This window comes from Dipodomys merriami, unplaced genomic scaffold (genome assembly GCF_024711535.1).
Source record: "Dipodomys merriami isolate MVZ:Mamm:240054 unplaced genomic scaffold, mDipMer1.0.p SCAF_2, whole genome shotgun sequence".
Lineage (NCBI taxonomy): Eukaryota > Metazoa > Chordata > Mammalia > Rodentia > Heteromyidae > Dipodomys > Dipodomys merriami.
The window spans coordinates 107,266,358-107,410,536 of record NW_027203381.1 but is presented as its reverse complement, the minus strand read 5'-3'; positions in this window follow the sequence as shown (position 1 = coordinate 107,410,536).

Genomic DNA, 144,179 nt, shown 5'->3' with positions numbered 1-144,179 from the left:
TACTCAAGAAAAGTGGCATAAATGCTAAGGTAGAGTGCAGTGATTTACGAGGTCTTATTGAAATGCCAAAGAATTGTCTGAATTACTCTGAATCTTGTTTTTATAATCTTGGCTGTAGTTTTTGTATTTAGAAATTTTACAAGTGTTGTCCAGTCACTGGTGGCTCACACCTGTAATCCTAGCTACATAGAACACTGAGATCTGAGGATCGTGGTTCAAAGCCAGCCAGGGCAGGAAAGTCCATGAGACTCTTATCTCCAATTAACCACCAGAAAACTGGAAGTGGCACTGTGGCTCAAGTGGTAGAACACTAGCCGTGAGCTGAAGAGCTGAGGGACAGAGCCCAGGCCTAGAGATCAAGCCCCATGACTGAAAAAAAAAAGAAAGAAATTTTAAGTGTTAAGCTCATGTATTTGAAATCCATGCAGATGTCAAAAATCTGAGGCCTTGCTGATAAACTAGTGATAAAACAAAGTATATGCAAGATAATTTTGCAAGATTTCTATATCATAAATGTAGTTACAAGTGAGCAATAGTGAGTAATTCATTATGGAACTTTCAAAAAGTAACAGTCTTTCAAGCTCTACTTCCATGGTAACCTGACATCAGAGAAAATTCCCACAATGTATGGGAATAATTATGATATACTTAAAGACCACTAGTAAATACCTATTATGAAATATGTAATATAAATCTGAAGCAAGCACAATGTGAGTACAATTAGACTGCTTAGAATAATAGCACAAACTATTCATGCCCTTACTGCAATCAACTAAAAAGAGAATGCACATTCAATAACAATCAGTTAACTTTTTTAATAGAGACCATTATAAAAATTAAACATAAACTTTATAAAATATAAAGCACAAGAGATTCAGTGTATTTCAGTTTTACATGGCAATTTGTATTAACTTCTCATTTCCTTCTGCTTCCTCACTGATGTTTGTTTTCATGGGTAGTTTATAATTCATCATTACATTCAGTGAGGCATATGGCTCCTTCTGTATGTACAAAACGAAATGCATGGTTTGGGACTATCTAACTAAATACAACCCCTTTGTTACTGTATCAGACTATTATTTTCACTAATCTCTGTAAGGCAATACTTACAGCAGCATGTTTTACAGATCATCGGCACTGTCAAATGCATTTAAGATGACAGTTGAAAAAGCATTGACAACTGCTGCAGAATGTTGAGAACTTTGTCTGTACTTTAAACTGCTAGCAAAAAAAATGATGCAAGGTATTTTAGTAGTGACAAAATCTATTAGGGATACATTCATCATTTTCCCACCTCTCCAAATTCAATAAGCAACAGGAAAGAGATATGTTCCTACATTCTTCATCTTCACCCAATTTGTGTGGAGATATTAAAATTACCTATGAAAGAATAGGACATATATTGAGAGTGTAAATGTTCCATTTCCAATGTTAAATAAAAGAGACATAAATTAAAATATAGTGATCAGGTGAAGTTGCACATCGAGTTATGGATAACATGAAATGAGATAATGCCATCTAAAATTAAAACATACATCAGTTTTCCTGTGAAATAAGGTGGATCCATGAAGTGAGAAAAACCCAAATACACAAAAGTAAAGCTATATGCTTAATCCTAACAAAACAACTTAAAATAATATACAGTAAATTAAGTGACCTGAGTCAAAAAGTGTAATAGCAACATTAATTTTAAAAGTATGAGGAAATGGAAAACATAAAAGTACTCAAATATCGTTGAGATTTTAAATTGAAATGTAATTTGCAGTTTGTAAGATAACTGAAAACAACAAATATGAAGAGTCTAACTCAAATCCATGAGGTCATGTAACAACGGGCTCATTCAAGAAGTAGAGCAGGTAAAACATTCTATTTCTTCTTGCTCAACTATTTCCCCTCCTACCCTTCTGTCTTCTTCACATTATGTTATTTGCATGAACTCTGATCCCATTTTATTTGCAAGAACCCCTGACCCTAGCCACAAAGACACAGATATGTAGAAGTTCTCTTTAGTGCCTGAGAATATGAACTTATTTGGAAATAGATGTTTTTCTAATGTAATTGTTTTAGATAAGGTTTTGCAATAGGATGTATATCCTGAATATGCTCTGGCTCCTCCTGAGAAGATGGTCATGGAAAGACTGATGCACACAGGGCAAATATCACACGATAACACAGGTAGAGACAACTTGCTGCAATATTAACTGGGAAAGTGGTGGAAATTAGGAAGATATGGAAAGGAAGAAAATCTCTGTGATGATTCAAAGGTAGTTAGGAACTGGCTTCAGACCTCGAACCATATATCTGTGGAAATATGATTTTTTGTGTGTCTGTTATGCTACTCAATTTATGATGTTTTGTTACAGAAACTGTAGAAAGCTAACACTGACAAAAACCAAACTGGATTTTATGCTGTCTTAATTCATTTTGTTTGTAATTGACAGTTGGATTGCTTGATGAAATTAAGGGAAGATGTAGGCTTCATAATAACAAACTGTTCCAGATTCATGTCCTTTAGCTTTCAGAAATTTTTGGATGTTCAGAGTAGAAATAAATGGATATGTGGGAATATATTTTTTAATATATACAGAAACACACAAAATATTGAAGAAATCACATTTAGCCAATGTTATTAATATTTATATAACATTATTCGAAAATCAAATACACATGTATTCAATTAGAAGATTATGTGATATATACTATGTATAAATAAGTGATAAATTATAGAACAAGTATAAAAACTGTTAAACATCACGAAATATAGCAAGACAAGGATTGATTTTGACAATTCCCCTAACTAAAATAAAACATTAATTCTTGTACTGATGTGTTTGCACACATTTTCAGGTTACCATGCATTTATTGGTAGCAAATAAAATTTTAGGTTGCACTATTTTGCATAAAAGCATGAGAAACCTTTTAATGTTACTAAAATAACGGATCAATGACATACCGTAACTCTCCTAAAAGCAGGACTTTGTCAGCATTATATGCAAGTCAGAACTTGGAACTCTCCAACACAACAGAAGACATTGTAATATGGTGCAAGCTCTATGACAAGCTGCTTTGCAAGTCCTGTAAATTGAAACCTACCTCTACCACAGGATACCACAATCATTGTCAGCCCGATGTAGGACCACAGAAGGATTTACCTGTGAAAGCTTCTTGTTCATAATATATTTGGCCTAAAGTATTTAAATATATGTTCAGCCATATGAAAATAGATGTTTCTGTGGGTCTATGGCTAATGGATTAATTCTCAGTTCTAGTATGATAGGAACTTCAGATAGATACAACCTGCAATGGGCATGAGTATCAAAATATTTTCGAAGTGGAAACAATGAGAAAACCTGTTTTTAATACACTGAAGCAAATGCACACTGACAAGAAAACAAACAAACTTGATGTGTACCTAGGTTGAGAATCAAGATAAGTCTGTTTAGTAAAGGGAAAAGTTGGATGTCCTAATGATGTTCACAATGACCTGGTTAAGCACATTTGACAAAGTGAATCAGTCAGTACTCTAATGTCTGTGCATCATATTATATGTAATATGAAGATGAGTAAACGACAAATGTAAGACTATACCCAACGTTAAAGATTAAGGCAAATAAATACAACTTATAAAATTTAGTCACCTCATGAAAAAATTGGGAGTTGTGAATAGTGAATCCAACTGGATAGAAAAATCACTATGTGAATCAAACGATGGATATATAAGCCATTTGTATTCAGTTTATTAATTGCAAATACTGTGGCCCATAGCTTTTCCCATATATTTCTGAATAATTCTTGAAAATGTTATTAGATATTTTATAAGTTGCCTAATAATATTTTCTTCTGGGCAGCACATAACTCTTTCTCTCAAGGACGATTTTGAATACACCAGATCATGAGATCACCCCCAATCCCCTCAGAGTCTCCCTCCTCCCTCTGAGGAGGAAGTACTGACCTCTTCTGTCACACAGTTCATTTCAATTTGTGGCCCAACGTTTCGCACATTGTCAGGCAGGATACAAACCATGTCACGATGTATTTCTATTATGAATGTTAAGAATTATGCCAATGAGGTTCCACAGAGAATCAGTTCTGAGGGTCTGTGATTTAATGTGTCCCAGTATGGAATGCCTCTTTCTTCCTTTACCCTGTGCAGGCTGTGCTGTAAATAAACATCAGGGACAAAATATTATTTTCTATAAGCAAAATCAAGTAGAAAGAAATGGATTAGCTGAAAACCAAAATGAACTCAAGTGCTGTAATATTGAGACACAGACACATTGTTTGAAGGCTTCAAGTTAAAAAAGCTTAAAGACTAGCAGAGCAAATACAAAGGTGAAGCTAGATCCCCAGAGAAACAGTGTCAGTTACTCAGACAAAATTTCCAAACTGTGTACCATTGGCCTTTCATACCTGAGCGTTCTATGTAAATGGATTCAATCAAGCATGGTTGAGTATACTCATATTTTATAAAATTGTATCATGCTTAACTAATCCAAACAGATTATTGTCATTATTCTATCATTACAACTCTCTCTGTATACATGTATATATATACATACATGTATATATATATATAGTCTTAGACATCATAAATAGCATAGAGATGCTTCATGTATAGTGGAGAATATACAAAAGTATATTCAAATTCAATGTCCTTTTTCAACAAGAGACATGAGCATTTGCAGCTTTTGGTATCACTAGGAGAGAGGGAATTGCCTGGTATCAGTTACTATAGGAAGGAGCTGATATATTTCTTTAGATCATACAAAAAACTGAAAAAAAGAAAAACAGGAAAAATATCTAATGAATAGCAACATAGCAATCTACTCTTGTAGGATATACTTGAGAGTGGGGGAGGGATATTGGGGTACAAAATCAGAGACTCACATTCTTGCTCAGCATTTTTGCTCACGGCTGACATTTTATCATTTGAGTGGCATCTTCAATTTTAGTGGATTTATCAACCCAGGCTGGCTTCAAACCACAGTCCTCAGCCCTGAATAGTTAGGATTATTGTCATGAGCCACCACACTTATATATTTTTTTCTGCTAGATTCAATATTCCTTTTCCATCTTGATCATAAATAGGGTACTCACTTTGTAGACTAAATGAAAAGATTTTTACCTGTTAATCCTCCTAATTTTGGCTCATAGGATTGTAGGCAAGGAAAACTATACTTTTATCTTTTTAGAGTATGTGGCTTGAGCTCTAAGGATTAAACTGTCATGACATTTTATGAATGTTTTATACATTCATTTGAATCCCCTAAGAATATGAACACCTAGCAGGGCAGTTATAACCAATGGCTATACACTGTACTAGATTAAAACTAGTAAACTGTGAAAATAGACAAAATAGAAGGGACAGTTAACCATGGGAAAGCGATGGGAAGGAAATGGGTTGTGTAACAAGGTTTGTAGCTAAGAGTTCAAAAGTCCCACCCTCACCTCAGGTGATAAAATTTCTTTCCTTCAGGTATAAAAAAATATCATGTGAGTATTTCCACTGCTTTCAGAAGCAAAAAATGAATTCAGAGTGCTCTTTCATTTTCCTTGTAATTTTCAAGTACCTTTAAGGAAAAATAATCTTTATCCCTAATCGACATATTTGGCATATTATATTATGCTCTGTTTTGGGATGCACTGAAAGAAGTTAGAGGATTGGCATGAGATAAAGTTGGGAATTGGTTTCTTTCAGCAGTCCAAACCTGTTGAATGAATTTTGTAAAGCACCAACCGTTCTTGGTCTCTGTTAAACTTTACTTCAGCTATTGACATTTATTGTCATCTCTCCTTGGTTTGTCTTAACACTGGCCACTCACATAAAAAAAAATCCCTCTATAAATTCTCCATGACTGTCTATTAGGGAGTGCCATCTGTGGTTTTGACAGCTGATGTATTAAAATAGCAATTTGTTCTATTTCTCCTCATTAAAGCAAAATCACATTCTAATATCTAGGTCCTTTCAGGATAGCTGTATTATTCTTATGACAAAGATATTATTTAGACATCACCACAACTAGCAAACACAATAAAGATTTGAATAACTGATGGAAAAATAATATGCCAATAGAGACCTGGTGATAAATATGATCAGTTTATTATTAAGCATGTCAGAGCAAATAAGGACAGTTTAAAATCCTTTTTAAAAACAAGACTGGTTGTCTGAAGTTCACCTCCAATCATGACATGTTGATAACTGATATTAATGATAGATATTTTCTGATATTTTCTACACATTTAAATCTATTCTGACCTATTAGAATAATGCAAATTTGGCAGGATTTTATAATATTATTTTATGGCTCAGGATAGGTGAATTTATCACTTAAAATGATTAATCTTTCAAGAACCATTTTCTAAAAAAACAGTTACTAAATAAGTTCACAGAAAATGACCCTCTATACAGTATTTTGTCTTTCCTTAGAAATAATATGGTATCATTGTAAATATTACTTCTTATCAGAAATTGCTACTCTAAAATTGATATATAGAAAAAGACAGGGAAATAATACTTCATGTCTTTGTAATACCAATTACAATATGGTAAGGATGACAAAATTTCAGTTCAAATACAGATAAAAGTAAGGAACATTTTTATTCACAAAAAGACATTTTTACTACTGTGTACATTTTAAACAACTTTAGAAATATGTCAGGTTCTATACCCTTAAGGCAGTTTCAATTTGAACATTATCAAATCATGCAGGTTGTGTCTTCTTCTAAAATGAAGTTAAATAAAATTGTTTCATTACCATATTCACCGTTAAATTGCTTGAAACATTAGCATCTGTTCTGAAGTGAAGTTCTCCCTTGGGCCATGTGCTGGAAAACTCTGCGTGTCCCAAAGATTCTCAAAGAAGACTCCGAGTTCTCAGAATGTCTCCGAAGTAATTTACTTTCTAGCAGTGGGAAGCCTTAGTTAGAGGAACAGAATGCTTTTTAAAATATTTCAGTTTAATTACAAAGATTAGTTTCATCACAATCATTGTTTCCAGAAGAATATGTCTGTTCTGTAATTGCATCTCCCATATGATTTTCTTAATAAGTGAAAGAGGTTGAGTGGCTTCTTATTAAAGGAGACATTGCAACAGATCAAAGCCCCTCTGTTGTAGAGACCTTGAGGTTATATTTTTTCATAACTGTTAAATGCAAAATAAAAATAAAACAGGAAAGTTAATTAAAGAGTTGATTATGAGTTAAAAACTATTCTATGCTGGAGAAGATGGCATGATGTTATTACTTTCTGGTATTTATTAGGATAAACAGTATGTTAGTATATTAGATGATAGTTGTTCAGTTGTGTTGTTGGAAGACAATAGATAGGGAATATGAAGGAAGAGAGGAAGGGTGAGTCAATGCAATAATTATATTTCTTGTATATTATGTAAACATCTACCTATATAAGTTGAGAATAGAGATAGGATGGGGGAAATAATGGAAATCATGACATTGATCAAGAAACATTATATTCATGATCTTATGTATGGAATTGCAACTTTTTGTACAACTATTGTAATTTTTGTACAATAAAAAGAAACCTGAGTATTTTATTGTAGCTAAATTTAAATTTGTTCTGAGAAATGTTATAATAAGCTATTTTCATTTTTACTTTAAAATGATGGTAGGATGTAAAATTTTGGCTAGGTATCAGCTTAGTTATAGCTAAGGCTATAAAATTATTTATTTGAAATCAATTTACTATTTGATACAAAAACGAAAAAGAAAATTGATGTTATTGCTGAACAAGTTGAAAATCCAAGGATTCAAGGAGAGATGTATAGATTCAGTGAGGATCAGAAGCCTGTTTTTTTTTTTAAAGAAAACATGCTAAGAAATTTGAATTAAATGCTTTCATTTGAGGTTTTTAAATTCCAGTATAAACAGACAGAAATAAAATGAGGAAGTGAAAAGAATGGAGGAAGAGTCCTTTCAATAATAAGGTGTTTATAGAACTCATTAATAACTGGCAGGTTTTTAGTAGCTAAATAAGTATAATTTATAAAAAAATTCTGAAACATTTAAACAAGCTACTCTAAAGGTTGATTAAGGTTGATTGTACATTATTTAATTTTTAAATTCTGTGTTGAATAGGAAACCCATTACTGAAATATATTTTTTTCCTAAAATAATGTGTATTATTCTTTTCTAGAGGTCAGAAGCACAAAATGGGTACATTTTGCATTTGCTAATTTATTTTGTTTTTATTAGCATTTATTATTTGTACAAGAAGTTTCATTTTAACATAATCATATTTTCTTATGAAGTCTTGTCGTCTGACTCACTCTATTGTTCTTCCTTCTTTGTCCTCATCCTTCCCGATTTAAAACAATTTTGTGTCACAAATGAAGTGTACAAAAATGCCATTATTATCTGGAAGAGAAATTTGTAACACCATGTTATATGAAAACACGTAGCTTTTGGGGAAAAGACAGTAAGGGCCTTAATCACAGGCTTCTTGATTGGTTGGTAAGTGTTCTGCCAATTGAGTTGTTTCTGCAACTCATTTTCTTCTCAGATGTCACAATTCAAAAAATAATTACACAAAAAACAATGTGAAAATTTTAAATAGTGACTTTGAACTTGTAAGTCAAAATATATTCATTTAAAGTGTCTCAAGGAAATTTGAAAATGTCAAGCCTACAATTGTTATTAAAACAAAAATTGTCATTAAAACAAAATTGTGGCATATGAAGCAAACCCATTGAAGAAGAAATAACATATATGTAAAAGAAATGGTTGAAAATGAAATAAGTTCACTTAATAAGAAAAGTAGTGGATAGGGAAAAGAAGGACAGAAGGAAAAAGAGGTGATTGTTGCTGTCACTGCTAGAAATCAATGCCATGATGTACTTGTAATTGCCTGAATATGTGTGAAGTTTCAGAAAATAAGTCAAAACAGAGCAGCAGTTTGGCAGTGTGTATTTACAGAATATTTTCTGCGACAATCTGTGAGTTCAGTCAACACCAGCCAATGAATTAACAGTCCTTATTTTCAATGATTCAGCAAGTCACAAAATTCAAAACAGTGCCAACTATTGAAGCAAATACATTTGGAAGTTGCAGGAAGATGCGGCTGATGGTGACTACTGAAAAGTTGAGACCTACCTTTCCTTCTCAACAACTGTATCATTTCAAAAATACCGGCTTCTTTGACAGGCAATTTATTCCAAAATTTTATGGTGTTGTACCTAATAACTAAGTGAATAGGATTCTACAATGGGCAGAGCTGCTCAACTATTAATATATTGTCTTTGCATGTTAAAAGCTCTTAGAAATTTTCACTAGTGCGTATCAGTTCCATTATTTTTTTCTGTTTTGAAGATGACTTACAGGAGAAACATATCACATATTCTAAAAAAAGTTCTTATTCCATTTTCATTTCTTAATTTTGCAACAACTACTAGAGAGGATTTACTTACAGACAATGAATATTACCTTTGGAAAGCTGGCAGAGCTGTGAAAACAGTAATACAAGGCTACAACAGTCATAGTGCTGCAAGGAAGTTATTTTATTTACTACAATCTATCGCCCATTTAAGATAGACTAACATTTAAAGTAGATTAAAGAAATGACTTTAAGTAAACCATTAGAAAAGAACACCGCTAGTAAAAATGTTTAAGCTTTCAGAAGAAACAAAAAAAATCATTGTAAAATAATGTTTTTTTTCCTTTCATTGTTGTTTTTCTTGATTTAAAAAAATTTCTAAATACTTTCAAACTTTCTTTAAATTACTGAGAACTTTTGGAAAGAATTAGTCCTGAGAACTATACTTGTACTTTCAGTTTATTTGGAAAAGGCAAAGAGAAAGTATTTCATAGATCCAAACAGCTGAAAAACTTTCATAATTATGTTCTCATTGGTGGTTTATTATATACAAACTTTAAAAATCATTAGCGAACAAAAATTATATCTAGAATGTTAAACTGTTCCGTTTTAGGAATGGTTCTTTAATAGTAGCTATTTATAAATAAAAATTATAATGAGTCACAAAGTTATTAGAAAGAATACATCAATCTTAAAGTAATCACTAAGTCTAATTTCTTGTTGCTCAGATTGTCAACAAAGTTACTATCTCCTTTAATTATGCAAAGCCTCACTAAACTAATTGGCAGACACTTGTTAGTGAATAATGATTATGGTTTAAGATACTACTCAGATGAATAGTGGTGAAAAAAATCACTGCAAAGAAATAGTGAACTAAGATCTAAGGGAAAATAAGTAAATATGAAAGACTCAATTTATGAGTCTTTATCAAATGTACTTCAAGCATGTTTGCAATTGCATGGATATGAGGGTAATTATTACAGTTATTATCTCTTTAGAGCCACCATCCTTATTCTGTTAGCTAGATAGGTAAGCAACTGGAATCAGCTCAGCAAGTTGCTATTCAATAGTGCTCTGATAAATTCACATCACTCTATGTCCACCCTCTTGCTCAGGACCACCTGCACTGACTAGGTTTACAACAAACATCCACTGAAATACTGTCCCCTAAAACAATCTCAAACATGACCCAATCTTATCTGCTAAGACATGGGATTCAACCCTAGTCTTCCTGTTCTTTAGCTCTCTGAATCTGAATCCATGAATTTCATTCTGTATAATCATTCTGAGTATAATCCATGTCGCTGGAGACACATCAACTAATACCAGAAGTCTTGAAAAAATGAGGGATTATAGGAGATAAAACACAGCCCAATAAAAAATGTGTCAATATTCTACACATGAGCAATATTTTTTAAATTTCAGAATTCATTTGGCTCCTTCACTGTCTTCTCACAAGGCAGTGTTTGTGTTTATTCTATCATCTGTCACTATGGTAAATTCAGTCTTCATAGATTGGAAAGCATGTCTTCAATATGATGTTCTCTCTCGAGACACAGTCTCAGAGTGTGAGTCCTCACAAGATTCAGAACTTTTAGCCTGCTATTTTGATTAAATGATAATATTGGTGAGATAATTCATGAAACTTACGTGTGAGAAGCAAGTATATGCTTGTGAGAAGCAAGTATGTATTTCTCACAAGTACTAGATGGGAAACCACTACATTGTTGCAATATTGGGCCCCAAGTTTATACACGTTTGCTCCCTTTGATGTGGTTGGTATTTTAACATATAGATTAGGAGTTTTATATCTCATGTTTGGGACATAAAGTAAGAGCAAACATGGTATAAAAAGGGACATAAGAATTATTTTGGTAATATTAAGTCTTCTTATTTCTTTGTGCTCTTAAAATCAGCGCCTTTAACATCATGTGATACAGCTTTGATCATTTTCTACATGATGAACTAATCTTAGCTCATATCATTCTTACATCATTCAATAGTCAGAAGTTGAGCTCAAACGTTTATAATATGACTAGTGACCAGAATGCAACCACTAACACAGATGAACTCTGCTAAGGCCTGCACCCAACATTGCTATAACACAGAATAGCAAATCCCATCAATGCTGTTTAAGGGGACTAGGTTTTAAGGTGATATTAATCAAATTTGAGCAAGAAAATAGGTAAAGTTCTTATTTATTAAATTATTAAATTGTGGAGTTTTTGCTCAAATATTAGAGTACCATCCCTGAGTGAAAAAGCTAAAAAATGCATCCCAATTCCTTGAGCTCAAGCCCCAGTTTGGGCACAAGGAGAGAGACAGAGACACAGACACAGAGAAAGATAAACTTTAATAAAATCTTACTCATGTGCACTTTTAAAGTGTAGTTTAAGAACATTTATTCATATAATATCAAATTATAATGATAAAATATACTTAATGAAGTTATTTAAAATAATTAAATATTAACCAAAAATTCAGAGCATTATTTGAGAAAAAATAAAAATCTATAACATTTTTCTATTTCTGTATATCTCTGTTCATCAAAGAAACAAAGACCTAAGAATTGTTTCAATATCTATTGTAAGATTGGCAAATATTTTAACATGCTTTGATATAAAACACAAAGTGCAATAAGAAACCTGGAGATTTATAAGACATTTTATAAAATATTAATTAAGAGTATAGTTGTTTCTTAACATCCACAGTGGATATAAAATAATAATTGTTGATAATTTGTTATTTATATGTAATTCATTTTGATTAAAATGTCTATTCTTCAGAAGGAAAAAATACATTCTTAACATTTTATGTTGGCAAGCTTTCATGTAGGAATCAAAGTATTTCTATCTCAAATTAACTGTAAAATTAGAAACAAAAAACTTAATTAAATATACCACATTTGCTTATAGAAGATAAGTAGACACAAACATCTAGCAAGCACTTCATTCTTGATTAGCAAATTACTTTTTAAAACAAATTAACAGAAATAATAAGATAGAGGAGAGATAATCATTTCTACTTGTCTTAGTTTTTAATTAACTCTAAGAATGGTAATAGAGCTATTCTCCTTATTATTGTAGCACCCACCCACATATACACTCACATGCTGGAAGACACAAATACACACAAACAAAGCCAGACTGAGTGATAAGAATAATTAACATAGTCTAAGACAGTTTAATTAATGTGCAATCTCTTGGTTCCACCTCTGCAAGTTAATCAATATATAGATCCAAAGTGCAACTCCTTGCTTGCTGTTTTCCTTAAGTGAACAAAACCAGAGAGTTGGTGAAATTATACTGACATTATGTTCAGCACATATCTCATTAATTTGATATCATTATATATATGTGTGTATATAAATATAGATGATCCCTGTACATATATGTCTGTATAATTGATGTCTCTATTTTACCTGGTGACATATATATATATATATATATATATATATATATATATATATATTATCCATGGGAAAAAAAGCTAATTTACATTAAACACTAAACATTATAGCTTTGTTATATTTTTATTAAACAAACTAAATATGAGTACCACTATAACATATAAAAGATCATGGTAAATTTATCTTCAACTTATAGATAAGATTCTGAGAAGGCTATACTTCTTATATAAGATTCAAGGTTAACTATATCTTAATTGCTAAGATGTGTATTTGATAACGGCTTTCTGAGACAGTTGGCATTGAATATTCTTCCTATAGAATGGGAAATAGCATGACCTGAGCTCACTAAATTACAAAAGCAGAATTTTTAAGCTCAAAAGATACCCAGACTCCAGTGCAGTGCATGCTTTTACAGTATTTTGCCATGTTTCATTCGAAGTGATTCCGTCTATACCTTCTCTTTGGTTGCACACTAAAACATCAATACCTGATTTGTTGAACTTATAGACAGTCAAAACAAATTTCCCAGCTATTTTTCAGTCCTATTATATGTCTGACAAATTGAGATTTCTTATACAAAATTATCATAGTCTGCTAGTTATGATTGCAATCAGATATATGACAGAGCCCAGTAGGACTTTTATAAAACTCCTAAAATTATACTGGAATTTTATATTTTATTTCATATATGAAAAATTTTACTTACTCCCACTTAAAATATATATAATCAGTCATGTAAAGTAAATACTTGAAATTCTATAAGTATAACTTGTTATTATTACTTTTATTAAAGGGACTAAATTTTAATAGCTCTGTCTAGATGCAAAACATGAGCATTCACTTGCTGCTTACCATATAGTTAATATTAAGTATGATTATGATAAGACATTGTTAACAACCATTCCCTTTCTTGACTTCCTTATCTAGTTATGAGTAACTGATTTTTCTCTAAATGTATTCAACTGCATTGTTCCATCACAGGCAACCACCATGATGTGTCAGCCATGTGCACAGATCATATTAAGGAGCAATAAATGGTCCCACGAAATCCATTTCCATGTTTTATATTCTTCTGCTATCTCCTTGAACTATTTGAATAACTGCAACTAGACTGAAATTGTGAGGAAACCATCACTGAAGTTAATATACAAATTATTATCCAGGTCACTATAAGAAGATTAAAAGTAAATCATGAGCTTAACTTTATAAATGTTTATGATAGGTTTACTACTATTTGTAGGTAACAGTACTAGTCAAAAATACAAAAATAAAATCTATGCTGTCAGCATGATTCACATTTTAAAATAAATAAGATGAAAATTAAAGAAAAATCACTGATGCTGTTGGAAGAAAATTAATAAATTATTTAAATAGGAAAAAATGAGCATTACTATGAAAGCTAAATGGTTTTGTGAATGTATAAAGTTAACATTGAAATGGCAATATCTACAGATAGACAAATACTTGCAATAAAAATAATAATTCATAAGACATTCAACTGGAGCAGGTAGGCAGAGTGGAGACAGTACTGATAGTAAAGGAGGTGAAAGTACATTATGTACACATATGAGATAATGTCGTAGAATTGATTATTAGAATGAAGCTTGGCAAAATAGTTGTGTAAAATGAAGTAAAAACAACACAGGGCAGACCAATGCAACAGTGATCACTCACAAGACAATAGATGGGAAATTAACTGGAGGGGAGAGAGAAAGAGAAAGTGTGACAAAAAATGAGGGAAGAGGTAACATCTTTGACAAGAAATGTACTCACTACCTTATGTATATAATTATAACCCCTCTGTACATCACCTTGACAATAACATTAAATTTAATAAAAACAAAAAAGAATAAAAGGAAGTAAAACCAAAACAAAAACCCAGTATTTTCTATATTATAAACTGTCAGGTTATAGGCCAAATGACAATGAGACAAATAATGATTTCTGTGATATAAACAAATATAAAATTTTAAATATATATGAATCATTTCATGTAATTATGTTTCATATAATTCATTCAATATATAATATTTATCTTAAATACCTTTAATGTCAGAAGAATGTTCTATATTGAGATTTGAGTATCAATTATAATTTCATGTTTTTCAGCCTCTTAACTGTCTTAACTTGATGCTTTGCCACTAATTTCTATTAATTATACTTATTTTTAGTGATGATTTTTAAATGTTAACTCTTGCTTGTTGAAATTTCTGAATTGTCTTATTTAGTTAAAAGTCTTTGAAAGGAAAATTAATACTAAATTAAGGGCCTAAATTTATTTTAAATATTTAGCTTGAAAATTAAGGTTTTATTTCGACTAAAATAACTTTTAAAAACTCATATCAACAAGTTATGAGCAAGCAGGTCCTTATTTAATGGAAATGAACCAATGACATTCTATTTTGTATGCTATTCATTTTTGGAGATAATTTACACCTAATGTATAACTACAGGTATTATTCTTCATACAATTACAGAGGGACTCTCAAGCTGCATTAACCTAAAGTGAACTAATCAAGCATTACCATCTCCCATTTATGAAGCAATTCATTGCTTTGAATATATTACAGTGGGTGCCACTCAGTACACATTATCTAATTGTGCCTATCAGATGCAGAAATAGATAAAGTTAGCACTGAAGATAGAAACCATGTATTAAAATAATTGTAACCTAATTTTCTAAACTATAGCAAAACTGGATGTCTTCACATAAGAATATCTGCTTTCAACTTTTTTTCTATGATGGTACAAATTCCAAAAAAATGGATATAACTGACTTGCTTAATATAATTTCAAGGCCTTGGGATCACTATTAAAAGAATATAATTTAGAATAGTGTTCTGTTGGAAAAAAAAACATTTGCAGAATTTAAAAGAATGATATCAGATTTAAATTACTCTAAAATTGCAAAGCTGTAATTTTGTGTGCTCACATCTTTTATTCTTCTCCAGCTCTGACAGCCTAATCTCCTGATAATATTTTAATAGATAGATTTCTAAGCCAGTTCTGAGCAGAAAGTCAAAATCCATTTCGTGATTCAGATGCATTATAGTTGAAACCCCTGGAGCCTATAATTATTCCCATTTTGCCAAAAATTATGCATTTTTTCTTTTTGTTTTTTTAATTTTAATTATACATTGAAAGGGCATCTCTGGGTAAGTCACTATTTTTTTATGAACACTCTCTTAGCTAGAAAGTATTTTCACATTTAACTGAAATTTAAAGACATTTTTAAGTGCCTTATACTTTTTGCTTGATAATTTTTGATACATTGTATAAACTTGATTTGGAATACTGTAAAACAAATTTACAAAATCTTTTATATGTATATCAAATTTTATATTTAATACCATTTATTTTGATGGTTGACAATTTATAATTGATTTCTTCCACCTTTCTTCCCATCCAGGTAATTCTATGCTTCAATGAAACAGACTGAGGTCTTTTCTCACTTGAGATTAGGAAAGATCTTTATACTGTTTTCCTTATTCTGTTCTTTTTTTTTTTGTCTGTGACTCCATAAAATTATATAACTGTTTTTGGACTTTACTTCTTATTACTTCCAAGTATTTACTTTTACAAATAATCTTGATCTACAACATTTAAGTAAAAGTACAATGCCCTTCTTCATTCATGATCTAACTGATAACAATGTTAACCCACTTCTCCAGAAAATCAAAATTTCATTATGGTGTGTATATATGTACATACATTCAGAGAGAGAAGATTAAATAGATAGATAATAACAGATATATAGATAGGTAAGTAAATAGTTTACATAAATACTCTGCATATCCCTTATATGCATTTTTGTTTATATATAAATATACAGACTGTACTTTTATCATTATGCATGTTTTTATCATTATGTCTTCATAATATTTTTAATACTCCTAAATTCCTCATTTATGTTCATTTTTTCAGGACACAAATCCTATTGGAATGACACCAAACTTCCCATGAATGCTGATACACTGAAAAGCAGAATGGTAGAGCTTACTCTTGAAAGCACTTTAAATAGTGACATCCATTTACAAAGACAAAAAATATATGACCTAAATATTTTCATCCACCTCATAATATGGTGGCATTGACCTAACTTTTGACATATGAATATTGGAGGACAAATTTAAAACAGACTGGATTGATTGATATGAATTGGGGTGAAAACCAAAGGTTTATCTAGTGTATAATGTATTTTCTCATGAATTTCTTTTTATTTTCATAGGTTTACTATTCAAATTATAATTTTATTTCACCATAGTCTTTTGCCTATAACGGTCTGCTATTCTCAGTTAAGCTGACTCTCTCTACTTAAACCCTGTATCACTTGTTTGTCAGAGGAGTGACTTTCTTCTGTAGGTGAGCCACAATTTTCCCCATAAATATAAATATATATATATATATATATATATTATTGTAAAGAACTGTACAGCGTGTTTACAGTTACATGAGCAAGGTAATGAGTCCATTTCCTATTGAGCATTGTTACCCCTCCTTTGTTATTTTTCATATTTATTTTTATTGTAAAAATGCTATACAGAAGGGTTACAGTTACATGAGTAGGGTAATGAGTACATTTCCCATCGAGCATTGTTAACTTAGTTTTTAACTATTACAATTAATGCTATACCATAAGAAACAAAATTAATTTGAAATAAGTTCAGCCTTTCTTATTTTGTATCATTTAGATTTTATTGTAAAATCTCTAATACTAGAAAACAACAATAGATACTTTAATATTTAAGGAGAATACAGGGAATTAGTGAACTTTAAAAATTACAGTGTGACATTTTTATACCGGTGATTTTGTAGTCATTCATCTTGCTTTCACATTAAGCTTCAATGGCTGATTAAGTTGTAGTGAAATACGATATAATAATTTGTTGAACATCATTTATTTTTAGTTTTTATTGTGATAGGCAACTGTAAAACCATTATCTCCAAATACAGGCAAGGGAATTGAAAATCACAAATTATGCATAAACTGAATTAGAAGTAGAGTAACTAGGACTCAATTTAGGTCTTTTTTTATTTCATTCTAACATAATCTCAAATAAAATTTTATTTTTAATACAATAAAAATATATGTACAAGGTATGTGTGTGTGTATGAGAGAGAGACAGAGACAGAGAGACAGAGACAGAGAGAGACAGAGAGAGACAGAGACAGAGAGACAGAGAGGCAGAGAGAGAGTGAGTCCCGGGACATGAACTAGAGAACTGAGGGCAGTTGCTGAGCTTCTTTTACTCAATTTTAGTACTCTAACACTGGAGCAACATTCCCACTTTTGCCTGTTGTGGTTCTTTTTTTAAATGGAGATTAATGTCTCATGTACTTGCCTGCTCTAGCTAGTTTTGAACTGTTATCCTCAGATCTCAACCTCCTAAGTAGGAGGTAGGATTGTAGACACAAATGCCACTGGCACAAAACTTGGTTTTTAGTAGACTCATATTCGTGTTCTTGCTTTATGTATTTGGGATGAACAGAAATTTCCTCAGGCGGTATCAGCTACCTCAATAGAAAACAATTGCGTTGTCTGTATGAATATCACCCTATTCTTGGCACTGTGACTCTGACATAAGACGATTCATCAATATAGCAATACTCTCTACAGCATACTAAAATTCATGTATTCTTCAGACATGTCAAAATATAATCTTGAAACTTACATAGGCTTCTGAATGTTTGATATTTCAGTTGTTTTTTATAATTATGTTAAATGTTTCAATAACGAAATGTGAAAAAGTTACTGGGAATGTGGCTTCAGTTTAGTTTTGTTTGTTTTGATTTCAGTAATTTTGTTTTTATTTGTCTCTGAGAATTGCAAGTACAGTAACTAACTTTGAGAGTGATAAAGGGATATAGGTTGACCCATTGCAACAAGGAGATGTACAAGATGCTATGTCAAAAAACAGACTTTACAATTTAGGGTGGGGGGTGGGGAATGTAGTTGTGGAGATGGGAAGGAAGGGATGGTAGGGGAAAAACAAAGGAGACAAGAATGTTTGATAAGAAATGTATTTATTACCTTGCTCATGTGATTGTAACCCCTCTGTACAGTATTTTCAAAACAAAAAAACTTATTAAAAAAAAAAAGAACAGCATTCTATTTTACCTAGAGACCAATGGAAACAAGTCAGATTTTACATATATTTTCAAAGACCCCAAACACACATCTTCATGCATTCTTCATCATGTTACTAGTCTGAGATGATTCTAAGAAAGAATAACATTTTGTTTTTAATACTAATTATTAGAATTCATATGTTATTTCTTTCCTGCACTCACTAGGGAACCTGGTGTATAGTTACATAAAATTGGAGAAAGCAAACCTTACTTTCTTATAACTAAATCTAAAGCAAAAGTTTTCGCTGTGTCATTCCATATTATCTTTTCTCTAAATTATCTGTGGTCTTTCATTAATCACAAAACTAAAACATGAACTTGAAATTTACTGAGCCTTTCCTTAACTTAACGTTATTTTCCCAAACTATTAGATTTTAAGTTCATCTGTGCATGTACAATTGATTTCAATTATGGCATATACTTTAATTTGATATAAGCTTGGCTTTAAATCTTACAAAATATTTTTCTAGCAAATGAATTTTTAAAATATTTACTCAATATTTAATCTTTAAAAACATCAATATATGTAACTGTTACAGCTTTGTCACCTCATATTTCTGTCTGCTATTATATATCCTATATTGTTCATCTTTTGTAGGCTAACATTTACAAAGTCTTTGTATATCCTATTTCATGAGAAAATACTTCTACACTATTAGATGGGGAGTTTCTTTTTTTCTTCAATCTATATGACATGAATAGAATCAGGTCATTGATTTATTTTGCCAAATTTGTGGAGAAATCAGTCATGAGACTGTCTATCACTGGAGCTAATTGGTCTTCCTGAACTACCACTGCATTTTCAATTTTTGCTGGTAATAGTAACAGCAACATAAACAAAACTAAATTTGTGTATGAGTGCATGTGATGGTGATGAAATAAACAGATCAATGAAAAGAACAGAAAACCCCAAAATAAATTGACCTAAACATAACACATTGATCTTTGAAAATGAACAAAGAAATACAATAAATCTGACACAATCACTTGAGTAATTGTTAGTGAAACACTGGGCCATCCTGCATGTAAAATGTGAAGCTATACAAAACCTCTACATAGTTTACAAAATGTGTTAAAACTGAGCACTGGACAACCAAACATAGAAAACAACTGATTTGTCATTTACATTTGTTGTTTCTTCTATAGACACTATAATAAAGATATAATTCACAAAAATAATTGCAAACTTGTCTGCAATAAAAGAAAAATGTTACATGTTGGCGCATGTCTATAACACAGAGCCTGGAGTGGTTAAAACAAAGAATTGAGACTTTGAGACCAGTTTGTGCGACATGGGTAGTTCCAGTACAGCTTTAACTTGACCCTTTGTCAAACAGACCCTTCCTCAATGAGCAAAAGTCAAAATATCAAAACCAAATCAACTAGCAGAAACTGGTTATTTAAATATTAAATGCACTTATTATATGACTAAATTTATTTGTATTTTAATATAGTGAAATACTGTTTTATATCAATGTGAGACTGTTTTATTATGTAAAATGTAACATTGGAATATGCTCTTCTCTCTTTCTCATTCTGTCTTTCTCTTATATTGAAATATAATGCTAAATAAAAAATTTTAGGTCTAAGTGACAGCGATAATTTCAATACTATCATCTATCTGTTTTCACACCCTATTCTTTTACTAATAGATCAAATGAAGGACACTTTCCTCTTGAACACTTCAAACTGCTAAAGAAAGTTTCTGAGTGAGGTGCTGGTGGCTCACGCCTGTAATACTAGCTACTAAGTAGGTTGAGATCTGAAGATCGTGGTTCAAAGCCAGACCAGGCAGAAAAGTCTGTGAAACTCTTATCTCCAATAAACCACCAGAAAGCCGGAAGTTGTGTTGTGGTTCAGGTGGTAGAATGCTAGCCTTGAGCTGAAGAGCTGAGGGACAGCACCCAGGCCCAGAATTCAAGACCCACGACCGACAAAAAAATAAAATAAATAAAAAAGAAAAGTATCTGGATAAAGTAATTTGTTTTTGTTAAATTTAAATAATAATGTGTAGAAGAATTGGTATTCTCATTATGTCCTTATGATAGACTGCAACATTTTATTCTATTTGGGATTGTTTCCAAGTAGTAAACAACTTTTAAGTTTTCCACTTGCAAACATTTTCAACTCTCGATGGACATAAATTGGGAGGAGGAAGTATGCAGTAACCAATATATATTATCATGGAATACCAACAAGAAGGTATAAAACTTTAGAAGAGTTTGAGTTAGAAAAAAATTGCAAATGCAAACTCATGTAAACATTATTTAGGAAAACACATTTTTTTTTCTACAGAAGGGAATGAAGTCAATGTTCTAAGAACACCAACAGAAATGGGCTGGAGAGAAGAAAACAGAAATGTAAGTGATGTGCAAGGATGTTATGTCACAAAGTATAGCTGGGACAAGTAATGTTGGTAAGGAGTTATAAGATAGTAATGACTAAGGCATTTGCATTTGATTCTGCAGACAAGATAGAAACTGGGGGGTTATGATCAAGTAACTAATACAGTAATATATTTGTTCTAAAATGACTTGTCTATGTTAATGATAATAAAGAGGAAACCTAGGGTCCAGAACAATGGTTGAATCTATGCAATAATGGTTCAAGTCAAACTAATATAAATTATAACTACAGTTTCATGTGCTGAACAAATCTTCCATGTAATACTGTCAAAACAAAACTTTTAAAACTTTATAGACTAAATTTAGAAAATAGAGAAATTCATCCAAATTTCAAATAGTGGTCAAACAAGGGAACACATAAGAAGATATAGTATACAAATGTCTTGTTTAATGCCAGGAAATTTTCTGAAGAATTAAAAATGCAATCTTTCTATTTCTTCAGCACATCAAATGTCTATAATTCTACTGTGTCTTACTTATAATGTTTATATTATGTATATATTATAATGTTTAGTCAAAGTTACTGTCTACTCCAATTAAAAATCATTTCTACTTCTAATAATTGATAAATTGTCTGATTTTGCAAAACTTTTTAAGCACTTTTAATGGCTTACTTATGAATAGCCATCAAAATTACAGATAATGTATTACTACTCCAGTGTTAAGGTGCCAAAGTCTCATTGGACTTTTTGGACATTATGAAAATTGTTGTTGACACGATTTGACTTTTAATACCTGTCCTTTTGACTCATGGGGAGAGAATTAAATAGCTTCATTGGCTGCATCAAACAAGGCAGGAAATTTCCTAAAAGGATAATACTGACACAAGAGACAACAACACTAGATACCCAGTAGAGGTATAATCACATTTATTTTAATACTTAAGTTTCTGAGCTCTCTGATCAGCTATTTGAGTAAGTGCTGAATTTCCTTCAACTTTGATGTTCTTCTTAGGCTTTATGTCTCTCTCTTTACTCATTAGTAATCTGGCTCCTTTTTGAGGTTAGGCTGATTAAATATAAATGAACCAGTTAATAATCAGTAGTAAACTCTTTCCCTTCAATTTCACTTTCTACGCTCAACATCTGTTTGCCAGAAATTAAATTTTATTGCAGATATTTCTCTATTCTCAGTCACTATGCTGGTATTGTTTCTCCATCTAAATTTGTTACCCAATTTGTTTTATGTATAGCTAAAACTATTTTATAGGTGGATGAATTATACATTATTATAATCCTATTCTTTAGGATCTTTTAAAAGAGCCTCTTTTCAGTTATTCTATCTTATTAGATATCATATATCTTTCTTATCCTCCTGTTCCTTTCAGAACAGGAAGGATAAAAGTTACAGAAAATTTACAACAGGAAGTAATGATACATAATTTCCATCTTGGGCTGCTTGAAAATTCTATGTTTTGAATGATCAAGTCATCATACTATGGCACTTACTATAGTTTGAAGAAATACATTTTCTTTAGTTTTTCCTACTGATATTTCTAAGAATTTATCAGTAACTTTCCTCATCCAGGCTCAAGGCAAGTTCTGTATGTATATCACTTTATATGTCTATTTCCAGTCTACTGCTGCCTTGATTCCTAGAGTTATGAAATAAACATGATACTGATCTCACTTGTTTTAGACATGCTATACTGTTCTATACATGTCTGTTCTGCCATAAACTAAGGTAATAATAATAATAATATATATATATATATCATACTCTCTCTAAATACTTGGAATTAATGTTTTATTATTTAATTGTTCTAAAGAAATTTATGTGGCAATAAGTAAAAAAGTAATAAGAAATGCATTCTATGATATAAAATCTATTTCTCACATACTTCTTGGCTCTCTATAGTATTTCTAACTAATGGAATTGGTGAGAACCTATCTATCCTCACATCACTTCTATTTAATTGTCTCTAATATTCCTCTTCCTCTCATAAGCATTTGCACCAAATTAATTAAATGGTAAATAGAAGAATATTTTTTTGTATTTTTTCCATAAATAGGATATTAAACCTTAAATTATGTTCCACAAATGGCTGTGATTTATAAGTTACTCTCTATTTTCAGAAGCAATTTATCTTAATTCTGAAGTAAAGGGAATTCTTACATCACAGACATCACAAAGAATCACCAGCAATACATTTCCTAAAGCTTGACCAATTAGTTTAAATTATAGTACCTTAGATAATATTCTATAGCTGGTATACCCTCCTTTATCTTTTTCTCACAATACATATAAAGATACAAATTATTTACATATAAAATTTTCCATAATCTTAAGTAAATAAGAAAATGTATGTATCCATTTTCACTATGGTTCACCCAAGTTTCTTACCTATAGAATCATTACAAATATTGGCACTTGTATTCAAAGAAACACCAGATTCTTGACAGAACTGAAAGGATACATGGCAATAGTGACAAATACAAATTGCTTATAAGAGAATATACTGTGAAAAAGCAGAGCAAAAATGGAAATTAATACAACAAAAATATTAGTTTAAAATATTGTATATTCAGTATTTTTATAGATTTCTTTTTTTGGGGGGGTGTCTGATTGTGAGGCCTGAACTCTGGGCCTGGGTGCTGTCCCTTAGCTCTTCAGCTCAAGGCTAGCGCTCTACCTCTTGAGCCACAGTGCCACTTCTGGCTTTTTTTCTTTTTTGCTTATGTGGTGCTGAGGAATGGAACCCAGGGGCTCAGGCATGCAAGGCAAGCACTCTACCACTGAGCCACCTTCCCAGCCCCTCAGTATTTTTATATAAGCTATTTGTAAGAACATTGCATTTATTCTGCCCTTTTGTATCTTTATATGAACAGTAAAGCATATAATAAAAATTTAGAAGAATAACAAATATATATGTAATTGACATAATTACATATATATTTATCAGACATAATGTAACATTTTTATTCATAAATATATAGGTTGATAAATGATCAAATTAATATAATTATCTATCATGTCAAGCATTTAACAGTTTCAAGAATACATTGTCTTTTTTCTTATAGCTCTATTATGAATCTGAAGAATTTGGTATCATACAACATGAAAATCTTAGTTCAACATAGATTTCATTGTATTGACCTTTATCTGTCCATGTACATATTAAACTTTGTAACTATATGACAGTTTGAGAAAAAATATATATGGGATTTAACTCAGACATAATATAAAAAATTTTGATGTGCTAAAAGAAATCCAATTTAACAACATTATTATAAAAGCATTATTCAAAATTTGAAACAAAAAAGAAAGCAATCAATTTTATACTATGGAACCATTATGAACTAGCATTTAAAAATGATATCTTTTTGTTGTGCCATTTTCCTTTCCCAATGTAATCTCTGTCCTAACATAAAATATCAAATTCTTAATGTCTCATATATCCTGGGAAAGGTATTTTACTACTTCAACCTTTTCAGTATTCTGTCTTTTGATCATCCTGCCCTTCCACTCTACTATTAGTTTACAGCCTCAGTGAACCAAGGAGGAAGAAATTAGATTATGATGGGGAAAAAAATCACAAAATGCTAAAGATTAAAGGTATCATCTGGTAAGTATTTAAATGGTTTTATTTTAACTACTCTGTTAAGGAACATTAATCATATTAGTGAATTCATTTGGACATGTATTCTAATCAAACATAAGGTAGTTGAATGCATGAATGTCAACATATGCATGTATGTGAGCAAAGTGCAAAAAAATCACTTTATAAACCAGTCTACTTTCTCTTTGTTGTCAAGCTTACAATATTGAGAATGCAATATTCTCAATATAAAGTTTCAAACTCAAATGTAGAAATTGTGCTTGATGCTATGTGCCTGTAGTCTCAGCACCTGAGATTGAACTGGAAATATCTAATGTTAGAGGCTACCTGGTACTATTACTCTTAGAACAAAAACAAGGACCGGTGGCTCCTACCTATGATCCTAGCTACTCAAGAGGTTGAAATCTGAGGATTTAAGCAGGAATGTCTGTGAGAATCGCATCTACAATTAATCACCAAAAGCTGTTCCTCAAGTGGTAAAGCGTTGCACTTGAGTACACAAAAAAAGAAGGAAGGAATGAATAAAGGAAGGAAGGAAGGAAAGTAGGAAGGAAGGAAGAAAGGAAGGAAGGAAGAAAGGAAGGAAGAAGGAAGGAAGGAGGAAGGAAGGAGGAAGGAAAGAAGGAACGAAAGAAAGAATTTAAGTGCACAAAGAAGCAGAGAAAGTTAGTATATTAAAAAAAGTCATAAACTCACTTATTCACTAACAGTCCTGGGGATATAAAGTGTAAAGAACATATACATTTGACTTAGACAAAGTGAATATGAGTGATAAATAGGTACACTTATAGGTAGAAGTCAATTTCATGGAATTTAATACTCCTGTTCATTGCTGAGAAAAAGATGCTAAAAAATTGACCAAGAAATCAGAAAAAAAGAGGGGCTTGCTTGGAAAGTTTTATGCTAGGTTGAAAGTAAGGCAAGATAAGAAATTAGAATGGTGAGAAATCTCCCCTATAAGCATAGGAAATACTTCACTTACCTTCAAAATCCCCAGTTAAAATCACATCAGGCAAACAAAGCCTGCAGATTCTGCTTGCTCATGAAGGCATTCACTTGCACCCTATTTTCTGCCTTTTGCTCTACTCTCTTTTTCTCTATACATAGATGTATATATCTATCTTCATTAAAACTCAATCAAGGAAAACATTTGTAATTCTAGCTGAACAGCGGTTTTCATGGCTAGGTAAGCAAACTGCTTTATTGTGTGCATATTATTGTAATGTAACCCAGAGAGTAGCATTAGACACGACATTTCTTTCCATGTTTTAACTCAATAGACTTTAAGGGATAAGTAAAATAAAGTCAATATTTACAAGACAGAATTGATACAGATATGAGGAATTCAATAATAAAAACAGGACAAAAATAATTGTGAATAATTAGGTAACCATGTACATTCTAAAGTACACATTTTAAATACAGGAATAAAGAGTCTTTCTAAAAATAAAAATATTTCATATAATTAAAAAATTAACAGATACTATTTTCATACCTTGGGTATCTAAATACATCTTTTTTATTAATTTTATTTTTATTAAAAAAGTGATGAGCAGGGGGTTTACATATGTTTTTAATCATCATTACTCCATCCCTCATTTTCTCTAGCAACCCCTCTCTATTCCCTTCCTCACCAACTTGTCAGTTTCATATCCAACATAGTGTCAAGTGATATTAAAGTTGCATTGATTCATCCTTTGTCCTGGTCTTTCTGAGATTCCCTTTCAGTTCCACATATCGATTAATCTTATACAAGACACAAGGTACAGAAAAATAAGAGAAAAGAAAAAGGGAGAAAAATCCCTACATATAGAACATAAGAAACTCTTTTTTTCGTTTTTTTTTTCTTTTTTTCTTTTTTTGAAAATACTGTACAGAGGGGTCACAATTACATGGGCAAGATAATGAGTATATTTCTTATCAAGCATTGTAGCCTCCTCCTTTGTTCACCCTTCCCATCCCTTTCTATCCTTCCCCTGCCCCTCCCCACCCTATCCTTCCCGCTCCACCAAAGTTGTAAAGTTCGTTTTTGACATAACGACTTGTACTTCTCTTTGTTGCAATGGGTCAACCTGTATCCCTATTTAAAGGATGTGTTTTTCCCCTTCCCCTCCACAAATTATACCGACATCAAATACAGTGAAAGCAGGGGTTATACTGTGGGGGAGGGACATACAAAGTAACAAAGAGATAATCTTATAAATGCATTAGAAACAAGCACATGAAAGAAAAAAGAAACATTTGAATACATATCTTACGGTTCATTTCCCTAACATCACCTTATCTGACCTTTTCTGCTTGACTCAGACATATACTAGATATTGCAAATAAGGGAAACCATGAGCCTCTTTTTTTCTATCCAAAATACGACTTCTAACCCACATAACAGTAATCTAGTAACACAATTGATATGTCTTTTCATTGATATGTAAAAGCATTCCTAGGAAAAGACACATTAATTAATCCAAGAAATAATCCATTGGTACATCATATTGGTTTGTTACCAGGTTAGAAAAATTAAAACAAGAGCAGAAATAATAGTGTTTTGCCATAGGAATATGGTACAAAGTTTAGTCTTTTGAATTGAACTTAATTTTTTTTTCCTTTCTTTAATTAGTATGGTGTGGGGGCTCTCTCAAGTCTAGTACACCTGTACTTTTGTGTGGTCAATTGGAAATAAAGTCTCATGGGGTTTTGTACCTTGGAGTTTTGTCTCTTCAGCCTCTTGACTACCTAGGATTACAGGCAAAAGCACTGGCACTCTGCTTTTAATTAGTTTTAAATTAGAGATAGAATGCAACTATTATTATACTTTATTTTCTGTAAAAGTTAATTATAAGCTTTTCAAATTAACTGTATTATAATCCACTCAATACATCTTAAAATATAAAGTTTTCCATGTGTACAGATCATCATAAGAAATTCTGTATCTTTACTAAATACATTTGCAACAAATAGATAGTCTATCATAGATAGCAATATAATAATAGGATTAGATTTCATCACCTAATTTCTGATAATGGATATAGTCACTGAAGAGAAATTCAATAATGAAACCAAGCACTTAAACAACATTAAAGACCAATGAACCTTAATACACATATAAAAATCCTTCCCAAATTGAACAGTGATCTGATAGTAAACAAGATCATCTGTGGATAGATCTTGTCTGAGGGCCAAAAGGCCAGCTACATAAAATCCTAAAGTTCAGACCACATATACTTACTTATGAAAATGAGAATGCCAAATGTGTGGAAATTAGGGAATATGCTTTAAAACACCAATGGGTTAACCATTTAAATACAAAACATTTAAGGCAGATCTATATTAGAATATATATATGCATATATATAATCTGATTTTATATTTTCTGTCAGGAAAAGATGCTGATATAATGATTTATCATATGCATCAAAACAGTATTAAGAGAGAAATTCATAGAAGATATATGTGCATTAATTTTAGAAAAAAACACTTCAAAATTTTACTTAACACTAAACTCCAGGAACTAGAAAAGGAAGAATAAACTAAGTTGAAGTAGAAGAATTAATATATTTGGTAACAGAGGATTAGTAAATAAAAGAGATAACAGGGGCTGGGAAGGTGGCTCAGTGGTAGAGCACTTGCCTTGCATGCATGAGGCCCTGAGTTTGATTCCTCAGCGCCACATAAGCAAAAAGCCAGAAGTGGCACTGTGACTTAAGTGGTAGAGCGCTAGCCTTGAGCTAAAGAGCTGAGGGACAGCGCCCAGGCCCAGAGTTCAAGCCCCACAACAGGACCCCAGAAAATAAAAGAAAAGAAAAGAAATAAAAAATAAAAGCGATAACACACACACACACACACACACACACACACACACACACACACACACACACACACACACACACACACACACACGGGACAAAATCAACAAAATTGAACAGTTTGTCAGTTTGTCAGAGTTTTTTATTGTACTGTTTGCCTTTTTTTCTTCTTCCCTTTTTTTTCTTTGGTTTATTCCTTTCTGCCACTGTTTTTTGTTTTTTTCTTTTTTCTGTATCCTTTGTCTTGTGTGTAAGTTTATCTGATTTGGGGAAGGAAAAAAGAAATACAGAAACAGTGTGACAAAGAGTAAAATAATTCAGCAGTGAAACGCACTAGACTTCACATTGGAAATTAGCTATACAACTTGGGAGCGAGGGAAGTCAAAAGGAGAAAAACTGGGAGAAAATGACTGGCTAGGAGAATGAATACTAATCAAGAATCTCTTGGATTACAATACTAAAGGAGTTTAATAGTAAATTCTACCAAATATTCAAAAATTCAATAGTGACAATATTTCTTAATCTCTTCTAAAATAATGAATTTAAAAGTCATGTCAAGTAGCCAGAATTTGCATATGGAAAAGTTAGAGAAGACACAACCAGGAAAACAATTACAGAGCAAGATAGCCGGTTAATATAGATAGATAATACCCCCCAAACTATGGGATAAAAATAATTTAAGCATGCAAAACATAAGATTGGAACCCCTCATATTAGTAAATGAAAATGTAACAACCACAGGATCCACTTCACTGATGCAAAAGAAATGCAATTCATAAAATCCAACTCCTTTTCTGATTAAAAAAAACCCTTTCAATAAAATTTATATACAGAAGAAATTGCTTCCAAGTAATAAATCTAACAAATGAAAACTAATGGTTCAGATAGGGAGAAGGGAAAATTATTCATTTTTAGTAAACTGTGGAATGAGCAAATGTATAGGTATTTGTATTCTAGTATTAGAAATTATAGAGAAATTACACAAGAAAAGAAAAATAAATATATTTCAGATGGGAAATAAAAATAAGTCACCAGAACTGATAACTTACTTAGAGAATAAATATCCATCAATAGCCATTAAACAAATATTTCTCAACATAAAAATTCAATTTATTCCCATATAATAGCCACCAATGTACAAAAAGAAGTTTAAAAACTTCATTACAAGACCATCAATCATACAAAAAGCTCTGGATTCGTAATTCAGTGCAAGAGTACTTATCTAGAATGTTCATTGCCCTTATTTTAATCCTTAGAATTGCAAAAATAAGTAAATTAATAAATATGCTAAATATTTCAATATGGAAATAAATCAACTATTTAGAAATGCATTTAACCAAGAATAGAAATATATATAATGTGAAATTATGAAACATCAAAGAAACAATCTTTAGGAAACAATAAATTGAAATGACCTTCTGTTTTTGTGGTTTCAAAAAATTAAACTTGTTAAAATTAACACACAAAACCTACATTTGGAAAATGTATTTTAAAAAATATTTTTTTATTTTTAATTTAATTTTACTGTAAGAATGATGTCAGAGGGGTTACAGTTGCATAAGTAAGGTAATGAGCGCATCTCTTGTGGAACATTCTTAGCCCCAACCTTGTTTCTCTCCCGTTTTCCCTCCCCCCCACCCCGACTCTCCCTGCCCCAAGTTGTAAAGTTGGCTTCCAACAGTGTCTTGTGAGTATTGCTGTTGCATTGGTTCACCCTATGTCTTTTGTTTCACCATTTTGTTGTTTCCCTTCCCTTCCCCAAATCAGATAAATGTATATACCAGAATCAAAAACAGTGACGACAGGAGATAAGCCAAAGGGAGAAAAAGAAAAAAGAAAAAAAATTACTTCATACAATACCTTAAAACACCCCACTGTTCTTAAGTATTGAATGTTTGCCATTTAACAAGGGAAATTATATATAGAATGCATCTTAATCTGTGTCCTCCATTAAACATCTTCATACCCTGCTACACACCCCTTCCCTTGTTTCTCAGTTCTGTGGCATTGTTGCCTGTATTCAAGTCACTTTCCCCATTCATTCTTCCACCGTTCTCCTCCATTTCCTAGTACTCATTTTGTTGGGCTTATTTTTATGAAAATAATGATTCTAGAATGATATGTCATCATAATATAATAAATACTAATAGGCTTTTTCATACTGTATTTTCCAAAATAGTCCATTTTATTCCACAAGGCAGTCACAATTTTTGCTCTTTATTTCCTGTATATATCCTTTGTGGTAAAAGCCAGTTTTCAGGTCATTTTGTAATATCTTGAGTTGTTTGAAACACTCTCCATTTCAGAAGCTGAAGTATTTGTAGGCTGCATTGAGTAAAAAAAAAAAGACATATCCCTTCTACTTTTATTTGCTGTTTCTTTGGCACTTTTTGCTTCGATGCATTAATACAAGTCTTCAGTTTCTGACAGGTACAGCCTTATCCTGAGCTTGGAGAGATAGTCACCATTAAATAAGTTTTCCAGTAGGTACTTTGACTTAAAAGGAGACGGCACTGAATATCCTACCCCACAGCTTTGTCTCCACTGTCCTAATTCTTACTTTCATGACTACATTATATGAGAAACCAGAAAGCAAAGCATTCTAAAGTGTCCCAGTGGACAGAACAAAAAGGAAGAAAGTGCAGCGAGAATCCATGATGGCTGCAGGACAAATGGCATCTTGAGGCCATGCCAGGAATGGATATACTCATGAGACAATACATTTTCTTCCCACAAATAACAAAACCCTCTCTCATGAGATCTCTGCTCCCAGTTTTCTCACATAGAAACATTTTCTAGATTCTGGAACAGTAGTAGGGGAGAAGAGTAGCTTCAGAATCTATTGAGTGATGATACTTAACTATCCCTTGACCTTGAATGACAGAAGCACAATTTTGCAGTAGACTTCATTTTCTATTGAAGCTGATTGATGGTTAAGCATTTCACCCCCTATCCTGACAATCCCACTTTATATTCCAGTGCAGTGTCTCTGAGTACTTGTAGAAAACTGAGCTAGTCTCTCCTGTCAGAAGAGAGAAATTTGTGAACGGATGATAGCTGCAGTAAGTTTGAAGACTCTCAGTAAAATCTGGTCAAATATCCATGCAGAAGATGCCAAGAATGGAAAAGGAGTTGTGCTTTTCCTAACTGCTTCAGAACTGTGTTCTCCTCAGTAGATTTAATTCAATGCATGCCTGGATAATCTTCATAAGTAGCATTAAGTTTACTCTCTTCAAAGCAGTGATTTGAATTATTTTGACTATTGTCATATCTCTTAAAATGTAAGTACAAGTGATATTATATTTACTTAGAGATATGGCAGTTTTAAAAGCAGGACATAGAGATACAAGATCATGATGGTTTTAACATTGTAACATCCAGGCTACTTTCACAATTAAAGAATTTAGATTTATTATTGAAATATATATCCCCAGTTCACAAGCCTGAAGATTTTTAAATTGAGGGAACGATATTTTTGCAAAAGCAAAGTCAATTCCTGTATTGTTTTGTGATTGTAGAACTCATGCAAAGTGCTAAGATTTCAATAATGAGGTGCCAGACTGGCTTTTCTCCTGATCAGTGTGCCAGTAAACATGGAGAAGTGTGCACTTGCTTCATCATCAGTCTGAACAAGAAAACAAAGTAAAATGCAGAAAGAAAACACTATACTGTAAAATCTATAAGAACAGAGTTGCAATTGTTGTTATTTTTTAAATCTGTTGCTCTCTATCCAGAATTGAGACCTGCACTTGCCACAAAGAAAGTAAATTTATGCCATGTAAACAAGATGTAGGATATTTTCACCTATTTATGAATTAGTTCGTTTTAGGTTGCTACACATAAAGTATGTCAGTGAGTTTATCTTATATAGTGGGAACCGTATCTGTATTTTTAATTTCATCTGATTCGGCTTCATGCTCTGTGCTAGCTCTGGTAACTGGACTCATTCAATTCAGGCTGCATCTGCATATTTCCCTTAGTACAGGAAATTAAAGGTCAGGGAATCTTATTGTTTAATGGTTTGTAATGATTTCTTAGACTTGCTTTCCTGGCAATATCTTTTACATCAGTGATAGTTGGAAGAGAAGAAATAATTGAAGTTTTCTCTAAGGAAAGTGCAGTTCTGTGTTCAATGGCTCTCATTTAAAATGTGAGAGAATGATGGTGGAGCCCATCCAAATTATAACTACCACTGAGAAACACATCCTTTGCTTTTAAACATCAAAACTTAATTTGTATCAATGTGTCTGCACCTAAAGGTTGTTTATTGTTGTAAGCTACTTAAAAAATTGCAAAGAGATATGATGTGTCAAATATATATTCTTCTAATTGAGTTATTTATTATTTGCTTATTTACATTGTATTTCCTAAGTTTCTTATGGAAACAACTTTTACAAAGACTTCCTAATGTAGATAATGTAGATAATATAGATAATGGTGACAGAAGATATTGTTAACAATATATAATATTGTATTTCTTCTTAATATCAGTTTCAGCTTTATGTATTGACTTAGGTATGTAGAGAAACATTTTTCTCATCACTACAGACATGAGTGTCATAGAGACACTATCTGATTTCTTTTACAACTTTTCTTTCACTTCACACTCAGTACTCAGTAAATGGGCAGTGTACCTAGACATATCTACTTTAATTAAATGCCATTTCTTATTTTACCTAGTAACTCATAGCTATTCAGTGTCTTGTGAGTACATACTTAGTCTTCCATAATGTGTTACTCTGACTGAACATTTTATCCTTTTCTCTCTAATGCCGTGGGAGGTGCAAATATCTTTCATTGATGGCCTTTCCTTAATTAGAACCAGTTCTCAGCCACAGGTGGAGTTGTACATTCAGGTACACTAACTCATTATGACTGGCTATTTCTATTGAGCCTCCGCAGTTCACACAAGACAGCAGAATCACTTCCACACTACATATGAGCAGCCAGCATGACAGAGATGTCAGTAGAGAGAGAAGAAGATTGTGGTGTGCAAGGAAGATGTTTATAAGCTCACATGTTTTTTCTCATCCTCCTATTTCCTGACTGCTTTATGTGTCCTACGGCTCCTTCAAGTTGTTAAACAGACTTTCTACAGGACTTCAAGGAAGAAATAGAAAAGTAATCCTCTTTGCTCTTTAAATCCATAAGTTGAGGTGTGATTGAGATATGTTTAATACCTAAGAGCTCTAAATAGGAAAATTCCAAACTTCAAATGGATTAGTGTCCTTTCTGAGAAATTCCTTACATAAAAAGTTTTGTGGAGCAACAGACCTCTACATGGGTGATTATCTATTGCCACCAGTGCATGACAAACAATCACACAAGCACAGTGGTGGTAATCGATACATTATTCATTCAGGAAGCTGAGGTTAGCTGCCATTTGTTTAGTTAGCTAGGGGACGCTATCATTTGGATGTTGTTACAAATGTATTTTGTGATATTTAAAGGAAGCTTAAGTCTCCTAAATGGTCAATAGATTTAAATGCTTTATCTTGATCTAGTTCAGTAATGTGTTTTTAATGTTGCTAACAAGTGGAAAGAACAGAACAGAAATGCATGTTTTTCTTATCTTTGTGTCATGTTTGTAAAATATTGCAAATTTGTCAATCATATGGCTTGAACTCTGGGGGCCTGGTCACTGTCCCTGAGCTCTTCAGTTCAAGGAAAATACTCCACCACTTGAGACATAGCACCATTTCTGGTTTTCTGGTAGTTTACTGGAGATAAGAGTCTCATCTTGACAATATTTTTTAATTAAAAAGAATAAAAAAATGTAAAAAGTATAATTAAAAAAAGAGTCTCACAAACTTTCCTTCCTGGGCTGGCTTTTGAACTGTGATCTTAGATCTCAGCCTCCTTAGTAGCTAAGATTATAGGCATGAGCCACCTGTGCCCAGCATGAATTGAATTTTTGAATTAGAACCCATAAGACATGCAGATCATCTCAACATAAAGTCGCATGCCAAAGGTATAGATAGAAAGCAGCAAAAATTATAGGTACTAAAGCAGTCAATTCAGAAAATCCCTTGAACACTAAAGCTGAAGGGATGACATTCATAAGTTTTGTTATTATCCATAATTATTTAATTGGAAATTCTCTGTACATGGATTTTCAACATAAATTTATTAAAATAACAGAACTAGGTTGGTTTTTTTAAAAATCTTTTTGTTGGTCATGGGTCTTGAACTCTGCGTCTGAACGCTGTCCCTCAGCTCTTCAGTTCAAGGCTTGCGCTCTACCACTTGAGCTGCAGAGCCACTTCTGGTTTTTTGGTGGCTAATTGGAAATAAGTGTTTCACGGACTTTCCTGCCAGGGTTGGCTTTGAACCACCGTCTTCAGATCTCAGCCTCTGAGTAGGTAGGATTACAGGCCATGAGCCACTGGCACCGGGCCAAGAACAGTCATTTTCATCAATCAATATGATTAAATTTTATTTTCAAGGTGTAGAGATACAAAAGAAATAAACCAAAAATGGCATGGTACTTTAACAACAACAACAACAAAGAAAAACCTCTTGTCCATGTCTTAGGGCTCATTTCGCTTAGCATCATCTTATATAGTCATATGTACATAGTTATGGAGCTATTCTGCTCATCTGCTAAGATTATTCTAGACATACACTAATTATTGCAAATAAGAGAAATCATGGGACCTAGGTTTCTATGAGTTCTTTCCCCTCTGGTATAACCTCTGTATTTAATTTTGCTGTGTTTGATTTTGCTTCCCTAGTATTGTGAATACATTTATCTGAGTTAGGGAAAGAAAGTGGTACAACAAAAGAGTGAGACAAAGGACAAGGGGGGAACCAATGCAACAATGATATACATAAGACAATATGTTGGAAATGATCTGTACAACTTAGGGAGGTGCTGGGGGTGAGGAAAAGTAGGAGAAAATTGAGAGAAGGGGTAACAAGGTGGACAAGAAATGTACTTTTTACCTTTCTTATGTAACTGAAACCCTTGTGTACATTACCTTGATGATAAAAAAGAAAACAAAAAACAAAAACAAACAAACATGTAGAGAGTATAGAAGTAATCACTGGTTCAAGCATAACACGAGTAGCTATAATGGATTAGCCATAGTAACAGCTGTCAACTGATATGTTTCATGGGGAAAAAAAGAAAACACTATTCTTCCAGTTTGCTGAAGTGAACACAAAACTAAACTGTGAAATAAGTAAATAACTAAATAAATATATAAAAATATATGACCATTGTAAAATGGGACAGTTTGAAAAAAAAGACATGAAAAGTATCTCTTGCAATGTATATGTTTTCTCATTCCTCATCTACATTCTCCAAATAGAAATTTTGATAGATTAATTCTCTCATTCTATTTCAGCAAGCCAGCATTGTTACCCATGAAATACCTATTAAAATCCTATCATGATTTACAGTAATCTGTAGAACCTAGTCTCTCTCTGTTCCACACAAACTACTAGCCAGTCATGCTATTTTTAATAAAATATTTGTTAACAATGATGTTTCAATGTACATTACTAAGACCACTTATATTTTACTTATATTAAAATGTATATATGTAAAACATATACATCTAAGCATACAGTTACATACACATTTGCAAATATATGCCATTTATTCTAATATGGCATCTATCCATGAGAATCTATGGTAGCTCCATCACTTTTATGGGCATTAGGGGTATTACAGAAAACATAAAAGAACATCGGCACTATGTTTGCATGTGTTGTCACAAAACAGCAGTTCATTTGTAACTAATAAGTATATATAATGCTTCCTTTACATGCGATAAAGTAGCATCTGGGGAGAGGGAAGGATTATCAATTATATTGACCTATGACAATGCCATAGAGTTTGTATATTAACAAACAGAAGCAACTTCAGAGATAATAGGAAATAAACCACATGAGTAGGAGAAAGGAATTTCAAGTATGACATTTCCATACTAAAGAAGATGAAGTTAAAATGATAGGCAAAACTGCTGCTATGAAAAATATTGTGTGCTTGATTTCACCCAGACTCATGGCATCCTTGGTAAGGCAAAATATACAAAGAGACTGTGCTTTATATCTGTCTATTTTTTTCCCCCACCAGTCCTGGGACTTGAATTCAGGGCCTGGACACTGTCCCTGAGCTTCTTTTGCTCTAAGGTTAGCACTCTTTCAGTAGAACCACAGCACCACTTCTGGCCTTTTCTGTTTATGTGGTACTGAGGTATTGAACCCAGGGCTTCATGCATGCTAGGCAAGCACCCTACCACAAAGCCACCTTCACAGCCCTATTTTTATCTTAAGAATGTCAGATGCAAGAGTTTTAATTGTATATCGATAAAATAGTTATATTAGAGATAAACATTTCTTGATAGCAGTTCTGTTTCAAATGCTATAGATAATTATTAAAAGGTTTAGATGAAAAGCCTGCTTGAATATAATTTATTTGGTGAAAAAGATGTTAAAGAAAAGAATCAAAGTGCCTACCCTGAACACTTGAAAAAACATACAATGGAATGACAATGATAATATACAACTTGACCTCCACCTTCTTACATATTGCAATAATGATCATCACTCTGGCTTTAATTATTTGTTAATGAACATGGAAATCAATAATAATGCTGGGCACTGGTGGCTAATGCCTGTAATCCAGCTACTCAAGAAACTGAGATCTGAGGATCGTGGTTCAAAGCCAACCCCGGCAAGAAAGTCTGTGAAACTCTTATCTCCATTAAACTACTAGAAAACCAGAAGTGGTGTTGTAGCTCAAGTGGTAGAGCACTAGCCTTGAGCTGAAGAGCTGAGGGACAGCGCTGAGGCCCAGAGTTCAAACCCCACAACCGACAAAAAAAAAATCAATAATAATGTTTAAAATAGTTACCTACCTACTATGGGTCAAAATGAATGCTTTCATTTTCAAAATCTTTGTAAAACTCATTTCAATATAATGACTGGCTCTTATTTGCCTTAAATTTAATCAGAAACTTGTTTGACTTTTTTATTAAATATATTTTCATTGTAAAGATATTGTACAGAGGGTTTACAGTTACATGAGTAAGGTAATGAGTACGTTTCCTATGGAGCATTGTTACCCCCTCCTTTGTTTTTCCCCTACCATCCTTTTTGACCCCAATTCCCAAACTCCTCCTGTTGTAAAGTTCATTTTCAACAGTGTCTTGTATGTTTCATTGCTACAATGGGTTAACCTGCATCCTTATTTCAGCATTTTGTTATTTTCTTTCCCCTTCCCAAATTAGAAAAATGTGTCTACAAGATGCAAGGCACTGGAATCAAATACAGTGAAAACAAGGGTCATACCATGGGTCAAGAACATACAAAAGAAACAAAAAAAGTCACATAGTACATTATAAGTGTATTAAAAACTAATGTCACTAGAAAATCTGAGTGTCTGGAAGTGGCTTACTTGCAAGTGCAGAAGATAGTGATGTTACTAACTTCTGAAAGCAAGGCTTGTTACAGGTAATCTATCACATCTTAATCTGAGGGGATAATCAAGAGGCAACTAGCATTTGGAAATAAATTGAGTACTAGGTGAGGCACTTGAACAAAAATCTTTCAAGTGGAAAAATACAAAGTAGACAATTAAATAAGAAAGCAAACACCTGATTTTAAAAATACACTTGATTGCTTTATCTCAATTTCTGATGACTCTACTTTTGTAATGGAAATATAAAATCTCTAATGAAGGTATTATATAGAAAAAAATTGCAGCTTTCATCAATGATGTAATTCCAGTTATGTTTCCTGGTAAAGCTTTATTTAAAAAAGAAATGTTTCTAGCTTTTGTGTTAAGCTCTTCTATATAGAATACAATTGGATGGAATGGTAAAGACTGTCAATGTTCTTTGTTAAAATGTGTTTTCTCAAATTTCTCAATATTTGCACACTAAAATAATTTTCAAACATCTTCAAGCACGAGTAACACTTCCATCAGATCAACAACATTTGTCCACTGAATTATTGAATCTATTGAGTCTTATTATTTGTATCACACTTTTCACTGCAAAAAGTAAGCAAGACATTATTTATATGTGTTGGTATTGGCGTATTGTTTAAAATTCACTTAGCAGTTCCAAAAAATAAAAAAAACTACACACTCTAAATCAAACTATTATTTTCCAATGACATTAAAAAAGAAAAGTCAAACCGGGCACCAGTGGCTATGCCTGTAATCTTAGCTACTCAGGAGGCTGAGATTTGAGAATCACAGTCAAACCAGCCTAGGCAGGAAAGTCGGTGAGACTCTTATCTCAAAAAAAAAACCACCAAAAAACAGGAAGTGGCTCTGTGGCTCAAGTGGTACAGCACTAGACTTGAGCTGAAGAGCTGAGGGACTGCGCTCAGGCCCAGAGTTCAAGCCCCACGACCTACCAAAAAAAAAAAAAAGGAAAGAAAAGAAAGCTGAGAAAAGCCAGTGTAAATATAGTATAGTTGTACTTTGTATGAAGTAATAGAATTTTTGTTATTTCTTTATCTGATATTTATCTGATATATCTTATATTTTATGTATTTAGGATTACAATTTCATTCATTCAGGTAATTATAATAAATATTAGACTCAATTTTTTTTTTTGTCTGTCGTGGGGCTTGAACTCTGGGCCTGGGTGCTGTCCCTCAGTTCTTCAGCTCAAGGCTAGTTCTCTACCACTTGAGCCACAGCACCACTTCTGGTTTTCTAGTGAGATAAGAATCTCATGAACTTTCCTGCCATGGCTGGCTTTGAACTGTGATCCTCAGATCTCAGCCTCCTGAGTAGCTAGGATTACAGGTGTGAGCCACCGGTGCCCAGCTTAAACTCAAGTAAATTCTAAAATATGGAAAATAAAACCAAGCACAATGTTGACAGAGAGGAAATCTAATTATACACATTGTTTAGCAAATTGGGCAATCAGAAAAATGAAAGGTAGCCTGCAGAATGAAAACCTATTTCCATAATTCTGACATATAGGATATTCTACAGCATAGTAGAAATCTAAAACTGCATCAAAGATTTGAATATAAATTTTTCCAAGCTGGTACATAAATTGCTAACTAGAATATGTAAAAATGATCAATAATATTAGGGATTTAGGAAATTAAAATCATGTTCCAAATCATAATTTAATATCAACTCTGACTGACCTCAATAAGACCAGTATACATGTATGTGTGTGTATGTGTGTGTGTATACACTTTTTGGCAAAGAAATGAACTGAACACCAGTATATCATATATCATTGTTACAGATATGAAATTCTTCAGCTTCTATGGAAAATAGTATGGAAATTCTTCAAAGAAAACCACAGGAAAAACCACTACCCAATGCATTAATCATTTCTCAGAATAGTTATTTAAAGATGTGATATCAGGACTCCAAAAACAGATCTTCATACTCTAATGTTCCTTGCAGTATGTACAGACCTGGAGGAAATTATAAGTGAAGTAAAATACACATAAAAAGACAATTATTATATCCCTCAGCTAAGGCATTCAAATTTAAAAGGCCAGTGCAGTTTGTATGGCTTGAGATTAGGAAAAATGAAGAGTTAGTAATGAATAAGCTTCAATCAAACAAGGTAAATAACTCTTATCAACCCAGCTGGAGAGCATTGTTTCTGTAGTCAGTAATAATAAATGGAACTGTTAAATTTGTTGAGGGGGTAGATATCTCATTCTATGTTTTTATTGTAATAAAAGCATACTTCAAGCTTTATCAAAATGATATTTGATAAAATAATATTTTTCTACTGTCTCTCAAATTGCTATATTGAATTGCAATTCCAAATGTAATAGTATTGAGATCGCAGACTTTTTGGAGATGATTATAATATCATCAGGAGAAAAACCTAATAAAGGAGATTTATTTTCATCTTAAAAGGTGCCATGAATCTTGTCCTTTTTTTTTTTTTTTAACATATACTGACACCGCAGGAAGTGTCCACTTACCAGGGATGACTCCTCTTTAAACACTAAACCTACTAATTCCTTGATCATGAACCTCCCAGATTCTATCACTCTGATAAATGTATTTCTGTTGGTATTCTTTTATAGAATATCAAATAGGCCAACCAAGTATTATTTCTTCCAATTAAACTCATACAAATCTATCAACATAGGCACATACAAAATTGTCAGACTATGTTTGCATGCCTCACATCTCTCTCCATCTACTCTGCTTGCCTGTAAACTAGGTTTTTCCCCCTTCAGGGTTTTCACCCTGCTTTGTGAAATTACTCTGTTAATGTTTCATTGTATGACAGATTTGGTATTAACAACCAGGAACAATAAAAATAAACTATAATGAAAACAAAACTGGTTCCTCCTCTATATAATCTCTACAAGGAATATATGTTTATAGTTATAGGCCATGTGAGGTCTTTTGTGCATTTGAGGAGATGCAATATTTAAAAGATTATAGATAATACAGATTCTATATTTTCTATCTTGACTAAAACTAATCAATTTGTAAATCAATTTTAATGTTCTCAACATGTTACAAAGGAACACATTGATCCATGGTACTTGTGATAATACCATGACTATTTTATAAAAATCAATTCTTATGCATTCTATGAAACATTGAACTTCTTAGAAGAGTCAACACCTTGATTATGAGGAGATTTTTTTGTTTTTTGGTCGGTTGTGGGGCCTGAACTCTGAGCCTGGGCAATGTCCCTCAGCTCTTCAGCTCAAGGTTAGCGCACTTCCACTTGAGCCACAGGGCCACTTCCGGCTTTTCCTGCTTATGAGGTGCTGAGGAATAGAACCCAGGGCCTCATGCATGCAAGGCAAGCACCCTACCACTGAGCCACCTTCCCAGTCCCTATGAGGAGATTAAGACATCTGAGGTTCTTATAAGTTCATTCATAAAAATTAACATAAACCTAACAAGATATCTTATTTAAACAAAACTTACACAGCAATTTCTGCAAAAAAATTTTGAAGTCATTGATTGATATTTGACAATTTACATTTATTTTCCCATTGTTACCTTGTTTTCAAGACAATGTGACATTTGATTGAAATTGTTCATATCCAGCAAAATACTACAAATTGTTAACTGGAATTGAAGATTATCATTTATCTGCAAATAATCACATCATGAAACGTTTTAGTTATTATGTTAAAAACTACTAATTTCCATCAGGTAAGTAAAATTAAAGCTCAAAAAGTAAGTGAAACTAAATAGATCAATTCTGTTTTATTTAAAAATGATAGGGCCATTTGCTATTCATCCTATATGAGGTAGAACACAGATAATTCAATTATGATCTGAACTTCTTGAGCTTGACATTTATCTCCTTGGTGCATAATGCTTAAAAGCAGTAGTCCATGCAATATAATGCAAGGTTGCTAAATGACATAAACTCGCATATACACCAGATACCAACTAAGAGTCCAATTCAATTATGAACAAATTACTAAAAGAGTTTTGCTATAGAAAAAACCTATTATCTTTATACTAAATATGCAAATAACGTAATACTCTCATTGAAAGAAGAAGAAAGGCTTCTAGACAAAATGTCTGTCACAAAATGTCATGAATTTCCATATTCTCATCAAACTTCCATGATTTCATTATCAAAAGTAATAATACGATTCATTTTGAAAGCTATTAATCATTATGACACAGAAAATTTCAGTAAAATAAAAGGCAAGTTTCAGACAAATGACCTTGGATTTTTTTTTCCAAGTGAGCATTCTTCCTAACCTGTATGTTTTCTCAGAAATAGTATTTATGATTTCAAATATTCCAATAAAATTTTGAATATAGTTAAGAGGACAGTACTGAGAGGAATATTTCAACCAGGGAATTGTCTGATCTTTCAAATACAATACTTTCCTGTAGCATATACATTCCTATATTCTAGCAAAATAAAATTATTTTATATAGAAAAAACTTAAACAATATGTTTCCATCAATAAATATGCTCTCAGTTGTAGGTTTACTTTTCTATAATACATTCTTTGTGGTATTATTCTTTGCTTAAAAAATAATAAACACTAGAACCATATTAAATAACTCAATGAGTGTGGGTGTTTAAGTGTATGTGTGACTCTGTGTGTGTGAGCATTTGAGTATGCATGTGTGTATAGGATTATATGTGTAAGTGACATATGTGTCTGTAAGTGTGAGTCTTTTTACATGTGTTCACATATGGTTGTGTAAATACATGCATGTGTGCATGAATGAGAAACTTATGTTATATGAATATTATTAGCTCCTATTAACACTTTTGAGGGTGGAATTTGTCTGTCATTGGACATATACCATACTTTTACAATCCTTTGCTCCCAGTTATTTCATTCATTTACTTTTATGTATTAAAATTAATAATATCTTAGAAGGAAGAGAATGATGTTCTTTCCTTGATCATTATGAACAGGAAATTTATGCCCCCTTGAACTCTGATAATATTACACCTTTGTATGCATTTTATATCCATCCACAAAATAAGGAGTGTATATTATGTACCAAGGTATGTATTTATGTATACTTGAAACAACAGTGAAGATTCTAATCTGTTTTTATTCTTGCAACTAAGAATGGTATCCACCTCTAAACCTAGCTGAGAGGCTGAGATCAGGAGGAGAATACAAGATTTAAAAGGGTGAGAGACCTCAACTCATCACCACCAACATCAACGCTGGACACTGTTGTGAATTTGTCACACCTGCTCCAAGGGGAAGTAAATACAATGTTCTTCCAGCTCAAGGGACAAAACCATGGAGCTCTATTAAGAAAGTTAACAGAGCAAAATAGCCTTGAGATATTATTCAAATAAATCTTATTGAGTGCAATTAACCAAGGATTCAGATACCTTCAATGGACAAGTGAGATGTAGACTAGTGAAAATAAATCAAAGATGAAGATAGCAGTACTACATCATGCATACATGAAATTGATACAAACAACAACTTTAGTAATTTGTATTGTTTGTCTCATCCTTATGATAATTTTTATAATCAAATCATAATTGCAGTTGATATTTTAATAACAAATAACAGGGTACTTGATATTTCAATTTTGCTATAATTGTATTACACTTACAATTTTTATTGCTTTTCTTCTGTTATGACCACAAAGATCACTACCTATTTACAAATAATATCATAGGAACTAGACAAGATAATAAAACAATAACATAATTTGAAATTATTAATAAGTTTTAACAAAAACAAATCACATCAAACTTTCAGGATTTGAAACTGTGAAACCACACATTACCAGGAAGAATAAAACATAAATATCACATGCACAACTTTATGTATAGATCTTAGATTTGCTTATATGTTCTGGCAAAAGCATAGGAAAATGACTGCCGGTGGAAAAATATCTGAGCACTAAGTAAAGAAATCTGTCCTAAAAACATGATAAAATTACAGTTAACCTTTTGCTGACAAACTATGTTACCATAGTTTATTAATTTGCTCAAAATTCCTTATATACAGAGAACAACTATTAGAGAGGGGTAAAACAGAAGATATCCATGGGAAACCAACTGCAAAATTATTTATAGAAATTGGAGTGGGTGAATTGAAACGTGAATGCAAACTTATGCGAGATGACAGATGTTAAAAAGAGGTAACTCAGTGATGAAATAAAGGTTGCAACATTTCTAAGTGCTGGGAAATAAGAAAATGTTAAAAATATAAAAATTTTCGTCTACCCAGAAATACTTCCAGAAGCTTCAGCATAAAAGCTGGCAGTAATCTCTAAGAGGAAATAACTATGCAGAAAGCATGGAAGAAAGGTTGATTAACTATTGCATAAAATGCCCTGATAATTTATATGAAGTATAGTCATCAATTTAGGGGGGAAAAGTCAAAGTCTATGGAAAAGGAGAAGTGGCGTGCCATTGCCTTACACGGATTTAGAATAAAAATTGTTTTTTAATGTGCTTCTAATTAGAAGAATTAACACTAAATTAACTACATGACTTCATTCAACTCAGGTTAGGGATAAAAAAGAGCAGGAAGAATGATATGTCAACTCTATTAAGGTAGAATATATTTAACAATAGAGCAAGTAAAAACATAACTTCAAATTCCCAAAGAAAAGTGATACAAAGAGTACTAAAATCAAAATAAAGTCAATAAAAAATAAAAATAAAGTACAGTATAAAAAGGCTGTATATAAACAACAATGAATACTAGGAAAAACTCAGGACAAATGCATGCATTTTAACCTCCCTTAAATTCAGATTAATTATTGAAGTAGTCTGCATTTTATATGAATATATAAAACTAAGGTTATTGATTACAAATGAGTAATACTATGGAAAAAGGACATGGAAAATCAAGAATCCCAGGCTCAAACCAGACAAGCGAGATTTCTATTAAAAGGTATAAAAATAACAAGGTTATGATTCATGGCAAATTTATTGAATAATTTGCTTTTACTTAACTGTGCATTATGTACTTGTAACATGTAAAGAAAAAAGTATTTGCATATTGGTAAGAAAATATTGTAATCTATTTATTACAACAAAAGGAAAAATAACTGACCAGAGTTAATGATTTTGAAGGAATTTAAACAGGATTCATTATGCAGAGTACATTTTCCCATAAACTATGAGGTTTACAGTACTAGCAAGCAGTAGTTTAGCATGTCATAACTATACCGATATTTGCATAGAAGGTGAAGTTTGAAGATCAGATGAAAAGTTCAACTTATTATGGAAACCAATAGCAACCACAAGATTATCATCACGTTGCACTACTATTGTCACTGGTGAAAAGTCACATGACACCTGTACAGTGTGCTGCGCTATAATAGATATAGGCTGGATATATGGAACATACATATTTTCATCTGTAGTCAGTAAATCTAACTTCAGATCCAAACACAGATGTTATCTGGGCAGAATGTAAACCCTTCCACACCATTGGATTATCTTTGAAGACAATAAGAACATGCTTTTGATTCTGAAGCAATGTATTTTTTCCATCGTCCAAGTAATTTCAATTGTTCTTCATGCTATTGGCAATATGTTCAGAAAGAGACCTAGAGAAAATGTCTGTATATACATATCCAACTCTGTGACTACCCAAATGACTTTTAATATGATGAAGCTGACACTAGATGACAACAAATATCTCAATCAATCAGTATATTAAAATATTAGGAGATACACAAATCTTCATGCAATAAAATTAGAAAATAATAATTTTGAAAATAAAAGTGTATTTCATTGTGAAAGTAAAATTATAACACTCTATTAAGAAAGCACCTATTAGAAGTAATCTATTAGAAAGCAATTTTGCTGGGTGGCAGTGGCTCATGTTTGTAAGCCACCAAGCAACCAGAGAGCTGAAGACCATGATACAAAGCCAGCCAAGAAAAAAATGTCCATAAAATTCTGAATTTGGAAGTGGGGATGTCTCAAGTAACAGAGCCCCAGACTCAATTAGTCTAACCCTGAGTTGAAGCCTTCCTACTGCATGCATGCACTCGCACCCACGCGTACACACACACACACACACACACACACACACACACACACACACACACACACATGGAGAGAGAAATTAATACAGGTTTTGTTTACTGAATTAAATTCTACAGCACATATCAAAAATTAGAAGCAAGAAAGGTGCCTGTTGTTCATACATATAATTCCTGCAATTCAGAAGGCTGATTCTTATAGGATCACAGTAAAACCCCATCTGGACACAAAAGTCTGTGAGATATTTCCATACTGAATTCTCTTTCAGTGTATCATTTCTTTCACCTAGTTATGTTGGCATGAAGCCTACATTCAAACTTTTAGTAAAGAAAGGAATCCCTATGCATTATCCATGGAATTTCAGCGTAAAGTATCAATGATAAAATTGTATTTCTAGAGGCTAGAGGATTTAAAAACCAATGGCATTCAGAACTATAGCACTGGTGCTATTCTGGAAATAGCAACACTAATGCTTTCATGGAAATATCAATGAATATTCCTTGAGAAAAAGAAGAACTGGAGGAAAAATTTGCCATGGTATGTATATCAAGAACAACACCTACAATAAAGTAATTTACAAACAAGTAAAAGAACTAGAGTGGACGTTTATGGGAGAGAAAAGAATAAAGATCATATTTAAATTAAACCATTCAAGTTGTATATTCTAAGACTTCTGACAATTCTAAATCCAAACAACATTACAATTTTAGCTTTGCAGTCAGTTGTTCCTATTCATAGTGACCTCCAGATCTTCATTATTTATCTGAAATCTCATTAAATTTATGTCCATAATACTGTTGTTTTTTTCTCTTGAGATACATATTTCTGTGTTTCTCTATTTACCTTCAAGCTTGCTTTTTCTTTGTTTCTCTTCATTAATGATTACATTATAGTTTTATACTGCTTTTAAAACATTATTATAAATTCTAACATTAGTCCTATTGAACAAATGAGTTGAAAATTTGCTCATTTACCTAAAATTAGTAGGTTTTATTAAAATTCATCTTTGTTGACTATGTTCTGAAATAAATTATTTTATTATACTCCATTAAGTTGTCAAATAATTCATGATTTAGCTAAATTTGAGTCAGCAAAAAGAAAATCTACATTTCTAGCCAGACACATACTTTGAAACTTTTTTTTCCTTTTTAAAGTCTGAAAATCTGGAAATGCATTTGTTTCAGAACTTTCTGGTTTTGCCTATCCTTCAACTGTAGCACAAATATAACCCAAACAAATAGAGATGTCTATGTATTAAGACTCATTTTTACATAAACCTCACTTTATTTAAAAGGAAAAGTAAATGTTGCAACAGCTGTCAAGCCTGACTGGTAATCTATTCTCAGAAAAAAAAATTCATCATTCCGTCCAAGAAAAAAAATAACTTCTAGATGTAATGTCACTTAAAAGTTTTCAAAGTACTTTTAATATTTTACCAATGTGCACGCTCAGTTCCTAATTATTTTTGGATCCTGCTGAGTAATTTTCTCGGCTTCTTTGGATGGTGATTTGCATTCCTTCTCACATCTGGGTTCTTTTGCTGCCTTTTATTTTGTATTGTTCAGATTGACATAGGAGCTTCAATTTTCTCTTCTTAAAAAGACAAGATAAAAATTTTCTTAAAGATGGAAATTTGCCTCAAACTTGGAAGTTGATTATAGATGTCATATTTCTTACATGCCTAAGAAATTCAGCCCTAAGTGTTGCCATTCTTTTCATTGTCAGAGAAATCTAACTTCTGAATGTAGTTCCTACCTATGCCTCTGCCCTGGCAGAAGTTGAAGGTAGTTCTGTCTTCTAACTCTGCCTCACATGCAGTAAGCCTGGCCAGCCATATCTGTGGGTCAGTTCTGATCCTACTCTCCTATGTCTGGACGAGAAACTGAAACTCCCTTTCTGGGAACAAATCACAGGGCTTATTGTGCTGTTATCTGCCAGACTGTTCAATAAGAGGAGGAAATTTTTCTGCAGACTCTAAATAAAGTACTTACCCTTTACAGTCAGTTTTGAATTAATATGTTACTGTTCTGTTCTCTCCTCAGATGGCCCTGTAGAAACTACAGTCTGTCATATATTTAATAGAAAAATATGGCATTATGAGTAGCACTGTGAATGCATTTTGAGTATTACTTAACAACAATAAACGAGAGTAGGCAGGACTTTGATAATAAATCTAAATAAAATGAACACTTATCAAATTATATTTAAATATAAACCTCATTTATATTGAATGAAACAAAATATCCAAGATGAATTCAAAATTATGCATGATATCAGCAAAATGTGGGCTCCTAAGAAAAAAAGTTAATCAATAGACATGTCCAAGAAGACACAGACAATAGACATGTCCAAGAAGACACAGACAATGGAATTATGGTAAAAAATTATTTCCTCTACAATAAATATATTTATAAGATGTAATCTTTAAGAATACCTAAATTAAAAAAATAAATCAAAATATCGCAGGTGGAAATTGAGGATACTAGGAAGCTTCAAGAGCAATACTAACACAAGAACATATGATAACTCATGTATAAATCTTATAAATCTCAGAGGGTGTCTCAATAGCATAATGGTGTCAAGAAAACAAAAATGTGTGAACTCAAATTTAGATTAATAGAAACTTTACAGTCTGTAAAGAGAAAAATATTTTAAATGGGTACATTGCACCTCATGATATGTAGAGCAATATAAAAAATTATAACTGTCATCACAGCAAAAGGGAGAGTATATCCAGAAAAGATATTTGAAAACAAATATCCAAAAATCTGCAAAATCTGATGAAAACCATAACTACATTGATAAAAATATATATGCAGTGTAATTAAAAGAAATCTCTGTTAAGAAGCATTGTTATTAAACTTGCAAAAGCTAATCACAAAATATCATGAAGCAATTAGAGAGGTAATGAACAATCTTATAGAAAACCAAGTGACTGAAAACAGTGGACTCTAATACAGATGACAGAAAGAAATGGCACAATATTTTTTTTAAGTGTTAAGAAACCTGACAACCTAGAATTGCATGCTAAGTAAAAATGAGCTATAATGATGATGAAATCAATATGTTCTTACATGAAATAAAAATAAAGCAATTTAACAACAGCATAACTGGCTTCAAAGGATTGAAAAAGAGCAAATGATATAAGAATAAAGTTGGCACATCAAGCTTTTTATCTTTGAAGCAAGATTGATATATAGTCTGTGCTACATAAAAAGTCCATATCTCAAAGTAAGTTAATAAATATAAAGGAAGAGAAAATATTATGCATAACCATATATAGAATTGAAAAAAGTGTCTTTCTCCTTTTTTCATGACCTTGGCCACTGGTGACTAGAATTTTGTCTCTGTAAATATTGTCAGCGAACTATTATTTTCCTTCCAGTAATCAAATTTTTTATTTCTGTCATGTGGGGATTTTTTAGAATTTAATATCCAGGCATAATACCATCATTAACATGGGTAACTTCCTTTTTTCCTTAATAGAAAAAAACCTGTTGATTTAAATTAGAATGCCAATAAGACATTATTTGCATAGGCACCTTGAAGGAGTGATTAGATTAATCAGAACCCTTTGATTACTTACCTTTGTCAGTCTCTGATAATTACTCAAACACCAGCAAATCTCATGGCATTTTATTTGAAAATATTATTGTCCATACCCTCTTAACTACTCAGCTTCTTAGGAATATATGATAATATTGTTTAAGGGTTTATGAAATTATTCTATATTATTCATGCCTAAAATTTAATGATCTATGCAAGACTGTTGCTACACATCACAGACTTCTATTTTATAATCATAGAACAGTAGCTAGACTCAGATAAAAATATTATTTCATTTTTTAAAGAAAAGATGAAAACACATGAAGGTCCAGTCAATCTCTTATTTACTTTAACATGAGAAGAAATAACTCACATCTTGTAGCTAGACATAATTATGTTTTAGAGGTTAGAGGTAAGGTGAAAATTAATTTTGCGTAGTTAAATATTATCTAACTTTAAAATTCTGTTTATATGGCAAACTGAACACATGAAATAATTATAATTTAAAATTAATTTGTAAAATTTCCTCTAATGTGTTTTCTCTAATATTCTTGCTCCAGTGAGATAGTAGGGACAGTCAAGAGGATCTTGTTCCCCTAACCAAAGATGTAAAAGAAATACTTAATGAAAACTATAGAAACTTAAAGAAAGAAAGAGCAGAAGACACTAGGAAATGGAAAGACCTTCCATGCTCTTGGGTAGGCAGACTTAATATAGTGAAAATAGCAATACTGCCAAAATTAATATACAAATTCAATGCAATTCCTATTAAAATCCCAATGATGTACATTTCTGAAATACGGAAAACAGTCCAAAAATTCATATGGAACAACAAAAGACCTAGAATAGCCAAAACAATTCTAGGAAAAAAAGGCAACATGGGAGAGATCTCAATGCCCAACTTCAAACTCTACTATAGAGCCATAATAACAAAGACAGCATGGTACTGGCACAAAAACAGACCCAAAGACCAATGGAATAGAATAGAAGATCCAGAAATAAAACCACATACCTACAGATGATATTTGACAAAGGAGCCAAAGAAATACAGTGGAAAAAACATAACCATTTCAACCACTGGTGCTGGGAAAACTGGGCTGCCAAATGCAGAAAATTAAAGGTGGACCCCAACCTATCACCATGCACCAACATCAACTCAAAATGGATTAAAGACCTTAACATCAAACCTGAATCTCTGAAACTACTGTAGGACAGAGTAAGAGAGACACTTGAGTTTATAGGCACAGGCAAGAACTTCCTGAACAGAGTCCCAGGGTCACAACAAATTGAAGAGAGACTTGACAAATGGGACTACATTAAAATAAAAAGTTTCTGCACAGCTAAAGCTTTAGCAACCAAGCTAGAAAGACAACCAACTAACTGGGAAAAAAATTTACCAACAGTATATCAGACAAGGGGTTAATATCCAGTATATACAGGGAACTCAAGAAACGAATCCCTCCCAAACCTAACAAACCAATTACTAAATGGGCAAGGGAACTAAAGAGAGACTTCTCAGAAGAAGAGATAAAAATGGCAAAGAAACACATGAGGAAATGTTCACCATCCCTGGTTGTGAAGGAAATGCAAATAAAGACAACTCTGAGATACCACCTTACCCCAGTTACAATGTCCCACATCCTAAAGTCACCCAATGACAAATGCTGGAGGGGATGTGGAGAAAGAGGAACCCTATTACACTGCTGGTGGGAATGTACACTCATACAACCAGTCTGGAGGGTCCTCAGGAAAGCTAAATATTGACCTCCCTTATGACCCAGTCATAACACTTCTAGGGATCTATCCTGAACAACAGGAACCAGTAGACAAGGACACATGCACCTCCATGTTTATTGCAGCACTGTTCACAATAGCCAGGATATGGAAACAACCCAGATGTCCCACCACAGATGAATGGATCCAAAAATTGTGGTATCTATACACAATGGAATATTATGCAGCCATTAGACACGACAAAATAATCGCATTTGCAGGGAAATGGATGGGAGCTAGAAGAAATGTTGAGTGAGGTAAGTCAGGTGCAAAGAGACAAACGGCACATGGTCTCCCTGATAAGTGGATGTTAAATCCAAAATTTTAAGTGATTCGACAAAATTAACAGGACTTAAGAAACAATTTCCACTTATCTGGTCGAATCATTACTAAATAACCCCATGCTCCTGATCACATATATGGTATATATGTGCACACTGGAAGGAAACCAGGAGGATGACACAGACTAGAGGGAATCAGGGAAAAACATACAACAGCAGGACCCATCAACTGCACTGGACATTGACCAAAATGAACTAAGCAACTCAATGGCAGCGATGGGAGGGAGGGAACAAGTGGGAAAGAGGGAACAGCTGATGCTATGCAAAACAAAAGAAATGTACATACCACACAATGTGGAAGAAATAACTGTATTGCAAAGCTCATAGAACTCATAAATGTTATAGACCATGATAGATAATTTGTCATATGAAAGTTAGAATGTGTTTGTGACTTTAACTAAGCATCACTATCCTACAATTCTGTGAAATTTGGGAAATTATGTAACCATTTAATTACAATAAAAAATTCAAAAAAATAAAAATAAAAAAGGATCTTGTCCATACTCAGAAAACAAAGAGCCTGCTCTTTTATGTTAATAATTTATCCCTTCTGTATACTTAACAGGGTTTAGTAAATGTTATGGTTTCATTCCTCTGTAACAACAACCCATTCTTACTATTTTTTCCATCTTAACTCTATACACTTCTCTAAAAATAAATCCAGTATTTAAACCCAAAATTTCTATTGGAAAATTTCCATCGGCATAGGAGCACATTGTTTTCAAATATAGCAAACATTGAAAAACCTACCTCATGCTCACTGAAATTGGATCTCTCTTGCCACAGAAAGGAGAAAACAAAATACTATTTATATCTTGTCTCTTGCTTTTCTTAGAACCCTTTTTGTTTGCCTTATTTTTGAAACACATTCTTGTCTTGTAGCTCAAACCAATCTTGACCACTTGCTGTTCGTGCCTCAGCAACCTGGGTGTTTGAATTGCAGGCTTGTACTGCAATTGTACCATAATAGGCATATCGTCATTCTATCCTTAGTTTTAACCCATAACTGCATGAAAGGCTCATTTGCATGCTTTCTATTTTGCCAAATGCGATGATCCTTTCTCTGAATTTATCTTACATTTCTATCACTTAAGCTCTTGGTTGTGTTTGTCTACTAAAGGCCGCTGGAGTAACTCCTTAATGAAATAGATTGTTTTACCATTGAAGTAGTTGACTACCTAAGAACCCGAGCATCAAGCACATTACTTAGCCAAGAATATATCTAAATATTGAGTAAGATGTAGTCATAGGAAATTACCAATGTAAATTTTTATATTATGAGCAACAGGCACTGACCTCTTCTATTATACTTTTTTTTTTGGGGGGGGGAGGGGGTCTGGTCATGGGGCCTGAACTCTGGGCTTGGGCGCTGTCCCTCAGCTCTTCAGCTCAAGGCTAGCACTCTACCACTTGAGACACAGTGCCAGTTCCGGCTTTTTTTTTTTTCTGCTTATGTGGTGCTGAGGAATCAAACCCAGAGTCTCATGCATTCAAGGCAAGCGCTCTACCACTGAGCCACCTTCCCAGCCCTTCTATTATACTTTTATGTAAATATATTTCCAGCCATGGTTCTATTTATTGCAGTAAGAAACAGATCAGATTGAAACAATACAATTCACTGGCCCAATAAATGAGTTAATCTTATCATAATGGTTGAGAAACATTAGTTATATAATAACAGATATGTAAATTAATATAAGAACTAATTAGAATCTTCAACATTCTATAAACCAGGCATAAGATATACTGAAACATTATACTGTAAGTTCTCTTTATTTGAGGTTTCATTTTGTGGGTTTTCAGTTATCAGTAATAATCATTTTTGGAAAAGATTAAGCAAAAAAATCTAGAAACAACTCAAATATTTTAAATTTCACATCACTCTGACCTATGTGATAAAATGCATCACCCTCAACCAACTCACTTGCCTGTAGTGTAAATCATTTCTTCGTCTTTAGTATCTAACCAATATATGCTACTTTCCCAGGAATTTCTTAATGGCTGCTCTGGTATCAGTTCCACAGTTGAGCTACCATGCTGTTCATCATCAGATAAGTCTTAGTTTACTTAGTACTTGATTCAAAAGGCAAGGGTTGTGATTATGCTCATCTTAATACGATTAACAAAGTACAAAGTACTCTTTCTACTAGAATCTAAAAGTTTCCACTAATAAAAATTAACAACAACAAGCTAGTATTGATAGGAAAACATCAGTAGGTTTTGGTATTATTTGTGTATTCAGGCATTCACTAGGGTCTTTGGACAAATCTCTGATGGATAAGGTATACCTATTGGCTAACTCTAGAACAAAATATACTTTGTACTCATTCACTAAATCTAAGTGTATATTTCCAAAAAAATACCTGTTCTCCATGAAACATACCCCAGTTCACCATGAGTAGAATTAAAAATTATACATAAAATTGTAGAAAAACAATGGGACAGACTATTTAAATTTTTATTTTGAGAAAAAATAGTTAAGGCTATATATTTTAATAAATTTTTGCTGTGATTCCTTAGGAGAATAACTTTCATAATTAGATAGATTTTAAATAGAAAGTACTGAAATTTTCTCTTTGTTAATATTTTCCAGGTTATGATCATTTAATCATTTACAGGCTAGTTTCTTCTTGCTATTTCTCAAAGCATTATTTTTAGCATAAAAATCCAAGGAATATTTTCAAGCATGATGGCCTTAATTATTGTTTCCACTCCAATCTCATGTGCAAAGCAAAACATACGTTTACAGTACATTTAAAAATTCTTTCATAATTTATGCTATGAAAGTTTCTGACATTAACTCAAGGAAAAAAACTGATGCAATTATTTCATAATGAATAGTTATACTTTGGGATCTTTTAGAATGCAACCAAGTGAAATAAAAAAGCAGGGTAGCTCTGGTACAAGTCTTATTTTCCTTTTTTTCTTTCTTACTTTCTTTTTTTCTGTTGGTTGTGGGGCTTGAATGGAAGACCTGGGTGCTGTCCCTAAGCCTTTTTGTACTCAAGGCTAGCATTCTACCACTTGAGCCATAGCACCATTTCTGGCTTTTGAGTGAATAATTGGAGAGAAGAGTCTCATGGGGACTTTCATGCCTGGGCTTGTTTCGACCCACTATCCTCAGATTTCAACCTTCTGAGTAGCTAGGATTACAGGTGTGAGCCACAGACACCCAACTCTGCTACAAGTCTAGGTATGTAAACTTATTTTATTTAAGGAAATTCAGATAGGACGAATATAAAGCATATATAAAGAATATATAAAGCATATATAAAGAATGTAAAGCACAGACATGAAGACATTTTTTAAGAGATGGAGAAAAATACTTGATGGCTAAGCACCTTGTATTTCTCATGATTCTGAAAGGAAATATCTGAGATAATGGTGTACAATCTCTCCAAGACTTAACAGTTACAAAGTCCCAAGGTACACATTGATGTAGACTATCTTGCCTGTATTCACTCACTGCTTCACTGATGATTCGCTCCACATTTTTCTTACAATTACTTCCCAAATGCATTGCTTCCTATCAATTTCTGCTTCTACGCAAGAGATATAGAATAGGAGATAATAATCCATTAATCTATATTAATCCATAAAAGAAATCTGGAAATTCCAGCTGAGTACTGTCTCCTAATTGCCTGTAATCCCAGCTACTTGTAAGGTTAATATAGAGAGAATCTCTGTGGAAGGCCAGCCTCAGGAATAATGTCATCCAAATAAACTTTATCTTACCATTGTTTGATTAAAAGCTAAAGAAAAAAAAGAAAATAAAGAGAGAAAATTACAAAGCAAAAGTTAGCAGATTATCTAGGAAAGTATCTGATAAAATAATAAAGAGTTGTAAAATGTAAACTAAGAAAATAATAGTAAGTTGAAATAAGGAATATATATATATATATATACATATGTTGATAGATAGCAATTAGCCATGAGCAATATGGAAATGCAAAGGAACTTTAAATGGAAAAAGGTCTCAGAAAAAGTGTTAATATTAAATCTTGCAACTCAGAGGTAGTAGCTCAACACAATCTTGGATTGGAGTTTCTTACAGGGTATTTCAATAAATACCCAAACCCAAATGTCTAAATTTGTTATTATTACTATAGAGGAACCCACATTCACTCAATTGAAAGAATATTTTCTAGGATGGTCAAAGCAAAAAAAAGAGAGAAAGAAAGAAAGAAAGAAAGAAAGAAAGAAAGAAAGAAAGAAAGAAAGAAAGAAAGAAAGAAAGAAAGAAAGAAAGAAAGAAAGAAAGAAAGAAAGAAAGAAAGAAAGAAAGAAAGAAAAAGAAAGCACCTGCCCAAAAGCAGCTAGTTTATAAAGGGCTGGAGATGTGGCTTAAGTGGGTAATGTGTGAAAGTGAAAAGCCCTGAGTTGAGTTCTAATTCCAGCACTGCCTTAAAGATAATACTATCCAACTGAATCACAAGCACTTAGAAAGTGTTATTTATTATGATCGTGTCTGATTTATCACATACACAGGATGATTCAATATATGCAAAATCAGTAACAGGATAAACTTCATGAGAAGAAATAATGCAAAAACATCATCATGTAAGTTCAAAAGAGTTTGAAAAAAGTCCTCCATACCTCTCTTCATCTGCAACATGCAGATCAGAATTCCAGTATATGATCCCTCCTCACTCCCTTCAGCAAGCATGATTATCATAACAAAAGGCAAAATGTAGCAAGTGCTACATTGACAAAGAGGGACCTTGCCCCAATGTTGGTGGGAATATAACTTAGTGTAACCATATGGAGATGAGCTAGATTATGATCCAGAAATCCTCCTTTGGGGTATACAATTAAAATAGAAGTAAACCAGTTTGTTAGAAACCTCTGTGCATCCATACTTTATGAAGTGATAATAGCTAAGACTTAGAAACAAATGTTCTAAGGAATAGAAAATATTTGTAATAAAACTGATAGAATTGGAGATCATTCTGTCAACTGAAGTATTTGATAAGGATAAGAAAGTGTCGGTCATGAGTTGCTATGGAATATTAAACTACTACATAGAATCAAGATATTTTAATGTGTTGTAGCATATTAAGGAGACTATAGATTGTGTTGTATATTCTATCTCATTAAAAAAAAAATAGAAGTAAAGTCAGGCCCCAGTGGCTCACGCCTGTAATCCTAGCTACTCAGGAGACTGAGAACTGAGGATAGCGGTTCAAAGCCAGCCCGGGCAGGAAAGTCTATGAGACTCTTATCTCCAATAAACCACTAGAAAACCGGAAGTGGTGCTGGGGTTCAAGAGGTAGAGTGCTCGCCTTGAGCTGAAGAGCACCCAGGCCCCGAGTTCAAGCCCCACGACGACAAAAAACAAAAAAACAAAAAAAACTAGAAGTAATGATTTTTGAATGATACAACTATGAAGAAAACGAATTATTTGAGATATGTATAAACTGATTCTATAAAGTATACAACATCAAAACTTTGAATGACATTGTATTAGCATATATTTCAATGTGCTAATAAATTTAAGTAAACACAAAATTAATGAAGTTTGTATTTTGAGAAGCCAGTTGTTCCCTTTGACCTGTAGTTTCAGGTACATTATGTGTGTGTCTGGCTTGTAAACTCTCCCATACACTCCAAAATATATAAGCTGTGCTTTAAAAAAAAAATGTCAATACCTACTAATTGCTTCCTGAGTAGGTTCTGGTGTGATTTCAATGAAAGGTATAATTTAGCAAACAGATTGAGCAAGCCATAGATAAAACAATTAGTGCAGAGATCTTTTGTGAAAGAAGTGGCTGGCAGGGACACCCCGCAGCGAAGGCTGAATTTGTAATTTAGAAAACAGATTTAGCAAGTGGCAGATAACAATTATTCTAACATTCTTTTAGTAAGGGAAGCAGCTCACAGATTAGGAAGATGGATAATATTTGCATAAAAATGGTATGTCAGTTTCACTAAAGATCAAATAATATTTCATCTCTACCTTTTAATCTTTTCCTCATGAATTTCTTCCTCTTCCTACATTATAGGGGTTCAAAGCTCTAGAGAATTTCAAAAACAATAACATAGTAAGTAATAAGTACCTGGTGGGACCATTAATTTTTCAAGAACAATAGCCAGCATTCCTCAGGCTACAACTTGTACTGAAAGGAAGAAATGAATAACACGTTTATTCTTTTGCCTGCAGTGTCTCTATTTGTTATGGCTCAGACTACACGCACAGAATTACCTATTTAAAAATATTTGGAAACAAAAGTGTAGGCTTCCAATTACAGGACCTATTCAGGATATCATTCATTATTAGAGTTCTAATATAACCTAAGGAAAAGATTAACATTGTGTAAGGCATTAAGATAATAGGAAACATTAAAGTAGATTAACTAGATAGCAGAATGGCCTCAGGATAAGTTGCTGGACTGTATTCACTTCAACTTAATTGCTATTATTTAAGAAGGGATGCCAATATTGTGGACAATCAGGTCTAAGACACTGATAAAATTGTTAGATCATAGTAGTGTAATTTAAGGAATCCAACTAAGAAAAACAATGTAATGGTAAAACACTTGCATAAAATGTAAAGCACTTCAGGTTTGACCACCAGCAACAGAATGAACAACAACAACAAAAGATATATGATCAAGCAGCAAAAGCAATAACAACAAAAATGATGCAATTCACTGAAGAATAAGGACAGTAGTGGAACAAATCCCTTTCTTCATTAAATTAGCTTATCCAAGAAATATAACAGTGAGTTTGTCCAGAACCTCCCACTATTGGGATTAACCTCTGTTGAAATTTACTATTAATAAATCCTTGGGAGTTATATTATTTTAAACAATTTACTTTTCAGAAAAAGTAGACTAAACTTTACAATTTAGAAATATTTTATTTTTTTTATATTCCTTGCTAACGACCATTCACTCATCGTTTGCCCATTGTATTAAACCATTGATCTGTCCTAATTGATCTAAGCTATCTCTAGCTCAGAAAAATAGGAAAGAACTTACTCCTCCAAACTACTTTTAGTTCCATCTATTTCCCTACAATAGACATTATTTTATTTATTTATTTATTTTTCAGTCCTGGGGCCTGAACTCTGGGCTTGGGCACTTTCCCTAAGCTCTTCAGCTTTAGGATAGTGCACTATGACTTGAGCCACAGAGCCACTTCTGGCTTTTTTTTTTTCTTTTTTTTTTCTGCTTGGTGGTGTACTGAGGAATTGAACCCAGGGCTTCATGCATGCAAGGCAAGCATTCTACCACTGAGCGACCTTCCCAGCCCCTTATTTTATTCTTTCTAATGACTATGTAAAATTCCATTGTGTTTAGGTTTTTTGGAGATCTATGTTTCTATTGTGGGCCATCCAGGTTGTTATGATATCTTGGCTATTGTGAACAGTGGGGCAAAGAACATGAATGTGCAAGAGTCTTTATTATATCCTGGCTTATGATGTTCAGAGTAGATGCCCAGGAGTGGTATGGCTGGATCTTAGGGAAGATCTATGTTTAATTATTATTGTTGTTGTTGTTTTAATAAGTTTTTTATTGTAAGAATACTGTATGGAGGGGTTACAGTTACATTAACAAGGTAATGAGTTCATTTCTTATCAAGCATTGGTGTCTTGTACCTCTCTTTGTTGCAGTGGGTCAACCTGTATCCCTGTTTAAACAATTTGTTTTTTCCCTTTCCCCTCCCCAAATTATACAACATCAAACACAGTGAAAACAGGGGTTCTACTGTGGGGAAGGGAAATACAAAGCAAAAAAAAAAAAAAAATCACGTGGTATCTTAGAAACAATAGCAAGAAAGAAAAACCCACTTGTGTCCCTATCTTAGGGTTCATTTCACTTAACATCATCTTATCTGACCTTTTCTGCTTGTCTCAGATATATACTAGTTATTGCAAATAAGGGAAACCAAACAAATCTTCAAAGAAACAACTGCCCAATAATTAAGTGTGTTAAAGAATTAAAGAGAAACTTCTCTGAAGAGGAAAGAAGGATGGCCAATGGACATGAAGAAATGCACAACCTCTCTAGCCATAAAAGAAATGCAAATCAAAACAACATTGAGATTCTACCTAGAAATTGTTTCTGACTCCTGGTTTTTCATGTAAAAAGTAAAATCACATTTGGGAAACGTATCAAATTTCACAGTGATTATGTTGCTTCATATATTTGTTCAGGGTATGCTATTGAAATGCCAGAATGTGATGGAATTTTTTCATTTGATTTAAACAATCAACAAATTATGAAATTAGGAAAAAATAATCTGAGTTAATTTACTTAATTAAAAAGAAAATGAGTGGGTTTTTTGTTGTTTGTTAAGCTAATAATTGTAACCAGGTGTGATGAGTTTAATTATGATTAAGTAGAAAGAGAAGATAACATCAGTAGAATATCTAGGAAATAACAAGAAATAAAGATCAGCAATTTCTTCAAAAAGAATAGAAAATGTCTGGCATGAAATATAAGTTTTTCAAGAGGAAAAAAACACTTGGTAGTTGACTGAATTAAAATCTTGTGCCTTCCAGTCATTTTTACAAGAAGACTTAAACTCAGGTAAATGAAGAGCTTATGTGGCAGAAAGATTTAATTTTGGGAAAACTGTCCCAATTTCCACAGTAAACTGATTCTTTTGATTTAATTAAAATAATTCAATAGGATATTACACTAGCTTCACTCAGGTGACAAACTTCTCAATATTATAATGCTGTTTGTTAAAATATTTTTTTCATTTTTTTCTTTCTTAAGCTTTTTTTGTCTCTTCCATTAATGACTCTGATTCCCTCAGAGATGTAAGCCATGAATTATTCTCATGACCTACAGGATCCCCTATCATTGAATGTACTTGGTAATCATTTGAACATATTGACTGCCTTCCATCAGAATTTATAAAAAAAAGTAACCTGTTACAAAATACTTACATAGAATTATGGAAACAAAATTCTGACAAACATACCTATCACAGATTTATATCTATCTGTATATCTATCATCTATAATACATTGTTGAACAAATTAGAAAGTCGTATGAATAATTACATTTCCTTGTGTGACTTTTTTGAAAATGTTTAGTTCAGAATTCCTGAATTACCAGTTCTAAATAAAATTTACTCTCTCAGCTTTATGCCTATACAGACCTATGTAGAAATTTCATGCCAGATCACATTGATAACACAGAATATTTGCCCTTTTTTTTAAAAAAAAAAACTCTGGCTGTGTATTAACTGACCAATTCTCAATTTTTTAAATAAATACAAGGTTCTGTTAACCAATGATATTGGAAAGTTTGCAAATACATTAAGGTAAGTTGTATGATTTTCATCAACATTTTTTCTATTTCTGGCTTCTACAGTTATCGCTCTAAAATATTTTTAGAATTCCTATAGTATTTAATAAGTTTCCTTGTATAAATAAAGGAATGGAAATTAGGTATCTTTCTAACTTCCACTTATGTAAACACTGGCTGTGTTCATGGGGTACTTTCATGAATATTCATCTATTCGTGAAACATCAGTTCCTGAACAGCTGTAAACCTAAAGATTTCAAATGAAAAAAAATAGAGATTAAGATTCAAATGTTACTAAATATAATGAGCTCATTTTACATGAGAAAATAAGACTGAGGACAGTGAATAATTCATCAAGTGTCATATATGTCATTATAATAGGGGAAAGTAAATACTGGAATCAATTAATAAAATACATTGTTAATTGGTACACATGTAACCCTACAACATATTTTTGCTATTATTTGACTTTCATCCATAATTTTGGTTAATCTCCTGGTAAATAAGAAAGTTTTTTTTTTTTGGATGTAGATGGGTTTTGAACTCAGGTCCACTTCCTGGGTGAGCTCCTTCACCCATCCCTTTTGTGTTTATTAGTGTGTTTCTTTCTGGTATCACAGTTTAAAATTCAGGGCTTATGGCTGCTAGGTTTGAGCTCTACCACTTAAGGTTTGCTTTTAGTTTGGCTTTTTGTGGGTTTCTATTTTGGATATTGAATTATTCCAGTTATTTTCCTGATTTGGCAGAGAACCACAGTCCTCCAAATCTCAGCCTCCCCATCAGCTAGGACTGCAGATATGAGATCCCAGCATTGGGCTATGTAAGTTATTATTGATCTGTGTGAAAACTAGTCTGTTATATCACTCTTGGAAGATAGAACACAATCTGTTTGTTACCTAACCATTATTTACCAACTAAAAATCAGTCTTTAGTTTGAATCACATCATTAATATATTTTATTTTAATCTTATTTATTTATCCCTTTCACTATAAGTCAGTTGTATGCAATAACAGAGCTCCTTGACATGGTTACATTTTGGTTCCTATGTAGCCATAACTTTGTGACACTATCTATATACATCTAAATTATACTTGGACTTATATCTTTTCTGTATCTAGCAGGGAAAATAAGTATATGGCCAGTTTGATCACCTACAAAATATGTTGTGAAATAAAACAGCAAATGGTTTCTGGATGAGTATGCTAGATTTAAAATAAATTCTGTATCTTTATGAAAGAGATTTGTTGCAGGAGAATAAGTACAGCAGCTGCTCTTTAATCATATGTAGAAATTATGATTCTAATTTGTTACATTTAATAGCACAATACATTGGAAAGAATACACTACTAAGTGCTTATGCTTCTAAGCATTTTTTGGAACAATGAGCATCACTAAAATAACTCACACTCTATGTTGTTGGAAAAAGATTGGTAATTTTTTAAAGTATGCTCATTTTTGTCTCTATCACATGGCACCATCAAATAACCTTGGATTTCATTAAAAAGCCTGTACCTCTTTTTCCTAAGTCTATGGCTATCAATGTCTGATGAAAAGGTAGAAGTCTCAAGTCTGTTGCAATTACATGTTTAGGGTATAAATCCGATCGATGCTTCTTTTCTTTAAATAGTTCAATGAAATGATCCAATCATTTCTAAAATTAACAGGGCACTGTGCTCACTGTATTGAGAAAGTGCTTAAAACCTCACTGTAAATCATGGAATTATTGACAAAAGCAGTATCCATGTATACCTTTGTACTGAATATATTTCATTTCAAAACTTTAATGAAACCTTAGAATTCTGGGGGAAATGCTCATCACTAGCTACCATATCTGCATCTAATAAATGCTCTGTATGTCATTTTAAGGATCAATAGCTAAAGGAGAACACAAAGATTTGGAAAAAGCATTTAAGAAACAATGTTTAGCCAGGTGTCAGTGGCTCACACTTGTAATTCTAGCTATGCAGGAGACTGAGATATGAGGATCATGGCTCAAAGCCGGCCCAGACAGGAAAGTCTGTGAGACTCATCTCCAATTAACCACCAGAAAAACTGAACTGTGGCTCAAGTGGTAGAGCTCTTCAGCTCAGGGACAGAACCCAAGCCGAGTTCAAGCCCCATGACAGAAAAAAAAAAGTGTAGTGAACAAAATTCTCTAGGTATAAAGATTTACTGCAAAGGGATGGGGTACAAATATTTGTTATTGCTGTAATACAAGAGAAATGATTTGTGAGCATATTCAAAACAACCAAAATAAGCAAAAATATTTGACAAGCCAGAAAATAATTATTTATGGGAAACCCTGAACTTTGGGTAACAGCAATGGTAACAGTAATCTATAATTTTAGTGTCTCAAATTATTCCATTTCTTCTCAGCTCTATACCACACAGCTGTGTCTGTCCACTACATGCTGCTTGTGAAAATCAGTATCCTTTGCTAAGGCAGACATGGCACTTTGTGGGACTAGAACACAAAACATTCTATATCTAGAAGAATTATTAGGAAGAGTAGCTGTCTCACTTGTCAGTAATTGAAACTGGAGGGCTTCAGGAAACCTGAGACTATGATCCTGGTAAGAGCAAGTAATGACCAATGAACCAGTTATCCTCCAGGGAGATCTAAAAGTAGGACAGAAAGGGAGGATTTTCTAAGTGTAACAGAAATGTCTCCTTATCTAAAAGAGCTCCCTACATTCAAAGGAGAATCTGACAAAAACATGGCTAGTTTAGTACTAGAATTTCATGTTACTGTGTATCCATGCAGAGAAAAAAGTTAAGGCATTTATGTATAAAACAGAGAAAAGTTAAATTAAAAATGAACTAGCTACTCAATATGATAATTCCTTGATAGAGTTATTTTGAGCATGCCCCCATATAATAGAAGATGACATATGGAAAGAAATCAGAAAAGTAAGAAAACCTCCAAGTTGAGAGAAAACATTATAATAGAAAGTGTTTCTGAGAGACCAGATCTTGATATTTGCAAATGAAGTTGCATGTATCATATTTAGGAAAAACTTATTATTATAGATTGACTATTGTATAATAATTGCATATTAATTATGAATTATCTAATATATTGATATTTAAAAAACAACAAATACTATGTATAAAGAATTGATTGATATCTGATTATGCTGACTCAACATATCAAAATATCAATAAAGAAGATAAAACAAAGTGATATACAAAAGATAAGGAATATATTAATTAACTTTATTATAATGATCAGATCACAAAGTGTACATATAGGAAAGTAATACATTATATGCAGTATACCTCACTAAAAGTAAGTAGAAAAAGATACAATGGAACTTACAGGCATTGAATATAGACAATTACAGATAATTAAATGGATTCTTTTTCTTTTTGTTGTTGTTGTTAGTAGAGCTAAATTACCAGATATAAGCAAGACCTAAAAGATAATATTATTAGATGATGATACACTTTCCAGCAGGAAAAATAACAAATATGAATACATATTATGTATTCATATATTTATATGTGTGTGGATACATATGTAAGTCCTTATGAATGAACTTTTCTCACTTTGCCCTATATTCTTTACAAGTAGTAAGATTTGCTGGTTTGTTTATATAGATATATTTTGTATTATGGTAGCAAAAAGGAGATAAGAAATTTAGTTATGACCAGTCACTAGATCAGACTTGTAATCCTAGCTATATAAGAGGCTGAGATGATGACTATTTTAATCAACCTAAGAATTATAGTTGTTTAACTCTATCTCCAAAATAACTAGCAAAATGGAATTGTAGTCCCTATGTATTTACTCACTGAGAATATAAAATGATACAGCCATTTAGGAGATAACATAAAAGTCTCTAAAAATGTTAAAGTCACCATATAACCCAGTAATATCAAAAGTAAATTCATATCTGATATGATAAGGATGTTAAAGAAAACATTTAGCTCATTCACTTGCCAACACTAGGAAATATTTTCTCTCTGGGCTGTCCCTTAAGTAATCTCCCCAGATACTGGATGGCAATAATACCAGATTTGCCAAATTAGCAGCTCCCTGGGGCTGCTGTTAAAGATTGTCAGAAGCTTTTCAGCTTCAAACTTAGAAACTTATCTCACAGTTGTGGTTTTGGTGTCCACAATTTATAAATTAAAATTTTAGCAGGATTATCCTCTCTCTGAAAGTTCACCAGAAGAGTCTTTCTTCTTCCTCAGTAAAAACAGATTCTAAGTCTCTCTGGCATTCTTTAGCTGGCAACTGTACACTTTAAATTTTGCTTCCAATTATCACATGGTCACGTTTTCTGTCTCTATATCCAATCTTCTTTTTATAAGAAAAACATATTTAATTTAGGTTCCACTATAATGCAACATTTTCTTATTTGGAGCCATAACTGATTTACCTACAAAGATCATAATTATGACTGTACTCCAGGTAGTTCTAGGTAAATAGGCATGCATTTGAGGGAAAAATATTGTTCTTCTGACTGATCTTTATAGAGTAAAATGTCTGTTACTTTTGTGAATGGAATTGAAGCCAAGTTATTATACAAATCTTTATAGAATGCCTAACTTAATAATATAGAGTCCTTTACAGTGGTATCTCAGAATTAGCACAGTGACATTATTTGACACAGTTGCAACATTTGATTTGTGAACATGGGGTCTACTTATAGCACTTGTAACATAGTTAGGAAGCAGCCAGATTAATGGAATGTTTAGATTTCCTTTTAGAAGCACAGCTAATTTGTCAGATTAAGATCAATAACTATGGGAATTATTATCAAAGATACAATGCATTCATTTAACAAATATTATGATGTATCGCCTAACAGAAAAAATATAGTGAAAAAGTAAAGATTAGAACTTCTTATTGCCCTCCAGTATCTCACTTGAATTTAATCCTCATATTTTTAAAGCTCTGGTTAGTTCAATGATTCATACTTGTAAAGTTATGGTTAAAGCTAAAAAAATATAGCAAGAGAAAAGTATATAAAATATATTACTTCTAGATTCTGGAAAGAAGTTATTAATGAATAATTTTTGCTGCTCTGCCCTGTCAAGGGAAAAATAAAATTTTGATTCATGCCAAATATAACCACTATCAGATTGCAGAGTAATCTGATGAACAGAGTTGATGAGTATCAGTGACAGCTTAGAATCAGTTTTTGTATTTTGTAACTGTTTCAAAAATCATCCTGATTTTAGTCCCATGAAGATTTCTCAGCTATCTTCTTGCAAAGTTATTGAAGGAATAGATAGTTGAGGGGGTGAAAAGTAGTAGAATGTTTTGGAACCCAACATAGCCTCCACTCTGAATTCCTCTCTGTTCAGCAAGCAGCCTTAGCTCTACCTCATACTCTCTCTAACAAATGCTCTTCTTTTCTTGCTGACCTTATTGTTCTTTTATAAGAATTGAAACACACACAGATTTTCCAGTCTATCTATTTTGTCTTTGTAGGTCTAGGACAATCATAAAGGGTCAAAAGCTATGTACATATGACCATATAAGATGATGCTAAGTGAAATGAACCCCAAGATCGGGACACAAGTTGTTTTATCTTTCCTGCTGTTGTTTTTTTTAACATATTAATAATGTACTATGTGATATTTTTCGTTTCTTTTGTAGTTTCTTCCCCCATGGTATAACCTGTTTCCATTGTATTTGATTATGATGTCCTGCATTTTGTATATACATTTTTCTAATTTAGGGAGGAGAAAGGAAATAACTGAATTTAATAATATTTCCATATTCTTTTGTTCAACTTATAACAAAAGAAGTCAGGTTAAATAGATGTATATATATATATATATATATACATATATATATATATCACTTAGGAAATACAAGTAGAATCAAAGTTTGCACTGAATTGTTATGATAACCTTTGTGTTGGCTTTTTTTCTTCCTACCTTATTCCATCTCTGTTTTACATTCTGATGTTAACACTGTGGAAAGCTTACTAGACTCAAGCATTTCTCAATTTCTCTTATCAAACTCACAAGGTTGTAGTATTCCATCATTGATTAGAATTATTAGTATCATAGATTAAGACAATTTGCATTCAGATGTTCATTTTACAAAAATCCAATATTTGCTTCTGTTAACCATTCCCTTTAATGAGTAATGCAATGTGAACACAGATCCAAACAAAATTTAAAAGGCTAAATCTTATTGAAAGTTTTATAAATTCAGTTAAGATTACATAGGAGTTCATCAGTGAGGAATTTCATTTTTTTACAAGATTACATAGGAGTTCATCAGTAAGGAATTTCATTTTTTGTATCCACTTACCCATACTCAAAGGGTTTCCAATTTAGATCACAATTATCATTAATCATAGTACCATAGGGATATAGAGCTAATTACCATCAGTTTGTTCTCTATCACATGTTGTTAATTGTATCTGAGATGAAATTTATAAACTCTCCTCTGAATTAGTAACTTTACAGGCGCAGGAAAGAATTAGCAAAGAAGACAGTTTATTATATATACAAGTATAGTCTTATAATTTAAAATCTCAGCACAAAAATTCACTTTTAATAAAACTAATATTTTCTGTTCATAACTGTTAAATATTATTACTTAAAAGGTGAGATACAAAAATTGGTAGTTAGAATGTCATAAATCTGTGTCAATCCCTGCAATATGAGGAAAGTATTCAATATGACTGCGTGGCCAATAATGAATGAATACTCAATACTTCATTAGTAAGAAAAATTTTTTTTAGTGCTGCATGGTATCTTAGAATCTATTCACAAAACACAATCATCCATTCACAGATAGATTTTTGGGTTTTCTCCACCTCTGGTCCCTTGTGTATATTGTTACTATGACATTGCCTGTAAGAATATCACTTTGAGATCTTTCTACTCACACAAATAAATAAAATATGTAGAACCTCTAATTACTACAGTAAGTATATATTTAATTCTTTGATAAACCTCAGTAATTTTCCATAGATGTTACAGAGATCTCAGCCGCTTGGAAATACAGAAAACTTGCATTTTGCCCATATTTCATGGGTATCTGTTCTTTTCTTATTTCACTTGTTATCCTATGTAAAGAGTATGGAATATCTCCCTGTGGTTTGCATTTTCCCTTTTTATGAATGATGCTATCCATCAGCTCTCTGATGCCACAAAGAAATCGACATAACATAGGAATGATTGATGGTGACACAGAATTTCAGAGGTTTCTGTTCATGCTCGCTTGCCTCCCCTGTTTCTGAACCAGTGGGGCAGCAGAGCATAGAGAGAAGAATGTGCTGCTTACCTTATGGCAGCATAGGTGTGTGTGTGTGTGTGTGTGTGTGTGTGTGTGTGTGTGTGTGTGTGAAAGAGAGAGAGAGAGAGAGAGAGAGAGAGAGAGAGAGAGAGAGAGAGAGAGAGAGAGAGAGAGAGAGGCAGAGAGACAGAGACAGAGAGAGAAGAGAAACAGAGACACAGAGAGAATATAATACACCCTCCAAAAAACAAGCTACTTCCTCTAATTTTATACTGCCTGCTAAAGTTGCAACCACATATTAATACCTCATTTATATATAAATTCACCAATGAACTAATCTATTGATGATAAAAGAGCCCTCATCGCTCATTTCCCCCTTCACATTCAATACATGAAAACTATTGCATCAAGGAAAGACTACAACACATGAGCCTTTGGTAGACAGCTGGTAGACAGCCTTTGGTAGACAGTTTCCTATGCTCATGGAACACTACCAGAACATATTTGTGGAAATGCTTATGTAATTTTACCTAAATTTTTATGTATTGGTACACTTTTTTGGTTGTGGGAGTTTTCAATTTTATATATATTAATACCTTGTGAGAGGATTTTTTAACATTAAATAGGTTGTCTTTTCACTTGTGATTTTATTCTTCTAAACAAGTGTTTAACATTGAAATACTTCCATGACTATTTGTACTTTTGTAGGTTTTTTTGCCTTGTAATTTTGGAAAATTATTAAGTATGTTAAGATTACAAAGAAATCTAATTATACTAGAAAACATTCATTGAAACTATTAAAAATAACATTAATTTAAAATCACTAAAATAAAAATGTGTCTGCACTCACATTGATACAGCAAATGATAAAATCCCGTGGCAGTACTAATAAATACCAGATTAATAGCTATGATTTTAGACATAAAGCAGATCAGTGATTCACTCGATACCAATTTGCCTGAATTTGTAAACATATAGATTTGAAGAAATAGGTTTAATATGTAGGAGCAAGAAAAGTGAACAAGAATTTGTCTGTGAGGTAACCTTCAAAGTTCAAGAAAACTTCCTACAGTCAATGGAGTGAACCAACATCTCCACATGCCAAACTTATACCACAGCTGAGGGGCCTGGGAAAGCAGCTCACTCTGGTTTGGTGCTTCACAGTTGCATGATCGTTGGGTCACTGAACTGAAAGACATCATTTTTCTAGAAGACAACTGGAACAGAACTCAGAGTATGTCAAGCAGTGCATTCTTTACTCTCACCATTTCATTGAAAGAACATTGCAGTTTTTTTATTAAAGAAAAATAACAGACCTTGTATTTTTAGTATAAGTTGGAGTATACATGAAATGGAAGCAGCAAAAGTAATAGATTTCTACAGACAATGACCCAAATAGTAAAATAGTTATTCCTGAGAACTATGCATAAAAAAATTTCAAATTGGACAGAATTTAAAATCCAAGGCCGCCAAAGAAACATCCTGAGTCTGAATTTCTAGTTATCTGTAGTAATTTCAATAAAACCATCTTAATAAATGCCAAATTCAGATCTAATGTTGTCCTTGTTTATTTCTATGTTGAAATAAATTTTAATTAGCTATCAATGAACAAAAGTGTATCTTTTCCTTGAAGAATTTCATAGGTTACCTCTAGTTGAGTGATGAAGATAAAGAAACTGCCTGTGTGTTGCTTCATTACATGGTCAAATAACTGGTACTAAGAAAGTCTGGTTATGTCAGGCTGTGGTAGTTCACACCTGTAATCTTAGCTACCTAGGAGGCTGAAATCTGAGGATCATAATTACTGGTCTACCAAGGCAAGAATATTCCTGAGATTCTCATCTCCATGTAAGTGAGCTCATACACACACACACACACACACACACACACACACACACACACACACACACACACACACACACACACACACACACACACAACACACAACCTGAAAGTGGAGCTGTGGCTCAAGTGGTAGAGTATTAGCCTTGAGCAATAAAACTTAGAAACAAAGTCCAGATCCTGAGTTCAAGCACCAGGACCAGCACCAAAATAAACAAACAAACAAAAAAAAATAAGTCAGGCTATTCCTCCTCACAGTGTCAACTTTTGCTGCCAGATTGCTTAAGAAGCTACTACCTAAAATTTGTCAAACATTAGCTCCATCCTAAGAGCCCTGATATCAGCATCCTGTATAAGGCCTGCTCTGCAATTAGAGCAAGTGTTCGTGTCAGGGATTAAAGGCTTCTACCTAGACTTGGCACAAACAGGAGATGATGAGCCATCATTTCAGAGGGGTGGGTCGCTGTGGATGTGTTTTAGCAGGGATTATGGGATTTAAATTTCCTCCTCTCTTTGGTTTACTCCCAAGCCATCAGGTGAGAATGTTGCTCCTTATACACTTCCACCATGATGTTCTACCTCACTCTGACCCAGAGCAATTGGGCTCATCTTCCCTGGACTAAAACTTGCCAAAGTGTGAACTAGAAATGAGATTTTATCCTCATAAGTTGGTTTTCTTATGTGTTCAGTATAGTTATAGGCAATGGGTATAGTTTTATATATGTACATATATAATTATATAGGTTATAGTTATTTTCAGTTATAGTTATATATTTTATTTAAAGAGATCTATATTAGTTTCAGTTAAGACTTTATAGAAAAGAAGAAAATTTGTCAAATAGTTGATGCATAATTTTTTACTAAAAACTATTCAATGAATGTGAAAAATAAAAAATTTAATTTTTCTGAAGGGTTCTGTGATATTATGTGTCTAATTAGTATTCATGCTGAAACTCAAGATGATGTAGGGCCATTAATATGAGTTTTGTACAACAGTCCCACATGAGAATTTAATGCAATCACTCCCCATATCATCTTGGTAATTTTAAAAATAAGCTTTTACAAGAAAAATTATTACTACATCTTGCTCATGGAAAAGAGATTCAAGAAAAATACTGACTAAAATAAAAGTTTTCATGCTTTATGAACCAGAGAAAATGACGTGAATTAAACATGAAACTCCAGGAGTTCCTTCTAAAGAATAAATCAGCGGGGATTCTTCAGCTGGTCAGTTGTACTAATGAATACCACTGATAATTAAATCAAAGCCCTAACTCAGTGGCTTTTATAAGGAAAGAAAATGGCTGACAAATAAATAGGGATACAGAGTGACCCATTGCAACAATGAGATGTTTAAGAGCTATGTCGAAAAACAAACTTTACAATTTAGGTAGGGGAGTGGGAGAAGGGGTAGCTGAGGGGTTGGGAGGGAAGGGATGGTAGAGGAAAAACAAAGGAGGAGGCAACAATGCTGTCTAAGAAATGTTACTCATTACCTTGCTCATGTAACTGTAACCCCTTTGTATGGTATTTTCACAACAAAAAACTTAATTTTAAAAAGTTAATAAAAAACAGTATTTTCAAAGAAAACTTGTAAATAATACAAATTTAGAGGAATAATTTAACATGTACAGAATTCAACTGCAAATTTTCTTTTCTTTTCTTTTTTTTTCTGTCGGTCGTGGGGATTGAACTCTGGGCCTGGGCGCTGTCCCTCTACCTCTTGAGCCACACAGCTCCACTTCCGGTTTTCTGAGTGGTTTTATTGGAGATAAGAGTCTCATGGACTTTCCTGCCTGGGCTGGCTTTGAACCTCTCTCCTCAGATCTCAGTCTCCTGAATAGCTAGGATTACAGGTGTGAGCCACACCTGGCCAAATTTTCCTTTTTATTAGTATGTATTAACCTTACAAAAGTGATTTCAGTAAAATATTTAATAAATACATACAATATACTTCAGTGAACTTTAACTTATTAATTTTGACTTACCTGATTCTCCTTTTTATATAATTTTAACAGTTTTAATTACTTTATTTTTCATGTATATAAAGTTTTTCAACCATATTCAAAGTCCTCTCTTTTTATCCTGTCCACTACTGCTGTTTTTTAGACTTAACCAGTCCCAAATTTAAGTCCTGTCTTTCACTTTAGAGGTCTACATTCCACATAAGTGAGAACAAGAAATATTTGCTTTCTCAGTTTGGATTCTTTCATTCAACATGATGATTTCTATCTTAAATCACTTTTTTTGCAAATAATATAATTGTTCATGACCTGCTTTAGTGACTGAAACTTATTCCACATTTTCTTTTTGCAATTTTTTTTTATATTTTTATATTTTTTCCCTAAGTAAAATGTGGAGCTATGTCTGTTACGATTTATGACACTTATTTGAAATTTAATATAAAATGGTACTTAAAGCTAGATTTCACATAAACACAGATGAGTTTGTAAATCATTAAAAAATTAGGGGGCTTTTTCATATACAAATAGAGTAGAATACAATGGAAAAAACATTTGGGAATAGATGACAAAAGGACATAGAATTACTTCTTTTAATTGGGTAGTAATTGAGTATTGTATAGGATATTGAAAAGTCCATTGTGACCACATTTTTTATTTAAAGTAAATAATGAGGGGTTTCTAAATAATCCACAAGACTCTCAAAATATTTAATATGTAAAGTTAGATCAATCCCATTTCCCAATAGAAACCTAAGAAAAAATTTAAGTAATTATATAAAAGTAACTAAAGTAAATTAACTTCTTTAAATCTGGGAGAGGTCAAACATTTTCACATTGAAATATTAAACACAAGAGATTTTTAATAGTACAAATGTATATTTCATCACATACATTCACTCAACAAGGTGAAATAAATGAGTATTGGAGATCAACAACCCTTCAGGTAAAAGTAAAGACTAGTTGACATGTTTAACATTAAAATAAGTAGAATACAAGGCAGAGTCATCAATTATAAGAAAAAGGGAATATTTATATGAACACATAGTTCAAAAATTTTAAAGGCAATAACATTTATCAACTTGAAATATAAGTACTTAACAGTTGTAAAATGAATAAAAATAATATAGAATCACTGAATAAAGGGAAAGACAGAAGTATCATTCGCATTGTAATACATGAGGAACTCAGTCAAATTAGCAAATAGAAATGTTATAATACAGAAATTTTGTTTCAATTACAAAATATAAATTTCCATGTTTGAAATATTAAGAAGATATTAGTCTACTTGTAATCATATGTCAATTTTAACTAAAGAATAAGATTAATACAATGAGGCTATATAATTAATGAGCCTTTGAATTCATTAAAAACATGCATAATTAGCATTTATATTCTTTAGAAAATGTCATGATTGCTGTTCCAGAGCTAAAATTAAATGGGTGTGTTTTTCTTCTTTCATATGATAATGTCTAACTATAAACCTTCTGAGACTGGTATAGTACTTAGTTTCTGGTATAGTACTTAGTTTCTTGACTTACTCTACTGATCTTTATACACTTCTATTAACATGCATATTAATTGTAAAATAACAATGAGCTTTATGGTGTCATTTTATGTACACAGGTAACATAGTTTTATTATTTTGCTTTCAATCTCTGTTCTCTCATTTTCTCATTCTCTCTCCCCTTTTTCTTTTCCCTTCTTCCAAATAAGCTACTTTCTAATACTGTGTATTTTTAACTTGATTTTCATTTGCAAGAAAACACTTTTTTGGAGTCTTGTTTCACATTTCTTAATAAGTAGTTCTCTCAGCTGGATATGGTAGTGCCTGACTCTTTTCCTAGAATTCAGGAGGCTGAGAAAGGAGATCACGTGTCATGAGTTTAAGGCCAGTGTTTAGGTTAAAGAGTAAGATGCAATCCATCCCCTTCTCTCTCTCTCTCTCTCTCTCTCTCTCTCTCTCTCTCTCTCTCTCTCTCTCTCTCTCTCTCTCTCTCGCTCTCGCTCTCTCTCTCTCTCTGTATTTATATAAACATATTTTATATACACAGAGGCACATAGTTTCATGTTTGAATATAATGACATTTATTGTTAGCACTTCATTACACAACTTTAGAGCTAGTAGTTTGCCCTGAAAATTGTTTACATATAAATAACATCACGATATTCAATATTGCAAGAAAACTTCAGAATTATATTTAAAACATAAATTTAGTTGAAGATCATGAAAAAACACTTTGCATTGAGTTATTTTCTTTCTTTTTTAAATTATTTTTTTATTGTGAAAATACCATACAGAACGGTTACAATTACATGGGCAAGGTAATCAGTACATTTCTTATCAAGCATTGTTGCTCCTCCTGTTTTTCTCCTTACAATCCCTTCCTCCCCTCCCCCTGCCAAAGTTGTAAAGTTCATTTTTCTTTTTTTGTTTTGCTTTGTTTTGTTTTGTTTTTTGTTTTTTTTTTGTTTTTTTAATTTAATTTTATTTTATTTGTGAACATACTGTACAGAGGGGTTACAATTACATGGGCAGGATAATGCATACATTTCTTACCAAGCATTGCAGCCTCCTCCTTTGTTTACCGTTCACCTCCCTTCCCAGCCTCCCCCCGCCCCCCCACCCAATCCTACTCCCCTCCCCCCCCCACACCCACATTGTAAAGCTGGTTTTGACATGACATTTTGTACTCATTGTTGCAACAGGTCCACCTGAATCCTTAAACGATTTGTTTGTCCCCATCTCCTCCACAAGTTATACTGACATCAAATATAGTGAAAATGGGGGTTACACTGTGGGGGAGGGACATACAAAGCAACAAAGAAATAATCTTATAAATGCGTTAGAAACACATGCATGAAAGAAACGAAAACATTAAAATACATATTTAAGGGTTCATTTTCCTAACAACACATTATCTGACCTTTTCCGCTTGACTCATACCTATACTAGATATTGCAAATAAGGGAAAACATGGGACCTATGTTTCTTTGGACCAGGCTTACTTCACTTAATATAATTTTCTCCAACCCTTTCCATTTCCTAACAAATGGGGAAATGTCATTCTTTCTGATGGAGGCATAGAATTCCATTGTGTATATATACCACATTTTCTTGATCCATTCATCTACTGAGGGGCATCTGGGTTGGTTCCATATCTTAGCTATGGTAAATAATGCTGCAATAAACATAGTTGTGCTGGTAGCTGTAGTGTGGTCTTGTTTGTAAACATTTGGGTAAATGCCCAAAAGTGGGATTGCTGGATCATCAGGGAGATCTATGTGAAGTCTTTTGAGGAACCTCCATACTGCTTTCCAAAGTGGTTGAACAAGTTTACATTCCCACCAACAATGAAGTAAGGTTCCTTTCTGTCCACATCCCCTCCAGCATCTGTTGTTGTTAGAGTTCTTGATTTTTGCTGTTCTAACTGGAGTGAGGTGATATCTCAATGTTGTTTTGATTTGCATTTCTTTTATGGCTAGGGATGTTGAACATTTCTTCATGTGTCTATTGGCCATCCTTCTTTCTTCTTCAGAGAAGTTTCTCTTTAAGTCTTTCGCCCACTTATTTATTGGGCAGTTGATTCTTTGAGGATTTGTTGTTGGGTGGTTTAATTTTTTGAGTTCCAAGTATATTTTAGATATGAGACCCTTGGCTAGTAAAGATCTTCTCCCAATCGGTGGGCTTTCTATTGATCTAGCTAGCCATGTCATTTGCCTTGCAGAAGCTCTGCAACCTTATGCAATCCCATTTGTCCAACCTTTCTTTTATTTGTTGTGCTTCCGGGTCTCTATTCAGAAAATTTTGGCCTGAGCCAAGGAGACCTAGGGTTTCTCCGATTCCATCCTGTAATGTTTTCAGAGTGTCTGCTTTGAGTTCAAGGTCTTTGATCCATTTGGAGTTGATTCTGGTGCAGGGTGATATATAAGGATCTAGCTTTAGTTTTCTACATGTAGTTAACCAATTTTGCCAGCAGCATTTACTGAAGAGGCTGTCTTTCTTCCATTCTATTGTTTTAGCTTCCTTATCGAAGATTAGATGGCTATAGGTCTGTAGGTTCATTTCTGGGTTTTCAATTCTATTCCATTGGTCCTGAGGTCTGTTCTTATGCCAATACCAAGCTGTTTTGATTACTATGGCTTTATAGGAGAGTTTGAAATTTGGCATTGATATTCCTCCAGCAGTATTCTTTCCGTTGAGGAGCGTTTTTGCTATTCGGGGTCTTTTATTGTTCCATATGAATTTTTGGATTGCCTCTTCTATTTCCTTGAAGAATGAGGTTGGAATTTTGATAGGTATCGCGTTGAATTTGTAGATAGCCTTTGGAAGTATTGCCATTTTCACGATGTTAATCTTGCCAATCCAGGAGCATGGGAGGTTTTGCCATTTTTTAAGTTCTGTGTTGATTTCCTTTTTCAAGATTTTAAAGTTTTCATCATAGAGGTCCTTCACTTCTTTAGTTAATTCCTAGGTATTTTATTTTTTGTGGGGCTATTACAAATGGAGTTGCTTTCCTAATTTCAGCCACACTTTTCTCATTGTTGGTATACAGAAAAGCCATTGATTTTTGGGGGTTAATTTTATAACCTGCTACTTTGCCAAAGTTTTGAATCAGCTTGAGTAATTTGGGAATGGAGTCTATGGGATTCTTTAAATACAAGATCATGTCATCTGCAAAGAGGGAGAGTTTTATTTCTTCTTTCCCTATTTGGATCCCCTTTATGTCTGCATCTTGTCTTATTGCTGTAGCTAGGCATTCTAATACTAGATTGAAGAGAAGTAGAGAGAGTGGGCATCCTTGTCTTGTTCCTGAGTTAAGAGGAAAAGGCTTTAGTTTTTCACCATTGAGTATAATGCTGGCTGTAGGTTTGTCATATACAGCCTTTATTGTATTGAGGAATGTTCCATGGATTCCTAATTTTTCCAAAACCTTCATCATAAAGGGGTGTTGGATCTTGTCAAATGCTTTTTCTGCATCTATTGAGATAACCATGTGGTTCTTACTCTTGCTCCTCTTGATGTGATGAATAATATTAATTGATTTGCGTATATTGAACCAGCTTTGCATCCCTGAAATGAATCCTGTTTATCATGGTGTATGATTTTTTGGATGAATTGTTGAAGTCGATTGGCCAAAATTTTGTTGAGAAGTTTTGCATCAATGTTCATCAAAGAAATGGGTCTATAGTTCTCTTTCTTTGATGAGTCCCTGTCTCGTTTTGGGATGAGGGTTATGATGGATTCATAGAATGTGTTCGGTAGTGAGCTTTCCCTTTCAATTTCATTGAAGAGTTGGAGGAGTATTGGTGTGAGCTCTGCTTTGAAGGCCTTGTAAAATTCCGCTGTAAAACCATCTGGTCCTGGACTTTTCTTAGCTGGGAGGTCTCTTATTGCTGTTTCTATTTCAATGCTTGACAGCTTTAAGGATCTTTTCCTTGGTCTGGGTTGATCCTGTGTGGATTATAATGTGACGGTGGGATGTCCTATTCTGGTCTGGTCTATTTGGGGTTCTAAAAGCTTCTTGTATCTGAATAGGCCTATCTTTTTATATGTTTGGGAAGTTCTCTGCTAGGATCCTGTTAAACAAATTTCCTAGACCATTAACTTCTGTTTCTAGGTGCTCCTCTACACCCATTATCCTTAGATTGGGCCTTCTGATGGTGTCTTCCAGGTGTTGGATAGACCTATCATATTTCTTGGACTTGTCTTGGATGGTTGTATGTTCTTTCTCTATAATATCTAGGCTGTCTTCAATCCCTGAGATTCGATCTTCTGCATGGTCTAACCTGCTGTCAAGACTCTCTACTTTGTTTTTTATCTCTTTTCCTTCTAATTGGTCAGCTTTGATGGCTTCAAGTTCTTTGTTGAAGCTCTGTTTTAGGTCTTGTATGAATTTCTTTACTTCCTTAATTTGGTGTTCAGTGTTTGTTCTCAAATCACTTAGTTGATTGGTTATGGTTTCTTTGGACTCCCATTCCTTCTGTTGGGTTCCGTTTAGCATTCCCTTTGTGGTCTCCCTGACTTCCTTCAGCTCTTTGTTAATGGATTCCATGAATGCCTTTAGTGATCTTTGTGTATTCTCTACCTGGTCTCTCAATTCCTGAATTACTCTTTGATTAGCTTCCTCCAGTCTGTGGGATTCCTGCAGTTCTCTTTCTTCCGGTTCGTGGGAATCCTGCAGTTCTCTTTGAGTGTTCTCTGCCTGCTCACGCCATTCCTCCCTTTCTCTTTGAGCATTCTCAAGTTGTTCACGCAAATCCTGTATCAGTTTTTGAGTAGCTTCCTCAAGCTTATGATATTCCTGTATAAACTTCTGGGATGCCTCCTCTCTCTCCCTATCACGCTCATACAGAGTCCTTTGTACATTGTCAAACTTCTCATTTATCATGTTTGCTAGTAGTGATTGTAGAGCTATTTGGGAACTCTCCTCTGCATTATTCTTTATCTGTTCTAATCCCTGATTATCAAGATTGGGAATTGAGATTCCCGGATTTGCCATTTTTCTTGTGTTTTTCCGGCTTACTCTGCCCATTTGAGATGAAGATAGCACCAGTTTTGTGCTAGAACACTATCTTAAGGCAACCATCAACCAAAGTTTGCGTTTGTACAGTCAATAGTCTACAGATACAATCTAGTTCAACAGATACATCTATTCAACATCAAACAACTATATGTTAAAGGACTTCGAACCACAGAAAAGAATTTGGAAAACCAGAAATTATTAGTATTAGGGAGAGATGTGGGTAAAAAATAGGAATAGATTGGTGTGAGGAGGCACAGGGAGAGTTTAACTATGTCCTAATCACAATGCAGGAAATGGGTTGGGTAGGATGCAAGTAGAGAGAGAGAGAAAAAGAAGAGACGGATAGGGGAATGAAAAAAGACCAGAAAAAAATAGAAACGTAAAAGTTAATGTTATTATAGAGTTTAAAAGACCGTCTATTTAGAGAGGAATGTGAATATGTTGAGAGAAAGGGAGGGACATAGAGGAGATGTGAAAAACTTTAAGTATGGGAAAGGGAGAAGAAAAGATCAGAAGTTCAGTAGAGCTAGACAAAAAACAAAAAGATAATTAAGAAAGAAAGAAAAAGAGAAAGAAGACAAGAAAAGAAAAGAAAATGCTCATTCACATATTCCTAAAATAAAAATTATAAGAGGAGAGAAAAAAAAAGTTACTGGAAAACAATTATTTTTTCAGAAGAGGCAAAAATTAAAGATTAATAAAAGTTTTAGAAGAGAAAAAAATTATATATATATATATATATATATAAGGTAACAAAAAACAAAAAACAAGCAAAAAAAAAAAGAAAAGAAGAAGAAGAAGAAATAAAAAAGAACAAAAAGTCTTTTGATTTTTTTTGGGGGGGGAGGGGTGGGAAGCATCCTTTATCTCCCTTTTGTCTGTAACTAGTCTCTTTTTGGAGTCTCTGGTCAGCTTGAGGTCCTGTGGCTTGATTGGTTTCTTAAGTCGGTTTGTTGGAAGAGGCAGAAAAATGCTCTGCTTTACCCAAGATTTTGAGATCCCCCTCCCAGGTTAGTTTTCTGGGAGGGTGATCTGCTTTGAGAATCACAAAAGAGGGGGATGCCATGATGAAGCTAGGTTCTGGGTAGAGTTGAGGCCTTTCAACAAACAATAGCTTTTCCCTGGGGCTATTTTGTGATAAAGCTCACAGAGCCCAGCCTGGAGCCATTCTCAGGGTTTCTGTTTTTCAATTGATTGTGGTGGCTGCTAGAGGGAGGGGCAGCCTCTGGCTCTGATTACCCAGTGAGGCAAGCCACTCCAATGGCTGGCACCTGAGTTGGGTGACTTTTCCCTGGATGGAGCTGAGTCTGGCAGGTCACTTCGCCGTTAAGTTCTTGTGACCTGCTAAATGACTCATTTTATTCCAAGGCCTGAGCTGGAGCTAGCAGCTCCTCCAAGCTTTGTCGGTATCCAAGATGGAGATCACCGGTGCTGGGGGGGGGGGAGGGGTGGTCTTCCCTCCTCTGCTCCCTGAGAAGGAGTGAGGACGTCGGGCTTGTACTCACGCCGAGTCTTGGATCCTGGGTCGTCTCTGGTCTGCAAACTGCAGGATGAAGATGTCCGCTCCTTGTCGGTTCTTGTTGGTGTTGAGTAGAATCTGCTTGTCTGCTGCGTCTGGCTCCTTCGTCCCGGACTCTCTGTGTCTCAGGTATGACCCCGCGGCAGTGGTCGCCGCCGCGACCCTGCAGGCGCTCAGATGTGTCTCCTTGTCTTCCCCTCTCTTGACTAACTCTCTGTCCTGTGATGGCACACTTGGTGTGATTCTCTGGCTTAGGACTGTTCACTGGAACTCTAAAACTGCTTTCTATGCGAGAGCTTGTTCAGATTCCAGCTTCTCCTCCGCCATCTTCCCGGAACTCCCCATGAGACTCTTATCCGTAAAGTACATTTTTCGACATAAAGACTTGTACATCTCATTGTTACAATGGGTCCACCTGTATCCCTGTTTAAATTATTTGTTTTTTCCTTCCCCTCCACAAATTATACCAACATCAAATACAATGAAAGCAGGGGTTATACCGTGGAAGAGGAACATATAAAGCAACAAAACAATCACCTTATAATATGTTAGAAACAATAGCAAGAAAGAAAAAACCACTTGTGTCCTTATCTTGGGGGTCATTTCACCTAACAGCAACTTATCTGACAGTTTCTGCTTGTGTCAGACATATACTAGTTATTGCAAATAAGGGAAACCATGTTTCTTTGGGCCTGGCTTACTTCATTTAATATACTTTTTTCCAAGTCTTTACATTTCCTGACAAGTGGGACAATGTCATTCTTTTCATTCAGTTATTTTCTTTGTAGTCAGTGCTTCTGATACTGTACAGGAACTGAATCAATCTAGTTAAATTGGAAAAGGCATTGTATGTTTAGTACTTCCTGTTGAATCTCTGAGGTAAGAATCAACTTTATACTTATTGGATACAAACACAAATTCTTTGCTGTTGTTGCTTCCCCTTTCATATTGTAACTGGATTTGTCTCAGATTGTTTGTTTTTATATGTATTTTTGTTGTTTATGTCAGTCATGGATCTTGAACTAAGGGCACTGTCCTTGTGCTCTTTTGCTCAAAGTTATTGATATACTACTTTCAGCCACAGTGTCACTTCTGTTTTTCTAGTGCTGGCTTTGAACCATAATCCTCAGAACCGAGTCTCTTGAGTAGCTAGGATTACAGATGTGAGTCACCGGCACTTGGCACTTTTACATAATTTTAAATTTTTCATAAACAATAACAAAATAACCATAAGTATTGCCCTAATTATGTGCCAAAGTGTTTCATATGTGGTTTATAAATAAGAACTGATGTAACAGGAATATGTCATTATTACAGTGTATTTTTGTAAAGTAATGAGGTCATTGAATTGAAATATACCTCTAGTGTCACATAATGAACCTGCTTTTATACATTTTTATTTTTAAGCTTTATATTATCTTCTTATCTTTGCAACTTGCATATTCTATTACAATGACTTTACATACTCAGCTTTAATAGGAACTAAAACATAGAGAATTTCCTCTTTTCCATTCCTAATGATCATCTACTTATGGTAAGGAAAAAAAACCCAGTCATTTTTAGGTTTTAATTGAGTGTAATTTCCCATAATTTGGTTTTAAAATACCCCATTCTTTTGTTCTCAGTCCCTTAAAATGTTCAATGTGTATCTCCTATTTCAACTAAAGTCTAGATTCTATCAATCATAATCTACAGATTTCTACTATATGTAATGTAGAATAATAAATTTTCAACTGATATTTACCTTTGGGAAATAATTTGTATGTAAAGCTACTGAAATCATTTTTCTTTTCTTTTTTTTTTAATCTTTTTTTTGGGTCCGGTCATGGGGCCTGAACTCGGGGCCTGGGCGCTGTCCCTCAGCTCTTCAGCTCAAGGCTAGTGCTCTACCACTTGAGCCACAGCACCACTTCCGGCTTTTTTCTTTTTGCTTATGTGGTGCTGAGGAATCGAATCCAGGGCCTCAGGCATGCAAGGCAAGAGCTCTACCACTGAGCCACCTTCCTAGCCATGTAAATCATTTTTCATAAATAAGCAGGTGAAAATAAGAAAGGCTACCACCTCACTCAGCAATACAGAACAGGCTTCAAAAGCCCAAAAAAGAATTACATGACTCTTCAGCTAATATCCATTTTTTTTTCTAATCAGAACAATGATGTCTTTAAAATGGTATTTTTTAAAAATCATAGCAGCTGCAACTTTATTGCTTTTCTTGAATTGAATGTGCAGCATATAATGAGGTAAAATGTTTCATGTTTTTTTAAAATTTATTCTTTTATTCAAGCAGCTAAAAATTCAATCAGGAAAACCAAGAGAAAATTTTAGTTTTACATCTAAACAAGCAGCTATATATATTTTCTTTTAAAAAATCTGCTTCAGAAGGAAAAAGCAGAGCAAGAATGCCATCTACAAAACTTGAGACATAAGTATTAAGAGGGACGATGTCTGGCCAACCATCCAACTGCATCCAGCCATTTGAAACACTCCAGCCATAGAGAGAATCAGTTTCTACTCAGAGCATGAAATTTTGTTTGATAGATAGCAACCAGAACATTAAATAAGAAGAGACAAGAACTGCATTTGCAGGATATTTGTTTAGTCTCAAGAGGAATTTTGAACCTTAAGAGGGACTATAAGCTGCAAGCCACCAAGCTCCTTCACTTTTGACAGTACTTTAAATTGCTCTAAGGCTGAGTCTCTAATACTCCCTTACTTTTGTGTCTCTTAGAATTTTCTTTTTCACTGTGAACTGAGAGGGATGAGGCTGTTCAAATGAGCAGCACATTTGACTTCAATTTTAAGTTTTAACTTTCAGGAAAGAATGTCTTTATAACTTTTGCCAAACTCACACTGTGCATGCCAGTATTCTAGTTAGCAAATCACTAGGTTAATCTGCAGAAACTCTCCAGAAAAACCATTGACTACTGTTTTTATGTATACAAAACTTTAATGAACCCCTACTGAGAGCCCCATTTTCTTATTTTAATGTAGAATTCTTGTAGGGTTATACCAATTATAAGTCACTTGTACTCATTAAAGAAGCAATACAGCCTCATTTTTCTTTGTAGCTAAGAAAATGGATAATAGTTTTAGTTGATTGCAAAAAAAAATAATGAATGGCGCTAAAGTATATTCACTTATTAACCATCTTACACAGTGAGGAAGTTGTAGGATACTGGCAGCCTTAAGAATCCAATTTAACATGGACATGGTAAAGACAAACAGACATATTTACTCTACTGTGATGTTTCAGATTGACTCTGGCACACGGATAATGTTTTGCTTTAGATATAATAAAAACCAGAAAAGTCCAGCCAAGCATAACTAAATGACAACAGTAAGCAATATGGCATGACAGTTGAACGTAGGGGCCCAAAAGTTAGATTCTGGATTAAAATATTACCTTTACCATTTGCTAGTGGAATGAAATTGGGCAAACCAAAAACAAATTTTGTTTAATTTAGAGACTCTTAATTGAATATTTTGGAAGAGTCATGGATGCAGGAAAGAAAATGAAGTTAGATCTCATTGTTGCCATGGGTCCACCCCTTCTGTATAGTATTTTCACAATAAAAAAACTTACTAATAAAAAATATGTGCAACATCTAACAACAACAAAAAGAGAAAATGAAGTTAGAAGTTTAGCAAGGAGAGGTTAAGGCATAAATCTCACATTATAAGAAATCTAACAAAAAATCAAAAATGTATATATGAATAAACCAAAGAAAAAGTGAATTGTTCCTAAAGAACACTGGAAGAAAACTAATTATCTTTGCTGGGTAAATATGATAGATCTCTTCATTTTTCAGCCTTATCTTGAAGGGGTAGTATCAGTGTTGCTCAAATAGAGGGAAAAAATTAACACATAGCATCATAAAGCAATAAAATGAATTTGATTCTATGACAAAAACAATAGAAAAACAAAAAGGAAAATAATCTACTGTAAATCATTTAATAAAATTAAATCTCTTAACAAATAATTATTGAATACAAATATAGAAATAAAACAGGGAGCCTGAAAGAAGAAAGAAGATGTAAAGTGAAATAAAAAGGAAATAATAAGAAACATATAAGAAGAGCAGATAATGAAAGACCTAATTAAAAAAAGATTAAATGTATAAATATTTTGAATACAAGAAGACATTAAATAAAAAATATACTAAACATGCAATAAAAATTTAAAAAGTAATAAACTTTGAAAGTGTCTTGAATATCATCTATAAAGGAATATGGTAAATCGTGGAGAGGAGGTAGAAGATCATAATTACTTTCTATTGTACTTCCTCTCTTCTCCCACAATTCCACTTAGTCCTAATGTAGGCTGAGGTCTGAGACTGCCAAGAATACATTGTAAGCATCAGTGCGGCGGCAATCATTTTAGAAACATCTCTTCTCTGTGAGCTGGCAGTTACTGCTGGCCCCAATTAGCTTGAAGGCTTGTAGGTTGTGTTGATTCTACTTCCTACAGAGGCCTTCCAGTGTGTGCATACAGGAGTGGCTAGTGTCCATGTCACGTTATATCCCCAAAATGTATTGAAATGTGAGGGAGAGGAAACAGTGCGACCAAATTCTGCACTGGAGAAAGAGATCTCAGTTAACCAGGTATGCTGCCAACCAGCCTCGGTGCTTTCAGACCCTGCCCAGCAGAAGGAAAGCATCCTATAGAAAGAAGACCATGTACTGTGAGCAATTCTATGGAATTGGGCTCACTCCAGCAGCAAAGCACATATACAAGAAAGGCAATTCTGGAGTCTGGATTCCTTCTCATTCTCTCCAGTAATCCACTGCTTCTTGAGAGAGAACACCCAATTCCTTCTTTTTTCAGCAGGGCTATATCTAACAAATGCCTATTGTAAAATCTCCATCTCGACCCTGTGACAGTTATCCTAGTCTATAGGACTTGTGATCATCCTTGCTTTGGGAATCCTAAACAGACCCAATCCCAAACACTAGATAGGCTTTCAAGATGGCGCCTAGCTAGAGCTCTCTGAGATAGGAGTGATCTAGCTGATTCCTTGCTTTTCTGATTCTCCCTTCCGTTGCTTTCTTTATATCCTTTCCCTTCTTTCTTAATTCCTTCTGCAATTTCCTTCTCTACTCTGAATATAGTCCTGTCTTGTTGCTCTGACTCCTTTCAGTCACATAGTAAGAGCAAGATATTTCTGATCTGTCATATTAATGAAGTTACTAAATGTACCTACTAATGTGCATGATTTCTTTTTATATTTTAATGAGCATTTGTGAACCTACCACCAATTTAAGATCACAAAGAACACAAATTTTGTTCTTAACTATGACCATTTTGAGCCTTTTAAGTGAGAATTTGTATCTATTATATACTTGTTTTTAGTCTATGATAGATATCAAAATAATACTATGCATTGAAACTAATGAGAAAATAAAAAGCTACTATTTGATTTATTATTTATATAAAAAAATAAAAGAATGTTTAAGGTTCTCATTATTTTTCCAGAATCTATTCGTTCTAATTTATTTTACTTATTTTACAGTTCTAATTAATTTTACTTATTTTACAGTTTTAAGGGTATGAATATATGATAGTTTAGTGCTTTTGTCATTAACTATGCTATGATTTTTCTAGTTATAAATGTTGCAACTATATATATATATTTATATATACTTATGAATGCTAAGTAATGGTTTATTTACTGAGCAACAAAAAGGATATCAATGTTAAAAATTGTATTTAAATATGATTGTTCTTAAAACTCCTCTCCAAAATACATATGAAGCAATTCAAATCCAAGTGATTATTTGGCAAATAGTAGTTCTTAGATGTTTCCAATCAAGTAAATATAAAATTGATCACATTGTTCCTAATGTACATTTTCCTCATTACTAATATGATTGGATATTTGTTCTTTTGTTCAGTCATTATATTTTCTTTTTCTTCCTTTTAAGATCTTGAATATTTTTCCTCGTTTTATTTCCATAAGTATTTATAGAAGTTCTTTACTTAGTGTGAATATCCATTGGCGACTATCACACATCTTTTAGCTTACTTTGCTAGGTTTAAATTTTAATCATGATGCTTAATTTCAATAAAGATAAATTTGTTATTTTGACTTAATATGTTCTAAACTGAAAAAAAATTACCTTAGATGTGTATATAAATATCCTTTGTAGTTACTAATATTAGATTCATTAGAAATGGATTTGTTGTTACAACATTTGTCATATATCTGAGTATGTATATTTATAATTTAAAACAATATAAATGAAAGAAATAAGTTGGAGGATTGAGTCATTTGTGGTTTGGGCTAAAGAAAATATTTTGTAAAACATCTCTAGTTAATAATTATGTCTTTACAAGGGAAAGTGGTTTTTATAAGCCTAGAAAACATACCAAGTTATTTTCAATAAGGATAATAAATTATTTCAGAAGCATTATTAAAAACTATTCATTCCCCTTTATCTTCAATGGAAAATAGACACAGCTTTAAAGAATAACACATTGAAATATATTCTTCTTAAAGAATGTTTTTGTTATTCTTGATACTTCTTGATACTTCTTGTATCCATTTCACACTCAATTTAAAAATTTGGAAAAAAAATTCCTCTAGTATTTTCATTGGAAATGAATGTAATTATTAAACAAGAGTTTTCAAATTAGGAAGCATTAGGCCATTGAGATATAAAAACAATGCAGTTAAATCTTGTATATTGATAACATCTTAGGTAATTATAGTGCAATATTAAATTCATGAAAATTAACATTCACAAAATTCACTCTAATTTTATAATCCTTACATAACATTTTTATGTTTGTATCTATATTCTATCCTTTGTGTAGATTTATGTGAGCTCCAGTACGATCAACATATAGATTGATTCCAGTGTCATGAGTTTCTCCTTTGCTGTTGGTTCCAGGTTTAATTTCAAGCCCATCTACCTGCTAGTCATATACTCTATCATCCCCCATGCCTCGGAACTTTTGTTTTAATTACTTTTTAGATAAGAGTGCCATGCTTCTTTGTCCACTCTGCCCTCAGACCATGATATTTTTACTTAAACCTCTCATATAGCTAGGATTATAAGACATGTTCCACCATATTCAGTGAGACCAGTCTTGCTATTTGCTCTAGTTGGCTGGCTTTGAACTTGATCTTCATCTTCCAGGGTTGAGATTTCATTTGTGAGTCAACAATTTAAGACTTAGCAACATTTTCTAATTCTTCCTATTTGTAATCATATCCACACTCTTACCTTAATACGTATCAACAATTATTCTCATAGCATGCGTATATTGTGTGTATATATATATATATATATATATATATATATGTGAATGTTGTCAACAGTAGTTCAAATTAGATGGAGTAAAGTAACTTTCATTTAAATCCTTTATGATGCATAGTTTTTATTATTTCCTATAAAAAGTTAAAATTCTTTTGTACAATTGATTTTCTTTCAATGGCATCATTTGATTTAAAAGTTCAAAGTGGAGATAATTTACTATGATTATCCAAATTTACTCTTTTTAGTTTTCTTCTTTCCTACTATTTGAAAAATCCTTTTATGACATCTTATGTTTAGGAAAAATTTAGTAATTCTTTTATGCAGATTCATAGAAAATAAACTTCTTTCTTTAATGAGTGACTAGCTTTACTTTAATTACTGGGTATTTTAAATGGATATAATTTTCTCAGTTGATGACTTGTTTTTGTTTTCTTTTAAGACTTGAAAAAATGCTTTGACACTTCTCTTCTGTTCAACCTGTCATTTTATGAAAAACATTCATATTTTATTACTATTAATTCCTTATAAGTAGACATTGTTCATTATATCCATTTTGAATATTTTTCTGTATTTGTTTCCCAAAGATTTACTCAGACCTGAGAGACATTTATCTTGACATGATTTTTAAAATATATCATTTGTTTCATACAGCTTAATGAATGTACAATTTAATATTTTTAATTAATTTTAGATAAATTTTTGCTACTATTTCTTTGAGTAATTGTTCAGCCCTTTACCTTGCCATCTTTTCTTTTAATTCTGACTATACATTGTTTCCTATTGCCTGCAAAATTTGTTGCAATGACCATATTAGCCAGATGGATATTCTTTCCTGCTATAGCATAATGATGTGACTATTCAGAAACTTGGTAGCTGAAAGACAAAACATAAAGTGAATAACTTGTCTATTTGTAGTAAATTCAGATTCTGTAGGATTAATTTTTTCTCCTCCAACAATTCCTAAACTGAAGTCCTTACCACTAATATGATGGTTTATAGAAGTAGATCCTTTAGCAAGAATTTAGATCATGTGGATACAATTATGAACTAGGATTTATTTGTTCAATCAAAAGAGTAACAAGTGGCATGGTGACTTTTTTGTGCCTTTTGGAGATATGGTATAAGGCTGCAGTATATTACTAAAGAGTTCCCCAAATCTTAATAAGTTGTCACCCTGAGTAGATTTCTCAGACTCCAGAACTGGGACATAAAATTTATTTTTCAAAATGTTTAATTTTCTTCCTATTTTTAGTTCAATGGTAAAATTGTAGTTTGAAAACTAACTTTAAACTATTCATTGCACAAAACTTAATTCTAAGGAACGATCCACTTGGAAAGATAGTGCATTATATGAATATGTGGCTTACCACTATGGTCCTACCTACTCAGAAGGCTGAGAGGATTGAGGTTCAAAGTCATTTGGGACAAGAAATATATATTTCTTATCTTTAGTGAACCACCAAAGATTCAGAGGTGAAATGGCAGCTTCAGTAGTAGAGCCATTCTTTAGCAGAAATGCAAATGGACATAGTCTACAACCTCATTTGAAGCCAGTTCTAGCACAGTACCGAGCAAGCAGGAGACCTTGAATTCAAACTCTGACTCTAGAAAAACAAAACAACAATAAATACATAAATACATAAATGAATTAACAGATACTAAATAAAATCAGAGAAAATATTTTGAACAGAGTAGCCACAAAGAAATCACAACTTATTCAAATAACACAATAGGCATTCAGAGTCTACAACAGGTGTACATAATCTACAACAGACATATACATTCTACTCCCTACTTCAGATTATTTGAAACAGTGATAGCTTTAATACACCCCGCTGTTTAAATCTAAGACAAGGATAATTTAAAATGTAACCGTGTAAAATATATTTAATAAATACCATTTCATGTAGTAAACAGGGAGATGGTACCAGAAGTGCTTAAGTCAGAAGTGGATGTATAAAAAACAAGTAAGTTTTAGAGATACATTAAAAAATAGTAATTTGACCTGATTTACAAATGAGGGATATTCAGCCTGCTAAATATATGAATACTGATGGAAAGAGATTCATAATAGAATGAAGGCTAGCATATCATAGGCCACTGAAATAAGGAAGAAATAATCTTAGAGGTATTGAAGAAAAATTGTCTTGGAGATATTGTTCTGAAGTTTGAGCAGGCAGAAGAAAAGAGGAGAAATGAAATAACAAATTTCAGATGGAAAGATAGAAAAAGAATCAAATTACCTTGTACAGAATTCAATGCAAATTTAAGCATATTATATAACCAAATAGAAAATGCATGATCTAAATGAACATTAGTACAATTTGTCATTATTAGAACTCAGGTATATTAGTCTATAAATTTTTTTTCACACTGTGAACATGGATAAGGAAAGACTTTCGGTTGACATGAAAATGTGTGTGTGTGTGTGTGTGTGTGTGTGTGTGTGTGTGTGTGTGTGTGTGTATGTGTGTGTGTATACTAAAATAGTAGCACTTAATTTTACAAGTCTCTACTGAAAACTTCACACATGAATTTTAATCATTTTGCCTGATGTAGTCTCCTACTTTCCAAAGTTACAATCTATGGAATATTTCAATCAGTAGTCAATAATCAGTCAAAATTAACTATCAGGGATTAAGTACTGAAGAGAGCTTTTCCTCTCCTGGGCAGAGGAAAACAGAGCGATGTTGATTGGACTTTAAGTTAAATTAAACAGTTATATGGACAGTTTAAACAAAAACATTAACACATCCTGACAGCATTCCCATATGAAAATTTTCTTCATTGTCAAAGAAGGTTGTTTTCCTTTCCATTCAGAAACAACATTCCATCTATTTCTAAAACCAGCGTTCTTTGTTTCTCCTTATTCCTATGAATATATTGAAATATTAACAAACACATTTAGCTTTCAAGATTCCTTTCTGTAGTTCACATTTTTATTCTTGTGTTTGTTATTTGGTTTATAACCCAATGATTTGTAAATATGTGTTCACTTTACCTTAATAAGGATATCTTTTTAAAATGAGTTAATAGCATCATATTTAATTTTAAGATAAAACAATTCTCTTAACAATTTCAAGGAAATTGTTTTAACTCTCTACATTTTAAAACTGCAGAATAGTCAGGAAAATATGCAGTATAAACATCTTGGCATTTGATACTTAGATCACATGTTCTCTCGTTTCAAAAACACTGAACAATCATTCTTTTTTGTTGTTGTTGTTGTTTAATTTTAATATGTTAAATCTTAGAGCATGTTTCATCACAATGCCACATTAACAATTATGAAGGAAGTCAGTACATGAAACCATCAGCAGGTATTTCTTAAAAGAGAACTATTTAAGTAGTTTATAACTTCTCATCAAAATACTTGTTTTAAGCCAGGATATTTTATTCAGTAAAGCAGTGTTTACTTGGTATTTCTGACTTTGTGTGTGTGTGTGTGTGTGTGTGTGTGTGTGTGTGTGTGTGTGTGTGTCTGTCTGTCTGTCTGTCTGTCTGTCTGTCTGTCTGTCTGTTTGTCTGTCTGTTGTGGGGCTTGAACTCAGCCTGGGCTCTATCCCTCAGTTCTTCTGCTCAAGGATAGCACTCTACTACTTGAGCCACAGCACCACTTCCTTTACCTGGTATTTCTATTTTTCTCAGACATCACTTTTGTTGTGTTCTCTTGGAGAGCGAATAGCTTCTTCCTATTCCTTGAAAATGAAGAAACATTTGGTTTATACTCACAGTAAAGATTATTTTAATAATTGGGGAAGAGAAGGAACTCAAAGAGGTTTAAAGATAATCTCTTAATTCTGTAAATAATGTTCTGCTTTACTTCTTGAAGACTGTATTACTCTACTAGGTCTTTTTTTTTTCCTTTGGAGTTTGAAATCCGAGCCTCATACTTGCTTTACTGGCATTTGACCTCTTGAGCCATGCTTTCAGCCTGGATTTTTGCTCGTGAATTTGGAGACAGAGAGTCTTGCAGACTGCCAGACTGGGCTTTGAAACTTGATCCTCTGTATTTTAGCCTCATGAATAATTAGGTTTAGAGGCAAGAGCCATTGCTACACAGTGAAACACACACATGTGCAGAAAAATATGTAAATATGCACATATATAATATATGAATATATCCATACTACAGTTCCAAATTGAGTTCCAAATTCAATTATAAACACTTGCATTTGACACTTAAGATTCAAGAAAACTTTGCAGAATTTTTTTTCTTAAAAGTATTGCAATTGGGCTTGGAAGTGGCTTAGTGGTAGAGTGTTTGCCTCCCTTGCATGAGGCCCTGGGTTCGATTCCTCAGCACCACACAAGCAGAAAAAGCCAGAAATTGTGCTGTGGCTGAAGCGATAGAGCACTAGCCTTGAGCTGGAGAGCTGAGGGACAGCGCCCAGACCCCGAGCTCAGGCCCCACAACTGACAAAAAAAATTAAATTAATATTGTAATTGAGAAATAAATTCAGAACACTTGGTTCAAAGAGTCACTTAATTCAATGTAATTGTTCTATTTTCATCCTTCTATCACAATTTGAATCCTATATTCTTGGCTTATTGCTTTGTATTGTTATAGCCCTTAATTTTTTTATGTTTGCATTGCTTTAGGTTAATGTTTTTATTATATACAATATTTATAATAGTTGTTTTGCCTAGCTGAAAGAAGGGGTTATTAATCTGTTGCATTTCCACACTGGCTGATTTCAATTTCATCATGCAAATGTCCCTTGATTTTCATGACATGCTTTTGTCTTTCTCTTTAGTACATTGTAAGGATGCCTACTGCCTCCAAACAGCACAGCTTCTCAATTCTGTTGCCTCCTGTCTCACAATTAAACCTATCCTTTTCAAAAACACATATACTGATTTCCTGAGTTTTCCACAAATACTCAGAATATTTTATTCAGAAATGGTGTTCCATATCTGAAAATATACTTTTTCTTTTTCTCATATCCTCATTAGTCTTGCTCTATCATTCTATCTATCTATCATCTATCTATCTTGCCATCTATCTATGTAGCCATCTATCTATCTAGAACATTCTGTGCCAAGAAGTTTTTAGGAATTAGAAGTGTGGCAGTGAGTAAAATGTTATACATGTCTTTGTTTTCTTTTTGAGAAGTTTCATTTCAATGTGTATACATACTGGTATAGAAAAATTCTGTAGCTAATCAACCTGAAAATGATAGACTCCAACAAAAAGGGAGTAGACAGGTAGTTTTGATTTGGTTTGATTTATTGTATTTGAAGATTTCTCAAGCATTGAATTTTCTCTGAGGTAATTGTAAAGAACAGTAGGTAGATAAAATAAAGCTTGTCAAATATATACTTTAGTACAAACAAAATAACACCATTGTTATAACACATTGCTCTTCCAGTGCATAATGCTCATGTGAACGTCTCTCATGTGAACATCTATATGACAAGAATTTTAATTTCTGACATTGAATGTGTCCTTGGATAATGTGAAATCACTAAGTTGTTTATGTTCCTAAATAAATGTATGCATGTTATCATACCCAAAATTTCCAGAAAAAATTTTAAGGATTGAAATTTTTCTATGATGAGTGTCAACTTCCTTTATGGGTTCTTTTAGAAAAATTGCTAATCTCATATGGTGAGTTGTATACAAAATATACATTTATCCTAAAGCTACATAGCAATAAAACTATATGTACTTCTAGTGAGATATAAATGGGATAAATACTGCTGTATGATTATATGTAGGTATGACAGAATTTATTATCATTGGATGCTCCTGGCACAGACAGAGTGACATCTCTGCTTCTTTCCAGGGTGGGTTATGAAGTCTAGAAACTTCCCTGCATGTGACACTCACTCATCAGCCTCATAAAGGAGTGGTTATCCATTGACCTCCACTGTGTATGTAATAATCTTGGCCCTTGTCATCTACCTATTGGCATGTGTTTTTTTTTAAAAAACAACTTATTCTAGCTAGCTCCAGTACTTACTCATCTCTGTGAAAATGTTCTAGCTTAATCAGAGTGATATTCACATTGCCTAAAGATGATCTTCAGCTTAGGTCTTCCGAGCCTCAGTGTTCTCCCTAATCACCAAACCTCTCACCTTTCTTTTTTGTCTCCAATCTTTCTTCAAGTGCTTTATGAGGTTTTAATTCCCAGTGATGTGTCCTATACTAACCCATGTTATATAAAAACTGTATAATGGATTTGAAGTTTTGTGTTGATTATTATCTCAGGATAATATGGAGTCTGGCTCACAAAGATTTCACAATTTGTATTTGGCAAAGAACCTGTAACAACTCAGCTATACATATGAGCACATGCCTATATATTGGTGTGTATATCTACACACCAATTTTTTTCATATTTTATTTTATTGTAACGATTCTGTACAAAGAGGTTACAGTTACATGAGTAAGGTAGTGAGTATATTTCTTATCGAACATTTTTAGCCCCTTCCTTGTTTTTCTCCTACTATCCCTTCCCTCCCCCAATTCCCCCACTCCTCCTTCCCCCCCACCGGAAGTTGTAAAGTTCATTTCCAACACAGTGTCATGTGAGTATCATTGTTGCAATGGGTCATCCTGTGTCTTGTTTGAGCATTTTCTTATTCCCTTTCACCTTCCCAAATTAGATAAATGTATGTACAAGATGCAGGGAACCAAAATCAAATACAGTGACAACAGGGGATATACCATAGGGGCAAGAACATACAAAACAAACAAAAAAAATTAGATAATACATTAAAAATAGTAACAAAAAAGTAAAACCTCTTGTGTCCATATCTTGGGATTCATTTCACTTAGCATGATCTTACACAATTTAACATTTACTTACTAAGGCTAGGAAGGTGGCTCAGAGGTAGAGTGCTTGCCTTGCATGCACGAGGCCCTGGGTTTGATTCATCAGCATTAAATAAGCAGAAAATAAAAAGCTAGATGTGGAGCTGTGGCTCAAGTGATAGAGCACTAGCCTTGAGCTGAAGAGCCGAGGGACAGCGCCCAGGCCCAGCGTTCAGGCCCCACGAGAGACAAAAAAAACCAAAAAAACAAAAACAAACAAACAAAAAAAAACAAAAAAACACTTACTAGGGTTCAGATCCTATTTATGCCAAGTGAAAATAAACCGGAATGTGAAGTGATTCATAAATTCTTTCCTGAGTGGAAATGTTGACCCACTGTGTGTGTTTGCAGCTCTTGATTAAAGCATTCTGAAATGGCTGACACTGAGTACTAAAGCATTTTGCATTAGAACTAAACAACTGGAGATCATAGCTCATAGTTTGAAGTAGCACAGAAGGTAATGGTCAATATGATTTTCAAGAACTAGCTTTATTTTTTTACACTAAAATATTTCTTATGTCAAAATACTCAAAAAGGGTCTATGCAAAAATTAATAATTATTCAAACCATATATCTAGATAGAGATAACAATTCATATTTAAAATCATGGCAATCACGAGGTTCAAATAGGAGAATCGTGAGTTATAAGTTGCAGGCTAGCTTCGCGTGCATAGTGAAACTCTATTAAATGTCTCATCTCCCCAAAGCACGTAATAATTACATAATTATTAGTTGTTTTTAAAAACTGAGGATTTAGCAAATTCTGTATGTCTCAGCATTTATATAACATGCATGAGACTCTTCATTTGATCCTCAACACAGAAAAGAAAAAATTCTTCTGACCACCTTGTCTTCCGAAAATTCATGTAGATCATTTTTTACACGTACTGATACAATGAGTGAACTATTTGAGTCATCCTTAAGAACTTATTTGCTAGAAATTGCTCATAGTCCTTAATTAAAACTCCAAAATTAATTTTAGGTAAACTGAGTTTTAAAAATCCTTAAAATAATATCAATAAAAATTAGTATTTACTAAAAGTATCAGCAGGAGAATTTCTCTTTTCAAATCTACAGAACCACTATTCATTAATTTTTGTATCGTATATTGTTTGCAAGATTTGATTGTCTTCTCAAGATGTGGTAATGCCTTTGTTTTACTTTCACATGACCACGCTGATAATAATGTAAAAGCGGCAGAGTACTTAACCAAAGAGTTTCAGAATACTGTGTTGTGATGGCCTATCACAAAGACATGCAAATGTGACTGAAATGGGAGATGGGGGAAATTTTAAACCAGAGGGTTTTAGCATAGTTAGAGAATGTAACTTTTGGATCATTTTCTTCACTACTTTTAGCTTGTTAGTCGAAAAATGATCAAGATCAATTAAATGAGAATGTATAAATGATGTTTGCTAAGCATGGGACACAGTTGAAGTGATCCCTGAATTAAGACTAAGATCATGACGAAACTGAAGGCTAAAAGAGGTTCGAATATTTTCCTCAACATTGTGGTTTATTATTAAATTGGTTATATTATCATTGTTGTTTTGGACTCACAACTCATTTATTTGACTCAGGTGGCTGCTGGCAATATTTTTTTCAGTTGTACATAAATTGAATACTTTCTTAAATATCTTCCCTTAATAATGAGAGTACTTTGCATTGAGGTGATGCTTGTAATATCCAAAGTGTTTTTACATTTACTCTTTGATATAATTAGAGAAAGAGTATTTCAAAAGTCAACAGTCTTCAGAGTCAGTCCTTTTTATATTACCCTCATTTGTAGTAATGTTCCTTCCAAAATGAATGCAGAATGTTCTTTTCTTCATTGTAGAGGACCTTTTCCCAGGTAAGAGAAATATTTTATGGCAACAGTCAAAGGAAAAGGCAGTCTTCACAACTAGCCATTTCCCTAAGATCATGCTTTCTTATGGAAGCTACCTATATGCCTTCATTTAGTGATCTTATTCAGAATTAAGATTTTTACACCGTTTCGCCAACAGTGCTAATCCTGATGTCCCATCTCGATCCCAATTACGTCTGTAATTATTTGATGCTTTAAAACAACTTCTTAACTTAACATTTTGCCTCTTCCAATTCAGTTTCCTTCACCTCCTCCTAGTTGTGATTAAGAAAACTTTACTATAAGCCACCTGCATCCCATAGTTGATTAAGTGGAAGAATACTCCTGAAGAATGGAGCGCTTCAAGAGACATGTCTATTCATCTGTGCATAAATAGAAGTGTCTTCAAATATAATAAACACACTTATGATAATGAGAAATAACTATGATTGACTAATATGCTGGAAGGAAATATTTTGATAGTGCATATTTGTAATAAAAATATAGGTAGGTGTGTCTTTTAACACAAGTTGTAAAGGGTCTTTGAGCTGCATTTTTAGTCTTTAGGATTGTATCCATCACAGAGGAATAGTGCTTAGAAAGCCACATGCAGACATTGACTTGCTGAGTAGTCATTACCCAAACTCTGTCACCAGCATAATGAATATATGAGTCAATGTAGTCCCAGTGATAAGGTATAGTCAAGGTTGAGCAATATGAACTTCCACTCTACAAACTAATCTAGCTAATGTTGATTTTGAATTATCAATGTTTGAAAGAAGAAAGATGATAAGGCCCTGTAATATATTTTCCAAGAGTATTTACAGCCACCTAAAATTTTAGATAATTCTATTTTTGTGAAAGAAGAGCTGATTGGTCATTACATACTGCATCAGCCATCTGCATCTTCTCCACATGAGACCTTTGGCAACAGGAATTGACTAAAGCACTGATCTGTTGACCTGGAAAATATGCTCTTTAATTCAGAGGAATGACTTTATAGCAAAGGAGACATGCAGCACAGATATCCTTTGGGCCCATAAATCCTATTATATATTGTACTGCTAGAGATGAGCAAATAATAAAGGAGATAGTTTGTTGTCAAAAGTAATTAACCTTGACCATGAAGAGGAGGAGATCTGCTGTTATTCTGTTCACCCACTGCTCTTTATATTTTTAAGTAATGCCCTACACCTTGTTTGCTATAAATTAGTGATAATTGTACTTTCATCTATGTCTAAAGAGTCTATTCTATCCCAGTAGTATTTCTATTCTATGCTAATGTGACATTTCCTTATCTGTTGTAAATTTTGAAATAAAACTTTTTATTGAAACATATACTTATTTTCTTCTCTAAATGTCTTTGAATTTTTCATTTTTATCAATCTTAGAAATCCTATTTTCATCATAAATCCTGTTATAATTTTGAAGTGATTGCATTGAATCTAGTGTCTTTTTCAAACAATGTCTTTAAAGCATCTTCCATCCATTGATATTATACTACCTTTCATTTGTTGAGTCTATGTGATCTAAAAATATACTTAGAAAACATTGTATGTATATTGATAGAGTCATTAAAATCTCTGACAGTTTTGCAAACAGTTGCATATGCATTGTGAAAATTTTTTCACACATTTTTATTAGCACCACTCAGTCATGCCAAAGGATTTTATTTTGACATATATATTAAAACAACTTGGTCAGATTCAGTCCCTTTATTGCTGTCCTTGATAAACCCTCCTGCCCCTAAAACCAGTCTTTACAAGCTTTGCTTTTCCATTCCACACACCTACATAATGTACTTCGACCACACTGACACCCCTTCACGCTCTCTGCTCACCTTTGCATCTCACTTGACTCTCAGATACAAAACAGGACCTGTTTTACATTCCTTTCATTCATTTAAAAAATACTAACTTCACTAATTGTTCAAAGTGTTTTAACAGTTTTTATCTCATATATTTTTACTGCTTAATTCAAATTGCAGTCCTTACTTTGATATAAAACCTTCATTTTTAGAATAGCTTAAGATTGATAAACACATCCAATATTTTGAGTTTGCCTTTTTCAACTAGATTACATGTTACATATATCTTTGCAAGTTCTACTTACACAGTCTATGAAAAATTAAAATTATATTTGATTCTAATTATTTTCATATGATTTTCATATTCTTGTTTTCCTTCTCTGCTTAGAACACTGTTAGAATATTGAATTCATAAAAAAGAGACAAAAGGAAATTTCCAATACAAATATTTATACTCTCAAAGAATCAAGTGTATATATAAATTGGAGTACCCATTTCTTTACAGGTATGAGTCATAAAAAGCTGAGAAATGAGTACATTCCATATGGCTCTGAATAACTCTATCCACAGGAATCCTTCCTTTGAGGAACACTTTATCTGGTGTGTCTACACTTGTGGAATACATATATGTACCTTGTCAGAGATGATGGTCAGAGTCAATCAAAAGAAAATGCCTAAAAAATGAATATAATACTATTGTAAGTAGTCATGGGGTAGAAAGATGTGAGAGATATTTATAGTTATTTACAGAATATAGATATAGTTTAACATTCACCAGAGAACACATCAAGAAAACACAGACACTGAGCAAGTAGAAAAACAGCCAGAAAATTTATATTAGTGAACATATTGTCTTCCTGGTACAGATGAAGCCTAAGCCTAAGATGAATATGAATATTCTAGCTACTAGCACTACTGAATATCTACCTTAGCAATAATAAAAGTATGGCTAAGCTTCTAATAAAGATTTAATTCATACTCAGGAGCTAAATTCCAAAGGATTGTCTGGCTCCAGTGAAGTATGGATTTTAGGAGTCTGGGGAAAGATAAACCAAAAATTAAAGCATTGCTAGTTTGGTCAGGATTTTTATTGACAGTAAGAAATAGAGAGTTCCTGTTGGACAGAGCTAAAGGAGAATAGTTGTACATACTAAATGATCTATTTGGTGTTTCCCTTATGTGACGATGAATGAAAATGTACAGGTAAAGTAACCTTTCATGATATGGTAACTGGAGGCTTAGTTCTCCCCATGAATCAGGATGTAGGTCACATAATCAGTAAGCAACTAAGGTTAGAAGATTGTAGCTTAAAGTGAAACAAATCTTTAATGAGTAATAAAGGAAAAGAAATTGAATACAGTATGGTCTAGAACCAGCAGTTGTGTTAGAAGCTAAAGCTGGTCTCACTACTAACTTCCTTCATATCACTAAAGTTGAGATCCATTAACTTCATAAAAATTTGTGCAACATTGGAAGTAAGTGGCAGATGGGTTCTTCTATGGTTTTCCTATGATAGCCTTCCTGTATTCTTTATGTTCAACTGAAAATATATCCCTTACCTATGATTTCACCCAACCATCAGATTTACCAGGATCTTCTAATGTTACAAAGAGCTTGTTTTCCCATGGTCAAAAGCACACTAGAATATGATCTAAATGAGAATACAAAGGCAAAGCAACTTGGCCTCTTGGGGAGTGGGGTGAAGGTAATTTTCATCTACAAATCTTGCTCCTTGCTCTCTGCTAAATTTTATGCACATTCATCATAGCCTAAATTCTTCATCTGACATCTTCCTTTTCTCATTCCTACAAAACAATCACAAGCTATAAATTCAGTCCTGTTTTCTATTTCTAAAGTACCTACTTCGAAGCATTTCCTGGAAGGAATAAGAATCAGATTTTTCTGTAACCAACTTGATACAGTAAGGGAATGTTCTATATTCCAGATAAACTTGATACATTAAGGGAATGTTCTATATTCCACGTAAACAACAGATCTTTAAAGTTTTTAAAGTCTAAACATAAAAAAGACAACTGTCAACGAAAATTTACTTATTTAACAAAAACACAATACTTCTAACCAAGCTCAGAACAATGAACTGTTAAGAAAAAAAAAGATAAAGAAAAATATACTTTCCATAGTGTAAATCTCCATGCTGTGTGTTTCACATGAAGAAACAGTACTTAACATTTATCTGAAAAAGTATAAATGTTAGTAGAAAAAAATGATTTTAATAGCTATTCAATCCCAATATTTTTATTGTTGCCTTAAAAACTAAAGCTAAGAACGTCTTAGTTTTGGTTTTGAGGCAGGACAGACAGCATTAACACAATCTACATGCTTAACAAGAGTCTGGCATTATATTGGTTTGTATAAAACACAAGCCTATACTCACGTATGAAGAAAAAACAAATCTGTACTTATGGATGAACTAAAACATGAGCTACTGAAGAATGACCCATGCAGCTTCAGAATTTGAAATGGTAGTTTATTGATTTCACTACTAACATACAACCTGAAAACTTTCAGAATTTTTCCTTTAATATCTTCCTCTGACATGTTCTGTCATCTCAGCCAGAAAGTCACTAACATCCACTTTTCAATCTTTTTCATATCAATTCATTCATCATTTTCTTCATTTATTCCTGTGTTAATAGCCTGGGGTTGTCATTGCATTTTAAAATCAAAGGTTCCAGATTGGACAGTACTAATTTCCAAACATGTCTCAATTTCCTTTATAGCTTTTGGTAAACTCTGGTTTATGACTCATCTTTTCTATTTAAGCACTTGATATCTTTAAAATCCGATTACAATGCTGACAGACTCTTTGCTTTTTGTTTAAGTGTCCTTTCATTAAAGTGATATTTACATGTGAGATAAATTGGTTAATGTGCCATGTTTTAGTTTTTTCCAAATAGTTGTTGAAAGATATGCTCTGTTCAAACTTCTTGGATGATAGAAGGAAAATCCTATGTGAAAACCAGTCTTGTGTCATATGTTTTGTTTTAGGTGGCATCTTTGCTTTGTCAGTATAATTTATTATTTTTTCAGGAGATTTAAATGCACTATTTGTTTGAATAGTTAGGTAAGAATTCATTCCTAATGTGTTTTTTTGCAATTTTTATTTAGTTTCATAAAGATATCATTTACTTGTGAGGCATTTTTTAAAAAAATGTCTAATCAGATTACGAATCCTTCTAAATATTTACGTTCATCAAGTACAGTTATACTCTTTTAACTGGGAAAAATATTAGAGATGGCCTCAGACTGTCTTCTGTTAGTGCATACTGAAGATGTAAAAGTCTAAACATCTTTTTAATATTATATTTTCTTTATATAATATGATAATTTGCATAGGTGTATATTTTAGATATCTTCTCTAATGCAGTTTAAAATCATCTGAAATTTTATTTTCACAGACAAAAACTATTACTTTCACTTGATTTTGTATGGGGAACATTGTTGATTCAAAAAAAGTTTGAAAAATGTTAAATGTTGATTGAATTTTCCCTCTGGATTCTTTAGTAATTTCCTATGTTTTAGAATTATACAAATGCATAAATATAATATGTACATATGCTTTAATACATATATACCATAAGATATGCTATATCTTATGTATATAACAATATATACTATACATGTACTATAATATACTATACATATACTATATATACTATAATATTCTATAATCTTATATTGAATATAATTTATGCTTATATAAATGATCTATTTTTATTAGAGGACATGTTTTTTTCTTCATTGAAAACAATTTCTTAATTAAGACACAAAGGAATAACTGAAAAGAAAAGAAAAATGTAAGCAAAGTTCTTTCATACAAAGTGACTCTAGATACTGGAAGTGTAGCACATATAAGTTGGGAAGATATGCATCAAACATCTCATTAGGAAATATTTGGTTTCTAATGTATGTAGAATTGCAGAATGTAAGGAAATCATTGTATTGAAATACAAACTGATAATTAGCAGTAAAGATACAAGTATTTTCAGAAACAAAATGGGAATAAATATACTGAAAGTTTTCCATATGCAAACTAAATATTCAAACTACTTTAGTAGCCATAGCCATCTTGAAACAAAAAAAATGTGAATTAAACAGAGAAGGACTTAAACTGTAAGAAAATAATAAGAGAAGTGTATCAAGGTATTTTAGAAAAGACCCAAAGCACAAGAAACAAGATTTAAAATAAACAAATGGATTCAAATCAAAATGGAATATTTCTCAAGGAAATTAAGCAATCAGCATTCAGAATGCAAGAAAGAAAAACAAGTCAAACACCATTATGCTTTAGTGACACAATTATCAATTGTAACTATTCAGTACAGTGGATTTCCATGCAGTGAAGAACAAAGTGTGTGTGTGTGTGTGTGTGTGTGTGTGTGTGTGTGTGTGTGTGTGTGTGTGTGTGTGTGTGTGTACATTATAGATAGATAGCTACTCATATATACATATATGAGTAAAACACATTTGTGAAGAATTCAGGTTCTGGAAAAATTCACAAGTCACAAATATGTCTTCAATCACAGAGTCCAAAAAGGGGCAAAACAGCAATAATAGAGCTCAGCTAGTTACAATGTTCTTTTCAAAAGCATGGTAAATGTTCTAGATTGACTCCAACTGAGAAACATCAAGATTTCTAATTCTCTAACCTATCTCTCCTATTTAGTAAGATCAGTATTTTGATGTTCCTCCAGGATTGAAAAGTATAAACACAGCAGGCTTGAGTTCAATTCATATTTGTATATTCGAAGAGTGTCTTCAATGGGAATAACAGTTTATGTAAATCATTGGTTTACTTGTCTGAGAAAAATATTTAGAGTAAACATTAATGGATTTTGTAATTTAATGGAAATGTTAAAATCTGCAGTTATACCCAAGTATCTTAGATTGGGTGGCTTATCACCAACAGAATATTGATTTTCTTATAGTTTTCCAGCCTGGCTTTCAGAGATTATGGTGTCATAGGCACCATAATCTTACACAAAGTGATACAACAGATTCTGGCCCTAACTGTAGTCATGCCCCACTCAGACTGTGACCTAACATTCTTCCCAAGTTCTTCACACAGGGGGCTTGAACTGAAACTGAAGACTATTAAGAGTACAAAACACTCAGTTCATGAGATACATTTTTCCATAAAATATAAAGTTTGTTAATTAAGTCCTAATATAAATGTCACATTTCCTTCTCAAGTTTTTGTCAATCTCTCATCAAGTCTATGGAAAATAGTCAAGTAATTGAAATAAATATTACTTCTGTAACTACTCTCTCTCTCTCTCTTTCTCTCTCTCTCTCTCTCTCTCTCTCTCTCTCTCTCTCTCTCTCTCTCTATATATATATATATATATATATATATATACCATCTAACACATGTAGAAAAAATACATCTTAAAACATTATTTCCTTTATTAAAATGTGAATTATACTGAATACTTAAAAACAATGTTCTTATACATATCCAGAAAAAAGAGACCGAAACTTAATTTTCAATTTCTTTGACCTGAAATTTACAGAATTAATAGTGGAGCTTTCCAACCTCTGCAGTAGCAAAAATATCAGACCCAGACTGTGTTTTATTTTCTAGTTCCCATCCTTTTCCTACTTTTAGCTTCTTTTTCCTTTTAACTTCTTTTGTATCCTCCTCTCAACGTAATCACCATTATGTGAGGGAATTTGAAGAGGGTAAATCAGACTATATATAGTACTATTACTTGATGTGGAACTTATCTTCTCAAAAACAAAATTTGCATTTAGATTCCAAAAAATCAAATTCAGTCACTAATAGATGTATTAGCTTTTAGTATGAAGATTCCAGAGTCATTTTTAATTTTGTAGAATTTATCTTATGCCTTTCAGTAGGGATTTCTTTTCTTTTTAAAATTGTTTTTGTTTTTTAATTGTTTTTACAGAGTGCTTATAGTTACATAAATCAAGTAATGAGTACATTTCGTTTTGAACAGTGTTACCTCTTGCCTCATATTCTCCATTTTCCTCCCTCCTCCACAAGTTGTATATTTCATTTTCAACATAGTTTCCAGTGAGTATCACTGCTACATTTATTCACCCTTTGCCCCACCATTTCTGTGCTCACCCATACCCTTCTCAAAGTTTACATCCAAGACACAGGTATAGAAAATAAAAACTATAGCAAAGGAGAAGAAACAAAAAACAAAAACAAAAACAAAAACAAGATGACAAAATACCTCGTTTCCATTTCATATTATCATATGCATATAGCTGTTGAACCTTCGTGATCTTCTAAGAATATCCTCCTTTGGTCTCACCCTGTAAATTTTTGTTTAGAGATCTAAATAATATCTCATATTCAACTGAATTTTATGTTGTTTACCATCCACTATGTTTATTTGTAGATTTATAGGCACATTTTCTTTATCACAGATGAAGGAAAATATGAAACCTATGTTTCTTAGGGTCTGGCTTACTTTAATTAGTATAATTGTTTTTTTTCCCATCTTGCCATTTCCTTACAATGGTACAGTATCATTCTTTCTGATGGAAACATAGAATTTCATATACCACAGTTTCTTGACCCATTTGTCTGTTGAGAGGCATGTGGGTTGATTCCATATCTTAGCTATGGTAAACAATGCTACAATGAATATGGTTGTGCTGGTAACTTTAGTGTGGCTGGGCTTATAGTCTATTGGGTGAATGTTCAGGAGTAAAATTGCTAGGTCATAGGGCAACTCTATGTTTGATTTTTTGAGGAACGTCCATACTATTTTCCAGAGTTCCTGAACAAGGTTACTTCCCTACTAAAAGTGTTTTGGCCACATCCCTGTCAGCATCTGTTATTGTTAGTTTTCTTGATAGTGGCCATTCTAACTGGGGTGAGATGGAATTTCAGTGTTGTTTGGATTTGCATTTCTTCTTCCTTTTTTGTGTGTGTGTCAGTTGTGGGGCTTGAACTCTGGGACTGGGTGCTGTCCCTCAGCTCTTTGGCTCAAGGCAAGCACTCTACCACCTGAGCCACAGCACCACTACCAGTTTTCTTGTAGTTAATTGGAGATAAGAATCTCATGGACTTTACTGTCCCAGCTGGCTTTGAATTTGGATCTTCAGATCTCAGCTTTCTGAGTAGCTAGGACTATAGGCATTAGCTACCAGTGCCCGGCTGGATTCTCTTTTCTTTTATGGCCAGAGATGTTGAACATGTCTTCATGTGTCTATTGGCCATTCTTACTTCTGCTTCTGATAATTTAAGTTTTTTGCCTATTTATAAACTGGGTTGTTATTTCTTTGAAAATTTATTTTGGACAGCTTAATTTTTTGAGCTCTAAGTTTATTTTAGATATGAGACCCTTTTCTGAGACATAACTAGTAAAAATCTTCTCCCATTCTGTGGGCTTTCTATTTATCTTGCTAGCTATCCTTTGCCATGAAGGAACTCTTGTCTGATGCAGTCCCATTTATTCTTTCTTTTAAAAATTTGTTGTGATTCTGGATCTTTACTTAAGAGGTTTCATTCCATGCCCAGGAACCCTATTGTTTTGAATACCCCTTTCTGTAATATTTGATTCTGGTGCAGGGTGATATATAACAATCTCTCAGTTTTCTGCATGTGTATAGGCAATTCATCCAGCAAAATTTGTTGAAGAGGCTATCTTTAGTCTTTATTGTATACTCAAATTATAATACACAATGTACAAGTAAGGGTATAGAAATATAGAAACTTTTCAGTTGGTTTAAACTCTATACTTTTTTAATGACTAGAGTGCAGGCATTAAATAATCTTCCCAACTATATTTTGGCAATGTCACATTATTTGTTCTTGATGAATGTAATATTGCTTCATTCCAAAACACATGGGAATTTTCAATTTATTCCTTCAGCTTGATCTTATGCTATTTTGCACATGTGATATTAATAGGTGACTAAATTTTTGAAATTTTTCTGTGATTCTTTTTTTTTTTTTTGTCGGTCGTGGGGCCTAAACTCTGAATTTGGGCGCTGTCCCTCAGCTCTTCAGCTCAAGGCTCTACCACTTGAGCCACAGCACCACTTCTGGATTTTTCTTTTTATGTGGTGCTGAGAAATCGAACCCAGGGCCTCATGCATGCAAAGCAAGAACTCTACCACTGAGCCACCTTCCCAGCCCCTCTGTGATTCTTAATAAGAATTAAGTGCATAGTTTTATAAACCTTATTTCAAAAAGATACACACATATTTAATCACAAAATTTTATAATTTATAAAAACATTTAAAGACTGGCATTTTCACACAAGCAAAAAAAGTCAAAATCTATCTAAGATAACATTTAAAGGGCAAATTCACATAGTTGACATATTTGTTTCACTATATTATTACAATGTCTGGAGACAAATTTTTCATGATTATACATGCATTCTTAGTTCAAAGGAGATGTTTTCAACAGAGCCACCAGTAATAGTGCATGCATGTATGTTTTAATATACTTTATGCACTTATTCTTATAATGCTATTCCTTTACAGATTTTCCCAGCTTTCCTTTTAATAATATTTCACTTATATGCATGGCTTGAAATAGAGTGCAAGGAGTAAATTTTCCTTCCATTTGTAGTTCTATGTAAATGGAAATACAACATTAAGATAAATCAGATCGAATAATATCAACATTTATTTTCAGAAGCAATTATGGCTGTAGCTACCTGCATAATTATCCCAATCCATGTTACAAAATGCCTGAATTCATTTATTTATTTGCTAATGGTTTACAAGATTGTGGAAATAAAATCAACAAAGCGTTAAGACATACACAATGATCTCTATGAATTTAGATCCAACAGAAATAACTTGAAATTGAGGACCTTTAGAAATAACTGAGATGTTTATTCCTTTTGTTTTACTCTTTTTTGTTTCATAGCATCCTGTGATTTTTTTCTATATAATATTTTTAGTTTAAAATATTCAGTTAAAGATTGAAGTAGTATTTACTAGAAATAATCTTAAAATTAATCTTTAAAATTAAAAATGTTTGTAGTTTGAATAAAAATTAGAGAACTTGAACAACTCTCTTATTGGACAGATAAAGAAACAAAGGGATTTTTAAGATGAAGAAACATTCCACAAATCTCTTTCAACATTAGAGAGTACCTGTGAGCTGTCATTAGCATTTAGTTTATTCTTCTTTGTATCAAATCAACTTTCCTGGAATCATCAGCTTATTCTGAATTCAAAGGTACATGCTGTAATTCCAGAATTCAGGAGCCTGAGTTCGAAAGATCTCAAATTTGTTGCCAGGCTCAGCTGTTTAGGAAAATTGTGGATGAATATATATGTGAATATATACATATATATTTCAATTCTAGGGTATAATACTGGTTTGCTTCAAAAAATTAATGCTTATTCTCACAAAATTTCAATTATTTTCTTCAGTTTTCTCTGATATTTTTCATTCAATAAAAATATATTTTAAAATATGTATCCTATAAATATTCAAGGTTATATATATCATATGCAGTCAGATTTAAGGAATGGTCAGTAGGAATACAAGTAAGAAAAAATACTGATATTTATTGAATACTCTTACAGATATCAAGACCCATTGAGAAAATAACATGTTATAGAATTTGATCTATTATTTGATTTGTTATTAATATTATTTGAAAAAAGCTAGGAAATTAACCAAAAATTATCTTACCTCTGGGGAATTATTAGCATCTGAAACATGTATTACTGTAATAATTAGGTTTTCTAAAGTAAATTTTTGTCAATCATATAAAAATTGTATGTAACAAATGTTAAAGCCTGGTAATGTTTTAATATAATAAAACACAATAAAAGTATTTCAGAACAATGTTTCATAGATTGGATATTTCATAAAATTGAACATAAAACCATACCAAATTATAGATATCTAATAATCATGTCTCAAGACACTCACTTTTGAAATTCCTCTTTCTCCACTTCAGTCTTGTCGTCAAGGAGATAGTTTGGACTTTTTGGACAGAAAAACAAGGTATGTGTTATTAGAATGTTGTCAAAGTCCTGGGCACAAGAGAAACCAAACATTTTATGAAAAATAAAGATGTAATGAACAAAAAAGGAGAAATCTTGGATGATAAACTAAACTATGGAAAATAGTCTTATTAAACATTTTTATTAATCAATATAGAAAAAATACAAAATCAATTCTTGTCAAGTTTAGAACCTGTTAACAAAATATAAAGATAAATTATAAATAAAATAATGTTCTTTTAAAAATCATCTTAATATGTGATCAAACCTAACCTTGAAATATTATTGTTTTAACAATACCTCAAACGAATCACTCAAAATGCTAAAATACATATCGCATTGATGTAAAGCAAAGTATGCTTGAATTCTAATTTTGACAAAAATATTATTAAGTATAATACAGATTTACTATGAAAATAATTTGAGTTTTATTAGACAATTATGTTTTAAGAAACAAATACAATTGTAAAATAGAGGGAATGTATTGCAAGAATTCTCATCCACAAATTCAATGTGGTTATATAAGAGTATGCATCCTGCAAATCTTGAGTTCAAAATTATTTCTAATATTTTTCCCTGAGAAAGAAAAATGGGTTAATATTGAAATTCACATTTTCATATCATTCATGACTCAATAATTATAAAATCATCCCATAGCTTGTTGATTCACATTTCAGAAAATTCCTAATATTAAGTGAATATTTCTTGGTGTTAAAAATTATAAATATATTTTCCATGAAAATATTATTTCTGCATTTATGGGAAAAGATATAATCTACAAATATATTTCTAAAAATTGTTTCAGAACAAAAAAAATCAAAGGAAAACAAATCAGAGGGACCACATACATAATAATTTTATTCAGCAACCTTAGAAATAATTACATCATTATATTAAAAAAGCAAATAAATAAGGTCAAATGTTTAAAGCCTTTTATTTTTAATCTGGATTAGTATGTGACTAATTAATTAATTAATTTATTATTTTCGTTGGTGGTGGGTCCCACCCCAAACTGGAATGTGAATACACCACTTTCAGCATCACTTTGTTTAATATCCTTGGAAATAATGACATACATGGTGTTTCATTTAAATTGCAGCAAATTTCAAAGCTCTCTTTGGTAGGCCAGACCATGATTACACCTGTACTTTAGTCATAGAAAATGGCCTCATTGGTTTAGAAGCCAGAAGTAGCCAATGACTTCTCACTTTTGAGCTGTAACCCTCCATCTTTCAACCTCACTAGCACTGTATTGCTACCCACGTATTATTCTACTTTGCATAGAGTCCTAATTTGTTTGTGTGTTTGTCGTCTCAACTAGATGAAAAAATATTGAAAGGGAGATATTTAAAGGGAATCAATGATAGATACATTTATTCACATTATTTTGCCTCTGAGCCATCTATAAATATGTAAAATATTCTAAGGTAATCTAGGATACTCAGATTCAGGAAACCAAAGGTAAATCAACTACTATTGTTATCTTCAATAGGAACCTATAACTTTGTTTAGAAAAATTAAACTTAGAATCCAAACACAGCTACTGTAAATTTGGGGCCTCAGAAATTCCTATGGCAATTGCCAAAATAAGCTTACATAAAAGAATGCTTATTTTTTGTTTGTGTATTTGTCTGTGATGTTAAGGACTAAAACCAGGGCCTCGTGAATGCTAGTTGAGCCCTCTGCTACCATAATCCTTGGTGACTACACTGTTTTACTTCACATTTCTAGATAACAATATTGGCTTTTTTTGAAAACATGATATAAAATTTGTAATACTATTATCCAAATAACTGTTCTTCTGTCTCTTTTATTTGAAACTCTTATCAATATTGGATTAAATTTCTAGCTCTTCCACTGACACTGAAAGACAACAGCTGATATATTTGAAACTAAAATTATTTTCTTCCTGTAACAGAAACATGAAAATTCATCATGGAGAAAAAGGGTAAATTTGTTAACTGAATGTCAGTAGAAATTTGTTATGCCTGTACTAGTTTGCTAGAGTCACTATAAAAAGCATCAAAGATTTGGCGCTTTGAGCAACAAGAAAGATTCTCACTTTTAAGAAAGCTAGAAATCTGACCAATTGTTTGAATGTAGTCAAAACTCTCTCAATGAGTGGCACATTGGTGCTAACTTAATAGTATGTCCTGGGTTTTGTGACCATCTTAATATTGCAACAAATCATGAATTCAGAAATTCTGTTTCATTTGTCTCTAAATCCTAGGATTTAAAATCAAGGTTCTAAGTTTAACAAAATTTATGGTAGGAGTCAAGTCTCTTAAACGTTGTAAGTATTTTCATCAGATTACAGGTCTGAGCATTACAATAGAAAAGAGATTACATTAAATATCATTGTAATTGGTGCTGATACCAACCAGCCTTATTCTTTCAAAAGTATGGATAATAAAAATAATTTTCATATCTCAGTGTTTTACATGCTCTATCACATTTTATTATATTACACTAATGCTGTTTTGCAGTTTATAAAGTGATAAAATATGGGCCAACTAGAGTCACACTGTATGGAGAAAAAAGTAAGGTCAAAATGCACCCATTAGTTACTTAAAATCCAAATAAACCATTGTGAATCTCTATGATCTCTAAATATCATGTGTCTATTGGTAGATTATTTCTTGTTTAATACATATGTTTATTGTAAAGATACTGTATAGACAGGTTACAGTTACATGAGTAAGGTAATGAGTACATTTCCTATCGAGCATTTTTACCCCCTCCTTTATTTTTCCCCTACCATACCTTCTCTCCTCACCTCCCTAACTTCTCCCTTACTGCAGCCCCTGAAGTTGTAAAGTTTGTTTTCAACATAGTGTCTTATACATCTCATTGTTAAAATGGGTCAATCTGTATCCTTGTTTCATCATTGTGTTATTTCCCTTCCTATCCCCAAATTAGAAAAATGTATATACAAGATGAAGGGCATCATAATCAAATATAGTGAAAACAGGAATTATCCATGCGGGAAGAACATATGAAAGAAATAAAAGAAATCACATAGTACATTATAAATGCAGGAAGAACATATGAAAGAAATAAAAGAAATCACATAGTGCATTATAAATACTTTAAAAACAATAACAACAAAGAAAAAATAAACCTTGTGTCCCTATCTTGGGGTTCATTTTGCTTAGCATCATCTTATATGGTCATAAGTACATAGCTTTTGACCTTTTCTGCTTGTCCTAGATATATACTAGCTTTTGCAAATAAGGGAAACCATGGGACTTACGTTTCTTTGGGACTGGATTACTTCAGTTAGTATAAATGTTTCTAAGTCTTTCAATTTCCTAACAAATGGGGCGGTGTCATTCTTTCTGATGGAGGCACAGAATTCCATAGTGTGTATACATATATGTATATATGTATACATATAGGTGTATATATATCTCTATATATACATATATATCATATTCTATTGATCCCTCAACTACTGAGGGGCATCCAGATTATTTCATTTAAATATAAAGAAAATGAAAAATAAACTAAGCCCTGACATGTGCTCCATTTGAAGCAAACATAGGACACTTCATTACCTCCAACCAATGTACATATAAATTTCAGTGTTGCCTTTAAAATTGCTATAGTCTAGGAGGAAAAAATTATTCATACATATTTTCTAATTTACTGTTATCAAAATGTCATCCTTGAACCAATTAGATTACTGTTTTGTGACTTATGTGATATTAACTCCTTTAAGAACAGATTTCAACCACGTCAAGTCATTTGTCAGGCCTTGAAAATATGCATTTTCTGTCATTGTTTTCTAAAGGGCAGTTCATGCCTTTTCTGTTTGGTGGACTATTTTCAAAATGTCACAAAATGGCAGAGAGTAAAGAAGCCTAGAGACCAAGGAAAGCAAGTTTTGCATTTTTAATTACAAAATAGAAACAGAAAATGTACTCATGAGTCCTTTCAAGTATTTGAAAATGAATTGTGCATGAGTATTTCATTTGTGGGATATGTGAAATAGAATAAATTAATCTTACCTATGTGTAGATATGGCACCTGAATGTATTTGTGATCAAAACTACTTGGCAATATTCACCTGCATGAGGGCCTTGGTAGAAATGAACATCCTTTCCATGTCTCTACTTCTCTATCATTATCCATTTAGATACATTAAAGGGGGGGGATTGGGTTAATTTGAAGTTAAAATGAATTTGAGGGTTTAGATAATATTTTGTATTTTTTTTACTTTTGTTCTTTGATTCATTGTTATATTTATCTTCATTTGATGTCTTTTTTGTTCTTCATTGATTTTTTTTCTTGCTTTGAGCCCTATTCCTATGAATTAATATTGTGATTATTTTGGAAAATATAAGGCTACAACATATTAAGACATCTAAATTGAAAATGTGTAATTTCAAAACTATAAAGATTTTAAGATCATATAGTACCTTCTGAAAAATAGTGACTCTAAGAACAAGTTGCACACCTACTCATGTGTTCAAATACTGATCTATTTTCTTGTTAACTGTAACTTTATAAAAATTCCATAATATTTTCACAATTAAAGGATTTGGGAAAATAATTTCATAAATAAATAGCTCTTTATTTTTTGAGAATAAGCTGCAATTAAAATAAATATTTTAGGTGTTTTGTACATAAAGTGACTATGTGATAATTTAGTGACTACAGTTAAGTATGTAATGATTCTTGCCTGAAACAATGGCATGGTGGAGTTTGAAAGGTAGTGGATAGCTTTGTGGGGAAACTCTCCTTAGCAGTTACTTTTGCTTTTTTCACCCTTACTCTACATTGCCTTAACCAATTTGGACTTTATCTCCCTTACTTTTGGCTTAGAATTCTAAATTCTAAACGAAATTTGCTGCAAGGACTATAGCTTCTAAAGTTTAAATTAGGAGGAAAAGTTTCAACTAAGTGGCCACATCATTTCTGATTGAATGTAAACAAAGGCCTACTTTTACATGTAGCTGTTTTAAATCTTTTCATACATACCTTTTCATTCTGCCGACTTTTGGTCTGTGACAACCAAGATGTAAATAATGTAAGAGAATGGAATTAATGGAGGAGAATTTTAAGTCTAGCATAGAGCAGAGGTCAAGTCCAGCTGAGACATTTGGGGAATTGCAGGGGAGGAGGATCAGGTAGTCTCACAGAGGGAAGTGCCTTAGGTCAGGCATGGTGAAATACAGAAGCTGAACTCAGCAAGCTGCATTAACCTCAACTCTGATTCTAGGGCCATGACCTTGCTAAAGTTGGTCCCATCTGGGAGGATATACTTTAAATTTCACCAAAGTAGTTTTGAGATCTGCATGAAATATGGCTCTTTCTTTTACCATCCATTGTGTTTACTTTTGGAATTATACAATATTCTAACAACTACAAATGAGGGAAAATATGTGATCTATGTTTGGTTAGGTCTGGCTCACTTCACTTAAAATACTTTTTCCAAGTCTTTCCATTTTTTAATGAATTGTGCCATATCATTCCTTCGGATGGAGGCATAGGATTCTATTGTGTATATACCACATTTTCTTGATCCATTCTTCCACTGAAGGGCATCTGGATTGATTACATATCTTGGCTATGGTGAATAATGCTAAAATGAAAGTGGTTGTGCTGATAGCTTTAGTGTGATCTTGGGTGTGGTCTGTAGAGCATATAACCATGATAAATTAAACAGGACTCTAAACATTCACACAGTGAGATCAGAGGGGGATATTCTTAGAAGAGGATCACAAAAGCTCCATAGCTATGTGTATAAGATCATATAAAATGACATTTATTGAAATGAACTCTAAGAAATGGAAACAAGGTTTTTGGTTTTGTTTTTATAATTTTGCTTTCTGTATCTTTAGTCTTGTATGTAAATTTACCTGTTTGAAGAAGGGGAAAGGGGATCACAGAAATGGGGTGACAAAGGGTGAACAAATACATCAGTGATACTCACTATGTTGAAAATGAACTATACAACTTGACAGGGACTGGCATTGGGAGGGGAAAAAAAAACCAAGAGAATGAGAGAAGTGACTGTCCCAAAAGCAAAGTACTCATTACATGACTTACGTGGCAGTAACCACTCTGTCCATCACATTTGCACTGAAAAAAAAAATAAAGAAAGAAATATGTGTCATTGATTAAGATGATCAGAGGTGCTACCTGGTTTCCAACTTTATTGCTAAGTGGTCAGTTTATCCTAACATAGATTTTGGTGTTTCTAAAGACTAAAATAGCATAATTTAGTAACTTCCATTTGCTGCCTTGTTTATGGGCAGAGGCCTGAAGTCAAATCTTGAAACATTTAAGTAAACATACAAAATCTACCAAAATTCTAGTATATTTTAATGAAATTTTCGGTTAGTGCTTTGGAATGCATCAGTAATTGAATAATGATATTAAAATATTCTATAAGAAAGAACAATAATGATATTGACAAAGTAGAAAGCTCTGGATGAGTATCATGTCATATTTTATGCTTATTTGTGTAAAGTTATTAAATAGGCAGCATCATTCTAGTGAACTATTTTTCAGTTCTACCAGAGAAGTGAGAAGATGTAAGGATTTAAAAAAAAATTAAGTCTATCATTACAGAATATTGGAAACAAGTTAACTATGGAAGAAAAGCTTTTATCATTGCCCTTACAATGTAAGTAAATAATACATCTTCTTTCTTTAAGAAAGTAACATGCATCACCAAAGTATAATAAGAATCTCTGAGAATGTAATTGGGCCACAGGAGACTATCTATATTAAATTTTTAAAGTGTAATTATCAAACTTGTGAAAGATCTGTATTCAAAATGCAGTGTTACGAGGAAAGATTATCACAAGATTGATTTCATGATTGCTATTCTATGTGGTAACTTTTTTTTCTCTGAAATGAATATGCATCCAACGACAAAGAGTATCCTAAATGTTTTATATGGACATTGCACAATTTGTACTTGTTATTTTGTTCTTTATAATGTTGTAAATGTATAAATTCACAATGAAGTTTATATATGATATAATATGATCACTAATATTTTGAAAGTCTGAACATCTGTCATTCATAGTAGTAAAATAATTAGTCAACACTATATAAAATCTTCACAGATTTAAATTCATACTATGTATTTAAAATATAAAAATACATATTCACTATTTATTTGTATAACATATAATCTTAATTTTTGTAAAAAAAATAAGTTAACAACATAAGTAATATATTTTTCTCCAAAATCAAGAATTCTAAAACAAAATGAATGGTTTATATGAAATTAGATTTTAATATTTGTTTGCACATACATTTTATATGTGGGTGAACTTTATGTACAAGTTATGAGATTAATTTAGCATTTCTAAAGTTATACACGATCTTTCCCTGCTTATACTATATGCTAAGTATATGCTAAGTAATTGACCAAAATATAGAATGTTACATTTGGAAAAGAGTTCATTTTATTTAATTTGCATACTGATAAAGAAGAGCTTATTGTTTAGTTAGAAAATAAAAAAAGTAGTGAAAATGGTGCATATGCATTTTATTGTCAAATTCATTGATTCTATACTGGTGGAATGTATGTAGAAACCAAGACATAAAATTAAGCATATGGGTATAATTCATTGTTACTCTTCAAGCTTGCAAAGATTTAGACTCAGGTTGTATATTATGGGCTGTGAACTGTTAGTTACTGAACACATGAATTTCCATGTACTTCATCCCAGAAGTTTTATAACTGTTAAATTGTTGGGTCATTTATGATTATTGTCAAAACTTTCAAAGTGTCATGTTATTAAGTATTTGTTGAGTAATTTTTCCTACTGGAAAGTATATTTTCCCAACCGATATCAGTTATATATTTTCTGCTTTAACTTCAATATTTGTATAAAACCAAGCCTTAAAACTCAATACTTTGGTAAATTTCCTATTTAAAATAAGCTATTTCCCCACATTTATTTTTATTCTTGGAATGTAGTTTGTCATAGATATTGTGGTTATTTTAGAAAAACAGTCATCAAAAATTGACCACCTTTAGTTGTTAGAAGACAATAAAATATTGAACACCTTGAAATAATTGATCTGTGATTATTTTAAAAATCAATACATTTACCTTTATTTTCTCACTTTTTCCACATACTCATATACTCATATATGAACTAGAAATAAATTATCTCAGTATTTTTACAAAGAAAAATCTTATTCTAGCCTTTTATGTGGATTTATGAAATAATACTAATTTAATTCCTTTGTTAATTTTGGGTGAATTGATATGTTTGCCTTGCTAAAACAAATTTAATTATATAGAAATTTTTCTAATAAAACTTCTCATTCTAAACCAAAATAAGTGAGAAAAAAATCTTTCTTCAAGATGATTATACCCAAGAGATTTGTGCTATGCCTCATGATACATGTGTGTGTGTTTGTGTGTTTGTGTGTTTGTGTTTGTGTCTGTACAAGCATGTATGCAGATAGGTGAAGGTACATCAAAGGAGATGTACACAGGTTGTGTAAAAATAGAATTTAATTAATAAGTATCCTAAAAGGTTGACTAGGTTCTTAGATGATGCTATTTTCTTTGCTTTGAGCCTTAAGCTAGAAAAGAAAATTGGACATTTCTGCTTTGAAAGGAATTATTCTTATAGGCAAAAAAATAGCTAATGTAATTTTACCTAGGCTAAATTGTGATATTAGCAGTGTAGCTAGTTATTATACATTTCTCAGGTATGCTGAAGCTATATGACTTAGATATATTGCTGCAATACTAAAAGCTTTAACTAAAAATGATGTAACCTTACAAAGATGTGATCAGAAACAGAAATAATTTTGTTCTTGTCAAAGTTATTCAGAGTCCTCATTTGCCAATCTGGACAATGAGTAAGAAAGCTCACATTAGCTCCAAGAATATCTGTCATCATGGTCAGACCAGGAATACCTCATGATAGTTGATAGTACATAGGAGACCTAGCTACTTCTGAACTGTGATATAATAAAATAATTCTAAGATCTTTATCTTAATATTCCTGTTTTTCTTCTAGTAATAAGGAAGTGGAAAATGATACCAGAAATTAACCTATGCAAGGCATGTAGAACTGAAAGTTCAGAACATTGGGTTAATGTCAAATTTCAACTTCTGAAACTCAGATCCACCCAGCTGTGTACTCTTGAAAAATTATTTACTTTCTTTGATCTTGTCAAATGCCAGTGCAATTATAAACATAAAATATCTCACATAACCTTTTTAAACATGCATCATAAGCACTCAATATCTGTCACTCATGTACTCTATAACTAAATTTACTCACTATTGCATAAGAACTTTTATATGAAGCAGAGTATATCATGCTTGAGTATCGTATTTGGAATTAGCTCTACTTCACCTTCTATTGAAATTTTAGTAACTTGAATAAATTGATTCAAAGGAGTGTGACTAAATCAACTCACACAAGCAGAAGTTATCAGAGATAGAAATGTGATTCAGAGCTTGACTGAATACTATAGTACTTGGAATTCTGAGAAAATAAAATATAGGATAATGGGATAGATACATGATAGACCAACTGACCCACAGACTGACAGATAGAAAGGACAAAAACAATGTTCAGAGTATAAGGACATTTGAAAAACATTATAATTGTTGATCTTACATACAAATATACTAGTAGGATCTTACATACAAAAGCATATTATGACATTACAAAAATTATATCATGCTGAACATTTCTCCTCAGAGTCCTAAATAGTAACTCGGTTGTCTTTTATTTATAATACATAGTGTGAAGGTTTTGTTACTTCACTAAGATTAAGAGCATTCACAGTTACTTGATACAGTGGTTGTAGATTAATGTAAGTGTCCTTCCCCAAGGATAGACATGATTCTGTACACTTACGAGTAAGAATGAAAGCCTAAGTATTCTATATAATCTACAGTGAAGAAATACAAAATACAGCTGACTTAATTCCAGTGGATTTTTTTAAACTGAAATTGATCTGTGTAGTTCAGAAAATAATTTGACCCTATAAGAATTCAGAAATGATTAAAATAATTGAAGATTTTATGCCAGTTGATAAAGTATATTTACCAATGATAATATGAATGAAATACCCCATTTGTTTTCATAATGAATAATGAAGAATTCTCTTCTGGAATCTTCTATTAGAGAATGTATGTCCAAGAGTAAACGATGGCAAAATCACATTAGGAAGTGGTCTCTATTAAATACAATTAGATGAATGAATCTATAAAACATCTGTTGGTCTTATATACAATGTAATCTCAAATTCCTCTCTTGAAATATGATTTATCATAATTTTGAAAACTGTAACATTATATATAACAAATTCGAGGGAACTGTCTGAATTTGATGAAAACCATTCTCAAGTTAATCATAGGCCATGTGTGTTAGGTGATGCTTTATTTTAATATAGGCTTTTGTTATTTATTCCAACTTGGTTAAAAAAATTAATAACACAGAAGTGTATATTCAAATGATAAAGTATATTTTCATATCAATTTGTCTATCTCACAATCATATGTTGCAGATTGCATTCTTATACTTTCTTGTATAAACATATTGGTAATGACATGAAATAGAAAAAAATTACATGATAATATATTCCTAAAAATGTCTAAAGTCTAATTTTCCCTATGTTAAATAAGGATAAGACTCAAGAACATTTAAGTGAATAATGGCTAGAACAATTCAAAACTGTCCAAAAGATCCTTCAGATACCCTATTTAAGGGAGAACTCAAAATACAGTACATTTATGCCACACTATATATGATATTAAATAAAAGAAAAGTAAAATAACTTTTTAAATTTTATCATTATATTCATTAATATATCTTATTTTAAGATAAAAAATTAAATGAGGAAAACATACTTTGTTGCAAGTATATACGTAAATGCTATAAATTGTATTCCAGAATGAACCTAAGGTAATTTCTATGATTGTCTCTTAGCTGATGGATTTATCAAAATTTGAATAGGATAAGGAAGGATTTAAAAGATGTTTCTCAAGTGTGGCTGAAATTAGGAAAGCAACTCCATTTGTAATAGCCCCACAAAAAATAAAATACCTAGGAATTAACTTAACTAAAGAAGTGAAGGACCTCTGTGATGAAAACTTTAAAATCTTAAAAAAGGAAATCAACACAGAACTTAAAAAATGGCAAAACCTCCCATGCTCCTGGATTGGAAAGATTAACATTGTGAAAATGGCAATTCTTCCCAAGGCTATCTACAAATTCAACGCAATACCTATCAAAATTCCAACCTCATTCTTCAAGGAAATAGAAGAGGCAATCCAAAAATTCATATGGAACAATAAAAGACCCCGAATAGCAAAAATGCTCCTAAATGGAAAGAACACTGCTGGAGGAAGATCAATACCAAACTTCAAACTCTACTATAAAACCATAGTAATCAAAACAGCTTGGTATTGGCATAAGAACAGACCTCAGGACCAATGGAATAGAATTGAAAACCCAGAAATGAACCTACAGACCTATAGCCATCTAATCTTCGATAAGGGAGCTAAAACAATAGAATGGAAGAAAGACAACCTCTTCAGTAAACGGTGCTGGCAAAATTGGTTAACTACATGTAGAAAACTAAAGCTAGACCCTTATATATCACCGTGCACCAGAATCAACTCCAAATGGATCAAAGACCTTGAACTCAAAGCAGACACTCTGAAAACATTAAAGGATGGAATAGGAGAAACCCTAGGTCTCCTTGGCTCAGGCCGAAATTTTCTGAATAGAGACCCGGAAACACAACAAATCAAAGAAAGGTTGGACAAATGGGATTGCATAAAGTTGCAGAGCTTCTGCAGGGCAAATGACATAGCTAGCAAGATCAATAGAAAGCCCACCGATTGGGAGAAGATCTTTACTAGCCATACAACGGACAAGGGTCTCATATCTAAAATATACTTGGAACTCAAAAAATTAAACCCCCCAACAACAAATCCTCAAAGAAACAACTGCCCAATAAATAAGTGGGTGAAAGACTTAAAGAGAAACTTCTCTGAAGAAGAAAGAAGGATGGCCAATAGACACATGAAGAAATGTTCAACATCCCTAGCCATAAAAGAAATGCAAATCAAAACAACATTGAGATATCACCTCACTCCAGTTAAAACGGCAAAAATCAAGAACTCTAACAACAACAGATGCTGGAGGGGATGTGGACAGAAAGGAACTTTACTTCATTGCTGGTGGGAATGTAAACTTGTTCAACCACTTTGGAAAGCAGTATGGAGGTTTCTCAAAAGACTTCACATAGAACTCCCCTATGACCCAGGAATCCCACTTTTGGGCATTTACCCAAATGTTTACAAACAAGACCACACTAAAGCTACCAGCACAACTATGTTTATTGCAGCATTATTTACCATAGCTAAGATATGGAACCAAGCCAGATGCCCCTCAGTAGATGAATAGATCAAGAAAATGTGGTATATATAAACAATGGAATTCTATGCCTCCATCAGAAAGAATGACATTGCCCCATTTGTTAGGAAATGGAAAAACTTGGAAAAAATTATATTAAGTGAAGTAAGCCAGGCCCAAAGAAACATAGGTCCCATGGTTTCCCTTATTTGTAATATCTAGTATATGTATGAGTCAAGCGGAAAAGGTCAGATAATGTGAGGTCAGGAAAATGAATCCTTATATGTGTATTTTAATGTTTTTTTCTTTCATGCACGTGTTTCTAATGCATTTATAAGATTATCTCTTTGTTGCTTTGTATGTCCCTCCCCCACAGTATAACCCCTGCTTTCACTATATTTGATGTCACTATAACTTGTGGAGGAGATGGGGAAAAACCAGTTGTTTAAGGATACAGGTGGACCTGTTGCAACAATGAGAAGTACAAGTTGTCATGTCCAAAACGAGCTTTACAACGTCTGTGCGGTGGGGTGGGGTGGGGGGGAGGTGGGGGGGGAAGGAATAGGATTGGGATGGGGGGAAGGGGGGAGCCTGGGAAGGGATGTGAAGGGTAAACAAAGGAGGAGGCTGCAATACTTGGTAAGAAATGTACGCATTATCCTGCCCATGTAATTGTAACTCCTCTGTACAGTATGTTCACAAATAAAATAAATAAAATTAAAAAAATAAAAAAATAAAACATGTTTCTCTCCTATGTTTTAAAACCCAACGTCTTCACGTGACACATGTATGGCAGTTTTATAGCTTTTTATTATATTATGAATTAATTAATAATACTATGTATTGAATGATGATAAAAATTATTATATTTATTTTCTATGAACAGCATAGTCGCCTCCTCTGCCATAACACATATCTATAGACCAGAGACATACATATACATTTGTTGGCAATTAATACCAACACATTCACAATTATATGACCTATCATGAGGTCTGTTGTTATGATAAGGAACAAAATATTTAAGCATTTGTATTTGGCAAATAAATTCTTTTTCTGATTTGCAAAATGTTTCTGGGCATATATAATATTGTAACTACAAAAATGTAAGTATATTTTTTCTGAATACTAGTTTTAGCAATAGGCATTCAAAGGATTCCTTATTTCTGCCAGGTAACTGTGATTTGGTCAGTAACAAGTCTAATTGGACTGTTTAAAAATACTCTTTCTATTCTTCAAAAAAATAAATGTTAGAATGGACAAATGTATCTTCTTGTGAAGGCATTTTTAATATATGTATTTCTACTAAGTTCTCCCAAGAGAACAATTAGGTTGCATGACCTTTCTTAGGCATGCAGTATATAACTGACTTCCAACAAATGCCTTTCTTTGATGGTTCAGAGCACAATAAAAATGTAGAAAAATGCTATATAATGGGTCCAATGTCCTGTTTAATTAACAGAGGACACCATAAACTGTCATGTATCCGAAACATTAATTAGCAGGCAACTAATTTAATTTTGCATTTGAGATTGAGGAAAATGTTAATTCAATTTCATATTTACCTACTATAGTCAATTCTATAGTATTTAAAATAAGGAAATATAAAAATGGCAACCTGGTTTATTTTTATATGTAATCTTGAACTCAAGCAGAAATTCATTCAATTCTCATTAAGCATTTTATTCTTTCTGAAGTAAGTTAAGATCTATTTTTAAATCATAATCATTAGTGCAAATAAAAATAATTACAATCAATATATTAAAATATATTATTCAAAAGAATGTTCAATTTATGGTTCTTCAAAAAAGAAACATATGAATAGAAAATATATTACATGTGTAAGAATTTTTAATGTTATAAAACTACAATAACAAATGAGGCTATCAATAATATAAAACATTTGATGTAAAATACTATAAACAAGACAGAAAAAAATAACTCTTGATTACAGTTGCTCTTGTTTATTGTAATAAATTTGGGAAATGCAGAAAATATGGACAGCATGTTCTTCCCAAATCACTGTTTAAATCTAATTCCAGTTATTTTATTTGAACATAGTGAGAACAGCACCATCTTCAGAGACATAGAATCTTTTGTTTTCCATTTTAATAAGATATTTATCTTCTTTTAAAATTTTATTTTATTTCATTTTATTGTAAAGGTGTTGTACAGAGGGATTACAAGTACATAAGTAAAGTAATGAGTACATTGTTACCCACCCCTTTGTTTTCCTCCCATATCCCCACACATACTTTCTTCTCTCCCAGGAGTTGTAAAGTTTATTTCCAACTTACTGTCTTGTATCATTGTTGCATTGGTTTACTCTTTGTCCTTCTTTCACTATTTTGTTATTCCTCTTCTCTTCCTCAAATCAGATGAATATATATACAAGATGTAGGGTACTAGAATCAAAAACAGTGGCTACTGGGGATAAACCAAAGATAAAAAAAAATTAAAAAATAAAATAAAAGAACTTGATACAGTATATTGATAACAACAAGGTCAACAACAAAAAAGACCTCTTGTTTCCATATCTTGGAGTTCATTTTGATTAGTATAATTTCATATGGTCACATGTGTTCCTCTACTAGGACTATCGTAGATATATACTAATTATTACAGATGAGAGAAACCATGAGCCTTTGTTTCTTTGGGTCTGGCTTATTTCACTTAATATGCTTTTCTCCCCAAGTCTTTCCATTCCCTTGCAAATGGGGTGATGTCATTCTTTCTGATGGAAGCACAGAAATTCCATTGCACATATATACCACATTTTCTTTATCCATTCATCTATTGAGGGTTATCTAGGTTGGTTTCATATCTAAGCAATGGTAAATAATGCTCCAATGAATATAGTTGTGCTGGTAGCTTTAGTATGGGAACTCTATTATACTGTTGATGGCAATGAAAAATGGTTCAAGCACTCTGGAAAGCAGCATGGAGGTTACTCAAAAGACTACACATGGTTGTAAAGTTTGTTTTCCACATAACGACTTGTACATCTCATTGTTGCAATGGATCCACCTGTATCCCTATTTAAATGATTTGCTTTTTCCCTTCCCCTCCACAAATTATACCAACCTCAAATACAGTGAAAGCGGGGAGGGGGGGAGGAGAATTGGGTGGGGGGATGGGGGGAGGATGGGAAACAAAGAACAAAGGAGGAGGCTACAATGCTTGATAAGAAAACTACTAATTATCTTGCCCATGTAATTGTAACCCCTCTGTACAGAATTCTCACAATTAAAAAAAAAAAGACTACACATGGAACTCCCCTATAATCCAGCAATACCACTCCTGGGCATTTATCCAAATGATAACAAGGGAGATATAAGGATTCTTATCCAAGAAGGAACAATGAGTTATTTCTCACTTTCTGCCCTAGAAGAACCAAATTGTCACTGAATCAGACACTAAGTAGACTATTGCCTTGATCTTGAATGTCCCAGGATCTAGAAATGAGAATTATCTTTCTGTGGTTTATTAGCTACCTGTATATAAGATTTTTATACTACTTTGACAGACTAAGAAATTGGAAGTACAACCTAGGATACTGCTATAAAAGTCATCTGATAATGTGAAAATTGCATAAAAACTGGACACTGAATAGAAATGGGAGACTTTTTTTCCCTACATCCTACATTGTTATAAACATACTGTTAAAGATGCTTCTAGGCAAAAATCAGAAAGTAAAGAAATAAGTAGAACAATGCTCAGTTTAAGACAGAGAAAGAGAGAGAGAGAGACAGAGAGAGACAGAGATAATCAAACTAATCTTGAGCAGAATGCATACATTCCATGAGTAGTTCTCAGATGGAAATGAGGAACAGTTTGGAGATAGTTCCTTATTTTAAAAAAGTGAGAACTAACTTTAATTATGTTTGTTTTGCAGTGTTTTGTTGAAGGCAGAACTTGTGGGTAATCAAAGCAGATAATTGGCTGATGGAAATTCTAAACAAAGTTTTGAATTTGTGGCTCAGTTTCCCCCAAGCTTGTAGTACAGTCAGGAAAATAAATCAATGAAGAATGTGGAATAATTACTCAATAGGGAAGTACAACTTAAAAAAAATCTTAAAATTTTTCAGTAAAAGATGAGAGAACATGGGTGAAAAATGACCACTTAAATGAACCAGAAGCTCACGTTAAAAGCAGTTGAAGAAGAAAATGGAAAACCTAGAAATCATCAGCGCTGTGCCTCCCACCACAAGCCCTGAGAACTAAGCAATTTCAACAGAAATGTGTCAATGCTTGTGAGACTTCTGAGTATGCTGTTTGACTTCACCAAACGTCGTAAGCTCTGACCCTGAACTCTAATGCCCAAGTATCAGGCCATCCCAGACATTCCTTGGTACAGTTATGGCTTACATATAACAGAGACTGTGGGAAATAAATGCCTCCATCTAGACTTTGAGGAGTCCTCCATGAAAATCTGTGGCCTTGGGATGTCAGCATAGGGCTGCCTCAGAGGGCAATTCACCTAAATCTTTAGGAGTAGCACAGCCTATATAATTAAGGGCTAAATCTCTTCCAAGCAAAGCTTCAGACAGAAAACCACCATTCTAACGGTTTCAAGAAAAAAAAAAAATTGAAGTACACTTTTGTGTTTCTGGAGGGCCTAGAATGAAATGAATGTTATTCTTGAGCTATTTGGTAAAAATAAATAAATAAGTGTTCACATACTTTAATGCAGTCTCGCCAATTAGGTATAGGTTGGCTTCATATAGCACTCTCTCATTTTACACTATGAATCATTTCTGTTGTAAATCATTTCTGAAGTAAACTCTTCTATGGTTATTTAATGGTGTTTTGTTGTATATGCAAACTGCCATTTCTTTACTATCCATTTGTCATAGGATACACATAGTAACCACACATATGATCCTTGTATCTTCATTTTATGTCCTCAAAATAAATTTTACAGCCTTTTAGTAGCTAGAAATAAGCATCCTTTACTCTGTTGATCCATGAATAATTTCCCTGAGAAGTGTCTTTATCATAAATTCAAACTTTAATTAGGAGACTGTCAGTCTCTTTTATATGTCTTGATAGATTTATTGCTACCAGCACTGAAGGAACCAATGCATGCAAAGCTAACCTCCTTAGCAAGAATTAGCTCCTACCGCAGGACAAATGAAAGGCATCTAAGTAATAGAAATTCCCTGTGTTCCTCATCAGATGTATGGGGAAACCCTTATTCAAGGAAAGTACCATGAAGTATTCCACAGACACTCCGTTTTATAAACTGAGAATGTCTCAGTCTCAAGCTTAGAGAACGATGTACACTTGACCTTTAGTTAATTAACTTTCTCAGAATATGTTTCAGTGGTAACCATTTGTATTGTACTGATAAACATATCCAAAGTTTTACAAAAGTAAATGATATCATGACCTAGCAGGATTGTACAGTTTGTTATTAGTGCATCTCTATAAATCATGCTAACAAATTCACAAACATTCTCCTCTCTTCCCCCACATAATTATCTTAACTATCCCTTAAGAGAACATAAACAGATATCCAGGAAGCAATGAAGTAATTACCATGTGTTGAAAAACAGAAGCAGCTTAGAAGGCATTCCATGACATTTAAATAGTTGAACAGAGAAACAAATTGGAAAATAATACCGGAGAGTTGTTTAAGTCTGCCATGAATTTTGCAGTATGATTTTATGAACTAACTGCTTTCCAAAATTAAAAACTTGTCTACCCAAAATGGCATAGGGTATTTATCTGATAATTCTTTTATATGCTCATGATTGAGGTCATTGTTATTATTATTTATTATTCTAGTCTTTTTTGTATAAAGCCTGAGAAGTGTACTAGTTACAATTACTATTACTATTACTTGAAGCATAACTTTTAATGTCAGGTTAATAGAATTCAGTTTCACTGAATTTATTTATTTATTTATTTATTCCAATTAATGTTTCCATCTTAAATTTATCAATATACCTCTCTTAACATGGCAAGTGTGTATATTTCTGAAATATTTGCAAGTGAAATAATCACTAAATATATGCATACATTGTGCGTTTATTTGTTCTATATTAGTTGTGTGAGTTATCTTTCTGTATTCCTGTTTATTTATTAAACAATATGAATTTATTTTGCACCTTCTCAGATATGCTATATGGAGTGGAGTTATGAAAGCAAGTGATTTTGTTTTTCAGTGTTTAGTTCAATTAACTATTTGAAGTAAGTATATTTCTTAATTTTTCCAAACTTTTTTCTTAATTTTATTGTAAGTATTTTAATGTACAGAAAAAATGCAAAAATATCTGTCCTTTCTTTCAAAGATTATATTTCTTTTCATATGTATATAATTACGTATTGTAAACCCATTTCAATGTAAGCCTTATTGTACTTTAGAACTACACATTAAAACATGATTCTTCTAAAATGGAAAAAAATCTAACCACAACAGAATTATCTTACATAATCTTAATGGTATTGGAAAACTCTAACCAGAAATAAAGTCCATATTCAAATTTCTCCAGTGTTCAATATTTTTATAGTGTTCTTATTATTTCTGCTATTGCTTTATCATCTAACTTATCTATCAGATTATACATATTTATCTATCTAATCTATGTATCTATCATCTATCTAAGTATATCTCTCAATCTTATATATGTTTCCAGCTCTCTCTGTCTCTCTTTTCTCTCTCTGTCTCTCTTTTATCTCTCTGAGGAAGGATTCAATTTATTTAAGATACTAACTTGCAATTAAATGCCAACTTCAGGATTCAGACACCACAATTTAGAATTTTGCTTCAGACTTATTTTCTGCTATTTACTTGTGGTATTCCAATACCTTTGAAGGCAATAAAAGAAGACAGAACAAATGAAAGCGAAAGAAATTGTCTTATAAAAATCTAAACACAATTCAGGGATGGTGGTACATGGCTGTAATCACAGATTTGGTAGACTTGAAGGGGGAAGATTGTTCTTTCAAGATCGGTCTGGCTTACTTAGAGATACATTGTTTCTAAAACATGCAAACAAACACACAAAATAATCCATCCCTTTTGTAGGGGACTCTGAACCTGAACTGTGAGACCTGGAAAAAGTTTGAGATGTTGAAATGCCACCTCGTCAGTACTCTGAGCGATGGTCCTGGAAAGGTGACACAGACAGCTGTGGAGAGGGTTAAGAGGCTGCACTGTAGCCGGCCCTTACATAGTGCTGGAAGGGCTGACAGCTGGACCTTGAAAGGCAGATAAAGCAGATCATGTATTTGAATTATGCCTGGTTGCAGTCTTTGCTCTAACAGGTCTCAGGAATTCTGTTTCCTTTCCATGATTGTAATCACAGTTAGAGATGCCTTGTTTACTGCACGTACCTATGATAACCTTCCTTATATTCAGCTAAATAAATAGACTTTGCTTGTGGGAACTCTGGGTTCAGACGCCAGTGCGCCCTGAATCTTCCTGGCTCCCTGCTTGCTCTACACATTTTTTTTCTTATTTCTTCGTCTTGGCTAATCAGCCTTTCTTTCCAGAGTTGCAGGTAGCAGCACTCTTTATCCTAAAAAAGAAAATGTAACTCCTAGAAAATGAATCTAAGACTAGAGTTAAAAACAAACAAACATTAACAGGGATACAGGTTGACCCATTGTATCAATGAGATGTACAAGACACTATGGTAAAAAACGAACTTTACAATTTAGGCTGGGGAGACGGGGAGTGTAGTTGTAGAGGTGGGAGGGAAGGGATGATAGGGGAAAAACAAAGGAGGAGGCAACAATGCTTGATAAGAAATGTACTCATTACCTTGCTCTTGTGATTGTAATCTCTTTGTACAGTATTTTCACAATAAAAAAACTTATTAAAAAAAAGAATACAATCCACCCCCCCACACACACACACACACTGTTTTGCTAGTTGACTTCTTCCATCAGGTGCTTGGTTGACATAGCATGCCACAGTTTAATATGAGATGGTACCAGTGCTTCTTGTATCCTGCAGGTCATTTCAGTCAGGTAACCTCAGAGACCGTCCAGAAGCCAAGACACTGATTTACAAATGCAATTAAAAAGCTGGAGGAGCTGACATCTTCCAGCTTCAATTCATGCCATATTTTACTTTAAAGGTTCCAATGTATTTAAAATAATTTTATAAAAAAATAAAACCCAATCATGCTTGATATTACATTTATTGAGCACTAAACTTGTAGGCTTCCAGAAAGTATTATCTCTAAAGTGTTTTGTTGTGTTTTTTTTTTTGAGAAAATGATCATGCTTTTTTTTCACTTTCTAACACAGTCTGACTTCTGTCTAATAGGACAGAAGAATTGAGTTCTTGTCTGAGTGAAACTATAGTGTCTGTGACAGACTTTGCTCTCACTCTGATTTTATTAGCATTTTTCAAGGCATATCAGTCATTTCATTTCTTCATAATTGTTTATATTTGCATACCAGGTTCTTTCTTACTCTTTATTCTGATTTCAAACCACTGTTCCAGATAGTAAAAACAAATTTGGATTTCCAATGAAAATTCATGAGGAAAATTTGTCATAAAAAGAATAAACTCTATAATATTATAGCTCTCCCGAGGGGGTGTAATAGTTCACAATAACATTGACTTTTTAATAGATTTGGTTTGAGTTTCTACATTTACTTTATGTAAACTTGGCTGCAAACTCTTTATTTGCCAGCATTTTGAATTACATATTCTGTGTTAAGACAAAGCTGAAGATGGTTTGTTACGTAATCTTAAAAACTCTGTTTTTTGTTGAATCATGCCTTAATGGCAATATGAACTATGTAATATATTCTGTGATGAGCACTGAAGAGTTAGAAAAGTTCAGGCAGGTAATGCCCAACGCTTATCTAACATCATTTTGCACTATCTGACATATTTGTTATGTTATAAAAACCACCTGTTATGGCTTTAGAACAATGTGTGTGCCCATGTGTATGTATGTGTGTTTGTGTGTTTGTACTTGTAAATAATGAAAAATAATTATTCACAAAATAGAAGGAAGCATGTGAGTTTCTGTTGCTAAACAACCTATGATTCCATGGTGTTAGCAGAAGATAGTCTGTCAAAATAGTTATGGCAATACAATTTTCCATCTAGAATTTCAAAATAGTAAATGGAGTCATGCTGGTGTAGATGAGGGTAAATGTTGGATACACGTTTATTCTATTTTTTTATGTTCAAGTTACTTTAGTTTAAATTTAGTTGTTATTGTCTTTAAATAGTTGGACAAGGGAGTTTCAATTCAATATTTTCTATTTTTAAAAGTGCTGTCTTAATTCCAGATTTGAAATCTGGAGAAAAACAATCAAAATGAGAACACCTCTATAAAACTTTCTTGACATTTTGAAACCAGCTTCTGAGTCAAAGATTTTCTTATTTTACCGACAAGGAGATCTATCCATAACAATTATTCATACAACAATTTCCTTGGCTTTAAATCTGGCAATTCAGTATGGTCGTCATGCTAAATGAAAGAGAGGAATTTATGCCCTTAAAAAGAGCCCATCTTCCTTGATGATAACGTACCAAAATCATTGCTGAATGATCAGAAAAAAGTGAAGCAGTACCCCTGAAGCCAAACCAAGAGTCTGGGGAAAAACAGAAGAAAAAAAAATGGGTAAAAAGAAAAAAGAGAAGAATGCTAGGAAAATACAGAGTCAGGAAAAATATAGAAAATAAAAAAGAGAAAAGTAAAATTGGAAAATGTTGGCTTTTTACCATTTTTTTAGGTACCACTGAATTCATTCAGCCTTCTTTAAAGACTTGAAATAAAAGATTTTAGCTACTACACAGAGTAATATTATGAAACAATGAGTAAAACAGATCTCACCATATCTGGCTAGAATATTGTGAGGTCATACCTTTTCCTGCTTAAAATTGAATTTGCTTCTTTTTTAAAAATGAGCTGAACTAAATCATCTAGTTGCAAAGAATTTTACGTTTGAACCCAAACAATGAGTTTTCTCTCCTTCCCTCCCCACCCTCCGCATAATCCTACTTCTGGCTAAACAATCTCTTTCTGGTTGCAAGAGACATGACCTTCTATTTGTTGTCAGTTTTAAACTGGTCCCTAACATACTATAGGGACTGATTCCAGAAAAGGGTCATGTCAATTTGAGAGCGTACATACTGTGGCCATTAAGCTGGAGGCTAATGTTCCAGTCTTTCCAAGACATTTGCTCACCTTATTAGGAATTTATCTCTCCCTTGCCATGTGAATCACTGCTTTACTTCTGATCAGTATACATGGCAGGTCCAGCCTACTCAATTTAAGTCTAGACAGCATGAGTCCCATGGTAGTAGCCTGGCTGTCAGCCCAGAATATGTTATTGGTGACCCTGTTGTTCTCTTTTTTAAGCACAAAGTTAATTATGACTTGTTGGAGCCTCTAATGATATCTGATGACCTTTGAGATATTACACACTCCCTCACTAATTTTCTAACAAGTATGTCTGGTTCTATGAGATACATTGTCCTCTATGAAAACGCCAGCAGTATCTTTGATGAAGTGATATTTGGAGACCATATATTTATGAGAGATCACAGGCAGGCCTGGCACAGGACCGACTTCAGTAGTACTCTAAGAGGCTAAGAGACTAGTGTACCAACTATCTCCTTTCTGTTTAATATGGTTTGGGTTAAGTACCAATGGAAATATTAAGCATAATAAAAAATTACAACATCTCTTAATATCTTCCTAAATAGTTGGGAATTTTACAAGTTTATGTATTACCAGACCAAGAATGCACACTAGTGTTTACTAGCTCCATAGTAAGTTGGTAAGAAACACTTTGATTTGATAATTTAATCCTGTTTACATCAAGATGATTTACATGTCAAAAATAATTTTAGGAAAAGGTATCAGAATTTATATTATATTTAGTGTCCATAAATTTTAAAAGATATGTGTATCTAGTCATGAAAAGTGTATTTTCTTACACAATGCTATAGAATCTATTATCATTGTAAACTTAATATAGTTGTTCTTGTTCATATGATACAAGGTTATATGGGTGGAGTGTTATAACAAGTGTGTTCTTCCATTCATGGCTTCTATGAATGAATACAGATTTTTATCAATCAAGCCCCAGTTCCACCAGACAAAAATAAACAATCAACAAAAACAAAGATTTATAGATACACTTCAATCAAGTAAAATGTTCAGTGTTTACTGTCTTTCTAAATTATCTTTTGAAAATATTAGATAAGATACATTTCCTAAATGGCTTACTTTTGCATGGATGCATTATTAATATAGCACACATTGGATTCCTGCTTCAAGCAACTCAGCAACCTTAATTGCTCATCTCTTTATCTTACTGTGGCCCAAGTAAATGTCTTGATGAAGTCAGTTGTTTTTTCTTATGGAGAAAGATTTGTGTGTGTGTGTGTGTGTGTGTGTGTGTGTGTGTGTGTGTGTGTGTGTGTGTGTGTGTGTGTGTGTGTGTGTGTGTGTGTGTGTGTGTGTGTGTGTGTGTGTGTGTGTGTGTAGAACTAACAAACTGTCCTAATATATCACAGTACAACTACACAACCCTAGAGTACCATTAGTTAGGGCTATAAATAAAATCTGTCTTCTGTTAAGGAAACGAACAACAGTGACATTAACTGTCCAGTTAGAAAAATAACTAAGCTATTATTCCTAAAGGACATTGCAGATGATAAAAAATGAAGGGCAGCCACTTCTTAAAGTACATACCACAAATTCAACATCTACCTGGACAATTGTCAAGGGCAATACATTTTTCTCATGTAGCTGTATTAAAAAATAAATAGAAGAATGTGAATCTGAAATCTAAAACAAAAAATTTGAACTTCAACTTTTATGTCCAAACTGTGGGAAAACACAGGAAATCTGTGTAATATATAATTGATAGAGATGAAAGGTATCTCCCAGCTCATAGTTGAACATAATAAATATAAAGAGTGATTGATATAAATATACGAGATTCAAATTTGAACTTAACATTAATGTGTTTTCTTCCAGAAGATATGAGTAATGCTGTTATAAAGTATCAACGTCCATTTATGTTGCCCACAAATATACCAGCTAACACATAAACTATTTAGCATGAAGTAAAAACTAAAAGTGCAAAACTAACATGGAATACTAAGGAGAAATGACAATATATATTGGAAATAATGCTGAAGTACACATTAAACATTCCCAGAATAGCCTATAGACATATATATTTATTTAGTTTCCATGCATTACAATCTTACTTTCTAAACACTATTATGTAATCCTGGGTTTGAATCCAGAACCTACCATTTTTAGGCACACATTTTACCACTTGAGCCACATTCCCAGCCTTTGGTAACTTTAGTTACTTCTGCAATCTGGTTCTAGGTTTTGCAGTGCTATTTCTGGCCCACGATCCACCTGTTTGTCACTCCTATATCTGGGATTATAGATGTGCTCCATCTTGTCCAGATTATTGAATGGGAAATCTTGCTAATTTTTTGCCCTGACTGGTCTTGAACTTCAAAATTCCTGTGCTTTCCCCCTACAATAATTAGAATTAGAGATATATGTCACCACACCAGGTTTCAATTTATAGCATACTGATTTCATATGCAAATAGCAAACTTCCTTTATAAACATACTTAAATACAAATCTTTGAATTATTATGTTGTTATAATTATAAAAAAGAAAAGAAAGTAATCAGAAGTGGTTTAAAATAAGACTCATTTCCCACTTCAAGAGAAAAGAGATGAATCATTACAAGATGTGACAAAGCATAGAGAAGATGCATTCATATGTAGAACAGGCATGAATAATGTTAGAATTCCATAGACAGGCATAGGCGCCAAAGGCTGAGTCCACATCAACAGCAGTTTTGCTTTCTGATATAACTGAGTTTCTGGAATGAAAAGATGTTCAATACAAATTTTGATAGTCCCAGGATTTAAAGAGAATTTCCAGAGCTAGATCTGGTGGCACAAGCTCAGAATGCACGGGCTCAGGTAAGGAAAGAAAGAAAATCATGACTTTGAATCTTGCCGGGGCTAGAGAAACACAGCCCTAAAAAACTAAAACTGAACACATAATTGATAATGGAACTTTTAATTTTAAAAACTGTATATCCTACATGTAAGTTCAAAACTAGTTTATGTTTATATATTTAAATACTTTCTAAGATAGAAGTTTCTAAGATAGATGTTTCACTTACTTAAATATCCTGTGCTCATTTGAAATGAGTGGCCTTCTATTCTTCCCATGCTTGCACCCTAAAGGATAGTAGTGGCTGTGAAGTCTTTGTGAGCATCAGAAAAGCAACATAAATGTCCATGATAAACTCTACCAATATCACTACATCAACTACATCCACTCAAAATGAATGAAACCTGTCATCCATGCCTGCCACTGATTCTTACATGCTATACATTATCAACAACAACCTCATGTGATCTGTCAAAGGTATTTTTTAATATTATGGAAGTCATAGGTGGGTATATGAAATAGCCTAATGAAACACATTGAAGTGAAGAGGGCTTAGAAAGAGTGATATACAGTGGATGTATTTGATTGATGTACATTTATACATGTATGTAAATAACAGAATGAACCCCTTGTGCATGGTATATGCTAATTTAACCAATTTTTGCTAATAAAAAGAACATTGAATTATGCACGATTATTAAAAATAAAGATATTAAGAAATTGTAAATAGATTCATTTCTATTTCTTCCCAGTTATTCCAAAACCTTATACTTACAAATTCTGTATGAATGTCATTCCACCAAAATTTATTTTTAATATGTATTTTTCTGTAAAGATACTATACAGAGGAGTTATAGTTACATGAGTAAGATAATGAGTACATTTCCTAGTGAGCATTGTTAGCTCCTCCTTTGATTTTTTCCCCTACCAACCCTTCACCTCCACAACTCCTCCCTCCCCCACCCCGAAGTTGGAAATTTCATTTTCAACATAGTGTCTTGATTTGCTTTTCTTTTATGGCTAGGGAGGTTGAGCATTTCTTCATGTGTCTATTGTCCATCCTTTTTTCTTTTTCAGAGAAGTTTCTCTTTAAGTCTTTAACCCACTTATTTATTGGGCAGTTGTTTCTTTGAGGATTTGTTGTTGGGGGATTTAATTTTTTGAGTTCCAAGTATATTTTAGATATGAGACCCTTGTCTGTTGTATGGCTAGTGAAGATCTTCTCCAAATCCGTAGGCTTTCTATTGATCTTGCTATTAAGATACCATCTCACCTCAGTTAGAATGGCAAAAATCAAGAACTCTAATAACAACAGATGCTGGAGGGGATATGGACAGAAGGGAACCTTACTTCATTGTTGGTGGGAGTGTAAACTTGTTCAACCACTTTGGAAACTACTATGGAGGTTCCTCAAAAGACTCCACATAGAGCTCCCTTATGACCCAGCAGTCCCACTTAGGGGCATTTACCCAAATGTTTACAAACAAGACCACACTAAAGCTACCAGCACAACTATGTTTATTGCAGCATTATTTACCATAGCTAAGATATGGAACCAACCCAGATGCCCCTCAGTAGATGAATGGATCAAGAAAATGTGATATATATACACAATGGAATTCTATGCCTCCATCAGAAAGAATGACATTACCCCATTTGTTAGGAAATGGAAAGGCTTGGAAAAAATTATATTAAGTGAAGTAAGCCAAGCCCAAAGAAACATAGGTCCCATGGTTTCCCTTATTTGCAATATTTAGTATATGTATGAATCAAGCAGAAAAGGTCAGATAAGGTGATGTTAGGGAAATGAACCCTAAGATATGTATTTAAATGTTTTTTTCTTTCATGCATTTGTTTCTAACGCATTTATAAGATTATCTCTTTGTGGCTTTGTATGTCCCTCCCCCAGAGTATAACCCCTGCTTTCACTGTATTTGATGTCCGTATAATTTGTGGAGGGGAAGGGGAAAAACAACTCGTTTAAATAAGGATACAGGTGGACCCGTTGCAACAATGAGAAGTACACGTTTTCATGTCGAAAACGAACTTTACAACTTTGCTGTGGGAGGGGGAAGATTGGTGGGGGGGAATGGGGAGAGGGGGGAAGCTGGGGAGGGATGGGAAGGGGAAACAAAGGAGGAGGCCACAATGCTTGATGAGAAATGTACTCACTATCTTGCCCATGTAATTGTAACCCCTATGTACAGTACTTTCACAATAAAAATATAAAATATAACATAGTGTCTTGTACATCTCATTGTTACAATGGGGCAACCTGTATCCTTGTTTCAGCATTTTGTTATTTCCCTTCCCTTCCCCAAATTGAAAAAAGGAATATATACACAAGATTCAAGGCTCTGGAATCAAATTCAGTGAAAACAGGAGTAATATCAGGAGGGATGAACATACAAAAGAAACAAAAATAATCACATAGTCATAAGTACATTTAAAACAACAGCAACAAAGATAAAACCTCTTATGTCCCTATCTTGGGGTTCTTTTTGCTTAGTATCATCTTATATGGTCATGTGTACATGGCTTTTGACCTTTTCTGATTGTCCTAGACATGTACTAGTTATTGTAAAGAAGGGAAACCACAGGACCTATGTTTCTTTGGGCCTTTTCAATATCTAAGTATTGCTTGCATTAAAGTTAGCCACAGTGTGCCTCTGGTGATTGTGTTTCTACATTTTGTTGAGGTTATATTCCATAACCCACTTAGAACTAAAAAAAAGATATCGATATTGATTTCTGTAAGTGAATTAGTTTTTTTGAGTGTAAAGTGTTTGTCCAGGTGATTGCTCACCCATTTAGCAAATGACATCTTGCAGTACACTAATTGCTACCTTGGTTAATTCATCTCACGTACTTACACTGTAAACCACTGAAAGCAACCAAGAGAAATGAAGGACATAATTGCACCTTGAAAATATAAGTATAGCTTTTCCCTATCATCCTAAGCTTCCTTTAAAATAACAAAACAAAACATACAATTTCCAATAGCTTTTAAAGCTATGTCACTTTCCAGGCAAGATCAAGTACATTCAGCCTGGTTTGGCTGGCCATAAATGGTTATGGTGCTTTTTCAATGGTTCACATATATTTTTGAAAGTATTTTTATAAATGTACACACTATCTCTATGTCATAAATCTAAAGACCTTAGAACTGTGAAGTCTGTCTGTGTTTCCTAACAATTTGATACAAGAAAGTGAACCCTTGAGCCTGTAATACTGTTTTAGAGATTGCCCCACATCTTTGCTGTTCTGGTCAAGGAATACTTACAGATAACTCTGGACAACACCTATACAATGAGCTTGTACAGATTTATAAACAAGTATCTTGAAGACAATATGAGAAATATTTTGGGGGGGCATTAAAAAGTCTTAAGTTAGGAGAATGTGTATGTGAAGTAGTTTAAGAGGCTATGACAGGAAATATGTGTCACCATCATGTAAATGTAGTTTTCATTGACATAAAGGTGAAAAATGAACTCCTGATAGTGCTCCTGAAAACTGAAAGTACCCAACTGAACTGAGTTAATCAGATTCACAGCCTTTTAACACTATTTCTAGGGTCATTTGGGTATAGTTTCAAGTCAAGGGAACTTATTTAAGTGGATGGGTATGGTAGACTTGTTTCTCTTGCAAACCTTACCACAGACACCCTTGTTTCAGTGTGTACTAGATGTTTAATATCAATTGTCCACTCCTAACTGCAAGTGTCTGGGGATTAGAGTATAGATGAAAAGAGACAGTGAGAGGAAGAGACAGAGACAGAGGGAACTAATTTATGGATATTACATAGCATTCTCTGTCAATTTCTTCTGTGTTAAAACCAAAAATAAAGTTAAAAACACACAGCTGTAAAGCAGTGTGAGATTTTTTCCATGAGTTTAATCAGAGCAGTAACATGATCACGTGTGCATTTCAGTTAGATGGCTCTGACACCTGCATGTAGGAAGGAATTTAGGGATGGCACATTTATGGAAAATTACACATTCAGACATGGATTAACAACAAGCCTGAACAAGAAGAAATGAACCATAGAATGAATATTCTCATCTGAATAATAATTCAACCAAAAAAAGTGAGTTATACTGCAGCAAAATAATTTTGTTAGGGGGAGGGCCAAAAGATTTCCTAGTATTCTGATTATTGGATTTGTATCAATTATTAACTTTCTGTGCCTTACAATGAGAATACTCAGATCAGGGAAGGTCAAAAATCCCTTCTGTGAAGGAGTGTTCAAAATTACTACCTAGGAAATATTGACATAACCGACTTCATGTGATGAGGAACATATCAACACAAATGATCACACAGACTCCAGTACTTGTTGAAATTAGTATTTGATTTGATTTGATGTGAAAAAGTAAGGAAGACAGGAAAGGAATTAACGATACTACCTTAGACAAGTCATTCAACATGCCACACCACAGTGTAGCTATAACAATGGAGGCTTACCATAGTTCACCCTAGTTTGTGAGCACTGGTGACTCAGAACATAACACAGCAAGTCACACACGGCAGAGCAAAGCTGCTCACACAACTGGAAAAGGAGAGACAAATGAAGGAAGGGAGAAAATTTACCCTCAAAGTCACTCTCCAAGTGATGTACTTTTTCCAAACAGGCCTCATATGTGCAGAACCCATAGTCTGTGAACTCATCAATAGAGCAATCCAGTGATGATGTGAGACCTCATGAAGTTATTAGCTCTTCATGTTCTCAATTGCTGCTGCTAGCACCAAGGGGGCAACACATGTGCATTTGGGGTTGGGGGGGGAGGCGTGGGGACATCCCAGATCCAAACAATAACAGAAAACAAAATAAATATGGTCTCCTCTATTTTAATTTAATGTTCACATTCATACATATTTATTCAATGATGTGAGCACCACTATTTGGACACTAGCATTGTACTTATTATAATTGTACAAAAAACAACTGAAGTTTCGCAGGTTTTACAACACAGCAAAACTTCTGATTATTGATGGGAACTTAGGTAGTAAAGATTGCATTTCACAGTAGACTCAAAATTATTACTCAGTCCTGAATAAGAAGTAATTTCTTATCTTCAGGACAATAGATGGAAGTGAGAACTATCATGTTCTGAGACATGATCAAGCCCAGGAAAGAAAGATATCTCATGTTCTCTCTTGTATCTAAAACTAAACTGGATGACACGAATATGAAACAGCAATCATTCATAAATAACAAGCAGGGGGAGGGAGAGAGAGGAAAAACAGTGAAAATCGAAACAACCATGATAAATTTGGTTTATATGCCTAAATAAAAAACCAAATACTAAAACTTGTTGGAATTGGTGTTACAAGAAATGTAGAGAAGAAAGGTGTAATAGAGATAGTGAATTATTCCAAAATTCTTTAGGGAAATGGTTCCACTAAACCATTTGAATGAATAATACACCTTGTAAAACTTAGTGATAGGCTTTCACTCATTTCTGAACGGGGATGAGTAATGAGATATGTATAGAATATAAATTCTTTAAAGTTTTACATCAAAAGAATAGCAGAAGTTTATTCCACACTCAACTTTTCTCTTTCTGAGTGGAACACTGACATGACAGCCTGAGTTAGAGCAATCATAATAGGATACTCGATGGATGTAAGTATCTCACCTTTAGAATATTAGAATATTCTAAATATTCTTAGATATTACAAAGGATAGTAAATTCTAATCTTTAGACATCCTACCACCAGATCCTGTACGTTCTTCTTTATTTGGTGATACCAATTATTTAAATTTCTAAATGACCTGACATGATAGTATATAAAATATTCTTTGCAAATAATTCAGATTATACTTTTTAGTACAGTACATTAGGATATGAGTAACTGATAAATATGCTGTGTAATCTTTTATTATAGGGTAAAATGCAGATTCAAATTATTCAAGAATGCTACTTTACAAAGTTGTTGAACAAGTTTACACTCCCACCAACAATACAGTAGGGTTCCCTTCTGTTCACATACCCTCCAGCATCTGTTGTTATTAGAGTTCTTGATTCTAGACATTATAACTGGGGTGAGGTGGAATGTTGTTTTGATTTGAATTTCTTTTATGGCTAGAAAGGTTGAACATTTCTTCATGTGTCTATTGGCCATTCTTATGACCTAGCAATTCTACTTTTTGGCATTTACCCAAATGATCACAAACAAGACCATACTAAAGCTACCAGCACAACTATGTTTATTGCAGCATTAGTTATCGTAGCTAAGATATGGAACCAACCGAGATGCCCCTCAGTAGATGAATGGATCAAGAAAATGTGGTATATATACACAATGGAATTCTATGCCTCCATCAGAAAGAATAGCATTGCCCCATTTGTTAGGAAAATGGAAAGACTTGGAAAAATTATATTAAGTGAAGTAAGCCAGGCCCAAAGAAACATAGGTCCCATGGTTTCCCTTATTTGCAATAAGTTGTATATGTCTGAGACAAGCAGAAAAGGTCAGATAAGATGATAAGTGAAATGAACCCCAAGATAGGGACACAAGTAGGTTTTTCTTCCTTGCTATTGTTTCCAACATATTTATAAGGTATCATGTGATTTCTTTGTTTCTTTGTATGTCCCTCCCCCATGGTATAACCCTTTTTTTCACTGTATTTGATGTTGGTATTATTTGTGGAGCGGAAGGGAATAAAACAAATTGTTTAAACAGAGATGCAGGTGGACCCATTGCAACAATGAGATGTACAAGATGCTATGTCGAAAATCAAACTTTACAATTTAGGTGAGGGGGGCAGGAGGGGTCCTGGGGGTGTGTAGCTGAGGAGGTGGGAGGGAAGGGATAGTAAGGAAAAAACAAAGGAGGAGGCAACAGTGCTGGATAAGAAATATATTTATTACCTTGCTCATGTAACTGTAACCCCTCTGTACAGTATTTTCACAATAAAAATTTAATTTAAAAAACAAATTATTCACAAATCACTTAGCTGATTGATTACGGTTTCCTTGGACTCCCATTCCTTCTGTTGGGTTCCATTCAGCATTCCCTTTGTGGTCTCCCTGACTTCCTTCAGCTCTTTGTTAATGGATTCCATGAATGCCTTTAGTGATCTTTGTGTATTCTCATCCTGCTCTCTCAATTCCTGTATTACTCTTTGTTTAGCTTCCTCATGTTCATGCCATTCCTGTAGTTCTCTTTGAGTGTTCTCAGCCTGCTCACACCATTCCTGCCTTTCTCTTTGAGTATTCTCAAGCTGCTCACGCAAATCCTGTATCAGTTTTTGAGTAGCTTCCTCACGCTCATGATATTCCTGTATAAATCTTTGGATTGCCTCCTCTCTCTCCCTATCATGCTCATACAGAGTCCTTTGTATGTTTTCAATCTTTTCATTTATCATGTTTGAACCCTAAGATATGTATTCAAATGTTTTTTTTTTCTTTCATGCATTTGTTTCTAACACATTTATAAGATTATTTCTTTGTTGCTTTGTATGTCCTTCCCCCACAGTATAACCCCTGCTTTCACTGTATTTGATGTCAGTATAATTTGTGGAGGGGAAGGGGAAAAATAAGTCCTTTAAATAGGGATACAGGTGGACCAGTTGCAACAATGAGAAGTACAAGTTGTCATGTTGAAAACGAATTTTACAACTTTGGTGGGGGGAGGGGGGAGGATTGGGGGGGAAGGGCTGGGGGAGGCTGGGAAGGGGAAACAAAGGAGGAGTCTACAATGCTTGGTAAGAAATGTACTCATTATCTTGCCCATGTAATTCTAAACCCTCTGTGCAGTATTTTCACAATAAAAAATAAAAAATAGATAAAAATTTAAAAAAATTATTCAAGCAAATACATTTTAAAGCTACAGAAAATAGACATTTATTATATTAGCTTGTATCGGTGAAGTAAAAGAAAATTAATTTGATGTCAATAAATCACTGTTTTTTCAACAAGTTACTCAATGCATAAAGCAACTAATTGTCTTACTCTGAAACTGTGCTTTCTTTTAAATAGAGGAAATGAATAGAGCAAAAGAAGAAATGCTAGAAAAACATAAATGCATGTTAACTGAGCAATGAATTATACTTTACAGGTGGGTTGGTTTAAAATTAGCAGCTCTGATTTTCTGTGTTAATAAATTCTAATGTTTGAAGAAAGTAAGTGCAGACAGATTACCAATCCATTGCCCCATCACAGTACAGTGAAAATGTAGTCTCTGTGCTCAACACTTCAGTCTTTATCTGACCAGTATAGTGGCTTTTAATATAAAGTGCCATCATCCCATTTATAATGTGATTATCATGTTCCAGCCTGGTTTTGCAGAGTGCAGTTATTGGTATTTTTGACAAAGGTGCAACTTAGAATAATTGCAATGGTGGTGCTTGTATTTGAATCATGTCAAAGGTTAAAAAAAAGAATTTAGTTGAGCAACATACAGCATGATAGCTGAATACCATTATTTTACTACAGGAAAACTGATGAAGCCATTTAAGAGGCAAATGTATTTGTGTCAAGATAAGAGAAACTTTATGAATGCCAGTGGCGAGGCAAAATGATAAATCAGTTATTCTGCAAATATAACTTCATCACAGTGTTCTATTGTCCAGCTGATAGAATATGATCCATTTTCCATGATTAAACTATTTTTACCCTTTGATGTAAATAGTTTATCACACTCTTTTCAGGGTAGACATTTTGAATTTATTGTTACTCATTAGTTAACTGAAAACTTAGATTTACCATTCATAAATCTCATCACTGAAAATAAAAACAATAAAAACTAAAACCAGAATAGATAGATATACTCCAGTGTGTGGGAAGAATGGAACAATTGATGATAGTCTAGAAGCATGATCCAGGACAAATGTTTACAAATGATGTATTTTGATAACAGGCTGTTATATTGTCTTTGTTAAGAAACATCAAATGAAGGAAACGAGAGAATGGAGACAGATATTTCAACAGATCAGGAATTAATCATTGCCACACACTGGAGAGGGGCAAGAAGTAGCATGTATCTCCAAATGAGTTGGAGTTATAGTTGGAGTACATGGAGCATGGTTGGAGGGAATCTGGGGTCTATGTAATTGTAGAATGAGGAAGAGGTTACTTGTGAAATGGGGCAGCCACCGCAGATGATCTTGCCAGGGGCCAGGTGTGCTTTTAAAAAGGGCCAGAGGTAAGGATTTTCTGAGACCTTGGCCGGGTATGTGGGGGGGTTGGGGATGGCCAGTGGGTCATGAAGGCATCATTGGATTATCAGAACAATGCAGATTCCCATCAGTCTTGATATAATTTTTTAAATATTTTAAATTTCATTATTATCTTTATGTTGTTAAATCAAGGAGTTTCCATTTATCAAAGCAGCTTATGAATACAACACATTTTGATTAATGTCACTCCTTTCTACATTCTCATCCACCACTACCAACCCATCCCTTCTCTCACTTTCCTTAATTTTGAAAGTTATACATTAAAATCTTGACTTCATTCCCCCCTCTTCTCCTCTTCATTTGTCTACCCCTTCTCCATGACTCCCGGCTCCTCCTACTTGTGTTTATTCTGCTGTACTTTGACTTCACCTTTCTAAAGGTATTACATGATTTTCAGTTCTCCCTTGAATCAGTTAAGGCATTTTAAACATTTGCAAACCAACAATAATTTTTCTATAAAAATTATGGTTCACTCTGATCTACACAGGACATTTTACTTCATCTTTATGGAGCCAAAAGACATAAACTTAAATCTATTTATATTTTAAGTAGCATATCTAATATACATTTTTCCCTGTCTTTGTGTCTGTTCTTCTATTTCTCTTTTTCTGTCTCTTTATCCCTATTTCTGTATTTTATTTCTCATTTATCTATCTATCTATCTATCTATCTATCTATCTATCTATCTATCTATCTATCTATCTATCTATCTATCTATCTATCTATCCATCTATCTATCTCATCATCCATCTATCTACCTATCCATCGATATCCATCTTTTTTTACGTCTTCCTTACTCTGTTTCTTTCCCATCTCTTTCCTCTAATAATTTTTCAGGTCATCAATCAGTTAACATCTTATGAGAATATGTGAAATACTTCATCCGCTTCTTCTGATAATGTCTTCATGTTGTTTTCACCCCTGGTCTCTTTGCCATTTGCACATTGCTGCCATCTGCCTTGTGGATATTTCTCAGGACAGCTGCTGCCTATCCGATTCTTTGTTTCCTGGCATTGAGACTTTCCCTTCCCATTGTGTAACATATTATAGAAAACTATTTTACAACTTCACCAAAAATACAGACTCCATATTTTCAGTGTTCTGGGCCAGAGGACATTCAGCATCTCTTCTCTGTCTTTGCATCACAGATGTTGGATTACTTTCTTTCACTATTGTTTCTTTCTCAAATGAGTTAATCAACTAAGCCTCTTTGACTGACAGAATCATCATCTCCCTTATTTTTAGCAAACATCTACTCTTTTTTCAACACAGACTTAACAAAATCTTTAAATCATCCTTGATTGATTCTTTTGTGTTTTTTTAAATCTACTATTACCATGAAAAGTGATTTTGTAGGGTATTTTAAGTTTTTTCCTGTTTTCTCACTGTCCTTTCCAACTTATTGAGCAAAATTTCATTTAATGATGTCATCCTCCTTATATTTTTGTTAAAATAAGCCAAGATGTATCAGCCAATTCATTTGTTGACATATAGCTTCCTTTATTGTGACAAAGTCACATGTGCATTAAACAGATCTCCTCTATCGTACAAGTGCTATGTGTAAGATGAGCGCAATGATCATCCACCACTCTTTTTTCAAAATCCGACAAACCAGTGTAACTATCATTTCTCTTTGAATTATCTCATGCAAAGTGCTCAAGGATGAGATAAACAGATCTCAGCCAAGGCCCTTCTGACTTATGGTGATAGTAAAAGAAGTTAGGTACTCAGTTGCATGTCACTTTTCCAAACCAACATGACATAGTTTTGTCTATTGCTCTTCAGAATGTCAGCAGTTGCAATTCAGTGAGAAAGTGAAAAATTATCTGTTAGGGCAACAGAAAATATCTGCTGGAAATAAAGTATGTCACCTTGCGAAATGTGAAAATAGCAATCATTGTGGCTTTGGTTTTTTTCAGTTTCACACACTTTAACTTTTTATTGT